Consider the following 144,179-nt stretch of genomic DNA (forward strand, 5'->3'; position numbering starts at 1 on the left):
ACCTATCCCATCTATCTGCCACTCATATTCGAGGCTCCCTCAACTGCATTGCGGATCGCCTAAGTCGCGGCTTACCAACCATGGAGTGGTCACTGCACCCGGAGATCTTCAAGCAGCTAGTCCTCAAATGGGGTATGCCAGAAGTGGATCTTATGGCAACCAGGTTCAATGCCAAGGTACAGAGGTTCTGTTCCCTATACAGGGAGGACAACCCCCTGGTGATAGATGCTCTGACAATACCGTGGAGGTTCAGGCTGGCTTACATCTTCCCTCCCTTTTCCATGATTCCGAGGGTATTGATGAAAATCCATCAGGATCAGGCCTCGGTAATAGCCATCATACCATTTTGGCCCAGGAGATCCTGGTTTACCCAGCTCATTCAGATGAGTCGGGGACAATATTGGAAACTCCCCCCGGAGCAGACCCTGGTGTCGTGGGACACACATCTCTGCCCAGATCTGCACAGATTCAACCTGACAGCCTGGACGTTGATCAGTCCCTTCCCAGAGTGGATGGGCTCTCTGAGTCGGTCCTGAGAACTTTATCGCATTCTAGAGCAGAGTCTACCAAAAAGGCCTACTCCCGGATCATGAGGATCTTCACCTCATGGTGTAGTTCCAACCAGGTGGCGTCTGCAGATCCGCCCCTCTCTGCGATCTTACAATTCCTCCAGGATGGGTTGGACAGAGGAATCTCCCCTTCTACCCTGAAGGTCCAAGTTTTTGCCATCTCGGCCTGTCTCAACAGGCCATATTCTCGGGACCCGCTCATCAAACGCTTCCTTAAGGGAGCAGAAAGATTGAAGCCTACGATACTGAAACCCGTTCCCCAATGGGACTTATCAGTAGTTCTCAAGGGGTTAGCATCTCCCCCCTTTGAACCTTTGGAGGAGGCAAGCTTTAAATTTCTAACACTCAAGGTGGTCTTTCTTCTGGCTATTACCTCAGCCAAAAGAATTTCGGCACTACAAGCTTTCTCCGCTTTACACCCATACATCATTTTTTTTACAGGACAGAGTCCTTCTAAAATTTCTACCTTATTTTAGATCTAAGGTTCCAACTTTTCAAAATATCAATCAGGTAATTTTTCTACCTGTATTATTCTCCGCCTCCTCCTCTGATGTACCAGTTCGACATCCACTGGACATATCGAGATGCCTCCAGATCTATGTGGATAGATCCAGAGAATTCAGGATAGATGAGAACCTCTTCATCCTGTTTGCCGGTAAGTCTAAAGGCCGCAAGGCGTCTAAAACTACTATTAGTCGCTGGATCAAGGAAGCCATTAGGGAAGCTTTCACTTCCCAATCCTTAGATCCTCCGGAGTTTGTGAGGGCCCATTCTACTAGGGCCGCAGCTACCTCTGTCGCGGAGAGAAGTCTTCTCCCCCTAGAGTTGATCTGTAAGGCAGCTTTCTGGAGCTCTGAATCAACCTTCATCTCTCATTATAGAATAGATGCTAAGGTAGCAGAGTTTTCGGCTTTTGGGCAGACAGTTCTTACTTCTGCCGGGCATGAGGACCCTACCTAGGGGATTCTTCTTGCTATCTTCCCATCTGTGCTGCTGGTGGGACGTAAGGGAATCGTTAATTTCTAATGATAATTTGTTTTCCCTTAGTCCCAACAGCAGCACACAAATTTTCCCGCCCTAAGTACCTTTTCTTGGTATAAACACGCTGGGCTGAGGGGCGAACCCCTCCCTTTAAGGGAGCTGGAGTTCTTCTATTGGTTATTCTTTGGGCTCATTAAAAATTACGCCGGTCCTACCAGTCCACGGGGGGCAGTTAACCCCCCATCTGTGCTGCTGTTGGGACTAAGGGAAAACAAATTATCGTTAGAAATTAACGATTCTCTCCTGATTTCGAATCTCATATGTCTCATGTCAAACAAGTATTAGAGGTGTTGAGGGAGAATCAGCTATCCGCTAAGCAAGAGAAATGTGTCTTTGGTGTACAGGAGATACTGTTTCTAGGGCATGTTCTGACTCCTCACGCCTTTAAGATGGACCCTGGTAAGGTTTTGGCAATTAAGGAATGGGAAAGGCCTTCATCCTTAAAGCCTTACAACGGCTTTTGGGTTTCGCTAATTGCTATCGTAAATTTATCATGAATTTTTCTGTAATTGCTAAACCATTGACCGACCTTACTAAGAAAGGGGCGGATTTGGAGAATTGGTCTACCAAGGCCATTTCTTCATTTGAAACATTAAAAAAGGCATTTAGTAGCGCTCCCATTCTGATCCAGCCTGATCAGGAGAGACCCTTTAATGTAGAGGTGGATGCTTCCGAGGACGGCGCAGGAGCAGTCCTTTCACAAGGTCCTGCTAGCCTCACTAATCTGAGACCGTGTGCCTTCTTCTCCAGGAAATTCTCTCCCACGGAGAGAAACTACGACATAGGGAATAGGGAAATGCTGGCTATTAAATGAGCATTTGAGGAGTGGAGGCATTTTTTGGAGGGGGCAAGGCATGGGGTAACTGTTGTCACTGACCATAAAAACCTAATGTTTCTCGAGTCTGCTAAGAGCGTGAATCCTCGGCAAGCCCGACGGGCTCTGTTTTTTACCCGTTTTGATTTCTCCATTACGTTCAGGCCGGGAAGTAAAAATGTGAAGGCAGATGCATTATCTCGGAGCTTCCATGCTTTTCAACCCACTGAGGCACCGCCTGAATCCATCCTACCAGCAAAGATCTTCTTAGCAGCTCTAACCCAGGATATCTCGGCTCGCATTAGGTCTGAACAACATCTGGCACCGGCATCCACCCCAACAGATAAGTTGTTTGTTCCCGTACAGTGTCACGATTCTGCCTTTTGTGGACATCCGGGTTTTGGGCGCACTAAGGATCTGGTTTCTAGATCTTATTGGTTGCCCACTCTGACCAGGGATATCAAGTCCTACGTGTCAGCCTGTGAGGTTTGTTCCAGGTCTAAGACACCTAGGACTCGCCCTGCTGGTAACCTACGACCCCTACCCATTCCCAGTAGACCCTGGTCCCATATCTCGATGGACTTTATAACTGACCTACCGCTGGTGGAGGGTAAGACTGTGGTTTGGGTAGTGGTCGATAGGTTTAGCAAGATGGTTCATTTCATTCCCCTGTCTAAACTTCCGAATGCAAAAACTCTGGCGTCTATTTTTGTGAGAGAGATTGTTCGTTTACATGGCATCCCGGAAAATATTGTTTCTGACAGGGGTGTGCAGTTTGTGTCCAAATTCTGGAGGGCCTTCTGTCAAAGATGTAAAATTTCATTGTCTTTTTCTTCCGCCTACCATCCTGAGAGTAATGGGTAGACTGAACGCCTTAATCAGTCTGTGGAACAATTCTTGAGGTTGTATGTTGCTGATGACCAGCAATTATGGGTCAAATTCCTTCCGTTGGCTGAATTTGCTTTGAATAACCGTGTCAATTCTTATGCTGGGGTCTCCCCTTTCTTTTGTAACCATGATTTTCATCCCCGTTTTCATTCTGGGTCGTCCATCTCCTCCTCTAACCCTGAAGCGGATAAACTCTCCTCCGAACTGTGCACAGTTTGGGCCCAGGTTCAATCGAACCTAGAAAAGGCTCAAAGTTCTCAAAAACTCAAGGCCGATAGGAGACGTTCCAAGGGGGTGAACTTTCAGGTTGGGGATAAAGTATGGTTGTCCTCCAAGAATCTATCTCTCAAGGTAGCTTCTAGAAAATTTGCTCCTCGCTTTATTGGACCGTATAAGATCAGGGAGGTGATTAATCCGGTATCGTTTAAGTTGGAGCTGCCCGAGTTGTTCCACATTCATAATGTATTTCATAAATCTCTACTTAAAAAGTATTTTGAACCTGTTGTACCGTTGAAAGCCTCGCCTCCGCCGGTTCTTGTTAGTGATTCTGTCGAGTATGTGGTGTCTAAGATAGTGGATGTCAGGAGAGTGCGTAATTCCTTACAGTACCTGATTCACTGGAAGGGGTATGGACCGAAGAGAGATCTTGGGTACCCGCCAGGGAGGTTCATGCTCCTAGACTTGTTCGAAAATTTCATTTAGAACACCCTGAAAGGCCATCGCCTGAAGTCTTGGGTCCGGTGGCCCCTCGTAAAAGGGGGGTACTGTCACGGGGCGCCAAAGGCGCACTCGATCTCCCATCAGCCGCAGGCCTGCTGCTTAGCTTCGGGAGCGAGGATCTGTGTTTCGCCTCGTTTCCAGGGCGGCTTTGCTAGCTGTGAGTCTCCCTGCTCCTAGGTCTGCCTTGAGTGCCGAGCTGATCACTCGGTGCTCGACTTGTCTGTCTGTCAGTCATGTGACGCTGGCCACGTCACATGACCTTCAGACCCCACTATAAATACAGGCAGCCTGCTGGCCACAGGTTGCCTGTTAATTCTAGGTTCCTGGCTATTTGTTGGACTACTTAATACTCACCTGATCCTGTTCCCTGACGATCCTTTGCCTGCTCCTCCTGTACTGCGCATCCCTCCTGGTATTGTGACCTCGGCTCCCACCTGACTACTCTTTGCGGATTCCTCTGGTACTTCGGTACTCTCCTGGTATTTGACCCCGGCTTCTCCTGACCATTCTTTGCTTAACCCTTTGTACTGCGTAGCTCTCTTGGTTCTGACCTGGTCCGTTCATGTTCCGTATTTTGTCTTGTCTGTCTTCCCTGCACATATCCTAAGTAAGGGACTGTCGTCCAGTTGTCCCCTGTCATCAGGACTTGTGAGGCAAGTAGGCAGGGCCAGGGATGAGGGTGGAGCGCAGTGGTCACTATCCTTCCCCCTGTGTGTGTGTGTGGACGTGACCGTTACAATAGCTCCCCCTATTGTGTTTATTATAAAGAAGTAACCTAACTAGGACAAGAAGGGAAAACAGATTAGCATTATAAACCTATGCTTCCCTTATGTCCTACCAGCAGCACCAAAATTAAGATTTAGGAAGAAGTAACTCAAGAGGGAGGACCTGCCTGTCTGGCGGAACTTAAACTCAACCACACAAGATCCATCTCCTCTGAAAACCAACAATTCAATCTGTAATGGTTCATAAGTAGTGATGAGCGGCAGGCGCAATATTTGAATTTGCGATATTTTGTGAATATTTGGTAGAATATTCGTGAATTTCTGATTATTTTCTTGATCGCGAAAAATCGGCAATGTAATATTTGTGTAATGCGCGCGAAATACAGGTGTGGGTCACTATATGTAAACTTTTTAAGCTGCTAGAAGTTTCCTGAGACTGGACAAAATGGTTGGCACGGCAGAACATTACAATAGCTTTACATGCAGATAGAGTGCTCCAATATATTCGCGATTGTGAAATCGGCACAAATGATGCAAATATTTTGGCGCAATACGTGCAACTTCACATTTCAACAGGTCTGACTACTTATTAGTGATTGGGGCACTAAGTATTTTTGTGAACTTGTGACATACAGCACTATGTACCGTATTTTTCGCCCTATAAGACGCACCTAGGTTTTTGAGGAGGAAAATAAGAAAAAAAATATTTTTAACCAAAAGGTGTGCTTTTGGTGGGTTTTGAACTAATGGTGGTCTGTGCATGACACTATTATGGGGGATCTGTGGATGATGCACTGTTATGGGGGGATCTGTGGATGGCACTGTTATGGGGGGTTCTGTGGATGGCACTGTTATGGGGGGGGGGTGATCTGTGGATGGTACTGTTATGGAGGGGGATCTGTGGATGGCACTGTTATGGAGGGGGATCTATGGATGGCACTGTTATGGGGGGTGGATCTGTGGATGGCACTGCTATATATGTGTCACCCACAGATCCCCCACCCCATAACAGTGCCATCCACATATCCCCCACCCCATAATAGTGGCATCCACAGATGCCCTTATATACCATGAATGAAATATACTTTATGAATGAAGTAGGCGGCGCAGGCACGTGACGTCAGTGAGTTACGGCCGGCCTCCCGTCCTGCTCTGACTGCTACAGGACATTTAGTAAGTACGGTAGTACAGATGGGGCTGGGGATCGGAACGTCAATTAAAGTTATTATTATAAAAGGTTTAAGCAATAAAGCAGTAAGTGAGCGGCCGGGCCAGAGTACAGTGACCGCACCGCCCCCGCCGTATTTGCATGATACCGATCCCTCCTCCCTCCCCCCTCCCCCCTCCAGACTGCGATGTACAAACCGGATTCCAAAAAAGTTGGGACACTAAACAAATTGTGAATAAAAACTGAATGCAATGATGTGGAGATGGCAAATGTCAATATTTTATTTGTAATAGAACGTAGATGACAGATCAAACGTTTAATCCGAGTAAATGTATAATTTTAAAGGAAAAATACGTTGATTCAAAATTTCACGGTGTCAACAAATCCCCAAAAAGTTGGGACAAGTAGCAATAAGAGGCTGGAAAAAGTAAATTTGAGCATAACGAAGAGCTGAAAGACCAATTAACACTAATTAGGTCAATTGGCAACATGATTGGGTATAAAAAGAGCTTCTCAGAGTGGCAGTGTCTCTCAGAAGCCAAGATGGGTAGAGGATCACCAATTCCGACAATGTTGCGCAGAAAGATAGTGGAGCAATATCAGAAAGGTGTTACCCAGCGAAAAATTGCAAAGACTTTGCATCTATCATCATCAACTGTGCATAACATCATCCGAAGATTCAGAGAATCTGGAACAATCTCTGTGCGTAAGGGTCAAGGCCGTAAAACCATACTGGATGCCCGTGATCTCCGGGCCCTTAAACGACACTGCACCACAAACACGAATGCTACTGTAAAGGAAATTTACAGAATGGGCTCAGGAATACTTCCAGAAACCATTGTCAGTGAACACAATCCACCGTGCCATCCGCCGTTGCCAGCTGAAACTCTACAGTGCAAAGAAGAAGCCATTTCTAAGCAAGATCCACAAGCTCAGGCGTTTTCACTGGGCCAGGGATCATTTAAAATGGAGTGTGGCAAAATGGAAGACTGTTCTGTGGTCAGACGAGTCACGATTCAAAGTTCTTTTTGGAAATCTGGGACGCCATGTCATCCGGACCAAAGAGGGCAAGGACAACCCAAGTTGTTATCAACGCTCAGTTCAGAAGCCTGCATCTCTGATGGTATGGGGTTGCATGAGTGCGTGTGGCATGGGCAGCTTGCATGTCTGGAAAGGCACCATCAATGCAGAAAAATATATTCAGGTTCTAGAACAACATATGCTCCCATCCAGACGTCATCTCTTTCAGGGAAGACCCTGCATTTTTCAACAAGATAATGCCAGACCACATTCTGCATCAATCACAACATCATGGCTGCGTAGGAGAAGGATCCGGGTACTGAAATGGCCAGTCTGCAGTCCAGATCTTTCACCTATAGAGAACATTTGGCGCATCATAAAGAGGAAGGTGCAACAAAGAAGGCCCAAGACGATTGAACAGTTAGAGGCCTGTATTAGACTAGAATGGGAGAGCATTCCTATTTCTAAACTTGAGAAACTGGTCTCCTCAGTCCCCAGACGTCTGTTGAGTGTTGTAAGAAGAAGGGGAGATGCCACACAGTGGTGAAAATGGCCTTGTCCCAACTTTTTGGGGATTTGTTGACACCATGAAATTCTGATTCAACATATTTTTCCCTTAAAATGGTACATTTTCTCAGTTTAAACTTGTTCCGTGATTTATGTTCTATTCTGAATAAAATATTAGAAGTTGGCACCTCCACATCATTGCATTCAGTTTTTGTTCATGATTTGTATAGTGTCCCAACTTTTTTGGAATCCGGTTTGTAAAATGGCAGCATTCGCCCCATAAGACGCAGGGGCATTTTCCCCTCACTTTTTTGGGGGGAAAAGTGCGTCTTATGGGGCGAAAAATACGGTATGTATGTATGGACGGCAGAACCTATCATCTACACTATATCACGATCTAACCTACACTGACTATCTCCCACTAAACTATCTGTAATATATATATATATATATATATATATATATATATATATATAAGATAACTAACTAACTATCTAATGTAATAACACAGGAAAGCACAGAGCACAGCAATAACACTGCTGTCACTCTCAGAACGGCAAAATACTGCATACAACGGCTGCTGGGGAGGTTCTTATATAGTAAGGGGTAGGCAGCTTTCCTATTGGTTGCTAGGGATGTTGCTAAGCTCAGACAAAGACATTGCAGCCTTATCATTGGCCCACAAACAAGAAGGGAGATTACTGATAAAAAAAAAAATCGAGAATATTCGAAATTACGAATATATATCAATATATTCTAAATATTCGCGAATTCTCGAAGCGCCGATATTCGAGATTAATATTCACTATTCGAATATTCTCGCCCAACACTATTCATAAGTATAGTGCGTGCTCCAAACTGCACACCAAATCTAATTCTCAGTCTTCCCGATCTTATTACACCAAACTAAATACAGTAGATCTTGAGACAGCTTTATGGAATGTAGATTACTGTATATTCCTCATGAGAGGAAGGCTCAGGGCAGAACACTGGAAAGGAAATAAGCTAAACCCACCAGGGTTGCAACCTTCTGCATATTTAGGTGTTTTTTGCCCTCCAGATGTCCTGCTCCTAATGTATTTTATGTAACTGAAAAGGGGCACTCTGCTTTTATAGCTATGTGGAGGAGTTTTATGTGTTAGTATCGGGGGTGCTTATAACTAGAGTGAATTTTTCAAAAACTCGAGTCGGCTGATTTGCCAAATTTTTGGAAAAAATTTGGTTCAATATGAATTGTTTGCGGCGATTTGCGTTAAAAAACAGCTAATTCCTGGCTGCAGAGAGCCATTATAGTGGTGTAGAACACTGTGCCTTGCAGTAACACACATAGGGAGTCTGCTGTGGTAGTGAAATAATACTGTGAGTCCATATGACATTCAGATGACAGGCGTCACTCTTAGAATTACTGCACACTTACTTCACTTATTTGGGCAGTCACAGGGCCAAAACTGACCAAATAACTCAAGTATGAACTTAGCCTTACAGGTCAATGTTAGCGCCAAGAAGAAGCGCACTCCTTTTACACTGCCGTCAGCTGATTCCACATAGATGTCTACAGAACCTGTTCTATTAAACGCTTATACAAGTAGAGCCCCTCGACAGAGTGGAGAGGGTGTCAGCAGTAAGTTTGTGTTGACGTCACTGATTATTTTGCCCTTCCTCTGATCCGTCAGAACAATAACCCCCAAAAAACGGATCTGTCAGAACAATAACCCCCAAAAGCGGACCCAACACTATGCACTGACTGACTGCTACCGCCGCTACCTCCATGAACCCATGCACCGCTACTTCTCTGGCAGGTAGGCTCCTGCGAAGCAGGTGGTCTACCCCGGGCATGTTTGGCTACCGACCTCCCACTGCTTCCACCCAGGGCAGGTGCAAGGATTTTTGCCAACACAAGCGAAGCTACATTTTGGCGCCTTCCCCCCCCACCCCCCTTGCAGCTCACCTGGCCCTGGTCCTGTCTGCAGCAGCTGGCTTCTCCTCTGTGTGGTCCTGGTATCTTCTCTCTGCTTCAGACAATCGCTGGTTTGAGGACCGTATTTCTCGCCCTCTAAGACACACCGGCTCCTAAGACGCACCCAGGATTTAGAGGAGGATAATAAGAAAAAAATATTTTCCATTGCACCTCAGGTCAGACTAGCAATCAGATCCCCAATGTAAATCAGACCTCAGCTCACAGCCCCAATCAGACCCCCAATGTTAATCAGACCTCAGATCAGCCCCCCATGTCAGCCATCATGCCCCCCATGTCAGCCATCATGCCCCCCATGTCAGCCATCATGCCCCTATGTCAGCCATCATGCCCCTATGTCAGCCATAATGCCCCCCCATGTCAGCCATCATGCCCCCATGTCAGCCATCATGCCCCCCATATCAGCCATCATGCCCCTATGTCAGCCATCATGCCCCCCCATATCAGCCATCAGCTCAAATAAAATAAAATAAAATAACTTACCTCGCCTGATCCTGGACGCCACCACTCCTCACCACCAGCGCTCTCTCTTTTCTTCCTGGTTCTCGGCTGTCAGCTGTGAAGACTGCGCACAGTGAGGTCACATGGTGCGCAGCCCTTTACAGAAGACAGCCGAGCGGAGGACCAGGAAGCTGTGAGTACAGATCCTTCACCGCTTCCTGTCCTCCGGTACTAATAAAGCGCTTCCAAAATGGAATCGCTTCATTAGTATTTGCCCCATAAGACCCAGGGGTGAAAAATACGGGGTATTTAAAAAAAAAAAAAGTTACATTTTTCCGCCCCCCCCCCGATTGGTCTGCCTTATTATAGCACCGGCCCTGCTTCCACCCTGCTGCCTCCCGGATACGCTAGCGACTTGCTTGCTCCGCCGCTTCCTCACGGGCAAGCTGTCATCCTCTTATCCCAATGATGAAGCCCCTTCGTCATAGGGGTTGAAGATGTGATGACATAGGTTTGCTACGTCGCTCCTCCCTGCGACCGTTCTATCCCGCAGCACTATGTAAGACACGAGCCTCTCTATCTGAACCGCGGGATGCCCCCACCTCTGGGCCCTTTGCGTTCTGCTGGACCAGACTTTCGGCGGATCCCCTGCATTTGTGCGCCTTGTCTGGCGGTGTCTGCTTGCTGCCTCGCTCGCAGACGGGGCGGTCACCCTCCTTCTGATGTTTCGGTCTCCGCTGCTTCCTGCCGCCCCCCCCCTCCTTGGATCTTCGGTGTCGGCTGGGACCTGGTTACAGGTTTGAATATACACTCACCTAAAGAATTATTAGGAACACCTGTTCTATTTCTCATTAATGCAATTATCTAGTCAACCAATCACATGGCAGTTGCTTCAATGCATTTAGGGGTGTGGTCCTGGTCCAGACAATCTCCTGAACTCCAAACTGAATGTCAGAATGGGAAAGAAAGGTGATTTAAGCAATTTTGAGCGTGGCATGGTTGTTGGTGCCAGACGGGCCGGTCTGAGTAGGATATGGGGGTGTCTGCATGTCACTGATCTCCTCCTCAAGGGTCTCTGGGTCAGGAGCCTGACCGCTCGCAACACCAACTCCCACGCCACTCCCCTCATCACAACTTGGCCGCCTAGTGGAGGAAGTGGCGTATGTCTCCTCCACATCTTGGCTTGCCAGTAGCTGCTGACTGTCTTCTAGTAGCTCGTCCTCACTGTATAGGGGAGCTGAGCCCACAGCATACAATACTTGTCTGGCTGAGGGAACAGAAAAGGACAGAGGCAGGTTGAGGACAGGTGAGGGCACAGGGCCTGCTCCCGGACATGCCAACTAAGGGTTGTGTCTGACGAACCCACAGACTCTTGGCTGGGGGTGTCTGATGTCAAAAGGGCAAATAAGACATATAAATATTTACTTGTGATAAACCCTGTTAATGGTTCTATCAAACAGCACTTTCACCCCAATAAGAACGGTTTGCTGGAATTACTGAGCAGTATAATAGCAATTTGGATCCCCAGTCAGTGCAGCAAGGTGTAATAGGATTGTTCTTATTACCCAGGCTGTAACCTCCCCTACTGAACCCTGTTCTACATAAATGCTATGGAATGATTCCTTCCTATCCTTTCCCTACACCTTGAATAATCTTTCACTGCACTTATAAATAGTTTTTTAGCACAATAAAGTTTTTCCTAGCACTGTCCCTAGCGCCTGCTGATGTCTCCCCCTGCACTAAGTACACTGGAAAATGGCAGAATCTAAGATGGCTGATGCTATTTATAGGGCTGTGACATCACAGGGCTGGCTGCTGATTGGCTGCATGCATGTCAGTATGAGTGATCCAGCCTTCCCAGAGTTCCTTGCTCCATGTCCTCACACGTGCAGCAGCCATTTTAGGAAAACATGCGATTCGTTACCACGAAGCTTGAGGAAATTTGTTGCAAATCAAATTTTTTTCTTAAATTCGGATCGAATTCCACTTCGTCAACTTTGATAACCACTATGATTACAATGTGCATCTGCAGTTATAAGCATGTGTTTCCTGGGTTGGGGGCCCACTCAGGTCTAGGATGTTTTCACCCCCTATGTGGGTGAATATATACACATAGCATATAAAGGTACCATTATAATCTGTGTTGCGGCTACAGCGCTATGGGAACTGTTAAAAAGGGGTAAATGTGCTGACAGACTCCTTTTAAGAGCATTTTTTGGAGGTGACAGATTCCATTTAAAGGGAACCTGTCATCAACTTTATGCTGACCTCACTGAGGACAGTATAAAGTAGTGACAGAAATGCTGATTTCAGCGGTGTGTCACACATCAGCTAAAAGTAAGCAGTTGCCGAGAACCAGCATCATAATAATTGCAGCCCAGGCCTGGAAAAGAGTCAAATCTACTTGAGAAGAGTCCTGGTTATTCCTAATCTCCTGAACTCCCCATTCATCTACTGATGATTGGCAGTTCTCTCCTATAGAGATAGGGAGAAAACTAGGTAGAAGACTGTCAGTCATCAGCAGGTGGGCAGGGAGAGAAGGACACTATGAATAACCAGGACTCTTCTCGGGTATTGACTCTTTTCAAGGCCTGGGCTGCAATGATTATGATGCTGGTTCTCCGCAACTACTTACTTTTAGCTCATGAGTGACATATTGCTGAGATCAGCATTTCTGTCACTATTTTATGCTGTCCTCAGTACGGCCAGCATAAAGTTGATGACAGGTTCCCTTTAAGAACAGGTATTTATGTGGGACTTCTTCCAAAGGTTCAAAGAGAGAGAAGCATATACTGTTTAGGAGTAAAGGGACCTTTACACTGACCGAGAATTGGCCAGATAATTACTAACAAGCGTTTTTGTAGGAACGCTTGTTATCGATTATCTGCCAATGTAAGGGCTATTTTACACAAACGTTTTTTGCATTCTGTATACGGGCCATTTTTGCGTTCCATATACTGTCCGTATACGAAACCATTCATTTCAATGGTTCCACAAAAAAACCTGAATGTTCTCCGTATGCATTCCATTTCCGTATTTCCTTTTTTCCGTTCCGTTGAAAGATAGAACATGTCCTATTATTGCCCGCAAATCAAGTCTGTGGCTCCATTCAAGTCAATGGGTCCGCAAAAAAAGGAACACATACGGAATGTACTCCATATGTCTTCCGTATCCGTTCCGTTTTTGCAGAACCATCTATGGAAAATGTTATGCCCAGCCCAATTTTTTCTATGTAATTACTGTATACTGTATATGCTATACGGAAAAACAGAACGGAAAAATGGAACGGAACCGGAAACACTACTGAAAAAGAAAAAAAAGAAAAAACGGCCTGCAAAACACTGAAAAAAACATACGGTCGTGTGAACGAGCCCTAAAGGTGCTGCCGAGGAGATCGATGAATGTAAATACAGCTTTCTCTTCCACTGATGAGCAGGTGATTGTCGAGAAGAAACGCTTCGTTCCCGACAATCGCCTCCTAAATTGTCCAGTGTAAAGGGACCTTAAGTAGGACCCATTATTTTCATTGGGCGTCAGCACTGCAGTTTCGCGGCTGGAGGCATAAAGTTGTGACTGCGCCAAGAAGGGACATTCAGTGGGGCTAAACCATGAGCAGCTTAGTGGCACCTAAAGAAGAGGCAAAATCCGCCGTGTGGATGAGAATAATGGCATGAAACAGAAAAGGTTTCTTTTTCTTACAATATTAATTCTCTTACTTTAAACACTAAAAACTAAGAGTGCCTCCGCGCCAACGAGTGTCATCCAAGGGACACTAACTCCGACTGTCTAGAGAGGAGGAAAGGTAAAGTGCATTAGTGCAAATAAACTAAACACACATTCCCAGGCTGCAAGCAGCAGCTTCACAGCTTCAGGAACCATACAGGGTTAAAGCATCACCCTTGTGCACCTCCAAGTGCAATCCAAGACATCTTGCATATTTAATGAAAAACAGACACACAACAAAAAGGCAAACAAGCAAAGGACATAAGGGAAACATACAAAAACCAGGCATGTTGTGGACCAGATGATGCCCTAGCACACCTGGGCGCTCTTACTGTCACCTTTTGCCTCCCATGTCCCCAATTCTTCCACACATAGCCGGTGACCTACTGATAACCCTCACCTCCAAAGCCCCTGCCACCTACTTCTGCCTCTTCCCAACATAGTCTTTGTTGCCCCTGTTTCATGCTCCCTTACAGAGACTGCTGGCACCTTCTGGCCCTTGCCTACCTGACTCAAGTGCCAACTGCCCAGAGCTGAAGAGGACCTGAGAAAGAAGCAGAGTAAGTATGTACATTCTAGTTTGGGGTCTGATTTTCTTTTTACTTTGTGGTCTGATCTAGTGTCTTTATTTTGGAGTTTGATCTGGAGTGTGAATTAAGTTATTAGTCCAGACTGGGGGTCTGAATTTATTTATGTTGTAAAAATGGCTACAGAAGAAGGAAACTCTGCAGACATCAGGAAAAAGTTGTCACATTGGTCTGGGCTGATGGAGAAGAAAAGAAAGGGGAATGTTGACAAAGAGCATAACTGTAAGTCACCAGGTTTTAGCTGTACTGTAATTACCTAAATGGTCGGCGTAACACCTGTGTAGAACTACAGTATATATAGCAGAACCCTGCCCCATGCACAAAGACACATGCAAACATGGAAAACAGGAATTATACTCAATTGAATTACTGCTATACTTGAGAGTTTTAAGCACTTTGTGCAAATTTTTTTAAATCAAAATTGTGTAGGGCAAATCTGCTGATGACAAGATGGCTTCTAAAGGATGGCAAAATGCTATCAGAATTCCTTGTCCTCCTGGACATAAGCCTAGAAAATTCAGGCGAGTATAGGATTTAGCTATAGTACATTGTAATTAAAAGCCTTGGACAGATGGGCAGGAGTGCGTGGTTCAAATGAGGCAGCTGCTCTCCCAATGGTACAATGCAAAAAAATGAAATTAGACCAGCACCTCCTAACAATAAAGTTAAAGTGGTCCAATTTTAATTTTTGTACATGTGTAGAACTAGTATTTACCCCCTATATGGTCAGTCTATGGTGGTATGTAATACCTTATCACAGTACCTTTTTATTTTATTCCTTCATGACCACAACAAATATAGAACTAATTGGCTAGCCCCTCCTACATGACTAGTCCTGCCGATATTGCTAGCCATGCCCAAATTGATAGCCCCAGATACACTGATTGTTCCCACTACAAAGTGTTGGATCTTAAAGTCTTGGCATTTTTTCTTTTTGAGACTACATCACTCATGACAATACATGACAACACAAAACAAATGACAACACATAATACGTGACAGCACTAAACAGAAGACAATACTTGCTCAGGCTTTTGCCACCCAATAGCAAAAGTGATGGGCTGACCACAGCTGGGGTCCTCCTCTCCAAGGACCCCACAGCAGCTGCATGGACTTTCTAAATGATATGTGCACCCTTTTACAGTGGAGCAGGAAACAATAAGAGCTGTTATACCTAATGGTCTTCTTGGTAAGTCCATGTTTTGGAACAGTAACATGCACAGTGAGAAAACACCCCTTGAGAAAGATGTGTGTCAATCAACTGATGGGAATTGTGCAACTTTGCCTGTAAGAGCATCCGTATGCCTGCCCCTTCTATATGTCACAGCCTAGTACTGTGACATTAGTGTTTATTATCCTTGTATGGTCATATCATTGTGTTTATTCTAAATGTATTATGTCTGTATTACTGTGTGCATTATCTTAATCCTGTCTGTGACATAATTGTGTTTATTAACTCTATACTGTGACATTACTGTTTACATTATCCCTGTACTGTGACATCACTGTTTACATTATCCCTGTACTGTGACATCACTGTTTACATTATCCCTGTACTGTGACATCACTGTTTACATTATCCCTGTACTGTGACATCACTGATTACATTATCCTTGTTCTGTAACATTGCTGAGTATAGTATTGCTTTATTGTGCCATCACTATGTATAGCTTCTTATTGCAAAATTGCTGTATTATTCCTGTAATGTGCCATTGCTGAGTAAAGTGCCTTGCAAAAGTATTCATCCCCCTTGACTTTTTTTTTTCGTATTTTGGTGCCTCACAACCTGGAATTAACATGGATTGTTTGAGGATTTGCATCATTTAATTTACAGAACATGCCCACAACTTTGAAGATCTATTTTTTTATTTTTATTGTGAAGCAAACAACAAATAGGACAAAATAACAGAAAAAGTCAATGTGCATAACTATTCTCCCCCCTGAAGTCAATACTTTGTAGAGCCACCTTTTGCGGCAATCACAGCTCCAAGTCGCTTTGTATTAGTCTCTATGAGCTTCCCACATCTTACCACTGGGATTTTCTCCCATTCCTCCTCACAAAACTGCTCCAGCTCCTTCAAGTTGGATGGTTTGCGCTTGTGAACAGCAATCTTTAAGTCTGGCCACAGTTTTTCTATTGGATTGAGATCTGGGCTTTGACTAGGCCATTCCAACACATTTACATGTTTCCCCTTAAACCACTCAAGTGTTGCTTTAGCAGTGTGTTTGGGGTCATTGTCCTGTTGGAAGGTGAACCTCCGTCCTAGCCTCAAATAACGCACAGAGTGGTACAGGCTTTACTGAAGAATATCCCTGTATTTAGCACCATCCATCTTTCCCTCAGCTCTGACCAGTTTATCAGTCCCCCCAGCATGATGCTGCCACCACTATGTTTCTCTGTGGGGATGGTGTTCTTTGGGTGATGTGATGTGTTGGGTTTGCTCCAGACATAGCGTTTTCTTTGATGGCCGAAAAGTTCAATTTTAGTCTCATCAGACCAGGGCACCTTCCTCCATACATTTTGGGAGTCTCCCACATGCCTTTTTTCGCAAACTCACAATGTGCCTTTTTGTTTTTTGCTGAAAGTAATGGCTTTCTTCTGGCCACTCTGCCATAAAGCTCAACTCTATGGAGCGTACAGCTTAGAATACTTTCACACTTGCGTTTTTCTTTTCCGGCATACAGTCTCATAGAGTCCTAGGGGCTCAATACCGGAAAAGAACTGATCAGTTTTATCCTAATACATTCTGAATAAAGAGCCATCTTTTCAGGATGCATCAGGATGTCTTCAGTTCAGTCTTTTTGCCTTTTCAGGGTGTAGATAATACCGCAGCATGCTGCGGTTTTATCTCCGTCCAAAATTCCAGTACACGTGCCGGAACGCCGGATTTAGCATTTTTCCCATTGAAATGCATTAATGTTGGATCTGGCCCCGAGTGTTCTGGTTTTTCCATATGACACTGGAGAGACGGATCCGACATTTCAATGCATTTGTCATACGGATCAGGATCCTGATCAGTCTAACAAATGCCATCAGTTTGCATACGTTTTGACGGATCCGGCAGGCAGTTCCGGCGATGGAACTGCTTGCCGGACTCCTCTGCCGCAAGTATGAAAGTACCCTTATTGTCGTCCTATGTACGGATACTCCAGTCTCTGCTGTGGAAATCTGCAGCTCCTCCAGGGTTACCTTATGTCTCTGTGCTGCCTCTCTGGTTAATGCCCTCCTTGCCCGGTCCGTGAGATTTGGTGGGAGGCCGTCTCTTAGCAGGTTTGCTGTTGTGCCATGTTTCCATTTGGTTCTGATAGATTTGATTGTGCTCCTGGGGATCATCAAAGATTTGGATATTTTTTTTATAACCTAACCCTGACTTGTACTTCTCAACAACATTGTCCCTTTCTTGTTTGGAGAGTTCCTTGGTCTTCATGTTAGTGTTTGTTTAGTGAGGCCTCTTACTTAGGTGTTGCAGCCTATTGAGCCTTTCAAAAAAGGTGTGTATATGTAATGACAGATCATGTGACACTTAGATTGCACACAGGTGACATAATTTCACTAATTATGTGACTTCTGAAGGTAATTGGTTGCACCAGAGCTTTTTATGTGCTTCCTAACAAAGGGGGTGAATACATACCCACATGCCAATCTTTTGTTTTATTTATATATTTTTCTCATTTCACTTCACCAACTTAGACTATTGTGTTCTGATCCATCACATAAAATTCAGATTAACAAAACATTGAACTTAAGTCTGTAATGTGCCAAAACACGAAAAAAGTCAAGGGGGGGGGTGAATACTTTTGCAAGGCACTGTATATTAACTATATACTGACATTACTGTATGTATTATAGTAACATAGTTTATAAGGTCGGGAAAAAAAAAGACATCTGTCTATCCAGTTCAGCCTGTTATCTCTGTACTTATCACATCACTGTGGTTTTTATTCCTGTAGTGTAACATTCCTACAGTACAGACCAAAAGTTTGGACACACCTTCTCATTCAAAGAGTTTTCTTTATTTTCATGACTATGAAGGCATCAAAACTATGAATTAACACATGTGGAATTATATACATAACAAACAAGTGTGAAACAACTGAAAATATGTCATATTCTAGGTTCTTCAAAGTAGCCACCTTTTGCTTTGATTACTGCTTTGCACACTCTTGGCATTCTCTTGATGAGCTTCAAGAGGTAGTCCCCTGAAATGGTTTTCACTTCACAGGTGTGCCCTGTCAGGTTTATTAAGTGGGATTTCTTGCCTTATAAATGGGATTGGGACCATCAGTTGCGTTGAAGAGAAGTCAGGTGGATACACAGCTGATAGTCCTACTGAATAGACTGTTAGAATTTGTATTATGGCAAGAAAAAAGCAGCTAAGTAAAGAAAAATGAGTGGCCGGGGGGCGGAGCCTGGCTGTGTAGCTGAATGGCTGCAAGTTGCTGAGCTCCTCAACCTTACCGGCGAATTAACCCCTAAAATAAGCACACAGCACCGCTATGATGGGCAAAACGGGCAAGGATCGATTTAAAGATCAGGCGGATTCGACTCCTGCGAGATCCAGACAACCTGACATGGATCAATTTGTTAAAAAACAACCGAAGCTCAGGTCGGCTGAGACCCCCAAGATGGCGCCCGCTCCGGCCCAGGCATCTGATATGGAGGAAGACACGAATGGCGGCAGTGTCTCAGATGCCTCAACTAACAAATCGACTAGACAGAGGGGCTCATTCACCAAAGCGGCACTATTGGAGGTGATGAATGCGGCACTAGCCCCTATTAAGAGGGACCTGTCTGAGATTAAGGAGGACCTCCGGAACATGGGTCACCGGGTGTCGGATCTGGAAGGCGCGCAGGAGGCGGCTCTCCGGAGGGAAGAGAGATCCTATAAAGCACTAAACTCCCACACTGACCTGCTTAATGAAGCGCTCCTGAGGGTCGAGGACCAGGAGAATCGGAGCCGCAGGAGGAATCTCAGGATTCGCGGGCTCCCAGAATCCTTCGCCAGTGAAGCGCTGGAGAAAGTGGCGCAGGAGATATTCGCTGACCTGCTGGGGCCTGAGAGAGCGGGCCGAATAATAATCGAGAGGATTCACCGGGCGCTGAGGCCTAAGCCGAAGAATACAGAACCCCACGGGATGTCATCTGCGGCCTCCTTAGTTTTATCGACACCGCAGCGATTATGAGAGCAGGAAGAGAAGCGGAGTAGCTGCAGTATGGAGGTACGCCGATTATGTTTTTCCAGGATCTGGCCCCATCCACGCTGGCTAAACGGCGCATCCTCAAGCCGCTCCTGGATGCCCTTAGAGCTGCAGCTACCCCGTTTCGGTGGCTTTACCCGTTCGGGATTGCGGTCCTCAAAAACGGACGCCAGATTTCTATTAGGTCGCCGAAAGATCTACATACCAGCTGGGCTCAGCTGGGATTAAGCCCGATTGAAATTCCGTCATGGATGCCGGCCGACATGGAGGATCCACCTCTCCCGCCACCCCAGGCGGCTGAATGGCGCCCTGTCTACAACAAAAGGTCTCCCAGGGCTAGGGCTGAAAAGTCTGTTCACCCTCCTACCTGAGCATAGAAGATGTTTGAGGAGTTTTCTATTCTGTTCCTGTTCCAAGCGAAGTTCCTGGGACTGATTGCCTGAGGGTGAAGTTAGCTGATGCTTTTATGTTCTCTGAGGGCTTTAGGCACGATTACGGGCCAGTCATGTCCGCTTGTTGCGGAAAATAATGTCTAAGACTGCAGTTATAGTCTGATTCATGTGAGGTTCTGTACCTTGCCTGTTCCCTGAGGGCTTTAGGCCTGATTACGGGCCAGTCATGTCCGCTTGTTGCGGAAAATAATGTCTTAGACTGCAGTTATAGTCTGAATCAAATGAGGTTCTGTACCTTGCCTGTTCCCTGCTCTTCTTTCTAATATGCAGGGGTTAACCCGGTCTTACCTTTGGGTCACCCCTTTTCCCTGTGAGATGGCCAGTATTTGGCCTTCTGTAGCTCTGCGGGACCCCCCACCTGACAGACCCCGGCTGGTAGCCGTGATGAGAATGGGTCGTATTGTCAGGTGCTCAGTAGAGCTTTCTATGCAGAATATATTTGCACTATTGTTCAATGTCTTATCTGTTTGTCTCCCCTCCTTACCTCTTGTGTCTCCCCCCCCCCCCTCATCCACCATCAGATGTCATATATGTCACATATTGCATATTCAAATGCTGATTGTCTGTTTTCTATTTCAGAATGTCGTCTATTGTGATTTCTTCCTTTAACGCCCGGGGAATGAACGAGCCTTGCAAACGGTCCCAAATCCTGGCCCTTTTACAGAGGGATAAAGTGTCTATAGCATTCTTCCAGGAAACCCACTTCCGAGAGGGTAAGACCCCCAAATTGCCCCCCAAAAGATTTTCCCAGTGGTTCCACAGCACGTATAGCTCGGCTAGCAGGGGTGTCAGCATAGCGATCCACAAACAGCTCCCCTTTAAGCACTCTGCCGTATCTGCAGATCCTGAGGGTCGTTACCTGTTTGTTAAGGGCGCTATCGCTGACACTCCTGTTACCCTGGCAACTGTATATGCTCCCAACAGAGGGCAGGTTGCTTGGCTCGTTCAGACCCTAGGCCTACTATCCTCCTTTAAGGAGGGAATGGTTATTCTAGGAGGTGACCTAAATGCTACCCTTGATCCTGCATTAGATTCTTCTAATGGGAAGTCTGCCATTTCACATGCCCGTTTGCGGCGCCTTAAGTTGGCCCTGCAGAGGTTAGGAGTTCTAGATATCTGGCGCACCACAAACCCTACTGGTAGGGATTTTTCCTTTTATTCAGCTGCTAAACTATCTTACCATAGATTAGACTACCTATTTTTATCCAAATCCTTTGCTAACAGAGTTATTAGTTCCCACATAGGAAACATCACCCTGTCTGACCACGCTCCGGTATTTTTGAGTATCTCTCTGCGGGACCTCCCAAAGAGGGAATGGAATTGGCGCATTAATGAGACCATCATCTCAGACCCCTCCCATGCTGCTAAATTATCTTCTATCATAAAGGATTTCTTCACATCTAATACTTCAGGCCCTGACGCTCCCTCCCCTTCTATTATTTGGGAAACCCATAAAGCGGTCCTGAGAGGCGAACTAATAGCTTTAGGTGCACATATTAAAAAACAACGGGATCAGGCTGTGGCGACACTTCTCTCCCAGATTCAGGCTCTAGAGCTAACGCACAAATCCTCCCAGGCCCTTAGCTGTGCCTTGGAGCTTTCAGAAGCCCGTACTAAGCTCAAGAACCTGCTAAATGTCACTTCAGCTAAGCTTTTACTTAGAGCCAGATTCCGTTCGTATGCGCACGGAGACAAAGGGAATAGACTAATGTCCGCTTTAGTGAAAAAACAAAAAACTGACTCCTTTATTGCTGCAGTTAAAGATGACAAAGGCGTCCTTCATAAAGGGACCCCAGACATAGCTAAGACCTTCTGTGCCTTCTATAGGGACCTATACAACCTTAAAACACCAGATCACATGTCACCAGCTCAATTAGGTGAAGCGACAGAGAAATTCCTCTCCTCCCTCCAGTTACCTACTATTACCCCAGCTCAGTCAGCCCAGCTCCTATCTCCTATCACAGACGATGAAATTTGTAAAGTTCTCTCCTCCATACCCTCAGGGAAAAGCCCAGGCCCTGATGGTTTTACCATCTCTTATTACAAATCCTTTAAGCAGACCCTAATTCCCCATTTTAATACCTTATGTAACTACTTACTCCAAGGGGGTTCCCTCCCTCCCCAATCGCTTTCAGCCCATATCACGGTAATCCACAAGGAAAATAAGGACCCCCTAAATTGCGGGAGTTACCGCCCTATCTCGCTTTTGAATACAGATGTGAAGTGGTGGGCCAAAATCTTGGCTCAACGAATTCAGTCGGTTCTCCCTGGCATTATCAACGAGGAGCAGGTGGGGTTCGTCTCTGGCAGACAGGGGAGTGAGAATACGGTCCGTGTCATACAATTGATCACGCATGCTCGTCAGCACTCAATACCCTTAGCTCTTCTCAGTACAGACGCAGAGAAGGCCTTTGACAGGATCAGTTGGCAATTTATGTCTCGGGCACTGTCGAAGTTCGGCCTTCCGGACCAGTTCATCCAATCCATTTTCTCACTTTATTCGCTCCCCTCTGCCAGAATACGGATTAATGGAACACTCTCTCCAGCTTTTCCCATTACTAATGGGACGAGGCAGGGATGCCCACTCTCACCTGCCCTCTTTGTTATTGTCATGGAGACCCTGCTGGCCAGGATCAGGCAAGATCCGGACATTAAGGGGATCACCTTGGGGTCGCATACCCATCTGACGGCCGCTTTTGCAGACGACCTTTTGGTCATAACGTCCAACCCTCTAACTTCTTTCCCCAGACTTCAAGCTCTTTTTGAGGAATATGGAGCGGTCTCAAATTTTAAGATCAACTATACTAAGTCACAGGCCCTGAATATTTCTTGCCCATCCGCTACTGTAGATACGCTTAAAGGTATCGCTGCTTTTTCATGTACACATGTACAATCCCTTTTCTAGGTACACATATCTCAGCAAAACCAGAAGATCTTTTCGAGTTAAATTATGTCCCTTTACTGAAATCCATTAGATCACACTTACAGGCTCTAAAACTTCCGTTTATCTCTTGGATTGGGCGGAAAAACTTCATTAAAGCTTTTATTGTCCCCAGACTGCTGTACCTCATCCAAACACTCCCTATCTGGCTACCCCATTCCTTCTTTGTGGAGGTCCGCAGGGTCATCTCAACCTTTGTTTGGTCTGGAGGGTCCCCTAGATTGGCTTATGCCACTCTCACTCGGGAGAGGAGGTTGGGAGGCTTCGGCCTACCCGACATATACCTTTACTACAAAGCATCGATGCTGAACAGAGCTTTGAGCCTCATCTCCTGGCGCCCTCTCGGCCTTGTCTCCCGACTGGAGTGTGATTTGCTCTCATATAGGGACAAGTTAGTTCTTTGGGGCTTACGCAAATGTACTGCTAATAATAAGTTTACCTCGCCCTTATGGAAAGGTATGTTACTGGAATGGACCAAACTATATGGGTCCTCGACCCTTAGGTTCCCAAGCCTGAGTCTCCCCTTAGATCTGCTCCAGGCATATGCTCACCCTACCACCTCTGATGCAACAGGAATTTGGGCTATACTAGCCAACTTTAATCTGAAAGACATCATAACTGTATCAGGTGCCTTAAATTGGAGTAAAATATATGAAATCCCGAGGGTTCAGGGAGCCTCTTTCCTATCGCTTATGGCTTTTAAGAAAGATTTGGCGCTTTTGGAATCTTTTCCCAGGCCTACGGTAGATCCCTCTTGGTTGGAGGGGAAAATCTCTAACGCCCTTCGCCCCAAGAAACCTCTCTCCACATTCTACAGGGAGTTACTCTCCTCCGCACCTCCAGATCTGTGGTTCCTTGCAGCCTGGGAGAAGGAGCTGTCTCTGACTCTGTCAGAACCTGAAAAAGCGTTCATCCTCACACACTTACATGGTTTCAACCGTTGTATTAAAATCCAGGCAAACTCTTATAAATTACTTACAAGATGGTACAAGACGCCGGAATTCCTTCATAAGCTCAATCCCGCTATCCCAAACGGCTGCTGGAGGTGTGGAGGAGACATTGGCTCTTTATCTCATATTTGGTGGAGCTGCGAGAAAATAAAACCGTTCTGGGTTGAAGTAGAGGCAGCTATAAACAGGATATGTAATATCCAGATTACCTTAGATGCAAAACTCCTGCTGCTCTGGTGCCCAAATAGCACGCTCACTCATTCAAAGTATAATCTACAAACCATGCTCATTACAGCAGCTCGACTGCTGATCCCTCTTTTATGGAAAAATGAATCAGCCCCTTCGTTCTTGATGTGGACGGAAAAAATTGACCAAATATATCGGTTTGAAGAATTAGCCCACTGGGAAAATAACTCTAGAGCAGTTTTTGTAAAACTATGGTCTCCTTGGAAGCTATATCGCAAATTCTAGGCTTAGACATGTCTTGACTTAAGATTTTGTTTGACATCCAACTCTCCCCCTCCCCTCTCTCCCCCAACCCACCTTCCTTTGTCTTGTTATAGCCCCCCCCCTCGTCAGGTATTTGTTTACATATGTTCACTTTATTATTTGAAGTCGTGTATGCAATCATCTTGAATATATTGTGTTTGCTGACTATGCACTTACCCAGCTGCGTCTGGACACAAGATGTATGACTCTCTACATGACTGTGTATTTTTCTCAAATAAAAAGAAATTTGATAAAGAAAAATGAGTGGCCATCATTACTTTAAGAAATGAAGGTCAGTCAGTCAGCCTAAAACTTTGAAAGTAAGGGCTATTTGACCATGACCTGGCCTCCACAGTCACCGGACCTGAACCCAATCGAGATGGTTTGGGGTGAGCTGGACCGCAGAGTTGAAAGCAAAAGGGCCAACAAGTGTTAAGCATCTCTGGGAACTCCTTCAAGACTGTTGGAAGAGCATTTCAGGGGACTACCTCTTGAAGCACATCAAGAGAATGCCAAGAGTGTGCAAAGCAGTAATCAAAGCAAAAGGTGGCTACTTTGAAGAACCTAGAATATGACATATTTTCAGTTGTTTCACACTTGTTTGTTATGTATATAATTCCACATGTGTTAATTCATAGTTTTGATGCCTTCATAGTCATGAAAATAAAGAAAACTCTTTGAATGAGAAGGTGTGTCCAAACTTTTGGTCTGTACTGTATGTACAATATTTGAGTAACGTGACACCGGAAGGCAAAGAATGAAATAGTCCTGTATCTACATCCGTATCAAACTCTGCATGTAAGCCATGTGGATTTTTTGCTTTGTCTTTGGTGTACAATTATGACATGTGAATCCATGCTTAGATCCTTTGGGTGAAACCGCCATCTAATCCCTTCCTTATGAAGCAGTCTTAATAGATCATTTGAACTTTATTTGTTGGCAAGGATGAGGGTCTCCATATTTCATAAAGACATAGAACAAAAATCTTCAGGATGTTGCATGGTCTCTAGACTGTAAGGACCACTGCCAGAGTCTTTTTTTTTTTCCAGAGAGCTGCATCCTTTTGTATATTTTCAGCCCTATTGGGGTATATTGAGACACCAACTGATCCTGCAACCTGTTAGGTACTCAAAGTTTTTAGATAGAATTTATACTACCTTTTTTATTCCTTTGGCACCTGCTTCATTAAAAAAATAATTTTTTTTTTTATTGATCACCAAAAAACTTCCATAATGAGTTTAGCATCAGTAGGGGTAAACCAGGTGCTAATCGCTGTACCATTTGTAAAAATTACAGGAAATACATTGGAACATATATTGTAAGAATAAAGATGCAATCTGTATGCAAACAGATACAATTTGTAGACGGATCCGTCTCACAAATGTATTGCAATACCGGATCAGTCTCTCCGGTTGTCATCCGGAAAAACGGATCCGGTATTTATCTTTTTCATATTTTTAAAGGTCTGCGCGTGCCGGATCTTCTCTGATGTAGATATTCTCTTTTCTCTTCTTCTCCTCAGACCAGACCGCCATAGTGACTTCTTTCAGCCATGCCTCGTCTTTGCAGAGTTTAACAAACTGACATCTTACTTTCCTACTTTTCCATCATCCTCCCACCTCCAATACTGTGTCCGTTGTGCCCCCAATGTTATCCTGCAGAAACAGTCCCCCTGAAAATACTGGTACCACACAGAGCATCAGTACAAAAACACCCCTTTATATTATGCGCCAGTACAAAATATCCCCCTTTCAGATCAGACCCCCACATAAAACCCTAAATGAGGCCCCCTAATCTCAGACCAAACCTCTTTAGACTCCTATGTCAGACCCCAGTTTTAGACCTCAAATCAGACCCCCCTATTAAACCTCCATGTAAGACCCCGACCCAATATCAGACCTCAGATAAGACCCCCATTAGACCTCCAGAAGTCTATACCCCCATTAGACCTCTCCAGACCCAGTCAGACCTCCAGACCCCCCATTAGACCTCTCCAGACCCCCCAGTGAGACCTTTAGAACCCCCATTAGACCTCTCAAGACCCCCAGTCAAACCTCCAGACCCCCCCAGTGAGACCACTCCAGACCCCCAATGAGAACTCCTGAACCCCCTGTGAGTCCTCTCCAGACCCCCCATTAAACCTCTCTAGACCCCCAATAAGACCTCCATATCAGACCTCAGATCAGACTGTAAAACAATCAAATAACTTACCTCTCCTGTCTCCTGACATCACTCACAGTCACCTGACCTCCTGCAGCGTCAGGTCAGAGTGCGCTCTGTACGTCCTGGCGCTGCAGGCAGCCAGGACACAGCAGCGCGGGACCTGAGAAGAGTAAGCAGGAGGAGGGGTAAGTACAGCGCTTGACCCCCACCTCCTACTGCTTGCTAGTGAGCGCTTCTATTATGGAAGTGCTCACTAGTATTCCCTTTATAGGATGCACTGCATCTTATAAAGGGAAAAGTACAGTACCATTGGCAAGGGGGGCCTCCTGGGCCTGGGCTTGTTCGCAACTGCGACTCCTATATCTACGCCACTGCTAGTTACCCTATAGATCAAATTGGAGTGGTTTTCTATTATCAAATATCTATAATGTGCGGGGGCGTGGTCTGCCGGGCATGGAGTGAGGACGTGCGCTGAACGAGCTCCGCTGCCATCCTGAAAATATCATCCTATATCCTGCTGCAAAACACCCTGAAAGGGTGTACCAGTTGTGTGGATCCTCATTGAGCCACCCGGTGAGGTGTTCTGGGTGTTCGGCGGTGTCCCTGAGGCTTCTGTGGCCAGAGTGGAGGAAGACTGTTTCTGCTAGGAGATGGAGGGCGGCCATCTTTAAAAGAGGGAAGGCGAGCTGAAGAGGGCGACTGCTAGCGCTAACACAGAGGAAACCCGACATTTTACCTTCGGGAAGCAGAGGTACGGGTGCAGGAGCCTGGGTAGCTTTGGTGCTGGCAGGTCACGAACACTTCTGCTGAGCAGCTGAATATCGCTCAAAAAAAAGTCTCTCTCTATCCAGCACCTCTCAGCATGTGGCGCCATATAGGTGTAGGGGGTGGAAAAAAGAACCCCTGAAGAGGTAGGAGGGTGAGGGGGGTCGGCATAAGTACCCATGGAGGGTGGTGAAGCAAAGGGCCTGGAGCCCAGTCAGCATATTGGACACCCCGCTACACTATAGGCTGTGAAGCTGCAGCCGACATCCACCTATGAAGGCACCCTGCATAAAGGGGAACCCGGCCACCTGAGGCTGCCTCATTCAGAAAGATAAAGGGCTGTATTGCTGTCCATACCCCCTCCCATAGGGAGACCACCTCTGGTGACTGCTGCGATCTCTTATTTAAAGCTTCAGAGACACTGATTATACCTCCCCCTCCTCAGAAATTGTGGACGTCAGAAGCCACTTATCAAACTCACTTATGGGCCGCAAAACCGTGAGATCTGCGGGCTCCACACCAGCAAAAGAAGTAGTAGATAATATGAGTCAGACTGAGATGGATTTGAACCAGAGCGGCGCGGCGAGTGCTGAGCTCCAAACTGACAAGATAATGACTGCCATTGCTGCATGTCAGGCGGCTCTTACAACAAAGATTGATCACTTACAGAGCGACATTAATTGTCTACGACATGATATGGATAAAATGATAGACCGCACTAAAGAAGTGGAACGCCGCCTGGGTGATGTGGAGGACTCTGCAAATACCACGTCTGAAACAACCAGAAGCCTGCAACAACAGGTGAAAATCTTGCTTGCCAGAGTGGAGGATGCGGAGAACCGCAATAGAAGAAATAATGTCAGAATCCTGGGACTACCCGAAAGGGTTGAAGGTTCCGCTCCAGAGGCATATGCTGAGCAACTGATTCGCACTATACTGTGCCCCAATTGAGTTGTCATCCAGTTTTGTAGTGGAGAGGGCCCATAGGATCCATACGAGACCTTTACCATCAGGGGCGGCTCCCAGGCCTTTCATAATGAAGATATTAAATTACAGAGATCGGGATGCTATTCTGGCGGCCGCCAGACAAAAGAAGGAAATTCTAATTGAAAATGCGAAGTTATCCTTCTACCCTGATTTTACAGCAGAGGTACAGAAGCAGCGACGACAGTTTTCAAATGCCAGGACACGTCTAAGGGAGCTGGGAATCAAGTACGCAATGATATACCCGGCCAAGCTGAGAATCCAAGAGGGAGACAGAGCCAGATTCTTCCAGACTGCAGCGGAAGCGGCTGACTGGATTGATCGACAGTGTCCGAGATGAAGTGAAGGACTATGAAATAGCAGAGAACTGCTGCAAATGTTTTACTCCACTATTGGAGCTCTGTTTGTACCAATCTGGCCCTTAGGTGACACACTTCAGCTGTTGCGAGACAGATATGATCTTACATGCAGGTAGCAGGATAGTATAGTACTGCCAGGAAGTCTGGTACTGACAGGGGTTAATCTCAGTTCAGAGTTATCACTTTAAGGCCTCATGCACACGACAGTATTTTTTCACGGTCCGCAAAACGGGGTTCCGTTGGTCCGTGATCCGTGACCGTTTTTTCGTCCATGGGTCTTCCTTGATTTTTGGAGGATCCACGGACATGAAAAAAATGTTGTTTTGGTGTCCGCCTGGCCGTGCGGAGCCAAACGGATCCGTCCTGACTTACAATGCAAGTCAATGTGGACAGATCCGTTTGACGTTGACACAATATGGTGCAATTGCAAACGGATCCGTCCCCCATTGACTTTCAATGTAAAGTCAGGAATCCCTATTATACCATCGGATCAGAGTTTTCTCCAATCCGATGGTATATTTTAACTTGAAGCGTCCCCATCACCATGGGAACGCCTCTATGTTAGAATATACCATCGGATTTGAGTTAGATCGTGAAACTCATATCCGACAGTATATTCTAACACATCGGCGTTCCCATAGTGATGGGGACGCTTCAAGTTAGAATATCCTACGAACTGTGTACATGACTGCCCCCTGCTGCCTGGCAGCACCCGATCTCTTACAGGGGGCTGTGATCCGTACAATTAACCCCTCAGGTGCCGCACCTAAAGGGTTAATTGTGCGTATCATAGCCCCCTGTAAGAGATCAGGTGCTGCCAGGCAGGAGGGGGCAGACCCCCTCCCTCCCCAATATTATATTCATTGGTGGCCAGTGCGGCCTCCCCTCTCCCCCCCCCAGTTAAAATCACGTTCCGAATCCCCCATCATTGGTGGCCAGTGCGGCCTCACATCTCCCCCCCTTGTTAAAATCGCGTTCCGAATCCCCCATCATTGGTGGCCAGTGCGGCCTCACATCTCCCCCCCCCTAGTTAAAATCACGTTCCGAAACCCCCATCATTGGTGGCCAGTGCTGCCTCACCTTCCCCCCCCCCTAGTTAAAATCACGTTCCAAATCCCCCATCATTGGTGGCCAGCGCGGCCTCACATTCCCCCCCCCCCCAGTTAAAATCACGTTCCGAATCCCCCATCATTGGTGGCCAGTGCGGCCTCACATCTCCCCCCCCTAGTTAAAATCACGTTCCCCCATCATTGGTGGCAGTGGAGAGTTCCGATCGGAGTCCCAGTTTAATCGCTGGGGCTCCGATCGGTAACCATGGCAACCAGGACGCTACTGCAGTCCTGGTTGCCATGGTTACTTAGCAATTTTTAGAAGCATTATACTTAACTGCGAGCTGCGATGTCTGTGACCGGCCGGGCTCTCCTCCTACTGGTAAGTGAAAGGTCTGTGCGGCACATTGCCTATAGCACAGACCTGTCACTTACCAGTAGGAGGAGCGCCCGGCCGGTCACAGACATCGCAGGTAGGTATAATGCTTCTAAAAATGGCTAAGTAACCATGGCAACCAGGACTGCAGTAGCGTCCTGGTTGCCATGGTTACCGATCGGAGCCCCAGCGATTAAACTTGGACTCCGATCGGAACTCTCCGCTGCCACCAATGATGGGGGAACGTGATTTTAACTAGGGGGGGGGGGAGATGTGAGGCCGCACTGGCCACCAAGGATGGGGGATTCAGAACGTGATTTTAACTAGGGGGGGGGAGGTGAGGCCGCACTGGCCACCAATGATGGGGGATTCGGAACGTGATTTTAACTAGGGGGGGGGGGGAGAGGGGAGGCCGCACTGGCCACCAATGAATATAATATTGGGGAGGGAGGGGGTCTGCCCCCTCCTGCCTGGCAGCACCTGATCTTTTACAGGGGGCTATGATACGCACAATTAACCCTTTAGGTGCGGCACCTGAGGGGTTAATTGTGCGGATCACAGCCCCCTGTAAAAGATCGGGTGCTGGCAGGCAGCAGGGGGCAGTCATGTACACAGTTCTCAGTATATTCTAACTTGAAGCGTCCCCATCACTATGGGAACGCCTCTGTGTTAGAATATACTGTCGGATATGAGTTTTCACGAAGTTAAAACTCATATCTGAAAAAGCTTTTATGCAGACGGATCTGTGATCCGTCTGTGTGAAAGTTGCCAACGGCCACGGATCACGGACGCGGATGCCAATCTTGTGTGCATCCGTGTTTTTTCACGGACCCATTGACTTGAATGGGTCCGTGAACCGTTGTCCGTCAAAAAAATAGGACAGTTCGTATTTTTTTGACGGACAGGAAACACTGATCACGGCCGTGGATGAACAACGGCGCATTTTCCGAGTTTTCAACGGACCCATTGAAAGTCAATGGGTCTGCAGGAAATCACAGAAAGCGGAACAACGGCCACGGATGCACACAACGGTCGTGTGCATGAGGCCTAATTTGAATAGTTTGAGGGACCCCCCATTCCAGACCCCCCATTAAACCTCTCTAGACCCCCAATAAGACCTCCATATCAGACCTCAGATCAGACTGTAAAACAATCAAATAACTTACCTCTCCTGTCTCCTGACATCACTCACAGTCACCTGACCTCCTGCAGCGTCAGGTCAGAGTGCGCTCTGTACGTCCTGGCGCTGCAGGCAGCCAGGACACAGCAGCGCGGGACCTGAGAAGAGTAAGCAGGAGGAGGGGTAAGTACAGCGCTTGACCCCCGCCTCCTACTGCTTGCTAGTGAGCGCTTCTATTATGGAAGTGCTCACTAGTATTCCCTTTATAGGATGCACTGCATCTTATAAAGGGAAAAGTACAGTACCATTGGCAAGGGGGGCCTCCTGGGCCTGGGCTTGTTCGCAACTGCGACTCCTATATCTACGCCACTGCTAGTTACCCTATAGATCAAATTGGAGTGGTTTTCTATTATCAAATATCTATAATGTGCGGGGGCGTGGTCTGCCGAGCATGGAGTGAGGACGTGCACTGAACGAGCTCCGCTGCCATCCTGAAAATATCATCCTATATCCTGCTGCAAAACACCCTGAAAGGGTGTATCAGTTGTGTGGACCCTCATAGAGCCACCCGGTGAGGTGTTCTGGGTGTTCGGCGGTGTCCCTGATGCTTCGGTGGCCAGAGTGGAGGAAGACTGTTTCTGCTAGGAGATGGAGGGCGGCCATCTTTAAAAGAGGGAAGGCGAGCTGAAGAGCGCGACTGCTAGCGCTAACACAGAGGAGACCCGACATTTTACCTGCGGGAAGCGGAGGTACGGGTGCAGGAGCCTGGGTAGCTTTGGTGCTGGCAGGTCACGAACACTTCTGCTGAGCAGCTGAACATCGCTCAAAAAAAACGTCTCTCTCTATCCAGCACCTCTCAGCACGTGGCGCCATATAGGTGAAGGGGGTGGAAAAAAGAACCCCTGAAGAGGTAGGAGGGTGAGGGGGGTCGGCATAAGTACCCTTGGAGGGTGGTGAAGCAAAGGGCCTGGAGCCCAGTCAGCATATTGGACACCCCGCTACACTATAGGCTGTGAAGCTGCAGCCGACATCCACCTATGAAGGCACCCTGCATAAAGGGGAACCCGGCCACCTGAGGCTGCCTCATTCAGAAAGATAAAGGGCTGTATTGCTGTCCATACCCCCTCCCATAGGGAGACCACCTCTGGTGACTGCTGCGATCTCTTATTTAAAGCTTCAGAGACACTGATTATACCTCCCCCTCCTCAGAAATTGTGGACGTCAGAAGCCACTTATCAAACTCACTTATGGGCAGCAAAACCGTGAGATCTGCGGGCTCCACACCAGCAAAAGAAGTAGTAGATAATATGAGCCAGACTGAGATGGATTTGAACCAGAGCGGCGCGGCGAGTGCTGAGCTCCAAACTGACAAGATCATGTCCGCTATAGCTGCATGTCAGGCGGCTCTTACAACAAAGATTGATCACTTACAGAGCGACATTAATTGTCTACGACATGATATGGATAAAATGATAGACCGCACTAAAGAGGTGGAACGCCGCCTGGGTGATGTGGAGGACTCTGCAAATACCACGTCTGAAACAACCAGAAGCCTGCAACAACAGGGAAGATATTGCTTGCCAGAGTGGAGGATGCGGAGAACCGCAATAGAAGAAATAATGTCAGAATCCTGGGACTACCCGAAAAAGTTGAAGATTCCGCTCCAGAGGCATATGCTGAGCAACTGATTCGCACTATACTGTGCCCCAATTGAGTTGTCATCCAGTTTTGTAGTGGAGAGGGCCCATAGGATCCATACGAGACCTTTACCATCAGGGGCGGCTCCCAGGCCTTTCATAATGAAGATATTAAATTACAGAGATCGGGATGCTATTCTGGCGGCCGCCAGACAAAAGAAGGAAATTCTAATTGAAAATGCGAAGTTATCCTTCTACCCTGATTTTACAGCAGAGGTACAGAAGCAGCGACGACAGTTTTCAAATGCCAGGACACGTCTAAGGGAGCTGGGAATCAAGTACGCAATGATATACCCGGCCAAGCTGAGAATCCAAGAGGGAGACAGAGCCAGATTCTTCCAGACTGCAGCGGAAGCGGCTGACTGGATTGATCGACAGTGTCCGAGATGAAGTGAAGGACTATGAAATAGCAGAGAACTGCTGCAAATGTTTTGCTCCACTATTGGAGCTCTGTTTGTACCAATCTGGCCCTTAGGTGACACACTTCAGCTGTTGCGAGACAGATATGATCTTACATGCAGGTAGCAGAATAGTATAGTACTGCCAGGAAGTCTGGTACTGACAGGGGTTAATCTCAGTTCAGAGTTATCACTTTAAGGCCTCATGCACACGACAGTATTTTTTCACGGTCCGCAAAACGGGGTTCCGTTGGTCCGTGATCCGTGACCGTTTTTTCGTCCATGGGTCTTCCTTGATTTTTGGAGGATCCACGGACATGAAAAAAATGTTGTTTTGGTGTCCGCCTGGCCGTGCGGAGCCAAACGGATCCGTCCTGACTTACAATGCAAGTCAATGTGGACAGATCCGTTTGACGTTGACACAATATGGTGCAATTGCAAACGGATCCGTCCCCCATTGACTTTCAATGTAAAGTCAGGAGTCCCTATTATACCATCGGATCAGAGTTTTCTCCAATCCGATGGTATATTTTAACTTGAAGCGTCCCCATCACCATGGGAACGCCTCTATGTTAGAATATACCATCGGATTTGAGTTAGATCGTGAAACTCATATCCGACAGTATATTCTAACACATCGGCGTTCCCATAGTGATGGGGACGCTTCAAGTTAGAATATCCTACGAACTGTGTACATGACTGCCCCCTGCTGCCTAGCAGCACCCGATCTCTTACAGGGGGCTGTGATCCGTACAATTAACCCCTCAGGTGCCGCACCTAAAGGGTTAATTGTGCGTATCATAGCCCCCTGTAAGAGATCAGGTGCTGCCAGGCAGGAGGGGGCAGACCCCCTCCCTCCCCAATATTATATTCATTGGTGGCCAGTGCGGCCTCCCCTCTCCCCCCCCAGTTAAAATCACGTTCCGAATCCCCCATCATTGGTGGCCAGTGCGGCCTCACATCTCCCCCCCTTGTTAAAATCGCGTTCCGAATCCCCCATCATTGGTGGCCAGTGCTGCCTCACCTCCCCCCCCCTAGTTAAAATCACGTTCCAAATCCCCCATAATTGGTGGCCAGCGCGGCCTCACATTCCCCCCCCCCCCCCAGTTAAAATCACGTTCCGAATCCCCCATCATTGGTGGCCAGTGCGGCCTCACATCTCCCCCCCCTAGTTAAAATCACGTTCCCCCATCATTGGTGGCAGTGGAGAGTTCCGATCGGAGTCCCAGTTTAATCGCTGGGGCTCCGATCGGTAACCATGGCAACCAGGATGCTACTGCAGTCCTGGTTGCCATGGTTACTTAGCAATTTTTAGAAGCATTATACTTAACTGCGAGCTGCGATGTCTGTGACCGGCCGGGCCCTCCTCCTACTGGTAAGTGAAAGGTCTGTGCGGCACATTGCCTATAGCACAGACCTGTCACTTACCAGTAGGAGGAGCGCCCGGCCGGTCACAGACATCGCAGGTAGGTATAATGCTTCTAAAAATGGCTAAGTAACCATGGCAACCAGGACTGCAGTAGCGTCCTGGTTGCCATGGTTACCGATCGGAGCCCCAGCGATTAAACTTGGACTCCGATCGGAACTCTCCGCTGCCACCAATGATGGGGGAACGTGATTTTAACTAGGGGGGGGGGGGGGGAGATGTGAGGCCGCACTGGCCACCAAGGATGGGGGATTCAGAACGTGATTTTAACTAGGGGGGGGAGGTGAGGCCGCACTGGCCACCAATGATGGGGGATTCGGAACGTGATTTTAACTAGGGGGGGGGGGAGAGGGGAGGCCGCACTGGCCACCAATGAATATAATATTGGGGAGGGAGGGGGTCTGCCCCCTCCTGCCTGGCAGCACCTGATCTTTTACAGGGGGCTATGATACGCACAATTAACCCTTTAGGTGCGGCACCTGAGGGGTTAATTGTGCGGATCACAGCCCCCTGTAAAAGATCGGGTGCTGGCAGGCAGCAGGGGGCAGTCATGTACACAGTTCTCAGTATATTCTAACTTGAAGCGTCCCCATCACTATGGGAACGCCTCTGTGTTAGAATATACTGTCGGATATGAGTTTTCACGAAGTGAAAACTCATATCTGAAAAAGCTTTTATGCAGACGGATCTGTGATCCGTCTGTGTGAAAGTTGCCAACGGCCACGGATCACGGACGCGGATGCCAATCTTGTGTGCATCCGTGTTTTTTCACGGACCCATTGACTTGAATGGGTCCGTGAACCGTTGTCCGTCAAAAAAATAGGACAGTTCGTATTTTTTTGACGGACAGGAAACACGGATCACGGCCGTGGATGAACAACGGCGCATTTTCCGAGTTTTCAACGGACCCATTGAAAGTCAATGGGTCTGCAGGAAATCACAGAAAGCGGAACAACGGTCACGGATGCACACAACGGTCGTGTGCATGAGGCCTAATTTGAATAGTTTGAGGGACTTAGGTCTTATACTATGTCTTAGTATTTTTTAGGCAGACTGTGTCTTCCTTAGTTTACACTAAAAGGATTGGTAGGTTAGGGATATAGAAGCTTAGACGAGTTGGGGATGTCTGGGCAGGGTGGGTGCAGATTGGGAAGTTCTACTTTAGATTCAAGTTAGAATGTGTGTGTGTGTGTGTGTGTGTGAATGGGGCAGTGACGCTGAAGGATCTGGAGGAGAAGGGGATATATCTCTTAAGCAACAATTGCTGTATGTAAGTTAATTTCCTGGAATGTCCGTGGACTGAATGACAAAGTTAAAAGAGCGCTAGTGTTTAATTACATTAAGAAGTATAACCCAGATGTTCTTATTTTTCAGGAAACTCATCTCTGGGGTCAAAAAGTGTTGGCGGTTAAAAGACCATGGGTGGGATCTGTTTATCATGCGACTTATTGTATTCTAACTACGCTAGAGGAGTTTCCATACTGGTCAGTAAGACTCTTCCGTTTCAGCTGATGTTCGTGCACATTGATCTGGCAGGGAAATATGTATTGTTGCAGGCTAACATTAGAGGTTGTGACTTCTTAATAGTAGGTATTTATGTACCCCCACTGTTTGAGAGGGATGTGGTTGACCAAATTATGGCCAGAGTAGTTGTCTTACCTGTTGCTCCTTTGTTCATTTTGGGGGATTTTAATGCTACGTTAGATGGTAACCTTGACAGACTTAGACCTTCTCCCAGACATAACCCCGCTTTACTATATTGGGCGCAAGCACATCACTTGACGGAGGTATGGAGGAACTTATACCCTAACACAAAACAATACTCCTGCCATTCGACTTCTGCTAATGCATTGTCCCGTATAGATTTGGCCTTTACAAATCAGAAGGGGCTTCTATGGGTGAAAGCTGCAGAGTATCTGCCGAGGGGTGTCTCAGATCATGCCCCCTTGCAGATAATCCTTACATTGCTGAGCAGTAGGCCGCGCTCTACTTGGCGGGTAAATCCAAAATGGCTGGACGTCATTCCTGTGGGAGTGGCATGTAAGGAAGCTATTTCAGCATATTGGGAAGTTAATGAGGGCTCCTCCAATCCACTGGTGGTATGGGACGCAAGTAAGGCTGTCTTGAGAGGGGTACTAATAGCGGCGATAGCAACGCACAGGAGGGAACTGCTCTCTTTGCGGGTAAAATTAGAGGGAAAGTTAGATGTTGCAGAAAAAACATATATAGACGACCCCACGCCAGAGCATCATTCACTTTGGCTTTTAGCTCAAAGACAATACAATTTATACTTAACGGAATTCACACAGAAACGCCTCATGGTTCAGAAGCAAAACATATTTTCTGAAGGGGATAAGAATGGGAGAACCTTGGCGTATCTGGCTAAAACGGAAGTTCCACTAACAGTAGTACCTGCTATTAGGGATGGGCAAGGTGTACTCTTTACTACACCAGAGGAAATATGTGACCAATTTGCTAGCTATTACTCCTCCTTATATTCCTCCAAAACTACAGTCGTGGCCAAAAGTTTTGAGAATTAGATAAAAATTGGAAAAGTTGCTGCTTATGTTTTTATAATAGCAATTTGCATATACTCCAGAATGTTATGAAGAGTGATCAGATGAATTGCATAGTCCTTCTTTGCCATGAAAATTAACTTAATCCCAAAAAAACCTTTCCACTGCATTTCATTGCTGTCATTAAAGGACCTGCTGAGATCATTTCAGTAATCGTCTTGTTAACTCCGGTGAGAATGTTGACGAGCACAAGGCTGGAGATCATTATGTCAGGCTGATTGGGTTAAAATGGCAGACTTGACATGTTAAAAGGAGGGTGATGCTTGAAATCATTGTTCTTCCATTGTTAACCATGGTGACCTGCAAAGAAACGCATGCAGCCATCATTGCGTTGCATAAAAATGGCTTCACAGGCAAGGATATTGTGGCTACTAAGATTGCACCTCAATCAACAATTTATAGGATCATCAAGAACTTCAAGGAAAGAGGTTCAATTCTTGTTAAGAAGGCTTCAGGGCGTCCAAGAAAGTCCAGCAAGCGCCAGGATCATCTCCTAAAGAGGATTCAGCTGCGGGATCGGAGTGCCACCAGTGCAGAGCTTGCTCAGGAATGGCAGCAGGCAGGTGTGAGCGCATCTGCACGTACAGTGAGGTAAAGACTTTTGGAAGATGGCCTGGTGTCAAGAAGGGCAGCAAAGAAGCCACTTCTCTCCAAAAAAAAACATCAGGGACAGATTGATCTTCTGCAGAAAGTATGGTGAATGGACTGCTGAGGACTGGGGCAAAGTCATATTCTCCGATGAAGCCGATTGTTTGGGGCATCTGGAAAAAGGCTTGTCCGGAGAAGAAAAGGTGAGCGCTACCATCAGTCCTGTGTCATGCCAACAGTAAAGCATCCTGAGACCATTCATGTGTGGGTTGCTTCTCATCCAAGGGAGTGGGCTCACTCACAATTTTGCCCAAAAACACAGCCATGAATAAAGAATGGTACCAAATCACCCTCCAACAGCAACTTCTTCCAACAATCCAACAACAGTTTGGTGAAGAACAATGCATTTTCCAGCACGATGGAGCACCATGCCATAAGGCAAAAGTGATAACTAAGTGGCTCGGGGACCAAAACGTTGACATTTTGGGTCCATGGCCTGGAAACTCCCCAGATCTTAATCCCATTGAGAACTTGTGGTCAATCCTCAAGAGGCGGGTGGACAAACAAAAACCCACTAATTCTGACAAACTCCAAGAAGTGATTATGAAAGAATGGGTTGCTATCAGTCAGGAATTGGCCCAGAAGTTGATTGAGAGCATGCCCAGTCGAATTGCAGAGGTCCTGAAAAAGAAGGGCCAACACTGCAAATACTGACTCTTTGCATAAATGTCATGTAATTGTCGATAAAAGCCTTTGAAACGTATGAAGTGCGTGTAATTATATTTCACTACATCACAGAAACAACTGAAACAAAGATCTAAAAGCAGTTTAGCAGCAAACTTTGTGAAAACTAATATTTTTGTCATTCTAAAAACTTTTGGCCACGACTACTAAAACTACAGAGGAAATACCGTATTTTTCGCCCCATAAGACGCACTTTTTCCCCCCGAAAAGTGCCCCTGCGTCTTATGGGGTGAATGCTGGCAATTTACATCGCAGTCTGCGATGCTGCAGAATCGCAGACTGCGATGTATTAGTGAGGAGGGGCAGTAGTAGGCGGGGAGAGCGGCGGGGCAGTGCAGGCACTGTAGTCTGGCCCCGCCGCTCAGTATGTACTGTATTATACGTAGTGTTAATCATCATATCTAAACTGCGCTCCCCATGTGTACCGTACTTACCGGTACATGTCACGCTCCTGTAGTAAGCACTAGCAGCTAGCAGGCAGGCCGGGCGGCTTTAACTCACAGAGGTCACGTGCCTGCTCCGCCTACTTTATGAATGAAGTAGGCGGAGCAGGCACGTGACCTCAGTGAGTTACGGCCGCCCGGCCTGCCTGCTAGCTGCTAGTGCTTACTACAGGAGCGTGACATGTGTACCGGTAAGTACTGTACACATGGGGAGCGCATCATTACTCAGTTTAGATATGATGATTAACACTACGTATAATACAGTACATACTGAGTGGCGGGACCAGAGTACAGTGCCTGCACTGCCCCGCCGCTCTCCCCGCCTACTACAGGGATCTGTGGATGGGATAATGATGGGGGGGGGGGGAGGGGGGGGTGTTCTGTGGATGGCATTATGATGGGGGGATCTGTGGATGGGACTGTTATGGGGGAAGGGGGATCTGTGGGTGACACATATAGCAGTGTCATCCACAAATCCAATACCCCATAACAGTGCCATCCACAGATTCCCCCCCACCATCATAATGCCATCCACAGATCCCCCCACCATCATAATGCCATCCACAGATCCCCCCACCATCATAATGCCATCCACAGACCCCCCCCATCATAATGCCATCCACAGCTCCCCCCCATAACAGTGCCATCCACAGATCCCCCACCCCATAACGGTGCATCATCCACAGATCCCCCACATAACAGTGCCATCCACAAATCCCCCACCCCATAACAGTGCATCATCCACAGATCCCCCATAATAGTGTTATGCACAGACCGCCATTAGTTCAAACCCACCAAAAGCACACCTTTTGGTTAAAAAAAAATAAAAATTCTGATTTTCCTCCTCAAAAACCTAGGTGCGTCTTATGGTGCGAAAAATACGGTAGCACTTTTTTTGGATACTGTCCCGGTGACGGAGCTAGCGCATTCAGAGAAGCAGTTATTAGATGGCCCCATAGTCCCGCAGGAAATTCAACATGCAATATTATGTATGGCAAAAGGAAAGACTCCTGGTCCGGGTGGCTTCCCTGTGGAGTGGTACAATTTTCAGATTGAGGAAGTGAGTCAGAGGCTCAGTAAGCTATTTATGTATGCTCTGGAGGGTGGGGCCTTGCCAACATCGTTCCATGAAGCTACTATAGTGGTCATACACAAAGCGGAGAAGCCACCGGATCAGTGTGGCTCATATAGGCCCATATTATTGATAAATTCAGATGCCAAACTATTGGCTAAGGTGCTGGCTAGTAGATTGGCGTCAGTCATTTCATCGGTAGTAGGCATGGATCAATCCTGTTTCATGCCCGGGAAAACGACAGACATAAACCTGAGACGCCTTTTTACAAATCTACAAATCACACATGATAATGCTGGCAGCAGAGCGATAGACCTTCTCGTTGGATAACGAGAAGGCGTTAGATTCGGTGGAGTGGGGATTTATGTGGGAAGTCCTAAAGAAAGTGGGAGTTCCCAAGAATTTCCTCCAGTGGTTGCACTTGCTATATTTACAACCAACGGCTAGGGTAAGAGTCAATGGGTATTTGTCTACGTCATTTGCGCTGAAAAGAGGCACCAGACAGGGGTGTCCTTTGTCACCCCTTCCGTTTGCTTTAATAATGGAACCGCTGTCGGTGTATATAGCAGGCAGTAATAGAATACAAGGCTGGGACATTGCAGGTATATCCGAAAAGATCTCGCTTTACACGGATGATATGCTGATATACTTGGGAGATGTAGGCCCTTCTTTGGAAGCCTTACTAGAGATGGTGGATTTATATGGAACTTTTTCAGGGCTACGGGTCAATTGGGCCAAATCGGCATTGTATTTGGTTGATGAGTCTGCCTCCTAGAGCGTCTCACCCAGGTCATCACTTCAGGTGGTGAGTAACTTCACCTACCTGGGGATAGTCATACATAAAGATCTCACCCAGTTTAGGCTACTTTCACACCTGCGTTCGGGTGTCCGCTCGTGAGCTCCGTTTGAAGGGGCTCACAAGCGGCCCCGAACGCAACCGTCCAGCCCTAATGCATTCTCAGTGGACGCGGATCCGCTCAGAATGCCTCAGTCTGGCAGCGTTCAGTCTCCGCTCAGCGAGCGGACACCTGAAAGCTGCTTGCAGCGTTCGGGTGTCCACCTGGCCGTGCGGAGGCAAGCGGATCCGTCCAGACTTACAATGGAAGTCAATGGGGACGGATCCGCTTGAAGATGACACCATATGGCTCAATCTTCAAACGGATCCGTCCCCCATTGACTTTCAATGTAAAGTCTGGACGGATCCGTTCAGGCTACTTTCAGACTTTGTTTTTTTTTTTCAAACTATAATGCAGACGGATCCGTTCTGAACGGATACAAACGTCTGCATTATAGGAGCGGATCCGTCTGAGCAGACATCAGACGGACCCGCTCTGAACGCTAGTGTGAAAGTAGCCTTATAGATTTAAACATAAACCCGGTAGTCAAATACATTTCGCAAAAACTGAAAGCTTGGGAGGCACTACCATTGTCACTAATAGGGCGCGTTAATATATTTAAAATGGTCCTTCTTCCTAAGCTACTGTACATATATAGAGCAACCCCTTTAACTTTGCAGAAATCTTATTTTCAGACCCTAGACCGCTTACTAACACCCTTTTTATGGAATAACTCCATTCCTCGCATAGCTATGGATACTTTGAAAGCGTCTAAGGAGAGAGGTGGCCTGGGACTTCCGGACATGTACCTATACTACATTGCGACGCAACTAAATTATGCTGCTTGGTGGATTAAGGCAGACCCTTATAACCCGGCGGTGGTATTTGAGGCGGCCCTCATGGGGTCGTATGAAGCTATGACGAACTTAGTGTACAGAGCAGGGAAATACCCGCTTAAACATCTTACTACACTAATGGCGGGGGTGATCAATGCATGGAATACTTTTGCGGGGAGTGGGAGGCGATGGACAGGAAAGCAATATATTGTCCCCAGTGATGCCCTTGTGGGGAAATCCCAAACTTGTGGAACTACATTCTCTGCTTGATTTAGAGTTCTGGCCGCGAAAGGGCGTCAAATACCTTACACAAATGTATGAAGACGTTTTTTTTAAAACATTCTCAACCTTGCAAACGAAATACAACCTACCACAAGCATCTCTTTTTAGATTTTTCAAACTGAGACATGCTTGCGAATCCCAGTTGGGGGCTGGTCCTTTGAGGCTAGAATATAGTGCAGTAGAGAAAATTGCCAGACGGGCGAACCACACTAAAATGGTGTCGTCTTTTTATGCTTTCCTTCTATCCTCCCGGCCTTCGCCGATGACCAGGGCTTTTCTTAAAGGGAGTCCGTCACCTACCTGACCGGTTTCAAACAGGTGACATTGTTCAGTGGGGCACAAAGACATGACACAGATGTTACCCGTGTTTAGTTCTTCTGATGCTTCAAATCGTTTTTATCATATGCTAATGAGCCGTCGCAAGTGCCCAGGGGCGGAGAGTTTTCTGAAAGTGCCCAAGTTCCTCCGCCTCTCTCACGCCTAACTCCGCCCCTCAGTAAGCTCAGGCCAGCCCTGTGGCTCTGTGACATCATATGTCCCTATAGGCTGTTCGCGCATCACTGCCGGGCCCAGGCATGCGCATTGTTCTGCCCACTGTGGTCAGAGGCACAGAGATATGCAGTGCGCATGCGCCATTTCATGCCAGTTACTGGTGCATGCGCACTCCATATCCCCGTCCCTCTGACCACAGTGGGCAGAACACTGCGCATGCCCGGGCCCGGCAGTGATGCGCGAACAGCCTATAGGGAAATATGATGTCACAGAGCCACAGGGCTGGCCTGAGATTACTGAAGGGCGGAGTTAGGCGGAGGAACTTGGGCACTTTCAGAAAACTCTCCGCCCCTGTTGTAATTTCTTATCTATATCTCCTCGTCTTGGGCCTAGCTTCATTTTCTTAATGCCCCCAAATTTTTGATTCTTTGTATCTCCATTATGCTTGTCTTGGATATGTCTCGAGAGAATCTTTATAAGATTGGGGGGTCCGACGCCCAGCACCTCCACTGATCAGATGTTTCAGTCAATCATGGCACTGGAAGTTAGCAGTTTACATCGCAGAAGGCTCCATACAATGTATAGTTTCTGGTGTCGGCTTACTGAAGCTCAGCTTCCACTCGCCTAAATGGGAGCTAAGCTGCAGTTCCCTGACATGGCCACTACATAGGAGGCAGACAGTTCTGTACACTGTATATGGTAGTTTCCAGTGCCGCAGCTGACAAAAACAGCCTATTGGTGGGGGTTCCAGGCGCCGAACACCTCTCCCCAATCAGATATTGATGAGCTATCTGGACAATAGCTCATCAATTTCTGTAGCGTGGAGAACCCACGGGATAACAATTGGCGCAATTATTGGTAGGAGCGTTGCTAGGAACACTTGTTCCTGATCATTGCACAGAATGATTCTCTATAGCGACAAGCAATGATCATAATATGGATTGCTCAGGACCATACAGCCCTACTCTCACGATCAGGCAATTATCAGAAATGAAGAGTGGATTCCTGATAATTGCCTGCACAGTCGGCCCCTGTATGGGACCTTTATTCGATACATTGTTGAAGCATCACTCTTTCCAATGAAATAGTCATGTGTTTGTGCATATTTCCTTTCCCCTGAAGTATCTGCACCTTGGTACTGAGCGCGTTCACGCCGTTCCCCTTGAACGGTTGCTTATCGTTGCTCAGGAGACAGCCAGGTTCGTTTGCAGGTAACTGATGATAAGACATGGAAATAAAGCACCTGCTCAGAGGTGAAAGGGGATAATGTTTCCCTCACAAACCAAACATTTGTACTGCAGTGTATCAGTTTGTGCTCGTGAAACCAGACACAAGGTGGCACCGTGCCCAGCAGCACCTCATGTTCTGCATCACTTTTCAATAGTACAGAGCTGAAATAATGCGGTTCTAGAAAGGTACCAAAAGCATGTTGAACCTTGGGTGGTGGCGATGACCTCCTTTTGACCGGTTAATGATTGCATTCACTGAAAACAGATTTATATAGCTCCAGTTTAACTTAAGTACCACTAGGGGGAGCAGAGTTCAACATATGTTCCTGTCACCTTTAACCCCATATGGCCAACAACGCCTATTAGTTGCAATTTGTCACAGGGTAACAGCCACTACTTGATACAATGTGGAAACTATACTGTAATGATTGGGCAGGTGAAGCTGTTCTCTTTGCCCATGTTCCATCATCAACAACTTCTGCATATATAGGGACCTTGTACACGCGGGATGTTATAGAAGCCCCAGCCGTTCCTTACCATTAAAACACTGAGGACGCGTGGATTGTCCTTCAGAACTGGACATGTTCTGTTTTTCTATGTAATCTATGGGGCTTGTTTGGACTCCTTATCTAAGCTGCTGTGCTATCAGAAGTGTGACATTCAGCCATCAATGAATGAGACTGATCTTCCAGTGCTCCTGTTCCAACATTTCCCGAGTCCACTGCTGGTGTCTACTTTTTGGTGACCAACCTCAGCCACTGATTAGTTGAAGGATCACATTGCCGTGTCGAGAGGGACCAGGAAGTAGGGTAAGCGAGGGGTTCCAAAAACAGAAGGAACAAGACTGGTGGGGAATCAGTTATTCTGAATATTTTTTTAAGCCATGTTGACCCCCTTTTTTTTTTTTTTACAAATTTTACCAGCTGGCCACCCCTTTAACCATTCTACGTTTAGATTTAGGGTATGACCAGGTGGCGCAGTCGTATGGCCTTGGAGAAACGACTGCTCTGCATTTGAGTACCGCACAGCCATATGGGCCGCAATTAAACTGAAGAGACCGCACTGTTCAGTGGGTCTGTGTAGGTAATGGCTGCAAAGTATTGAAGGTGCCGCATCAGTTCCACTCATCTGAATGCGTCTGTTTTGGCGGGAAGCATGTGGATTTCTGCAAGTCCCGTTCAGGTAGTGGAACTGATTTTCACTTGTAGAAAATTTTCTGCAACAAAATCTACCATGTGTGAAATCGTCCTTTGCCCAACTTTATACCCTATATTAGTTGGCTTGCTTTGTGCCAAACATTTGGTGTATTTTAAGCTGTGTCCCTTTCTGATAAGCCATGCACCTGCAAGCTGCAAAATCTCAACACCTGAGCTGGACGCACATTTGCTTGGTGCAGCATTGTAAGCCACATTTTGGTGCATTGTGCGACAAAGTCCAGGCAGAATCACGTTTGCAATATCCCCCGAGGTTTCTTTTTTCCCCCCATGAACAGAATTCTAGAACTACAGTGAACATTGAGAAAAAAAAACAATGATGCAGTTAATAAGAGTTGATGACTGTTGTGTGCAACCTGCAGGTTTCCAGCTGTTGTAAGACTACAACTCCCAGCATGTCCTGACCATAATGGCCTATGTGAAGCGACCATGGCTGCCAGTAGTTTTACTTTTTTTCATTTAAAGGGAAAGTGCTCCTTTAACTCCTATAACATGAATAGATCCGGTAAGCCATCTTGTTCCAATAAAGTTTATTGAGAATACAAATTATTACAAAGACTTGGTGTGTCAAATATACAAAAGGACAGGAGAGGGGGGGGAAAAAAAACAACACATAGCTATTGCTTCCCTGTGACTGGAGTCAGGACGCTCGTGGTCCTGCTGTCTAAAACACAGCAAATTTCTACTCCAATCAATTCTAAATCATCAAATCCTTCAATTAAATGAATCTTTAAATAACAAATATACCTTAAAGGAGTCTGTCAGTGGTTCTGACCATTGTAAATTGCAGACCACATTAAGCAGGGGTCTGGGAGTGCAGTACAAGCATATCTTTTGTGGAGCTTTTATCACCAGGAGCAGTGAGAATATGAACTTTTATCCTGCTGAGTTTTGCTTCTTAAGTGCATTGGAGGCGGAGATTGACTGTGAAGTGCTCTCTGCATTGAGCTGCTTCACAGCCCCACCCCTCTAAGATACAGTTGTAGTGCTCTCCTGGTTGGATGCTACAGCCGTCAATCAAGAGCAGAGGGATGAGGCTGTGAAGCAACACAATACAGAGTGCACTTCACTGTGAAGCTCCACCTCCAATGCACTAAAGGAGCAGAATTTGCAGATATGATAAAAGCTCCACAAAAGGTATGTTTTGTACTTCTCTCTCCAGCCCCTACCTACTGCCTGCTGTCAGCAGTTTAGCATGGTCAAAACTGCAGACGGATTCCCTTTAAGTTAGGGTTTGGACTGGGTGAAAGTTTAGCTCCACCTCTGATTGTTATTGCACACCTAGATGTAGCAGGGTTAACAGTCACAGTCCTAACACGTTCGTGCGACTGTTCAATCTGCTACATCTGTACAAATAAAGTTATATAACTTTTTATATTCTTTTATATTTGTGTCCTATACCTCAGTCACATCCAGAGCTGCATCCACAGTGTAGTTAACTGCTGCTTGGAATCCATCAGCGCTGTGCTAATAGTCTGCAACAGTTGTAGTGCATTATGGGAGATATATCAGACCACTGCACAACATAGTATGGACACTACATCCACCGTAATACAACATGGGCTGTACAGGCTCCGAAACCAGCAGAGGGCAACAGAAAGATGGGAGGGTCTTAAAGCTTTAGAGGCACAAGAACCTGAAACACAGCTCTTGATGTGAATGGAGTGGAAGACCTGGTGTAGAAGCAAAATAATTACAGGGTAACCACGTTTTATGCAGATTTAGCCTGTGAATGATGCCCTAAATCAATCAAAGCTGGTAAATCTTAAATTTTACCCAACCTGGTCGTTCATAGAATTTCAGTCTAAAGTTGTGGTCACTCCCAATGATACATAATGGCCCTTACACATATCTGTCCAGGAGTTTGAATAATACTACACATTTACAAATCCTTTGACTGTACCTAGTCTTGACTTACATCTTGTTTTATACTTTAGTCACATTCAGAGCTACACACACAGTTCTGCCTTAGTGCTTAGGCAGTCCAAAGTATTATTAGATCCAAGTTAAGCAGCTGTGGCTGCTAGAAGTATTCTGGATACAGCTTTGGAAGTGACTGGAGTATGAGACATGCAACTTCTGAAAAGTTATTACACCTTTTATACAAACTTCACCGGTAAATGGATTTGGTGCTTGGTTAAACATGGCGGAAAGCAAATAAATGGCAACTAATAAAACCATATATGTGCGGAACGGAAGGTGAGGGGGAAAGCTGGAGAATAAATATGGCGGTTTTCAATTCTAGCATTTTAAGCTTTCGTTTCCCACCTTACGCTCAAGAACGTTACTCCTGATTGGCTGTTGTGGCAAAAAGGAAATTTTTTTTTTAGGTGATTTGCCAGACGGTTCAACTTCGTCGACTTACAGAACCCAACGATCACATCGATTTGCTAACTATTTGCCTTGAGTTACTGGGAGGGACCCCAGGCACCACATCCGCAGACTGCGCATTGGCAATCTCAAATTCGCTACCTGGCGGCCATGTCCTGATTTACAGGCATATAAGGTAAGCAGTAATTCTATATATAAAGTGATTATTGACCATACGACCTGTTGATCCTCCCATGACACGGGTGGAGAGAGCAGCAAAAGATGAGGCAGCACTCCAGACAAAGTGAAAAAGTGGTGAAACCTTTATTCCCCTCTGCAACATTTCAACGTCTCAATGCGGTCTTTATCAAGCTTGATAAAGACCGCATTGAGCGGTTGAAACTTTGCAGAGGGGAATAAAGGTTCCACCACTTTTTCACTTTATGTCTGGAGTGCTGCCTCATCTTTTGAACGTCTACCTATCTGTTAGCCGTTGAGCCTGCGGCTGGGAGGATTTAGCACCCATACTACTGGACTAGTGCTGCTGTGTATTTTTTTTGTTTGAGATTATAATCGCCATATACCTGAGGAGCATTTATCCTTTGGTCTATGCAGTCCCACTACACCCCATTATAATCATCCCGAAAATCTAACACAAAATGAATTATATAAACACATATACGCACACAGTAAAAGCCCTTTAATCTGGCATTTGATAATCCAGAAATTCGGCTCATCTGACAAACGTCTCTGGTAGAGAACTGAATAGATACTAATTGTGCAGATTAATTTAAAGGGGTTGTACCGTTACGGTAAAGAACTTGGCCCCTATCCACAGGATAGAGGATAAATGTCTGATTAGCGGTAGTACGACCATTTGGGGCCACCCGATCATCAAGAGAACAAGTTCCCGTGGTTCCTTGTTCGAATGGAGCGGCTGTCACATGTGTTTTGCCACTTCATTCAACTCCATGAGTATGACTATCTGAGATAGCCAAGTACAAGCTCTTGGCTTTCTCGGACATAAAGCTGTATGGAGCAGCAACACACATGTGAGACCACCGCTCCATTCAAACGGGCGAACATGGGGAGTTGTTCTCGTGATGGAAGGGGACCCCAGCAGTCGTACCCCCACTCACTTATCCTCTATCCTGCGGATACCGGACACATTCTTGTAATGTGGACAGCCCATTTATTAGTCTCTTTCTGGACATCTGATAATCCAGATTTAATAAGGCCCTATTACAGGAATAATTTTTTTAAAAATATTTTTATCTATTTTTTCCCCCTTAATTATGTTTACACAGATTCACTTCTATGCCTGTTATACCTGATGGCACAACTCATACCACCTTCGTTGCAAATATTTGAAAGGCGACACAGCCACACAAACCTCAACAGTTACAGGACTGTAGGGTAATGACTGTAAATACAGACATGAGGTTCATCTATATTATTAATGTAGCAAAAACTAAAATAAAAGCTCAGACTTTCCCACAATGCACGCCATCCAATTAGTTAAAGGCACAATGAATGTGTGAATCTCCCTCCCATGCAGGGACACTGAGGTGTTGTCCTTTTCGGCCCACTCAGAGGAGGGGGTAAGCACAGTACATGTCCCGGGTATGTACCAATTGCGACTTCAATGTATGGGGAGGGGGAGGGTTAAGATCCATACCGATCCTGCAAAAAACACAAAAAAATAATCAATTTTGGTTTTAAGTTACAGCTAGAGTCCATAAGTTTACCTAAGGCAGGGTATACACAGTCTAATGTAGAAGAAATTATAGCAGCTCAGTTAAAATGTTGAGGCGTGTCTGACAACAAGCTTGCCGACATTTTGCAATAACAGACAGCAGAACAGTTCTTAAAGGGGCTTTCTGGCAGTTTGAGAGGTCAGGAGAAGTCATCAATATCATATTGGTGAGGGCACCGACTCCTGGCATCACAGCCAATCGCCTATTTGAACGAGGCTGCAGTGCTCACTAGAGCGTAGCAGCCTCCTCACAGATAAAGCACAGCGCCGTACATTGTATAGTGGCTGTGCTTAGTACTGCAGCTCAGCCCCATTCACTTAAATGAGATTAAACTGTGCCCAGGCCATGTGATGAACGTGATGTCACTGGCCTAGGAAGAGGCTGCAGCATTAACTGGAGCGCGGTGGCCTCTACAAACAGCTGATTGTCGGGGGTCAAGGGAGTCAGACCATCACTATCTGACACAGATTACCTATCCTGAAGGATAGCGAGTTTGGCTCTAGAGCACCTCCAGAACAAATAAGTGCTGTATTGAGCCTGAGCCGAGGGAGTGTTCTCTGTAAGAATACTTTCACACTTGCGTTGTTTGATTCCGGCTGGCAGTTCGGTTCCCGGATCAGGAAAACTGTATGCAAACACGTGTCATTTGCAGACTGATCAGGATCGTGATCAGTCTGACAAATGCATTGCAAAACCAGATCCGTTTTTCCGATGTCATCTGGAAAAACTGATCCGGTATTTATTATATCTCACATTTTTAAAAGATCTGCTCATGCGGATCCGTTTTACCGCAACACTTGATACCGGATCCGGCATTAATACATTTCAATGGAAATTAATGCCGGCATTCAGGCAAGTATTCCGGAATTTTGGCCGAAGAAAATACTGCAGCATGCTGCGGTATTCTCTCCGTCCAAAAACCACACAGTGACTGAACTGAAGACATCCTGATGCATCCTGAATGGATTGCTTCTCCATTCAGAATGCATTAGGTTAAAACTGATCAGTTCTTTTCTGGTATTGAGTCCCTAGGACGGAACTCAGTGCCGGAAAAGTTTGACGCAAGTGTGAAAGTACCCTAAGCTGCTTAAGTGTATCCTCTTTATCTGGGTTGCAGCACATTTGTCAGAATACTATTAAGATACCATTGAGCATTCATTTACTCGTCTACAGTGACTCCTCATAACACCAACTGCCCCAATAGGGTGAACTCAGCATGGACAATAAAGGGTTAAGCTGGCAAATGTCACTACATTTACATCTTTAAAATCCATTTCTTATCATCCTGAAGATGGATAGATAGATAGATAGATAGATAGATAGATGATGCGCCTCGTAGAATATTAGGCACATCCTACAGCAGCGCTGGGGAAATCAAGACCGGCGCTAAAAGCCAGTCTTTATAAATCTCCTCCATAGAGTTACATGGCTGCAGTGACCGCTAGGGGAGGTGCTAACTGCATACGGTGTTACTATTAATTTTATGAATGAGCAGTATGCAGTGAGCTCCCCCTAGTGGTGGTTGCAGGCACAGGATAGGATAATGCACAGGTCTATACAATGCATTTGAAATTCTGCATAAATAAAAAAAATAAAAATAAAAATAAAACTATAAATATATAGAAATATTTATCAACACAGTCTTGGGTCTACTGAGATAAATAAAATAGAATTGTTCTGCTATTGCGAAATCGTATTTTTGTGACTCCCCGGTAAAATCCTTTTCTCGCTGCATTTATTGGGGGTCACAGAAGACAGTGGGTACAACTTCTGCTACCAAGAGGCTACACTAAGTGAAAAGTGTTCTCCCACCAGACACTGAGCTTATCAGTTTGTAGCCAAGCACGAGGAGCAGCTGGGAAAAGCTCACAGAAGATAAACCATAAATGGAGAGGAAACTGTGGATGGGTCAAAACCAAGACAAAAGACTACCGTATATAGCAAAATAAACCGGTAAGCTGTACAGAACCTAACAACCAGGATGCATCTACAGGTGCCAATAGGAAAATCCCATAAAAAAAGACAGACACACCAGTAGAGCACCTCTGGGCCCCCGCAAAAAAACAAAACAAAACACAGATGGGATAAAAAATAAAATAAAAAAGAAGACGACTGAGAGATCAAGAGGTCTAGGCCAGTGCGCCAGACAAAAAAAAATACCTAGTAGCCATTGGCTCCTGAACGGAAAAATTTAGGAGCCAAATTAAATTTTTAGTCGCCAAATCGAATCACAATTTTGGAATGGTGACGCTACGCCGATCAGATTGGGGTAGGGTTGTTTCGATACCGAAATTTGGATTCGCTTTCGTCACCATAAAAAAGTATTGCAATACTCAATACCACGCGAAAAATTAAAAAAAACACTAAAAAAAGCTGCGTACATTCCGCATTTTATGAAACGTTCGGCCCATAATAGAACAGTCCTATCCTATCGCATGGTTTTTATTCGTTTATTTGTTACGGCGCTCACCGCATAGGAAATATTTTTTAATAATTTAATAGTTTGGACTTCACACTGTCCCTGCTGCCCTGTGCTTTGTGCACACGACAGCAGGGAGCTTACTATAGCGGCCAGGGCTTCAGGAGCGTCCTGGCTGACATGGTAACCGATCGGAGCCCCACAGTTACACTGCTGGGGCTCCGATCGGAACCGCCACTGAACCACCAATGACTTTAATACTGAGGTGTTTTGGGGGGGACGGGGCGACAACTGCAGACTCCTTCTCCTCTGTGCTGCTGAGAAGAACATCGGCGGCGGGGCAGAGAACTATCATATCTCCTGTGCCACGCCGTTGTATTCAACTGCAGAGTTGCAAATGGCGACAAGACAAAAAAGTCTTGTCGCTATTTGTAAATTCTAAGTCGCATTGGCAACCATTTTGGTCGCCATCTGGAGCCCTGGTTTAGGCAAAGAAAGTAGATCTCACATGGCTTAGGATGAATGAGAGCCGTACTGACTGCCCAACAGGTGCCAGTCAAATGGAAGAAACCAAACACAAAGGCTACCAACATGAGAAACGGTTAAAGTAGAGATGCCAAAAGGTGTGGAGCGAACACAAAGGAATCCAGAAGGTCTAGGCCTATTAGGACCAGCGCCTGCTGGAGAAAACCTAAAACTAGAATAAATGTAAAAAGAGCAAGAGCTTTTTGGGGATCCCTGTGAGAATGTATACCACATAGGACCAGAGCCCCTCCTTGAGTAAACACTTACCAAGCGGACCACCACAGAATGGAGTGCCGCAGACAGAGCCTTCATCAGTGGCTCCATAGGATCGCTGAACGGAGCACAAGCTGGTGGGCCACTGGATGACTCTTCAGATTGATTGGTGAACATTAGTAGACTGATGTATGGTTCCTGACTGCATACTAAGGACGATGCTCTGGTGAGGCATGATGGTCCTGTCATGGATAATCCTACTAACTCAGAGTTTGAGGAAGAAAAAGGATGACTTAACTGGTGACTGGATGTTTTGAAAACTCTGAGCTGTACACCTGTATCCCCATAAAATGGGAGTTAGCACTATGCTCCAAAAGTCTGTAGCCTCTCCACCTACAGAAGAGAGTAGTAATGCGGTTGCCCCCTGGAGTATATCAGAACTAGATAGACTCGTCAGGTATAGCAACAAGCAGTAGCGCAATTACTAGTGAATAGTGTAAGGCAGTTCGGTGTTTGTCAAGCTACATAGGCCTAATGAACATTCAATTACTCCGACATTAGAGGGAGAGAATGCTGATGCCTGGTGCATGCCAGTATGGAGTAGGCTTGTCAAGTCCGACATCTAGTAATAGCGCAATTACTCTGCTCATTGACGGGGGTAATGCAGCTGTGTCAAGTGCAGCGTCCAGTGACAGGACAATTACTCCGCCACTGAAGGGAGAAATGCTTGCGAGTCTGGTGCATGGCAGTACTGAATAAGCATGTCACATATAGTGCCAGTGAACAGACTCCAGCCTGTTGAAGGGAGTGGTAGTGGCTCTGGCTGCAATAATTATTCACAGTGGCAATCCTCACACCAATTCTTCCTTTGGGCCAAGGCAGTGATAGGAGGGTGCACCCGTTTTTCATTTAGGACACACCCTAAGGCCTCTTGCACACGAACGTGTGCGCCCCGTGGCCGTGCTGCGGTCCGCAAATTGCAGGCCGCAATGCACGAACACCAACCGTGGGGAAGCCGCAGCGGATCGCGGACCTATTCACTTTAATGGGTTCGCGATCCGCCCGTTCTGCAAAAAGATGGGACATGTTCTATCTTTTTGCGGAACGGAAGTACGGGACGAAGCCTGTGCGATCCGCAATACGGCCACGGAACGCACACGTTCATGTGAAAGAGGCCTAAGGGTACATTCACACGACCGTGCGTAATCCTTTCCGTTTTGCGGTCCGCAAATAACGGAACCGTGTGTCTGCATTTTGCGGACGAATGACTTCCGTTTGTGTTCCGTATGTCTTCCGTTTTTTACGGTCCGCAAGAAACGGAAGAAAAAAAAAAAAGAATCAAGGCCTTCAATAATACGGAAACAGATCCGTAAAACCATTCCGTATGTCATCCGCATTTTGCGGATCCATTGACTTGAATGGGGCTGTGGACTGATCTGAGCGGACAATAGTAGTACAAGCTTCATATTTATGCGGACTAGAAATGCAGAAACATGGATGCTGACAACATACTGAACGTTGTCCGCACATTTTATTCACCCACAGGAATGAATGGATCCGCATCTATTCCGCAAAATGCTGAACGGATGCGGATAAAATTATACGGTCGTGTGAATGTACCCTAATAACGTGGGCTCCTGTCTGATGGTAGTTGTGCCCTTGGTGTTATGAGCGTTGTACAGGTACAAGGCTGGAAGTGCAGGTGCTGTCGCCAGCGTATGGTGCTGAAGTCAATAACCAGGCCAGTTGTAGAAAACAGATAAAGTGCAGAATGGGAGTTGTAGTACATCCAACAATATCAAGACAGTTCCAAGGCAAGTCACAATGCAGTCTCAGCAACAATGATAATAGGAGTAGTAGTGCCTGAACTCTTTCTAAACACTGTGCAACCTTTCCAAGATGATCACAGGTGTGCAGAAGTCAAAAAATGTGGTAATGTCCCAGACTACAAACCATCCACATACAAAAAGTCTCATCAGTACTGCAATTTACAGGCTAGAGATCAGATCGACAAACAGCCAGCCAAACGGTTATATATATGTAAGTGTGAAAGGTGCTATTAAAGGAGTTCTCGTAATCAACATTTAAATCAGTCCCTTGTATTTCTAGGATCCTTTCTTCCAAGTAGTTCATTTTTAAATTATGCCTCTATCACCTTGTCTTCTCCTTCAAACAGCCCCCTATTTCACGCTCGTTTCTAGGGGTTACGGTGACCACCATAATGTTCTCACTGGTGGCCACACAGAAACACTATTGGCAGCTCGGCCGGCTGCCCTGGTGGCTGGTTTTCACAGGAGGTAGCGCGCGCATATTCTTGCGCCTGCAGTCACTCCTGGCCCCGGCCACCTCGTCAGTGCTCAGGGAATCGAGGCCCTGAGAGCCGTAAAGGAGCTTGAAAATAGCAAGGCGAGACAGCCCCTTTAACTGTTAATAATTCCACAACTAGCAACGTCTAAAGCCATAAACAGTGAATACCTTGCTAACATGCATGGCCTTATGATCCTGGACAGTCTATGAACATCTCCTGCTTTTCCTCATAGTTCTCTCAACAAGAATGGTCTTTCTCCTGGAGATGAACTGGGCTAGCATCTGTCCCTTTCACAGGCAGAGCTAAAACTAAAGTGGCTGATGCAATACCAACTAGAAAGCTACTCCCTCATATGGTAAAGCTAATTCCCTCTACTGAGTCAGGGCATAATTAACTGAACAGTGCCACCTACAGACAGCTTACAAAGAATAATAGAAAGCATGGACAGAATAAATAACATCAAATCAAGAAAAATTTACAAGTACCCTGTTCTGGGGTACTGCAACAGCACAATAAATCTGCATAGCATATGAAAAGAGGGTGAAAACTTAAGCATATCAGTGGAAGACAATTCGCTAGTTTTACTGGCAAAGGCATCCCACCCACCCAAAAGGAAACTGACACATGTGAACCTAAGGAGGAGAACCTGAAGGGGCATGGAAGGGAATACTGACGTTAATGAAAAAGTAGATATGGTCCCATAAAAAGCACATCCTGGAAGCTTTGCCTCCCCTATAAGGTATTAATAGAGATACGGAAAGAAGTGGTGCCCATCGGGCAACAGCCACGGCACCTCCTGTGTCTGGGGGAAGGGGGGGGGGGGGGGGGGGGGGGGGGGGAGACCATTCACATGCAGGCTGCTAAGGACGCAAAAGTTTTGTTCTCACATAGCTACAGATGCTAAGGTCTGAAGGAGGCGGTCCTGACTGAGAAAACGTAGCTTCTGGACTAAAAGAAAAGGTGCGGAGCAGGAAGAAGGGGTAGTGAGGGCTTCTAAAGATGTGGCCTTGTAGACTGCAAAAGTCACAATCTTAGCTAGAAAGCCCAGACAGGTCGGACGCACAGTGCGGAGGGGGTCTGGGGCGCCTGCATTGTACCGAGGCCAAAGAGAAGAAGCCAGGAGGTGTAAATGGTCTGCAGCAGGAGCAGGCATGAGACAGGGTGCTGGAACCAGGCCAAGGGGAAGGAAGGGGGACATGCCAAGGAGAATATACGTACCTCTCCAGCTACTTATCCTTAGAAAGTCTTCTGTCCCAGATCCAGCCACATAATAATTTTCCACATACTGCCTCTTGGTGAGGGAAGCTATGCTGGAAACGGGGTCTTGAAGAAAAAAGGGTGAAGTGATCAATGGCAGGTAATGGAAGATTGAGAGGATGGCCGTGCTCCTTTGCAGTCTGATGGTAGGGAATGAACATCTGGTTTGGTGGCCCCCTGGTCTCCCTCCTCGACAGTGGGGTAACACAGGGCTTCTGCCTACTGTATTCCCATGTAAAAGAAAAAAGGAACAAAGGACGAAAAAGAAGAACAAAATGTAGCAGACCCACATCCAGGCATGTCTGCCTCTTACAGACACCAAGCTAAAAATGATTAGTTCCGTTTCTGCAGGAGGGGTACAGCTAGTGAGAGCTAACACTTTTTTCACTTAGTTTCGCCTCCTAGTGGCAGCAGTTATACCCACGGTCTTCTGTGTCCACCAATAACACGAGTTAGAAACTACAACTCCCAGCAGCTGTCAGGTTGGGAACTACATTTAATCAGGGATTGTCCTGATGCAAGGTAACACTGACCTGAATAGTCGTCATAACACCATTGGCCAGTACAGAAAGTCTCCCTGCTACAGATTTCACTCCTTGTTTGAAGTTGGCCATGTCAGGAGCTGAAGGCAAGACGTTGGACAGGTTGTAATTTGCTGTAAAACAAACGGGAGATTGTTAATGAAGAGTCACAACCCAATATCACTAACAGCAGTTACCAGCCAGCACCCCCTCCGAATGTTCTCTCCAACCCGCCTTGCGCATGTACCGCAGCTAAGCACAGCCACTACAAAAAGCACTGAAAAAAAAGCCACTGCCAAGGGCACAATGGGGAAGGAATATAAAAATCACAGTTTTAAGGGTACTCTCACACTAGCGTTATTCTTTTCCAGCATCGAGTTCCGTCCTAGGGGCTCAATACCAGAAAAGAACTGATCAGTTTTATCCTAATGCATTCTGAATGATGAGAAATCCGGATCCGGCATTTTTTTCCCCCATTGACATGCATTAATCCAGCCCTGATTGATCCGGCAAAACTGTTCCGGCATTACGGTCTGCGCATGCTCAGACCGAAAAGAAAAAAAAAGTGAAAAAAAAATAAATGCTGGATCCGTTTTTCCAGATGACACCGGAAAGACTGATACGGCATTTCAATGCATTTGTCATACAGATCAGGATCCTGATCCGTCTGACAAATGCCATCAGTTTGCGTCCGTAATGCCAGATCCGGCGGGACCTCTGCCGCAAGTGTGAAGGTACTCTAAGAAGTGTTTCAGTGCAAAAACGGCCTCTTCATCAGGCCATACAGAGAACAATGACAAATCCATAACAAGGAAGAAAGCGCCAATGTGTTCTGCCAAAGAGCACATAGCCCAACTATGTGTATCTTAATTATATAGCCTTTATATACCTCCTTTTTATGTTTTTTATTCTATTATAAGGTATGTGTACATCTGATTTTATGGAATTATTATTAACATTATTGTCCTAGTTTCTGGTTACCTTTGGCCATATGCCCCATGAGTTGGATCTCCAAAGATCTAATATTGATGGATTATTCTAAGGATAGGCCCTGATTTGTAAAACCTTAACTCTATACTAATTCTGTATGGAGCTCCCCCTAGTGGTGCTTGTAGGCAGATATAATTCATCATTATATGAGTCAAAATGAAGTTAAAGGGCTTCTGTCAGCCCACTAAACCGTTTTTTTTTGCTTAATAATAACCCCTACACTGCGATTTATCCATACATAAGTAAAATAATAATTTTGGTTCAGTAGAATTTGCTAAAACCCTATTTTTATAATATGTAAATTACCTTGCTACCAGCAAGTAGGGCGGCTACTTGCTGGTAGCAGCCGCATCCTCCGATGGTAATGACGCCCCCTCTGCTTGTTGATTGACAGGGCCAGCGGACGGGATCTTTCTCCGCTGGCCCTGCCTGTTTTCATTCAATATCTGGCGCCTGCGCCGCACCTATCTTCAATCGGCGCAGGCGCACTGAGAGGCGGCCACTCACTCGGCCGCTTCATCCTCAATGCGCCTGCGCCGATGACGTCACATCTACACCCGGCGCAGGCGCATTGAGGATGAAGTGGCCGAGTGAGTGGCCGCCTCTCAGTGCGCCTGCGCCGATTGAAGATAGGTACGGCCGCGGCGCAGGCGCCAGATATTGAATGAAAACAGGCAGGGCCAGCAGAGAAGGATTCGGTTCCCTGGCCCTGTCAATCAACAAGCAGAGGGGGCGTCATTACCATCGGAGGATGCGGCTGCTACCAGCAAGTAGCCGCCCTACTTGCTGGTAGCAAGGTAATTTACATATTATAAAAATAGGGTTTTAGCAAATTCTACTGAACCAAAATTATTATTTTACTTATGTATGGATAAATCGCAGTGTAGGGGTTATTATTAAGCAAAAAAAAAAAAAAAACGGTTTAGTGGGCTGACAGAAGCCCTTTAAAAGTACGGGGTGGGGTTATTTATGACTTTTGTGATTTACATCTGGCGCAGATTCTGTTGCACGCTCATTCATCATTTTCTATGCCTGATTTAGGGGTAGAAAATGGTCTAAATGTAAGACAGCAAGGAAGTTGTCTTACATTTAGAATAGGCGGTGGATACGCCGAAGTTATTTACAGGTGGCATAATTTCAGCGATCCACCACCAGTGGTCTTAATAAATGTGCCCCTAAGTTTCTTTATGACAGCATGTGTTCGGTCTATATCTCAGCAGATACAAGGCAGAGTAAGCAGCCAGTCCCAGGGACAATACTTATGAAACTCGTAATAGTGAACCTATACTGTCAGATGACATTAATGAGGGTGGCCCCAGTTATCCATATTGTGCATAATGAGGGTTGCTACTTTACAGAGTGGTCGATCAGGAAATATCAGAGTCTGCGGGGCAGACTCCTGTGAAGTAAAAGGCAATGGGACAAGAGTTCTTTGTGGTGCTGCAGCATTAAAGGGAAAGGCGACGTAGAACATCAAGTACCTGAAGGCTGTTTCTTGTGATCATCAAACAGGTCAGCAGAGCTGATTGATGCACTTCCTGAGAGTCTCTCCAGCCGAGCCCTCGTTTCGTACTGTGGGATAAAAGGACAGAGATAAAACTAAAGTTAATAAAACTGAATAATACAATAATTAAATAAAACAAAACTGAAGTTACTCCTCTGACCTGTACCAAAGAACAGTCACCCATTATAAAGTAACGAGCACTTAAGATAAAGGCTCATAAAGTCATAAACAACACACAGAGGGAAGAGAGAAGACATAAGGCCAGGCTGAAAGCCGAGTCATTACACGCAAATGGATGGATGTCTTTAAAGGGGTTGTACAAGAATGGGGTCCAGACCTGTAAAGGGAAGATTACTTACCAGGTAATGGCACCTGCTACCCGCTCCTTCCCCCGACCTGTACTCTCTAGCTGTAAACATCCAGTTTGACGTTGCCTGCAGCCAATCACTGGCCGCAGCGGTAACCAGATGCCCTTGGATTATGTGACCATTTGTCATGATGTAAGGGTAGCCGGTCATGGCCACGGCCAATGATTGGCTGCAGGCTGTGTCAAACCGGATGTTTACAGAGAGAGAGCCCAGCAGAGCACTGTAGATGGAGAGAAGGAGCGGGGGAGCCAGTGTCAGAAAGCAGGCAAGTAAGCTTCCCTTAAAAAAATAAAATAAAAAAGCAAACACATTGTTGCTCAACCCCTTTAAGGCCCCCAGCATTTATTTTATCTATTTATTTTACTTGCTTACATAGCGCTAACATATTCCACAGGAAGTTACAGACATTATCATCACTCACTATTCTCAGTGGGACTCTCATGTGGCCCCTTAGCAAATTGGTCCAGAAGGATCAACTGAAAAGTTCAAAAGAACTTCGACCATTTGACCAATTAGGTGATCCCTTCAGGCCAATCAATTTTCAACCCAGGATTCCTTGTGGCCCCTGATATCTGCAGCCACCACTAGAGGGAGCTTACTGAGTACTGATTATAGATGGAGGTCAATCAATAATTCTGTATACAGTGAGATCCCTCTAGTGGTGGCTGTAGGCACATCGTTTTATCATGTAATACAGGAGATTTGGAGCTCTGTATCTGAAAAACAGAGCTGCAGTCACTGTAAAGATGCATTAAGAAATTAATCAGGAAATATATTTATTAAAGTGTAACTGTCATATTTTTTTTATTTGCTAGTTTATTAGAGCTAGGCATGTATGAGTTAGTCGGTCAATGATTGTCAAAAGATCTGTAATTACCTGTTAATAACAGCTTTCATTAATGCCCTCTGTCCCTTTCCACTGCTCCCTTAAAAGACAGTTGCTATGGCTTGTTTGTCTCCAGCTAGGAAGACAGAGGGGCGGTCCTTCACACTGCATGCCTGCATTAGGCTTCAGAGTGAGAAGGCATGTCTCTCAGTAATCCAATCTGATTGGCTGGCAGGGAGCTACTGGTTACAGCAAGTTTGTATGTGACCTGAGGGAAAGCAGTTTTGGCCTTAGAGAACTGGCAGAGGAGCCATCTTGAGAAGATCCTCATAATGTAGGATTTAAAACAGTCGTAACTAAGGGAAAAACTATAGGAAAACAGTGGTAAGTGAAGAAACTAAAAAGACTGCTTTATGCATAATGCTGCTGCAGCAGTAACATATGCCAAAATTGTTTTTTTTTTAATGAAAATATGACAATTATCCTTTAAGTTTCTCAGTAAATACTGCAGTTACGGCTTTGAAAAAAAAAAAAGAAAACAGAAAAAAACCTCCTTGGACTGAATGTACCTTCTAGAGAGAAAACGGATGTGTACCCAGTTTACCAAGGATCTTCTATCATCTGGCTCCTGGTTTTGTCTGTCAACTAATGCATCTGGCCATCTCACAGGTGGAGAGGATGGAGAGGAGGGGGTCGCATCTAATGTCCATTACTAGATCATTTTCAGTGTACTGCCTCTTTAACAGACCATAATACTTACATCTGCATTGTCCTGTTTGCCAAAGTACATGTCTGAAGAAATCGCTTTTGCATTTCCAAATTTTTTCTGGGCATCATCCGACACAGGAGCAGGTTCCAGATCAGGCTTACGGCGAGTTGCTGGTCTAAAATGAAGAGAGGAGAGAAAAAAAAAAAAAGAGAGAAGGTATAGCTATGTGAATTGCAAAATAACATTAATTTTATGGTTTTAATCTGCCTGCCTCTCCTCTGGTCATATTACCTATTGTTCTAAATGTAGAGAACCTGCCACTGATTTCTGTCACGGAATTTGGACATGTTCTAGAGCTGTGATGGATAACCTCCGGCACTCCAGCTGTGGTAAAACTACGACTCCCAAGATGTACACTTGCTTGGCTGTTCTCAGAACTCCGCAGAAATGAATGGAGCATGCTGGGAGTCGTAGTTTCACCATAGCTGGAGTGCTGGAGGTTAGCTATCACTGTTCTAGGGTGTCTAAGTTTTGGGAGGACCTGGTGTATCATATATACTCTAATTGGTCTAGTAGGATTCTGTTGGAACCACAAATCAATTTATTGGTTTATAATACATTTGAGTTACATTACTTTCTTTTTATGTGATAAATTAATAGATCAATAAACAAAACTATTATAACAGTTTCTTGGTCTTGTCGTTATTTGTAAATTCTAGTAGCTAAGTTAGAGTATTAATCAGTAACTAATGCAAATATGAAGAATAAGTTGTCGTTATAACAAATTTGGTTTTGCATTGTAATTAAAACATACAATCAGGTCCATACATATTGGGACATCGACAATTGTAACATTTTTGGCTCTATACACCATCACAATGGATTTGAAATGAAACAAACAAGATGTGCTTTACCTGCAGACTGTCAGCTTTAGTTTGAGGGTATTTACATCCAAATCAGGTGAACGGTGTAGGAATTACAACAGTTTGCATATGTGCCTCCCACTTGTCAAGGGACCTAAAGTAATGGGACAATTGGCTTCTCAGCTGTTCCATGGCCAGGTGTGTGTTATCCCCTCATTATCCCAATTACAATGAACAGATAAAAGGTCCAGAGTTCATTTCCAGTCTGCTATTTGTATTTGGAATCTGTTGCTGTTAACTCTCAAGATGAGATCCAAAGAGCTGTCACTATCAGTGAAGCAAGCCATCATTAGGCTGAAAAAACACAACAAACCCTTCAGAGAGATAGCAAAAACATTAGGCATGGCCAAAACAACTGTTTGGAACATTCTTAAAAAGAAGGAACGCACCGGTGAGCTCAGAAACACCAAAAGACCCGGAAGACCACGGAAAATAACTGTGGTGGATGACCGAAGAATTATTTCCCTGGTGAAGAAAACACCCTTCACAACAGTTGGCCAGATCAAGAACACTCTCCAGGAGGTAGGTGTATTGTGTCAAAGTCAACAATCAAGAGAAGACTTCACCAGAGTAAATACAGAGGGTTCACCACAAGATGTAAACCATTGGTGAGCCTCAAAAACAGGAAGGCCAGATTAGAGTTTGCCAAAGAACACTAAAAAAGCCTTCACAGTTCAGGAACAACATGGACAGATGAGATCAAGATCAACTTGTACCAGAGTGATGGAAAGAGAAGTGTATGGAGAAGGAAAGGAACTGCTCATGATCCTAAGCATACCACCTCATCAGTGAAGCATGGTGGTGGTAGTGTCATGGCATGGGCATGTATGGCTGCCAATGGAACTGGTTCTCTTGTATTTATTGATGATGTGACTGCTGACAAAAGCAGCAGGAGGAATTCTGAAGTGTTTCGGGCAATATTATCTGCTCATATTCAGCCAAATGCTTCAGAACTCATTGGACGGCGCTTCACAGTGCAGATGGACAATGACCCAAAGCATACAGCAAAAGCAACCAAAGAGTTTTTTTAAGGGAAGGAAGTGGAATGTTATGCAATGGCCAAGTCAATCACCTGACCTGAATCCGATTGAGCATGCATTTCACTTGCTGAAGACAAAACTGAAGGGAAAATGCCCCAAGAACAAGCAGGAATTGAAGACAGTTGCAGTAGAGGCCTGGCAGAGCATCACCAGGGATGAAACCCAGCGTCTGGTGATGTCTATGCGTTCCAGACTTCAGGCTGTAATTGACTGCAAAGGATTTGCAACCAAGTATCAAAAAGTGAAAGTCTGATTTATGATTATTATTCTGTCCTATTATTTTTGGTCCCTTGTCAAGTGGGAGGCACATATGCAAACTGTTGGAATTCCTGCACCGTTCCCCCTGATTTGGATGTAGATACCCTCAAATTAAGGCTACTTTCACACTTGCGTTTGGGGTTCCGCTTGTGAGATCCGTTTGAGGGCTCTCACAAGCGGCCCCGAACTGATCCGTTCATCCCCAATGCATTCTGAATGGATAATGATCCGTTCAGAATGCATCAGTTTGGCTCCGTTCCGCCTCCATTCCGCTCTGGAGGCGGACACCAAAACGCAGCTTACAATGCAAGTCAATGGGGACGGATCCGTTTGACGTTGACACAATATGGTGCAATTGCAAACGGATCCGTCCCCCATTGACTTTCAATTTAAAGTCAGGAGTCCCTATTAATATACCATCGGATCGGAGTTTTCTCCAATCCGATGGTATATTTTAACTTGAAGCGTCCCCATCACCATGGGAACGCCTCTATGTTAGAATATACCATCGGATTTGAGTTAGATCGTGAAAACTCAGATCCGACAGTATATTCTAACACAGAGGCGTTCCGATAGTGATGGGGACGCTTCAAGTTAGAATATACTGAGAACTGTGTACATGACTGCCCCCTGCTGCCTGGCAGCACCCAATCTCTTACAGGGGGCTGTGATTCGCAATATTTATGGACCTGACTGTATATATATATATTTATATTTCTGAGTATATTATATATATTATCAACAAATTATTATATAAATCCTTAACTATTCAAATAGTATTTAGTTTAATGGAAGGGATGGGGGGTAGGTTTCATCATGTCTGTTTGCCCGCATCTCATACCTCTCCTATTCAACATTTCCCTCTATTTCTCCCATTCGGTATTGTTAGTGGCAAAGAGAGTGTTGCTAAAGGAATGGTTATCTTCAATCATGCCAGGTATACCAGTGGTGGTTTCTCAATTGAAGCTACTACTGAGATATGATCGAATGGAGGCGGAGGGACATGAGTTTTTCAGAAATGGAGAACCTTCTTTACTTCACACTTTAATGCCACAATAATTGTGGAGGTAGTTAAACCTTTCCAATACACCTCCTGGTATCTCGCTTCTTCTTCTTTGAAGGACACTCAAGGGGCTTTACGTGGGTAAGGTGGTACCCCATCCCCCTTGTAAATCGGGGATCCACTCTTGCGCAATCAGTGGCAGATACCGTGGATAAACTGAGATATCTTAATGGGATACCAGTCCAGATAAGTTAAGATGTTTGGTAAAAATGTAAAATGATTTTGATAAGGAATACATTTCTTATCCTCTTCTGTTTCACTGGAATTGGGCAAGGATGGAGGGGTTATGTTACCCACTAATCTCCCATACCCCCCCTTTTTTTTTTTTTACTTTGCTTTTTCTCACTGGTGGCTTTTCAAGCACCTTCGGGTAGATAAAATGCTAAGAAGTTTTAATAACATACCCTCAAGTATGCGAAGCAGTGTTTACCCTTTGGAAACTAATGTGACTAACGCAATCTGTTTATTTCCTTTTGTTCATATCAATATCATTCAAAAAAAATTCAATAAAAAAAATTACATATTGATGAAAAGTGTAATTTAAGAGGAGCCGTCAGCACGTTACAGGCACAGGAGGAGCTGAGCTGATACATCTATGTCTACTTTTTGTGAACCTATTGTTATGGACTATTGATACAAAATGGATACTTGCTTGTTGAGGACTATGTTTAGCTAAGATGGCGGCCAGGCATTCAGCCAACACCTATAAACTAGAATCTTACTTTGTGTTTTATCATGTGTTTCTTTGTGGTTTCCGTTCAGCTCAAGCAAGCAGTTACAAAGAAAGAAGAAGTAACGGTTTCACCCACGAGCAAGGGGGGAGGGGGGAGGAATTTCCTCTTTCACTGTCAAGGTTACAGAAAAGTATAGAGTTCGTAGCCAATAGAAAAGATATACTCTATCTTTCACCCCCCCCCTCCCACTTCTTCCTGTCGTAAAACCTATGTATTGTCTGCTGTTTTCAGAAAATAAACCAGAGATACTGTTTTAACTCCGAGCTGTGGGTTGACTCAGTTTGATCTCTCCGTGCACGTACATTAATTAATTTGGAGCAGTACATCAACCGAACTGGCAGCTTGGCCAGAACCAGAACAATTTTGGCGCCCAACGTGGGGCTCGAGGATTGGACCCTCTGTTCCCGTACCCCCAGAGACCAGACGAGGAGAGGCGCACTAACGGACACCGGGATCGCAACCCGTGATATGAGGTAAGAAAATGGAGTCATCTTGCCCATAAAGTGTCCCCTGGTGTAGCCTCTTGGTGTTCGTCTGAGGGAGGGGTGCGGAAGCAGTCTGGGACGTCCTCGAGGGCATGAAAGTAAGAACCCCATATGTTTTTTTAAAGTCTTGATGTACTGTGTTGTGCCTATAAGTTGTGAAGACCCTGTTGACAAGTATCACTGACTGAGACACGGAGTTCTCCTGTGTGCCTGTATCGGAGTTCAGCCCGGTGTCTGACTCGAATCTCCATAAAGGGGACGATCACAGATGGGTGGAGAGCGGTTCGCGGTAGCCCAGAGTGTGCTGACCGGGACTCAAAGGTCTTCACGTCCAGTGATTACTCTATACAGAGGTCTTTAGGCGGCTTCAGTAGGTACGAGAGATAATGGGAAATGAGGAAAGTGTCCCGAAGGGCTACTGTTCACCTGAACAGTACGTGGCGGACAGGAGAGGCAAACGTTTCATAAAAGGATTAACTAAGTTGGAGAAGAGTTATAGTGTCTGTAAAGGAGGCATCCTATGTAGTGCCACCTGGCAAGTGTTGTTAAACGAGAAGAGGGGGAAGTTAGAAGATGATAAATTGACAGACATGGTCCGTGTGTGGTTGGACTGTAGTAAAGAATTTGAACAGACCAGGGGGGAACTAAATTTTGATGAGAAAAGACAGATATTTCTGTAAGCCTGGTGTTGCATTGATACATGACTTGCCACCACCCTATAATGGCGCCGGGAAGAAAGCAGGTGGGTGGACCTGCAAAACATGTGGTCAACAGAATCCCTCCTCCCGTGATACGTGCCTTCCCTGTGGGGTTCCCCACCCACAAAACCACGCCTTGGTAACTACTCCCCGGCACGTCCCATCACTTCCCGTGTTAGCTACAGCGCCATCTTGTCCCCAGGCAACGCCCATGAACGGACCTTTAATATCATTCGGTCCGGACCCCCCCGTCACTCCTATGTCACCCTTGCCCCTTCCTACTACCTTGTACCCCATGGTTAACCCGGACGGTACATTCATGCTACCCCACTCACCTGCCACCCTTACTCCTATAATGGTAGGGGGGCAACCTGATGAAGCAGAACAGGGGGATGCAGACGGTGCTGCAGAATCCACAATGGGCATACAAAATGCACCGGGTAATATGCAGACTCCTTCGCGGGGTACCCCGACAGACTACAGTGATCCGCCAACTTTATCCCTGGCACCACAGTGGACTGTGCCCATGGTCGTGCGCCCATCACGACGTTCACAAGATCAAATACTGCAGGGTCAGATTACAGAGTTACAAAAGAACTTACAGAAAATTGAGCAGGGAAACCTTGAGACACTGAAAGAAGCCCTAGCACTTAACCGGCCACAGGGACCACCAAAATATGTGTCTTTCACCCCACAACAGTTATTCACCATAGTGAATTTACTGCCTGACCCTGAGACCCATCCCATGCCCTTTTTCAGGAAACTGTCCCAAGTAGAGTTGTTGCGATACCAAATTTTTGATTCGGTTTCGATACCATGAAAAAGTATTGCGATACTCGATACCATTCGATACCACGCGAAAAAAATAAACAAAAAAAGCCACGTGCATTCCTCATTTTTAAAAATGGCGAATCGCGCAGTTTTTATTTTATTTTTTCTGTTCCGGCATTCACCACCTAGATTTTTTTTTTAATATTTTAATAGTTTGGACTTTTCTGACGTGGCGATGTAATATGTTTATTTATATATTTTATATGTGAAATTGGGAAAAGGGGGGTGATTTATACTTCATATTTTAGTGTTTTTTTTTTTTTCACTTTTTATTTAATAACTATTTCCCCCCTTAGGGGCTAGAACCTGGGATCTTTCATCCCTTTTCCTATTCACCCTGATAGATCTCTATCAGGGTGAATAGGACTTCACACTGTCCCTGCTGCTCTGTGCTTTGTGCACACAGCATCAGGGATGTTACCATGGCAACCAGGGCTTCTGTAGCGTCCTGGCTGCCATGGTAACCGATCGGAGCCCCAGGCTTACACAGCTGGGGCTCCGATCAGAAGCTGCCACTGCACCACCAATGAGGGGGAGTGGAGAGGTCCCTGTGGCCACTGCCACCAATGATTTTAATACTGGAGGGTTGAGAGGGGCCGGCGCACTGTGCCACCAATGATTTTAATGGGATGGGGGGATTGAGGGGGGGGGGCACACTGCACCACCAATGATTTTACCCCTTTATACAGGAGGCGGGTACTAGCAGATCAGCGGCAGTTAACTGCCGCTGATCGCAGCTCCCTGTCAGGGGCAGGGTGCCGGCAATGCGATTCTGCTGCCGGCACCCGCCTCCTGTATGTGTTAAAGACTGACTACTGTATATGAGTCCAGACTTTCACTATTAGGCCACACAGAGCGGCGCCCAGCGATGTCTCAGCACTCACCATTTAGTCCTGGGCGCCGCTCCGTTCGCCCGCAGTGCCCCATTACTGTCTCCTCTCCTGCTCCACATGCTGCTGATTACTATCGGAGCGATGGGAGGAGACATCAGCTTCACTAGTGGGCGTTCCTTCTTCCTGGCTGTAGCGCTGTCCAATCGCAGCGCAGGGAAAAGGAACGCCCACTGAAGCTGATGTCTCCTCCCATCGCTCCGATAGTAATCCTATCATTGGTGGCGCAGTGCGCCCGCCCCTCCTCCGCCCCTCTCTTCTCATTGCCGCCCCTCCTCCACCCCCTCTCTTCTCATTGCCGCCCCTCTCTTCTCATTGCCGCCCCTCTCTTCTCATTGCCGCCCCTCCTCCGCCCCTCTCTTCTCATTGCCGCCCCTCCTCCGCCCCTCTCTTCTCATTGGTGGCAGCGGCAGCAGCACAGGGGGAGGGAGGACAGCTTCCTTCTCCCCGTGCTGCTGAGAGAGAACATGAGCGCGCCGATAGCAGCGCGCTCATGTTCAGAGATACTAGACTGCGCAGAAGCGCAGCCCAGTATCGAAAAAACGGAAATCCCGGTATCGTATCGATACCGGGACAAAAGTATCGATTGGGTATCGAAATTTCGATACCCGCAACAACCCTAGTCCCAAGTGCATCAAACCTATGGGTGCACATGGTCGGACCTGCAAAGTATAGTGGAAAACAAGACAGGTGAATACTCCACACTGATAATGGATCAAATCCACATCCCTGAACTTAAAGGTGCTAACTTTGACCCCCGGGATCATGAGTCTGGAGAATTCTTTATAGAACAACTACAGAAATGGGCGAAAGCAAGATTAGCAGACCAATCCACGACATTACAGGATATGACACAGGAAAAAGTTAAAACTGTCGAGAAATTTGCTCAGAGGATTAAACAAAATTACAAAGACATGGGTTTTAGTCAGAATGAGCCTGTTCATCTCAGACTCTTGGCCCGCTCGTTTGTCGATGGTCTACGACCAGAGATAAACAAAGCCCTTGTGACCTGTCGCCCCGAGTGGAAATCCTTGACACTAGATATGTTGGAGCAGATTGCAAAGGGTCTAGAGAGTAACACAAAGAAAACCCGTGCTGCTGTGATAGCCGTAATGTCAGGAGAAGATGGTGGAGAACACCCACCCCCTTATGTCTGTTATGGGTGCGGCAAGCCCGGACACATAAAACGGCACTGCCGTAGCAAACATCTGTGGCCAACCAATCAACGGCGACAGGGGGGCACTCAGCCCCCTTCATCGCAATAGGACGCTGGCAAACCAGTGCAGGGAGGGGACATTCCATATATGACAGTCTCTACTCCTCCTACCGGTCCCACCCCTCGAGTGACTCTCGAGGTTGCAGGGAAGGAACTTTCATTTCTTGTGGACACTGGTGCAGCCCGCAGTGTATTATGTGAGACTGCCGTACCTCATTCTTGGCTCACTGACATTCAATTACCTTGTTCTGGACTAGAGGGGGTTGTGCAACATAACTCCGTGACCAAGCCACTCACAGTCACTTCTCCTAGATTCTCCCGGACTAAAACCCCCCAACTCCACCTCCCTGCAGGAGTCATGTCGCAGTTTGTTGTCAGCCAAACATGCCCCTTCAATCTGTTAGGCTCTGATTTTCTTCAGAAAATCCAGGCTAACATACAGTTCAAAGAGGATGGAACAGTCACCCTCGGTACAGCCCTACACCCGGAAGATACTTGCCTCCTTATGGCATTAACCACACTTCAGGACGCTGACTCATATGAACAAGGGGATTCGCTGCAAACCATTTTGCACCTCATCCCCGATACTCTCTGGACCAAAGGACCCCATGATATCGGACGCCTCAATGTCCCACCGGTCACTGTGACCCTGAAGGATCCCAAGGTTCTGCCTTACAAAGCGCAATATCCGCTTTCTATCTCACAACAGGATGCTATTACCCTCCAGGTGCAGGCCCTCCAGCAGAATGGGGCAATCAAGATCACTACTTCTCCCTGTAACTCACCCCTTTACCCAGTACGGAAGAAAAGGGAGAAAGGACAGCCTCCAACGTACCGCATGGTGCAGGACCTCCGAGCTGTCAATGAGGCTACTGTTCTTGAGACACCTATTGTCCCCAATCCGCACACACTCCTTGCTGGCATTCCACCCACTGCCACTACTTTCACTGTCATTGATCTGGCCAATGCATTCTTTTCTGTTCCCTTACATGAGAAATGTCAGTTTCTTTTTGCTTTCACACATGCAGGCAAACAGTACACCTGGACTGTTATGCCTCAAGGGGCTCAAAACAGCCCTTCCTGCTTCAGCAAGGCTATGTCCTCTGTTCTGCAACCCTGGCAAGCAGATCACCCGGATGTGGAACTCCTCCAGTATGTGGATGACCTTTTCCTCTGTGCGGTCTCTCCCCAAATCTGCATGACAAAATCTGTCTCACTTCTCCAGTTTTTAGCCTCTGCTGGATGTCGAGTCTCACAAGCCAAACTACAACTGTGTCTCCCCAAAGTTGTCTTCCTAGGTCATTGCATCTCTCAAGGTCACAAGCACCTAACTGAGGCGAGGAAGAAGGCTATCTCTGACATCCAACTCCCGGACACTCCTCATCAGCTGCAAACCTTTCTGGGACTCATCTCCTACTGCAGGCCTTGGATATCTGATGCTTCTGTCCTCATGCAGCCCTTATATGACTATATACCTCGTAATGCTGCTACTCCTTTCCAGATGACAATGGAGGCCGGAGAAGCTTTTCAGTCATTGAAGGCCGCCATTGCATCTGCCCCTGCTCTTGGCATCCCCAACTACAACCTTCCTTTCCGGCTGTATGTCATGGAACGCCAAGGTCACGCCACTGGAGTCCTCACTCAAACTCATGGTGGCCGCAATCGACCCTTGGGTTACTATTCTAAGCGTCTTGACCCGGTAGCCAGAGCTGCCCCTTCCTGTGTCAGAGCTATCCATGCTGCCAGCTCTCTTCTAAACGTCACATCTGACGTTGTGCTGGGTCATCCCCTCACTATTCTGGCTCCCCATGACATTTCTGCCATCCTCCAGCAGACTCAACCTAAACACCTCACTGCACAGCGCCACCTCCGGCTTCAGTGTAGTCTGCTTCTGCCAGATAATGTCACCATTCAGAGGTGCCACATCCTCAATCCTGCTGCACTCCTTCCTCTTCCAAGGGGGGAGTATAATGGAGATTCTGAAGATTTTATTGATCTACATGCTGAAGAGGATCTTCAGGAAGAAGAACTATGGGCCTCAACCGACTCTCTTTACAAGGAACAAGAACATGATTGCATCACAATGATGGAAGCTGAAGTAGGGACACCACCATCAGTCCAAGACACTCCTCTGACAAACCCTCATTGGATTCTCTTTGTGGACGGCTCAAGGTACGCCGATGACAAGGGGAAGTTCCATACAGGCATGGCAGTCACAAGTGAACATGAAGTGCTGTGTGCAAGACAATTGCGCCCAGACCAGTCAGCACAAGAAGCTGAACTCATTGCCCTCACTGAAGCCTGCCTCATGGCAAAAGACTCTACCGCCAATATCTACACAGATTCTAGATATGCCTTTGGAGTGGTTCATGACTTTGGACTAATATGGAAGGCCCGGGATTACATCACAGCTGCAGGAACCCCGATTAAGAATGCTGCAGCAGTAGCAGCCCTAATGGCAGCAGTACTCCTGCCCAACCAAGTGGCAGTGATCAAAGTAAAGGCCCATACTCGAGCTGACAACCCTGAGGCCAGAGGAAACGCCCTAGCTGACCAAGCGGCCAAGGAATAAGCAGTGAAAGAGGAAAGAGTCCAGTCAGACCAGATTATGATAACACAGGAAGACCTGGAACAAGAAGAAATCACATGGGACCTACTGAAACAAATGCAGAAACAGGCCACTCCCAGGGAAAAGGAAATCTGGCTGAAAGAATCAGCCCTCGAAGAAGAATCTGGACTCTGGACACAAGGAAAGAGAGTCTGCCTACCCAGAGCTCTTTATCCCCTAATAGCCTCAGTGGCCCATGGGCCCACCCACCAATCCAAAACCATCATGAAAGAACTAATTGACAAAATATGGGTGGCCCCAGGGATAACCCCTGTCCTGGTGAGACATACCCAAGCGTGTCTCATCTGTGCAGAGTGTAACCCCGGCAGAACCGAGCCCACTCCCAGAAAATGTCTCCCGAAAGCCTTATATCCCTTTCAGAGGATACAAATCGATCATATCCAGATGCCAATGTGCCAAGGGTTTCAATATGTGCTAGTAGTGATAGACTTGTTCTCTGGGTGGCCAGAAGCCTACCCCGTCCGAAACCAGACAGCAACCACTACTGCAAAAAAACTGATGCAGGAGCTTGTCTGTAGGTTCGGAGTACCTGAGGTCATTGAGAGTGATCAGGGCCCAGCATTCACTGGTAGTCTAACCCAAGAGGTCTGGAAGATGGTAGGGTCACACATGGCGTATCATACCCCATACAGGCCCCAAAGCAGCGGCAAAGTCGAAAGATTGAACGGGGTGTTAAAATCTAAAATGCTGAAGATGACCAGGGAGACAGGGCTTAATTGGGTTCAGTGTTTGCCTATAACCCTCTTTTCAGTTAGGCATACACCAAGGCCCCCACACAAACTAACCCCATATGAGATCTTATTTGGAACAGGGCCAAGAATGGGACAGTATTTCCCACAACAGTTACAAATGCATTATGAATCTGTTGCAAAATATGTGATAGCCTTGAGCAAGCAATTGTCTAATATACATGCACAAGTTTTCTCTTCCATTCCAGATCCTAACTCCCTGGAGGGAAGCCACACTCTCAAACCTGGAGAGTGGGTGGTGGTCAAGAAACACGTCAGAAGCACCCTCGAACCACGATACGAGGGACCTTACCAGGTGTTGCTGACCACCCCAACCTCTGTGAAACTCGAAGGGAGACCCACCTGGATCCACGCTTCACATTGTAAAAGAGTGAAGGCTGTCCCACCGTCCCAGGAACCATAAGCCATGAGGATTCACATACTGATCATGACTTTGACAGTGGGCATATCTGCAGTATTCACGCCACTGGGTGATGAATGGGACAATTCACTGATACGGCATCATCAAATTTTAGTCCAGGGGTTGAAGGAGACTGAAACTCTGAGAGATTGTTGGATCTGTACCCACAGTCCCGTGAGTTCAACCAGTATGCCTTATTTTGCAATACCGCTGGACCTTTCTGAACTGATTGACCTGTCTAATTCTACCATCTTTCTCACTAGTATACACCAAGTTAAATCCAGTACAAACAAGGACAGGGAAGTAGCCTTACCTGTTGCAGGGTGGGCAGATGCCCCATGGCTCATGATAAACAGATCAGGACCCTCGGTAGATTATAGCTCTACTCCTTGGCAAGAGGGACACTGGGCTAATGTCACGTTTTCCTAGCTGGACACACTGTTATTGTCTCCAAGTACAAACCAAAGGTATGACATTTAGTCCACACATACACTCAGGTTGCAATGATTCAAAAACAGACAGCCACATGCAGTGTATTGGTGTAGATGCAGTAAACGGAAAGGACCTGCCCTGTAACAACCATACTGTACAGGATCTCCTGACAGGCATATTAGCTAACGACACCGAAAGTCAGTCAAAAGGATATACGAGTTGGCGAAAGGGACACAATTAGCCAAACTAATTACCCGATTATTCAATGGCACAGCAGTAGCAGTTCCAGACGACATATACTTAGTTTGTGGACACAAAGCATACAAATGGTTATCCGAGAATGTCACAGGACTGTGCACCATCGCCAGGCTTACTCCTGCTACCTTTATAGTACCACACTCTAAAATTGACATAAATGCAGTACCTAAACACACCTTGTATCGTAGGGCCAAAGATAACACACCCAGACCAAATGGCAAGCCACATGTAGTAGAGATGAGCATTACCAACAAAATTGTTAGTTCCCTCTTCATATATCCCATGATAATGCAGATGTGGGATCATCTGGTAGTAGCAACAGACTACCTGGATGACCAAATATGGGAGGTGATGAGACTTATGAATACCTCAAACATTGTGCAAAACCAGTTAATCATCATCACCAACCAACACACATTAGTTCTAGATTATGTTACAGCTAAAGATGGAGGTATGTGCCAGATTGTGGGACCCTCTTGTTGCCATTACATAGACCCGCAGGGTAATTTGCAAGTTAAGGTGGATATAGAGAAGATGGCGGATTTAAGAGATAAATGGCTGGATGCACATAAAGCTGATAAAGATACATGGTGGTCTGATACCTTCTCTTCCCTTAACCCCAATAACTGGTTCAAAGGTATTGGGGGTTGGCTCATGGGAATTGTCCAAGTAATATTGCAGGTAGCCCTAATAATATTGGTGATATATGTAGTGATTAAGCTCGTTCTTATTTGTGTGACCCGCTTTTCAAAAAGAATGAAGAAAACTGATGAACGACCTATTATGCTTCTCTACGATGAGGAAGAACAGAAGGAAACATCGTTCAACACAGCTCCCTCTCCTCACAATGATGCCTGGCTGAGATAGGGTGAGATGAATCCCAGGGTATTACCACAAGTCCGAGCAACCGGGAGCCTACCTATAAGGGGTAGGTTGTCGCCACTGCGGGTGAAGAGGATACGAATGGTATGCCCAGGGGATTCGCTAGGCGAAGGGAAAGTCTACAATCAAGTTTCCAAGGGGGGACTGTTATGGACTATTGATACAAAATGGATACTTGCTTGTTGAGGACTATGTTTAGCTAAGATGGCGGCCAGGCATTCAGCCAACACCTATAAACTAGAATCTTACTTTGTGTTTTATCATGTGTTTCTTTGTGGTTTCCGTTCAGTCAAGCAAGCAGTTACAAAGAAAGAAGAAGTAACGGTTTCACCCACAAGCAAGGGGGGAGGGGGGAGGAATTTCCTCTTTCACTGTCAAGGTTACAGAAAAGTATAGAGTTCGTAGCCAATAGAAAAGATATACTCTATCTTTCACCCCCCCCCCTCCCACTTCTTCCTGTCGTAAAACCTATGTATTGTCTGCTGTTTTCAGAAAATAAACCAGAGATACTGTTTTAACTCCGAGCTGTGGGTTGACTCAGTTTGATCTCTCCGTGCACGTACATTAATTAATTTGGAGCAGTACATCAACCGAACTGGCAGCTTGGCCAGAACCAGAACACTATGACTATCCCTTTGTACTGTTATCAGTGTGACAGCTATCTCTGAATACCCAATTAGGATGCATTTACATGCGGTGATTGAGCAGACAATTATCAGGAAGGAATCGTTACTTCCCGATAACTGCCTGCTCGTCAGTGGAGATCAGAGCTGTATTTATAACCACTCCTCTATGTGCAGTGTCAGTTACATGTCAGTGAAGGATAGATAAGAGAGTTACTAATAAGAACCTCACATCATACAAACTATAATGGGCCTAGCAATAAGAACTACCCAACCTACACAAATAACGCCAATAGCGCCCCCCCCTGCAAAAAATAAAGAAACATCAGGTAAAAAATAATAATACAGTATAAATGGTTTATTGGAATCCACATTACAAAAATATTAAAATAGGATTTTTTTTGTGCTTACCTGTAAAATCCCTTTCTCGTCGAGTTCATTGGGGGACACAGAAGACCATGGGTATAGCTGCTGCCACTAGGAGGTGACACTAAGCAGAAAAGTGTTAGCTCCTTTCTCAGCTATACCCCTCCTGCAGACACAGAGCTAATCGGTTTGTACGAAAGCAGTAGGAGCAGCCAGGAGAAGCCAACAGAAAACAAGAGTAAGAAGAGAACTGAAGATGGGTCAGTACCAAGAACAGGTGGGACCCATCAAGAAATAGCCAGCAATGTACTTACGGGGTGGGAGCTACATCCCCCAATGAACTGAGAGAGAAAATAATTTTACAGGTAAGCACAAAAAATCCTATTTTCTCGCTTGTATCATTGGGGGACACAAAAGACCATGGGATGTTCTCAAGCAGTACCATGGGAAGGGAACAAAAGACCAGAACAAATCTAAGGCTGGGCATAAGATCCCGCACAGAAACATGGGGGAAAGGATGCACAGGAAAGCCTGAATAGAACAGGAAGAACATGAACCAAGAAGGCCAGCCAGAGAGAGCGTAGAAGATGCAGTGTCTTAGGCTGGGCAGAAAGAGGAAAACCCAAGTAAACTAACCCAAATTGTTCGAGAGACTTCAGAAGATGTGGATGGCAGCACAGAAGTTCCACAAGAAGGATAAGCATTTCTGAAGACTGAAAATGATATCCAGAAGGTACCTCTGGATATCGAGGACCACAGAACTGCTGTGGAAGACTGGACTGGAAAGCCAGGATGTCTTGCATGACAATAGACCCCATGAAAAAAAACTGAGGGAGATCTACCCAATAGACATGGGCCTATAGAATCCAGGTATGTATAAGACCCGGCCAAAGCTGGTGACAGGTGGACCCAGACAAATCCTTACCAAGTGTATAAGTACCAGGAAAGGACATTTCCACCTAAGAAAATCTGGAAGGAATCAACTGGGCAGATGGCAGAGGACCAGTCCTGGAAACATCTGTCGGACGATTTGTAAGAGAAAAAATGGAGAGTAGCCACTACCTTGTGAAAGACCCAGCATGAAAAAGGATAAAAATAATGGAATATAGTCATTCATCAAAAGAGAGAGAAGGGACAGCCAAAGGAGATGAAAAGCCGCAATGGAAACCAATCAGTGGTACTGACCAAAAAACACACAGACAAATGGGGAGTAGTCTGGGAGACAAAAACAGTGCCCTCGAGGATCAATAACATCCCAACCAAGGAGCCAAGAGGATTGCAGCATAAGAGTGTAGCCACAACAACCCTAGTCACTGGACATGAGGAAGACTGAGTGACGCTGGATCCAGGACAATATCATGACTGGCGCTAGACAAGCAGAGGAAACACAGCATCTGCACTGAGATGTCACTATGAGAACACCCATGGAAGCAGATCCAAAGTTAAGAACCGATGTGTACACCTCTGCTAAAAAATAAAAGATCCCTAAGGAGAAAGGTAATGTGGTAGGCAGAAACACCCAGAGCCACAGAGGTTTGTTGTGGGTACTTTAACAAGAGAAGCTGCCTGATGCTCCACAGAAAACCCTGCCTGGACCGTTCAAACCTAACCGGTAAGCTGAAGACAAAATACCGTGACAGGTAAAGGCGATGCTGACGCCAGAAACATCGGAGGTGTGTAGACTTGTCAGAGACGCCATAGTGTGGCAACTCTGCCTGAAGGGGAGAATGTGGTTATCAGACGAATGTACAAAGTGGCTAAAGATGGAATATCGATGTGATATTGATGCTCTACTCCACAAGAGTACCAGAGGAAAACAAGATATATACAAAAAAATCCAGTCAGGTCAATAGTTTCTGGTCAGGTAGACAGAAACAGTATCGGGGTAGCGTAAAATGAGCAAGAGAGCCACCTGTGAAGGAAATGTGGATACAATTACCACACCTAGTACCAATGTGAAGGTTCACCGTACAGAAGGTGGAATGAGGTAGAAGTTACAGCGTGCAAGGCCATCGCCAAAACATGGTGTGGAGTAGAAGGCAAAATGATAGAAACCACAGATCCAATACCCAGTGCAAATGCATTATGTGAGGAAGGAAGCAATATGGTTGCATCACAGATTCAGGGTGCAACTGAGAAGGGAGCCATACAGTAGAGACCACAGTAACTAGTGCTCATGCAGCACTCCATCTAAGAAGGAGGCCATACAGTAGAGACCACAGTAACTAGTGCTCATGCAGCACTCCATCTAAGAAGGAGGCCATACAGTAGTAGCCACAGAATCTAGTGCTAGTGTGATACTCCACATGAGAAGGGGGACCATACAGTAGACAACACAGTATCCAGTGCTAGTGTGATACTCCACCTGAGAAGGAGGCCATACGGCAGTAGCCACAGTAACTAGGGCTAGAGAAAAACTGCACCTGGTGAGGCCACACCGTAGTAGCTACAGTTTCTAGGGCTAGCGCAATACTCCACCTGGGGAGGAGGTAATACAGTAGTAGCCATGGTATGAACTGCAAGTGTAAATACTCTACTTGAGGGAAGGGGTCTATACAGTGGTAGCCACAGAATCTAGAGCCAACATAAATACTACACCTGAGGAGGAGGCCATACAGTAGTAGCCAAGGTATGTAGTGCCAGTGCAAATACTCCACCTGGTAGTGGATACAGCATTCAGAGTCAGGGTAATGGTCGACCCGGATGAATGTGGTAGCCACCACAGTATTCTGTTCTGGTGCAGATGCTCCACCTATTGAAGGTGTCAATGACAATGATTAACATTGTAATGTGGTTTCCCACACAAGAAAGGTAGTGTTATGGAGTAACACCCTGGAAAGGCAGAAGCCGGCATGCAGGCGCTCAAAACCAACACACAAAAAGTGTATCTGATGAAGGGGTTAATGCGGTAGTAGCTGCAGTATCAGGTGGTAGCTCCCATATTCCACCTGTTGAGGAGAAGGTGATAGTAGGTACGGTTTCTAGCAAATACTCCACCTGTGGAAGAGGAGGTACAGTATCTAGTGCTTGGACCAATATTCCAGTGTGGCGTAGTAGTCATAGTATCCAATGTTGGCGCAATTACTCCACCTGTTAGTGTGATTAAAGGATAACTGTCATATATATATTTTTTGGAGTATTGGATTGTGGTGATTAATATCTCCTTGGTGGCCCGATTTCAACTTTTCACTGTGTATTCAATTACCCCTTAATTCCACATTTTTGTTCCCTGTACTGCCTACTTTTACCTATGCTTAAAATAGGGTTGCTAGGCATGGTCCACGGAGGACGCAGAAGCAGGCTGCGTGCAAGGTCACATTACTGACAGCCAGGGACTGTAAGTAAATGATTAAAGCCAGGTCCTCCCCAGCAGCTGATAACAGTGCCTGGGCTGTGTGCACTTCTCCCTGTCCCTGCGCTTGGCAGACGCTCCCTCACTCAGCAGAGCTGGAGAATGCAGGGTTGGAGCAGCGCAGACCAGGGAAGGGAGATCTGCCATCTCAGTGTATAAATGAAAGCAACATGTTGTAAAAGGACCCCTTTGTGCTGTAGGAGATTAACCCTTTAGGGGGGAGGGCTCTGGTTACTGACACTTTTGGGGGGCTATTGTTACTGGCTAGTGAGGGCAGGCGGATTAGCCTCAGGGTGAGGGCAGTGGCGGCCATCTTAACTGAATAGTGAAATTGCAGTTTTATGCAGACTGGTTGCTAAGGGCTGAATCTTATTAAATATGGGGTAAGTCAGTCTAATAGTAACTGATTCTGGAATATCATGTTATTAGTAACTACATATATGAAAATTGAAATTAGGGTCTAAATGTGACAGTTATCCTTTAATCTACCTGCGGAAGGAGGCAATAGGATAGGATATACGGTACCTAGTGAAAAGGGGTGATGGGACAGGATGTACAGTATCCAGTACTAGTGCAATTACTCCACCTGAGGAAGGCGGTAATGCAACAGGATGAACAGCATCCAGTGGTAGTGCAATTACTCCGCCTGTGGAAGGGCGTAATGCGACAGGATGTACAGTATCCTGTGGAAGTGAAATTACACCGCCCATGGAAGGGGGTAATGCAACAAGATATACATTATCCGATGGTAGTGCAATTACTCCACCTGTGGAAGGGGTTAATGCAACGGGATCTGAGGTATCCAGTGGTAATGCCTGTGGAAGGAGGGGGGGGGGGGGGCATAATGCAAGTACTAGTTGAAATAAGGAACAGGAAACCCAGCCGGGGGGGGGTTATTGTTGAGAGGGTGGGAGGAATGGAATGGGGTGGTGGAGTGGATAGTTCACTATACTCAACCCATCTTCATCCTCTGCTTCACCCACCCCTAAGGGTACCAGCAGGGTCATCCCTTCAGCCGCTAGCACATTGATGGCCATGAATTTAAAGGTTCTGGAAGCCTCCTTTTACAACATTTCACCGTTTGTACTTTTTGTAGTATCCTCCAATCACATCTAGAGCTGCTTTCACAATTCTGCTAGTTGCTGTTGTAAGCATGCTTTGTCTTAGCTCCAGCCCAATTCCAAAGATGTGAGCTAGCTGCTTGGTCAAACTGTGTCGCTATCATCTGAGCTCCCACAATGCACAGGAAACAGAATCAGGAATCCAGCATTATATTTGAATGGAGAAGAAAACATGAAGACGACGTTCTGGCTAGAAAGCAGCAATGCATATTGGAAATAAAATGGCTGAGGTGTGTACCGGTCATCGTAGCTGGTCATCTTTGAGCTTAGTGTTGTGTCATAGTCATCGTTGGACGTTTCCTTCTTCCAGAAATCATCGGAACGGTCATCCCAGTTCAGAAATGAGCTACTGACTGGCTCTGGGGGGTCCTCATGGTATCTGCGGGTAAGAGGTGAATAGGAAAAGTCAAAAACACAGGAAAAGCATCTCCCAAGTAGAATGCTGAATAAATCACTTAAAGGGGATCTTATTGTAGAATTACCATCTGTACAAATGTGGCCAATATGGAAGTGAAAGATGAGCAAAACTTCCTTGTTCTTTCTCTGCCCTATTATCAGGGTTGGGGTAATCTGAGGAAGACTGGTTGCTAAGGACGGGCAGCCTGACTACCCAGTGAAAAAGACTGTCACTGTTACATTGTCTCTACAGCGACCAGAGTGTCAGACAGGACTCCAGCAGCCAATTCTTGTAATATCTTGCTAAACAATTAATAGCCGAAATCTCACCTAGACCGGGAACTGCTACTGCTGAAGAAGTAGTCATTCGGGGTATCTTCTTGATAAATCTTCTTTGGTTTGGAGGCCCTTGGGGCTTCTTGCTCAATAGTTTGCATTTCAGAGAGAACAGAATGTGAGATCCCCCTGAAGACAGAGAGCAAGATACAAGTCAATGTCAGAGCATATTGAATCTTCAATAATTACAGAGCAGCCTATTTATCATCGCCTGCAATGAGATGTTCCTTCCAAGATGAATCCATGTCTGCGTGAAGTCACTATTTACACATTGGTTGCGGGCAGAGTGATCTAAAATTGCCTAAATTATAAAAGATGTGGGTGAAGAGACGTGACAACCACTATGGGCCCTACAAGAAGGCACCTCTTGCTCCCCTGGATATTTACACATGAATCTAAAGAACGTATATATAGTGGTCATTGGCAGTGGGGCTGTCCCGTGTTACCCAGAGCAGCTCCGGACCTGGGCCACTTGAGGCTTTACCAGATATGTAAACCCCTAATTGTCTTACGTTCGATTTCCAAAACCCATCCCGAGCCTTTCTGCTTCAGCTTTCTTCTTCGCAGGCATGTTCTTCAGCTTTTCGTCATCTTTCTGTTTCTGAATTTCCAGATCCTTGTAAGCCAGACGTAGAGAAGAGACTCTGGAATGGAGAGGTAGGGGACAGGTTAGCTATAGAGGGTGCAGAGGTGGCAGCTGCCCCTAACCCTTGTGAGTGAAGTGTAATGTATTTTAACCCCTTCAGCACCCTGTGATTTTCAGTTTTCGCTTTTCACTCCCTCCCAGAGCAATAACTTTATTTTTTTTTACTGTTCACATAGCCGTATGAGGACTTGCTTTTTGTAGAACAAGTTGTACTTTCTAATGGCAGTTTATGATATTGGATTCCCCTTTAAGGGCAGGTGCGTCTTATAGAGCGAAAAATATGGTATTTATATTTTAATAGACATCACTGCATCAAAAAATGTCCATACTATGAGCTTTACTTTTTATTGTTTCATTTTATTTTTAACCCTTAGGATACCAGGTTTTTTTGTGTTTTCATTTTTCTTCCCCATTTTCCTTGAGACATAACTAAGTTTATATTTCCGTTCACATAGTTGCTTGAGGGCTTATTTTTTGCGGGAGTGAGCGTGTGTAAGGAGTGAGCGTGTGTCTCATTAATCCAGCAGAGACAATATCTTGATACATAAAGAAAGGAAATCGGGAATATTCGGATCCGGTGAAAGCCGTCCCTCACTAGTGACGTCACTTCAGCTTCATCCGGTTTCCAGAGTAACCAGGTCACGTGGGACGCCACGCAGAGGTTCAGCATACCACGTGGGACGCCGCTGGTGTGCGGCCGCCTGGAACCAGCGCTGCAGAGTCGCAGTAAAGAAGGGTAAGGCCCGGCTCCGGTCAGGAGTTTGTTTGATAGTTGTGCATACACTGAGCACTGCTGCTGAGGCTTATTTCGAGCTGCTACAAGGAACTGGACTAAGTTTGGCGTTTGAGCCTATACAGCGGGCTAGCCATTGAGGTCAGTGGATGAATTGTTGCATGTTCCTCTATAGCGCAACAGCTATTTATATATAGTGCATTGGCACATGGGACTCACCATTAAGCTGTCATCAATTCTATGCTGGACGGTCTGAGGAGCAGCTATACACTGGTGCATGAGACGGAACACTTGCTCCACAAGTGATATACAGCCAGTACAGGATATATAGGGGTCTTGGCTGTTAGGGCCTATTTTAATTTATTTTATGTATTGTCGCCATTTTATTGATCTTGTTCATATGTGTATGTTTTAATAAATTGTACCTATTTGGCGGATTTAGTGCCCCCATTTGAGTCTGAGTGTGCCCCTATATATCTTTTCATATACGTTCCTATCTGGGCCTGAGGGTGGGCCATTTAGGTGAGCACCTTATCCATCCAAGGTGAGAGGTTGAGCCGCTGGGATTTTCTTTTCTAATGTCAGACACTTGTCACCGTAGAGAAGCGTAGGTAAAGCAAATAAGTCCGAAGGGGAGACCGGTGCTTTCTGTGCTGGTCTTGATGTCCCCTGCTCTGCTGGAGGTTGTGCCTAGTTTATAATGAGGCGCAAACCTCATAATAAATTAGGTGCATCCTCCGGCAGTCTTTGCACCTCAACAGGAATCTAAAGCAGCAGCAAAAGTGGCGAGGGCGGCATAAAAACAAAATTTGCGTCACTTACATGGGCTCCTCGGGTTTCTTGCTTAGGTTTGCATTCTCCTGCTCATTTATCTTGTCTACGGCGATGGCTTGCTTCTCAATCTCGCTGAAGCTCTTACTGCTCACTTTATGGGCCCCCAGACCCGCCTTCCTGGCCCCAAGCTGTAAAATTCGAAGATACACAGAGAAGCATTACAAGAGGAGGAGCAGATACCAGTCACATCAACAGATGTAAACAATTCTAAGCACTGAAGATACGTGACAAAGCAGTGATCATGGGGCGACAGGTAAGGATTCTACCCCTATTTCACTGAGGACCACCACAGTCAGCGCCTCCCCTGCATGAAACGGCAGAAAAAAAATGAGCACCAAATTACATTAAAGTGGACAGCAAAAGTCTATATTAATGCCAATGTCTAGCTTTCAAGACCACAGCTGCATTCACAGTTCTACTGGCTTCAGAGATTAAATCTCCCACCATTCCCTGCTTGTTTAGCATCTGCACAGAATTTCGGGCGATTTGCATTCTGGGAAGTGTAGTCTCTGTACAGATGTCTGACACAGGATAAACTAACTACCCCCCTGCATCAAAGGAGCCAGCTCAACTGGTAGAAATCTGTGATGGCAGGCACACTGACTGCTCCCAATAAGCAGTAACACTGTGAATGCAGCTCTGGATGTTTTTATTTTAGATAAAATATAAGTAGCCTCTCCCCGTTTCCCCAACATGTTCTCTTACCCCTTTCTTTGCTGCTCCTGGTTTCTTCTTCATAATTGAACTGCCCTCTGCAAGCAAAAACACTATGATTATTGACATGCACAGACATGGACAGGAGAAAGTCAAGCAATCTCCACTTTGTCAAGCAAGGAATACACAGGGGCGTGGGGGGGAGGGGTTCATTCGTTGCTCAGCTATATTTCATGAGGGCAAATTAAACAAGCGCAGCTAATGAAATAGGAAATTACACAGTTATCCAAGCACAAAATTCTGGAACATTCTGAGCAGCAAAATGTTATCAGTCGGCCAAAGCTGAGCCCCTGAAGTGTGACTGACAGACAGCCGAGAGCATGTTACGTGTCCCACAAAAGAGATGTGCAGGTTGTTTAAAGCTGGACCTGATACCACAAGGTCTCTTATAGCCAAAGCTGGACCTGATCCTACAATGTCTCTTATATCCAAAGCTGGACCTGATACCACAATGTCTCTTATAGCAGTGCTTCAGACTAAAAAAAAAAATATCATCAAGGAGCCATTGGCTCCTAACCTGAAAAATTTAGGAGCCAAATGAAATTTTTTGTTGCTAAATTTAAAATACATATAATATAGCGAGGATGCTTAGGAGCATGGGGTTTTCTAAGCTACAGCCCACGCAGTTAAAGGGGTTGTACACTCATTTCCATGACCTGTCAGACTAGCCAGATTTGCGTTGGTAATCCCCTAGGTCCTGGCTCATTCGCTTCCAGGCCTCCTCCTACTTGTCTGCTTTTTAGAGAATCTCATCCAAAGGCCTCCTGCACACGAACGTGTGCTGCCCGTTGCCGTATTGTGGACCGCATTTGTGGATCCGCAATACACGGGCGCCGTTTCGTAGGCATTCCGCATCACTGATGCGGACCCATTCACTTCAATGGGTCCGCAAATCCGGAGATGTGGAATAGTGCGAAACAGAAGCACGGAACAGAACCCTACGGAAGCACTACAGAGTGCTTCCGTGGGGTTTCGCCCGAACTTCCGTTCCGCAAAAAGATAGAACATGTCCTATCTTTTTGCGGAATGGGAGGATCGCAGACCCATTAAAAAGTGAATGGGTCCGCGATCCGCTGTGGCTTCCCCACGGTCGTTGTTCGTGCATTGCGGCCCGCTGCACGGCCCCAGGGCGCATGCGGACGTATGCAGAACCATTCACTTCAACGGGTCCGCAAAAAAAAAGGTTACTCTGTATATCTGTTCCGCAAAAAAACAGAACATGTCCTATTATTGTCCACATTACAGACAAGGATAGTGCAGTTCTATTAGAGGGCCAGCTGTTCAGTTACGCAAAATACAGAATGCAGACAGAAGTCATCCATATTTTTTGCGGACCGCAAAATGCATACGGTCGTGTGCATGAGCCCTAAAGCACATAATTTAGATTTGTATGCTATGTTCTCCTCTCCAACCTTTTAGCCACTAAGAGGTACTGGGGTACAACCCCTCTTACCCTTAACCAGGAGTATAGCACCAAGCTATACTGACACATTGTAACAAACCCACAGCTCTGTCACCATGATGGGTTTCCAGCCTCTGTACATAGGCGTTTATTCACTGTGTGTTACTACCTCACTATTTTCAAACTCTCTGCAGGACACAGGAGGAGACTCACAACCGTCCAATAGAAACGTGCGTTGTTTGTGCAGTAGCGAATACAGGTGAAGGGACGTTGACCGTGCGAGCGATGGCCGGCAAGTGGGAAATTACTGGAGGCGGGAGCACAAGCCCCGCCCACCCTCTATGCCAGGTAGTGTGAGTGGCAGGTGGATCTTCACCCAGCAGCGTGTGTCTGCTGGATGAAATTTCTTAAAGGAGGCAAAGCAGCGGAGGGTCTAGGCGCGAATGGCGGCAAGACTACAAAGTCTTGTCGCCATTTTGCTATTCTAGGTCGCAATTTGCGACCATTTTAGTCGCCATCTGGAGTGCTGTATAACCAAAGCTGGACCTGATACCACAATGTCTCTTATATCCAAAGCAGGACCTGATACCCCAATGTCTCTTATATCCAAAGCTGGACCTGATACCACAATGTCTCTTATATCCAAAGCTGGACCTGATACCACAATGTCTCTTATATCCAAAGCTGGACCTGATACCACAATGTCTCTTATATCCAAAGCTGGACCTGATACCACAATGTCTCTTATATCCAAAGCTGGACCTGATACCACAATGTCTCTTATATCCAAAGCTGGACCTGATACCACAATGTCTCTTATATCCAAAGCTGGACCTGATACCACAATGTCTCTTATATCCAAAGCTGGACCTTATACCACAATGTCTCTTATATCCAAAGCAGGACCTGATACCACAATGTCTCTTATATCCAAAGCAGGACCTGATACCACAATGTCTCTTATATCCAAAGCTGGACCTGATACCACAATGTCTCTTATATCCAAAGCTGGACCTGATACCACAATGTCTCATATCCAAAGCAGGACCCGATACCACAATGTCTCTTATATCCAAAGCAGGACCTGATACCACAATGTCTCTTATAGCCAAAGCTGGACCTGATACCACAAGGTCTCTTATATCCAAAGCAGGACCTGATACCACAATGTCTCTAATATCCAAAGCTGGACCTGATACCACAATGCCTCTTATAGCCAAAGCTGTCCCTGATACCACAATGTCGCTTAGGCTACTTTCACACTAGCGGCACGGACCTCCGGCAGGTTGTTCCGTCGGGTGAACAGCCTGTCGGATCCGTCCTGCCACTAGGGACCGTGTGCCCTCGGACTGCCACTCCGTCCCCATTGACTATAATGGGGGCGGTGCGGAGTTCCGACGGAGGCACAGCAAGAGGCTGCCAGAATAAATGTCGGGCATGTCATAGTTTTTTTCCGGCGGCCTCTCGCCGTGCGCTGCTGTGCCTCCGCCGGAACTCCACCCCCATTATAGTCAAGGGGACGGAGCGGCAGTCCGGGGGCACACAGTCACTAGCGGCAGGACAGATCCAACAGGCTGTTAACCCGACAGAACAGCCTGCCGGAGGTCCGTGCCGCTAGTGTGAAAGTAGCCTTATATCCAAAGCTGGACCTGCTACTAAAATGTCTCTTATAGCCAAAGCTGTCCCTGATACTACAATGTCTCTTATATCCAAAGCTGGACCTGATACTATAATGTCTCTTATAGCCAAAGCTGGACCTGATACCACAATGTCTCTTATAGCCAAAGCAGGACCTGATACCACAATGTCTCTTATAGCCAAAGCTGGACCTGATACCACAATGTCTCTTAAAGCCAAAGCTGGACCTGATACCACAATGTCTCTTATATCCAAAGCTGGACCTGATACCACAATGTCTCTTATAGCCAAAGCTGGACCTGATACCACAATGTCTCTTAAAGCCAAAGCTGGACCTGATACCACAATGTCTCTTATAGCCAAAGCTGAACTTGATACCACAATGTGTCTTACAGCCATTTTTCCTATTGTCCTTGTTGCTCGTGTGCCCCTTTACTTCACAATTTGAATATACGGTGTATAGAAGTGACACCTGCTGGTGAGAAAAAGAAATGCACTAAAGCATAGCCACAAAGCCAATTTGAGCAGTTTTCCATAGTAACCACTTCTAAGGCTCCTAACTTCTGTAGGGCCTGAGATTACAGATCCCCTGACTATTGGCTGATGTACTGCAATGCAGATGGCTGAAAATCCCCTGAATTACCCCCAAACTGCAGTGTTACTGACAAAAAGCGTTTCCAGGCAAAAAGGGTCAGTCCCGTGCACAGTGTGGGGAGATCTGTGTTAATATGCAGAAACATTATGGGAGGTTCTGTTTCCATGTAAATAAAGCTTAACCAGTGACACTGGGGGAGATTTATCAAAACTGGTGTAAAGGAAAACCGGTATGTAGTGCAAATAGGGTAGAATGCAGTAATGTGGCCCAGTCGATTTTGACAGTGTTGTCAGTAAAAGACAAACAAACTCAGGTTGGCAATGCTGATACACGTTACCCGCACAGATACATTGTAACAAACCACCAGGACAGAACAGAGCTGTGCGCCAGATGTGTCTACCTCACCAAGAGTTTGGAGAGCACTGTACACACACACAATGGTCATCAGGGTTGGCCAATATTTAGGGCTCATGCACACGGCCGTAGGTTTCGTCCGTATCCAGATGTCAGCATCTGTATGTCTGTTCCGTGGCCCCGAACAAAAATAGAACATGTCCTATTGTCAGTTTTGCGGAGAAGGATAGAATATTTCTTCAAGAGTATGCACTTGGCCCGTATACATGTTTTGCGGATCTGCGATTTAAGGCTCCAATCACATGTTCGCAAGTGTGGTCCGCATCTGCTCTGCAATTGTGCAGAACGGGTGCGGACCCATTCATTCTCTATGGGGACGGAATGGATGCGGAGAGCACACTATGTGCTCTCCGCATTTCCGGAGCACGGCCCCGAACTTCCGGTCCGCAGCTCCGCAAGAAATTAGAGCAGCTGCGGACAAGAATAGGACTTCTCTATTTAGTGCCGGCCATGTGCGGCCTGGTGTATTGTAGATCCGCAATACGCCACGGACGTGTGAATGGACCCCAAGAGTAATTATCCCCTCTCCTTGATGAATACTGGGGCTAATAATCATGGATAATCATTCAAGATTGGAACCCGTCTCCATGAATTTCATCTCTACATAGAAACGCCTGTCCATCACAGGAATTCCCATCAGTAGAGGGAGACCCCCACCGCAGGACCACCACCATTGTGACCCCCACACAAGACAACAGAAGTCTTTTCCCCTTCTATGTGCACAAGAGCAGCATCCCTAGAAAAACATTCTGTAAAATTCCTAAACTCTCGCATCAGTAGGTCTTGGTAGGTGTCAGAGTACCCCTCAGGGAGAACAGCAGCCTAAACTATCATATTTTCCAGTTTATCAGATGCTGGATTAAAGGAATTTCACTGTTGTATCAATCAAGTGATGGAAACACACCAGTCTAGCCTGAACTCCCTTTGAATAGTGATTTGTGCCCGTGTAAAGACCACGACATTATGAAAAGGATAGTATCGGAATATGTCTCGGGCCACTTTCACACAGGGGGGGAGATTTATCAGAACTGGTGTAACGGAAAATTGGCTTAGTTGTCCAAAGCAACCAATCAGATTCCACCTTTCATTTTTTAGAGCTCCATTGTAAAATGAAAGGTGGAATCTGATTGGTTGCTATAGGCAACTAAGTCAGTTTTCCTTTAAACCAGCTTTGATAAATCTCCCCCAATCAGTGTTGCTGTGCAACTCAAAAACCAGAAGTGGACCTTCAGAGAAAAAATGTAAAGAAGAGACATGTACCTCTTCCATTTTCTTGACCCACTCCCTCCTGGTTTTTACTTACAAACACAAAATACTGAGGGGCATTTGTTTTTGGCGTAAAAATTGTTGCACGCCCCTTTTTGGGGACTTTTTTTATGCTGCATCTGACACATATAATGTTATGCTAGGAAAAATTCGTAGAAATTGCAGAAAATCTATGGCTGGCATATATATTCCAGCAGGTGCAAAGACTGCCAAAGATGCTCCTAATTTACGACAGGGCGCACACGCCATCATAAATTAGGCGCATCTTCAGGCAGAAGGTACCTAAAAGACCACCTAAAAATAAGGATCCTAGTAAATGACCCCCAATGACCATGTGAAAGTGGGCCAAGAGTAAAATTCTATGGGGTAGACTTCTCAAAACTGGTGTAAAGTAGAACTGGCTTAGTTGCCCATAGCAACCAATCAGATTCCACCTTTCATTTTTCAGAGCTCCTTTGTATAACGAAAGGTGAAATCTCATTGGTTGCCATGGACAACTAAGCCGGTTTTCCTTTACACCAGTTTGATACAGTTTGTGTCCCTATAAGAGGCTCATTAGGTGGGATATTTATGTGCTGATTTGGCTGTGGAGGATTACATGGAGGTGCGGGGGAGGGGAGCACAGATCACCAGAAAGAGGCTGAAGCTGCTGGTACCAAGAGGAGAGTCACCTGTGGCAGGTGCAGCGCTTCCTGCAGACACTAAAGTCCCTGAATCAGCTGCAACATGGAAGATAAAAAAAAGACAGACAAGACATGTTTATATGGGCACTACACTAGCCACAACCACAAAGTCCAGCCAACTCCACAAGGGGGCGACATAGGCTCATAGACAGGGACCACCTCTACAGCCACCATATTGTCCCCTTTAAAGGGAACCTGTCACCAGGATTTTGGGTATAGAGCTGAGGACATGGGTTGCTAGATCGCCGCTAGCACATCTGCAATATCCAGTCCCCATAGCTCTGTGTGCTTTTATTGTGTAAAAAAAAAAAAAAAAAGATTTGATACATATGCAAATTTACCTGAGATGAGTCCTGTATGTCAGATGAGTCTGAGACAGGACTCATCTCAGGGTAATTTGCATATGTAACAAATCGTTTTCTTTACACAATAAAAGCACACAGAGCTATGGGGACTGGGTATTGCGGATATGCTAGCGGCCATCTAGCAACCCATGTCCTCAGCTCTATATCCAAAATCCAGGTGACAGGTTCCCTTTAAGAGTTGTTTTTCTGGGATTTAAAGGAAAATCCAATGGAAATGATGCCCTGATAGGTCATAGATAGAGGAGGGGAAACGGCCACCGATTTCCTGAATGAAAGCCCCTATGTAGTCCCCGATAAACGCTCTATTTATGTCTATGGGCTCAGAGTGCTGTCTGCGTCAACCCTCCAGAAGTCAATGGAGCGGTGGACTGACATGCACAAGGGGATCCCTCATTCCCAGCGCAATCTAATATTATTACCTATCCTGTGGTTAGATGATAAATCAATCATATATTGATGCCCATCCTGAGAATAAGTCATCAGTATAAACGGACCAGAAAACCCCTTTCTTTTACTTGATGTTTTGGAATAATCTGCTGCGGCATGCTTCACACAGTGCAACTTTATAATTTCTAATGGGTACGACGCCCACGGTAAAAATTAATCTCACTCCTTTACCGTTCATGGTAATGACAGTTAGAGCAATCTCTTAGCAGTACCCAAAGCGACTGATCCCTTTACAGAGCCCAGTGGTGGTCCGAGATCATGGACGTCACCAATGTCATAGTCTCTCCTTTATCTGTGACCTGGCAGAAGATCGTACTGACTGGATTTCCCCTTTGAACACGACACTGACAGTGAGGATGACAACAGGGTTACCTAGTGCAGCCTTGGGGGACATGCTGAGAATGTCGACACTTGGCCCAGCTTCTGATTCACCTGAAACTGAACACACAATAAACGGGTCTATCAACACAAATGTATGTCAGATCACAAACTAAGGGCTCATGCACACGACCAGTGATTTTTGTCTGCATCCGATCTGCATTTTTTGCGGTTCGGATGCGTACCCATTCCCTTCAACAGGGCAGCAAAAGATGCGAACAGCACTCCGTGTGCTGTCTGCATCCGTAAGTCTGTTCCACAGCATCTGCAAAAAAAACCCCAAAAAAACAGAACATGTCCTATACTTGTCCGTTTTACCAACAAGGATAGGACTATTCTTTAGAAGCCAGGTCATTACGTTCCACAAAATAGGCCATGATCATGTGCATGAGCCCTCACCCAGTAAATCATTTACATGGCTATGGTTCAGAACTCCTATAGCCGTAAATGGAAAGAGCTGCGTATCTGCGGCCACCACTCCATTTCTGGCGGTGCACAACGGGGCCCTGTTCTTGAGACAGGAGTGGGACCCAGGTCTACTGGACATTTAGGGTACATGCACACGTTCAGGATTCATGTGCGGAGCAACCGCACTGAAATCCGCAGGTGTTCGCAGGCAAATCTGTGCGGTCAATCCGCATCAATTGGTGCAGATTTGCATGCGGATTTGGTGCGTTTTCGGTGCAGATTTTCCGCATGCGGATTGTGAATGAACAAAATCCGCGTGGAAAAAATCTGCATCGTGTGCACTGAGAATTTCAAATTCTCATAGAATAAAATGTACATGACCTACAGTGCATATTTTCAGCACGCAAATCCGCACGGAAAATCCGCACGCAATCCTGATCGTGTGCATTTAGCCTTAAAGAGGTTTTCTGATAAACATTTTTTAGCAAGTGCATGCCCCCTGAAACAGAAGATTCATAATAAACTGCTCCACGCTGCTGCGGTCCTTCGTGCTACCTCCATCCTCTGGTCCCTGCACTGTTTTGGTCACTTGCAGAACATTACAGCTGAAGCCAGCCATTGGCTGGAGCAGTGCATGGGACCATGCTCTGCCAGAAGAAAACAGTGCAGGGGCCAGAAGATGGAGACAGCAGAGGCAGAGCAGAGGACCGAAGCAGAAAAGTATGAATCTTCCGTTTCAGGCTGCAGCAATTGCTAAGAAATCGCCATAAGCGGAAAACCCCTTAAGACACATCCTGTGGATATGACAAATTTCCAACCCCTTTAAACGACCTTTATCCTGCGGAAGAGTACTTCCTGCAGGTATAGGGACTGATTTAGATCACAATACATTGCAGAACAGGTCATTGGCATTTACATGATGAGACAACTAGGTGCAATGATTGCCTTTTACCTTCTTTGCTGTCAGGGATAGGCTGTGGTGTGCCCAGAGTTATGGATTCATCTTGATTCTGAAGATCATCCCAGTCTGTATTACTGACCTTTTAAGAGAATGGAGAAGAATTACTAGTTTTCTGCTGTAAGAACAGTGAGAAGTCTTTTAATGTGACATTTTGTGGTCCAGAAATCCTGATAATCCAGCACGACACAAATATTTGCACGCTGGACTATCAGGAAAGGCCAGGCATATGTTGGCACTCTCCCATTATCTTCAGAGGCTACCGTAAGTACTTGTGTATGGACATAGGGGGTCATTTATCAAACAGAAGTCGCCTAATTTATCTGCGACTTCTCCCTGCCTGTTTTAGGCGTAGAAAAAGGTCTACACGTAAAACAGCTAGGAAGGCGTCCTACATTTAGAACTGAAGTTATGGAGAGGCCTACGACTAAGTAACTGCAGCGAATCCACCGCCAAATAAGGGGTTATTAAGACCGCCGTCGAAAATGCCGGTCTTAATAAATGTGTCCCATAGTGTAATAAAGTAGCAAAACAGATTTTAACTGGTAATCCTCATCTGTACATGTCCACAGGATATAAGAAATAAATTTAGGACAGAACCTGGGTAAGGTATTTAATAACTAAATTAACTAATGCCACCAAAGGCAATGAAACCTATCTTGACCCAGGTATTACTTAAAACTTCACTTTTATTTTTAGTGTACTAAAACCTACATCACAATAGGTAAATGAAAAAGGAGGGGGTAACTTTATTAGTTTTCTACTATTCAAAAAATCCTAAAGTTAAAATTACAGTCTCAACTCACAGGACCGGACTTTATAAATGAGAGGGACCAGGAGAGTGCACTATCTCCCACCCTCACACTGGTAGGTAACAGTGTCACCGTCTGCAGGACTGATAATGGCTCGATACTGCTGTCCGTGGCAGTGTAAAGCAGAGGGGACTAAAGTGACGTCAACCCTCTATAACGGGAGAAAGGAGACTCCCATACACACAGCTAATCAGCTAAGAGTAAACTATTAGCCAAAGCTCCACAGTTCCGGCTACACTGTAAACAATATCAAAACTACTTGATGGATTGATAACTGTGCTAGTGTGCTAGTCCATTCGGACAGTCACAGTTCAAACACTAGGAGGAAAGAGACCGCACATTAAAACAGAAAGAAACTGCAGTTTCTTTCTGTTTTAATGTGCGGTCTCTTTCCTCATAGTGTTTGAACTGTGACTGTCCGAATGGACTAGCACACTAGCACAGTTATCAATCCATCAAGTAGTTTTGATATTGTTTACAGTGTAGCCGGAACTGTGGAGCTTTGGCTAATAGTTTACTCTTAGCTGATTAGCTGTGTGTATGGGAGTCTCCTTTCTCCCGTTATAGAGGGTTGACGTCACTTTAGTCCCCTCTGCTTTACACTGCCACGGACAGCAGTATCGAGCCATTATCAGTCCTGCAGACGGTGACACTGTTACCTACCAGTGTGAGGGTGGGAGATAGTGCACTCTCCTGGTCCCTCTCATTTATAAAGTCCGGTCCTGTGAGTTGAGACTGTAATTTTAACTTTAGGATTTTTTGAATAGTTGTCCACAGGATATGCCATAAGTTTCTGGTGGATGTGGATTCCACCCTTGGGACCCGCATCTATCTTGAGAATGGGGCCGCATTTGCCAGTTGCAGTGCATGGAGAGGTGGACACAGCTCCCTCCATTCACTTCTATGGGAGTTTCGATGACAGCCAAAGAACTGCACTTGGCTGTTCTTGAAATTCTCATAGAAGTCAATGGAGAGAACCACAGATTTTACCCTTTGCAATGCATAGGCTGAAATCTACTGCAAATCCAAAGCAAAGTCCATGAAACATCTGCACATAACTCATGAAGATTTTGCCGCCTGATTTGTTAAGGATTTGCCGCAAAGTCAGTCCTGAGTATCTGTACTTTTCTTGCCGAGCAGTACCTCGACATGAGACGCAAAGAAGTCTTCTTCCTTCTCCTTGGGTGAAAGTGGTGGAGCTCCGCAGGTGTCGATCCAGAGCTGACATTAATAAAAGACAAAATGTCATAAGTAAGAATTTAATAGGCGAATCCAACCAGACAAAATTAGGTGGTGCACCTCCAGGATACAAAAATAGTCAATCTTTATCAAATACAAAAAGGGGACAACACAAAGGTTCAAAACAATTCAAAAGCACAAAGGGCCTGATTTATCATAGACCGGCGGCATATGTCGGTGCAATGTATGATAACCCTGCATTATCAGTGGCTGTGCCTAATTTATGACAAGTCGTATGCCTTATCGTAAATCAGGCACAGTTTTCCGCAAATTGTGCGCCTGAACTGAAATCTACGTGGATTTTGGTCGTGTACTATGCCAAAAAACTGGCGTAAAAGATGATAAATGTTGCAGGGTCGCTGGTCCGGCCCTCGACACACCACTTTTCAGTGGCGGCAGAGAAACACCACTTGCGCAATTTTTTTTTACACAAGTGCAGGGCTCCAGATGGCGACCAAAACGGTCGCCAATGCGCCTTAAAATTTGCAGATGGCGACAAGACTTTAGTCTTGTCGCCATTTGCGACTGTACCGCCGCGATGCTGTGCAGCCTACGTTCTCTTCACTAGCACACCGCACAGTGGAGAAGGAAGGAGTCCCTCCCTCTCCACTGTGACGCGGCCGCCACTACCACCAATGGGGATATAGCAGGGAGGAGGAGGGGAGGAGCTGTCGCCACTGCGCCACCAATGAATGTAAAACATAAGTGTCGGCAGCGGTATCACAGACCCGGCACCCGGCCTCAATAACAGGGCATGCGATCCGCGGCCATTAACCCCTCAGGTGCCACAGATCGCATGCCCTGTTATTGAGGCCGGGTGCCCGGTCTGCAATACCGCTGCAGACAATTGTATGAAGGAGTCAAAGAGGACCTTTCATGGGTCCAAAGAATCTGAACTTATCAGCAGGCTGCATAGAGCGGCGCCCAGGGATCTAAGTGCACTTACTATTATTCCTGGGCGCCGCTCCGTTCGTCCACTGTGGCCCCCGGTATTTTCAGCATTCAGAGGAAGGAGGAGACGACGCCAGTGTCTGTCCTTCTCCCTGACAGCAGCGCTGTCCAATCACAGCACAGAACTCAGAGCCAGGGAGGTTTTTTTTTCTCCCTGGCTCTGAGTTCTGTGCTGTGATTGGACAGCGCTGCTGTTATGGAGACGGAGACACACTGGCGTCTCCTCCTCCTTCCTCTGAATGCTGAAAATACCGGGGGCCACAGCGGACGAACGGAGCGGCGCCCAGGAATAATAGTAAGTGCACTTAGATCCCTGGGCGCCGCTCTATGCAGCCTGCTGATAAGTTCATATTCTTTGGACCCACGAAAGGTCCTCTTTAAACATTCATTGGTGGTGCAGTGCACTCTCCCAAAGCCTCTCTCCCCCCCCCCCCCCCCCCATTATCACTGGCCACAAGTCGTCCCCGTCTCCCTCCCATTGTTATATGGTGGCCACAGTGTCCCCATCCCCTCCAGTGGTGGCAGTGGCAGATTACACTGCTGGGGCTCAGATAGTTACCATGGCAGCCAGGATGCTACTGAAGCCCTGGCTGCCATGTTCAGCTCCCTGCTGCTGTGTGTACAGAGCCCAGGGCAGCAGGGAGAGTGTGAGATCCTATTCACCCTGATAGAGCTCTATCAGGGTGAATAGCACAAGGGATGAAAAGATCCAGGTTCTAGTCCCTAAGGGAAGAAATGGTTGTTAAATAAAAAGTTTAAAAAAAAAAAAAAAAAAAATACTAAAAGTTTAAATGGCCCCCTTCCCAGTTTTACATATAAAATTTACAAACAATAAAGAACATATTACATATCGCCACTTCCCAAAAAGTGTGAGCTATTAAAATATTAAAAAATATTTCCGCTCGGTGAAGGCCGTAACAGAAAAAAAAACTCTAAACCACTCAATTCGCCATTTTTAGTCACCTTGTTCCCCAGAAAATGTCCCTGGATGTGAGAGGCATGTGGTGCTGTTTTCTCCCATATGTAGTGCACCTGCGTCTCGTCTTCTCAAAGTCCTTTTTTTTTTTAAATGATATGCATTTTAAATTTGGCGACTAAAAAATGTAATTTGGCTCCTAAATTTTTTAGTTTAGGAGCCAATGGCTCCTGGTCATTTTTTTTTGTCTGGAGCACTGAAGTGGTGTTGAAAAAGTCACAAACACAGAAAACTGGCGAAAATATATGATAAATTAGCCCCAAAACAATAAAGAAACCACTATTGGATCCCTGATACAGTCACAAGACTGAGGGACAGGTCAGAGGTAGACGAGATCAATGTTTGCGAGGGAAACCGGTGGAAATACGCAGCATAAACTGACATACTGCGTTTTTTTTAATTTTCACTGCCCATCAATTCACAAAGCAGATTTCCCATCCACTTTGCTGGTATCGGGCTGTGGATTTACCGCACCCAAATCTGCATTGTATTCGTCTCATGTGGACATAGCTTTACACTGACGAGCAATACTGATTTGGATTACTAAGCACTATGTAAGTATGGATCGCAGCTTATAGTCGCCAAAGGGAACAAATAAGTTAAAGGGGTTATCCCAGACAAATGATTGATCACCTAAATCCATAGAAGAGGGGTGGTCTGATCCCACAATCCAGAAAACAAGGGGTCCCTGAATCCCCTCTCTGAACAGTAGTGTGCACTTAGGTCCACTGCTCCATTGACTTCTATGGGGCTGAAGTAGACGGTGCTCTATTAACCCCTCTGAAGTGGTGGACCAACATGCACACTGCTGCTTCATTCATGCTGGGGATCACAGAAGTCTCAGTGGTAGGACACCCCCTCAAGTGCTATTTATTTAAGTGCAATGAAATTTAATAGATTAAAAGATACACTGCCAGAAAATGAAATCAAAAAACATTCTTTCATTAGAAAATAAAATATATATATGGTCGTAAAAAAATTGAAAAAACAAACACTGTAGCTCTTAGAATGAGTTAATAAAAAAAAAATAATAAATAAATAAAAAAAATAAAAAAAAACGCAAAAAGAAACAAAAAACGCTCAGGCCTGAAGGCCTGATTCAACTCCGCTTATGGCTACTTTCACACTTGCGGCAGAGTGATCCGGCAAGCAGTTCTGTCGCCGGAACTGCCTGCCGGATCCGGCAAAACGTATCCCTAATGATGGCATTTGTAAGGGCTCTTTCACACCTGCGCTCTTATCTTCCGGCATGGAGTTCCGTCGTCGGGGCTCTATGCCGGAAGAATCCTGATCAGGATTATCCTAATGCATTCTGAATGGAGAGAAATCCGTTCAGGATGCATCAGGATGTCTTCAGTTCCGGAACGGAACGTTTTTTGGCCAGAGAAAATACCGCAGCATGCTGCGCTTTTTGCTCCGGCCAAAAATCCTGAAGACTTGCCGCAAGGCTGGATCCGGAATTAATGCCCATTGAAAGGCATTGATCCGGATCCGGCCTTAAGCTAAACGTCGTTTCGGCGCATTGCCGGAGCAGACATTTAGCTTTTTCTGAATGGTTACCATGGCTGCCGGGACGCTAAAGTCCTGGCAGCCATGGTAAAGTGTAGCGGGGAGCGGGGGAGCAGTATACTTACCGTCCGTGCGGCTCCCTGGGCGCTCCAGAGTGACGTCAGGGCGCCCCAAGCGCATGGATCATGTGATCGCATTGGACACGTCATCCATGCGCATGGGGCGCTCTGACGTCATTCTGGAGCCGCACGGACTGTAAGTATACCGCTCCCCCGCTCCTACTATGGCAACCAGGACTTTAATAGCGTCCTGGGTGCCATAGTAACACTGAAAGCATTTTGAAGACTATTCCGTCTTCAAATGCTTTCAGTACACTTGCGTTTTTCCGGATCCGGAGTGTAATTCCGGCAAGTGGAGTACACACCGGATCCGGACAACGCAAGTGTGAAAGAGGCCTAAGACTGATCAGGATCCTGATCAGTCAGAAAAATGCCTGATCAGTCAGAAAAATGCATTGCAATACCGGATCCATCTTTCCGGTGTTTTTTTTCCGTATTAATACATTCCTATGGAAAAAAATGCCGGATTCGACATTCCGGCAAGCGTTCAGTTTTTTGGGCCGGAGATAAAACCGCAGCATGCTATGTTATTATCTCCGTCCTGAACAGTCAAAAAGACTGAACTGAAGACATCCTGATGCATCCTGAACGGATTACTCTCCATTCAGAATGCATTAGGATAAAACTGATCAGTTCTTTTTCGGTATTGAGCCCCTGTGACGGAACTCAGTGACTGAAAAGAAAAACGCTAGTGTGAAAGTAGCCTTAGAAGATCATTCAGCAGATATCGCACAGGGACTGAGCCGTCAAGATGGGCAGATTTACCACAGAACAGCACCAGTAACTGCTATGTACTTGTGGAGCTGCAGAAGCGACACTGCTACATTTTATAAAAACCTACTACAGAAAGGTTTCTTGCCCAAAATAAATCTAAATCAATAATAAAATGGTTCTAAAGGGTTTCCATAGCCTTTGATCCTTATACTGTATTTATGTAAAACCTACGGCAAGGTAATATTCTTTAGAACTCTTGGCTACAGCCCCCTCCCCCGATTGCGTCCACCTTACAGAGAGTCAGATGGAATTTTTTTTTATAAAAATCAAGAAACAATTTTGCCAAAAGTGGAAACGTAATTCTTTCCGCTCTTCTTGGAGTGAGTGTTTGCACTGCCCTCTGGTAGCAGACCAGGATAATAACCGGGGTCTTATATTGTATACTTACATCAGTGCCATGCTTCCTTGTCGCCTGTGTTGCCAGGGTCTTAATCTTCTCTCTATACAGATTTGAGGCACGGCTGTTGTATTTGGCGTTTGTATCATTTGTGGTACAGCCATGTTGTCGAAAGAATATCGTCTGCAGAAAGGAAATAGACAATCACGTTACTGGCGAGTGGGGCATACGACCACGCAGTGCGGTGCCCTCAAAATGCCAGTCACATGCCACAACCTGACCATAATGTATACAATGCTGAAACCTCCATAACATGTGAGCGTGGGTATAGAGGTATTTGGCCTCACCTACAGAAGATGTTCTAATGCTGGGATCGATGGAGGAAATTGTTAAGTGTTATATGGCATGAGACTACTGAGATCAACGATTGGCTGCAGCGGTAACATGGGGTATATGGATACCTCACTGTGACAGTCAAGTATACAAAGAACAGGAACGCGGCAGTGAATCAGGGAGCACAGGATATTTTGTTATTCTAACACAATTCCTGCCAGTGTCCCATTTTTGATTATCTCGGACAACGCCTTAAAGGACTTTTAACATGGCCTGATGAACGGGCAAATCAATGGTCATATGAACGTTCGTTCCCAATCACTGCCCCGTGTAACACATGCCCACCAATCAACCAGCTAATGAGCAAACATTCATTTGTTGTCTAATTACATCGTTTTTCCATCACATTATACACTGCTTGTTTCCATGGTAACGACCACCCTGCAATCCATCAGTGGTGGTTGTGCTTCCACACTATAGCAAAAAGCACACTATAGTGTGTAAGCACGTCCACCACTACTGGATTTGCAGGGTGGTCGTAACCGTGGAAACGAGAAGTGTATAATGTGATGGAAAAATGAATCCAGCCAGCAAAGGAGGCAATATGGACAATCACAATACATTAGGAAATTCCTTGTATTAAAGGGGTCGTCTGGGTTCAGAGCTGAACCCGGACATACCTCCATTTTCACCCATGCAGCCCCCCTGACTTGAGCATCAGAGCAGTTCATGCTCCGATGCTCTCCTTTGCCCTGCACTAAATTGCGCAGGGCAAAGGCATTTTCAGAACTTCCGGTGACGTACTGGGCTCTCCATGGGGCTGCCAGGAAGCCCGGTGACATCACTAGCACTGATGGGTGGGCTTTAGCCCTGCCCTAGCCAATAAAACGGCTAGGGCAGCGATAAAGCCCGCCCATCAGAGCCGGAGACGTCACCGAACACACTGCCGGGCGGAAGCAAAAGAGCCCGTGCCCTGCGCGATCTAGCGCAGGACAAAGGAGAGCATCGAAGCATGAGATGCTCCGATGCCAACATCAGGGGGGCTGCCTAGGTGAAATTTTGGGTATGTCCAGGTTCAGCTCTGAACCCGGACAACCCCTTTAACCTTCTCCACATGATAAATGCCACTTGCTGAAGTGTGAAAACCCCTTTAATGATCATTCAGTCCCAGTAATGATGATTACTCCATGTAAATGGAGTTGAACAAGCTCACAGGAAGACCATTTTCTTTCTGCCCTATTTAAGGCACACATATCATAGAGGGGGTCCTAGCACAGCTCCCTCAGAGATATCAGATGGTCCATTAGGAAGGTGGGGCTCCAGTTTCTGTAGCATTACAACGTGAGACTCACTGCATTTGCATTTCCTCCAACCTGCATACACCGCAGCTGGAACCACGACCAGTTGGAATCCAGTTCAGTCGATCTTCAAAAAAAGAAAAAAAAAGAAAATCCGTCATCCAGAACATAAGAGAACTAGAACATTTCATGTTCATACAAATGAGCTTTATAAATGTCTTTGGACCTTCCAATAACCCAGAATATCTGATACCACTTCATCACGTGAACATTTACCAGGATGTTTGGGTTATTTCTCTTTATTAATAAATAGACTGCTTTTAATTCTAGCATATTCACATATGAGCAGGTATGGCCATCGGGGGTGCAGCTTATCAGTCATGTCAGACCAGGCATGTGAAATCTTACCTGGTAAATAGACTGGTGTCAGGGTTGATCATGGTTTGAATTGATCTTCATGGTTAATGGCCGTGTGATTTTGCAGGTATTGCGCAGCCATTAACAAAGACTAAATAAACTATGTAGTTCTAATTAGCCAACTTTATCCTACTACGGTTCATATGGCCAAGTAGGCAGCCTCGGCACAGCCATGCCGTGTGGCAGTACCCTAGATGTACACTTTGTTTTAAAGTGAAATACCATATTAGGGTCCATTCACACGTCCGTTTTTTCTTTCCTGATCTGTTCCGTTTTTTCAGGAACAGATCTGGACCAGATCTGGACCCATTCATTTTCAATGGGTCCTGAAAAAAATCAGACATTGAGCTGTCCGTTTTTTTCCAGGACCCATTGAAAATGAATGGGTCCAGATCTGTTCCTGAAAAAACGGAACAGATCAGGAAAGAAAAAACGGACGTGTGAATGGACCCTTAAAATGAGATGCATTCTGTCAGTGCCTACCTGATAAAACTGAGGTGAACACCAAGAGACCTGTGTGTCCCTGAGCAGTCGATGCACAAGAAGACGCCATATGTGATGCTGGCCCAGCTCGGGTTCTTGGCCCTGCAGTCAAAACAAGCCTGAGATATACAAGAGAGAGAGAGAGAGTCATGGAAGATCACATTATACATTACTTATCCTGTACTGATCCTGAGTTACATCCTGTATTATACTCCAGAGCTGCACTCACTATTCTGCTGGTGGAGTCACTGTGTACATACATTACTTATCCTGTACTGATCCTGAGTTAGATCTTGTATTATACTTCAGAGCTGCACTCACTATTCTGCTGGTGGTGTCACTGTGTACATACATTACTTATCCTGTACTGATTCTGAGTTACATCCTGTATTATACTCCAGAGCTGCACTCACTATTCTGCTGGTGGTGTCACTGTGTACATACATTACTAACCCTCTAGCAGGGATGCCCAACCTGCGGCCCTCCAGCTGTTGCAAAACTACAACTCCCAGCATGCCCGGACAGCCTACAGCTTTCAGCATACAGCAGTGAATGATGGTAGTTGTAGTTTTACAACAGCTGGAGGGCCGCAGGTTGAGCATCCCTGCTCTACTGAGTCACCTGTTGTGTCTCCTGATGTGGATGTCGTCTTTTTCCTGCACTTGGTTTCATGTATGGATTGTCATTTATGAATTGTGTTAATAAATTATATTTAGATTTTATGCGGTCTGGTATTTTTTTTATTGGCATATAACCCTCTACTGATCCTCAGAGGTGAAATCTCCCAGCATTCCCTACTTGTTCAGTGTCTGCACAGGGACAGTTCTCATGATTTCAGTTCCGGGAACCGTTATCTTTACCTCAGACACTGTAGAGTCATCTCCTCTAAGGAGAAAATACCTGCCCGCTGCATTATAGGAGCTTATGTCCAGCATGGTGGCTGCTGCAGGTCTTCTCATGTGTCCTACATAAAAGCCTCTAATAACAGGCTGGGTGGCTGCCGTCCCCACCAGTGACACATGCTGGAAATAATGTTCTGTACTGGGCGAGTCATAGAGCCTGAGAGATGACTATGTGATAGATGAGGGAGTCGCTGACAGCTCAGACTTAGACGTCAGCAACAATTTCCTTATACTGCGAAAATCCTCTAATCCGGCATTTACGGGATCTTCTGGATTATTGGGCAGTTCTGGAGAAGCATAAACTGAGTTTACTGATAAGGAAAGAGCCTTTTCAGGAAGCCTGGTTGTGTGGGATTTTATCACTGATGACATATCCTAAGGATGGACAGGCCATCGGTATTTGATCAGTGGGGGTCCGAATCATGGTAGCCCACCAATCAGGGTGAGCACTGCAGTGCTGATGTTGTTTGCCACGCAGTGTGCCATCCATACTATAGTGGCTGTGCCTGGTACTACACTTGAATGGGACAGTGGGCAGCACAACACACAGGCGCCAAACTATCCAGTCACTGCGCCTGGCAAACAACTTTGGGGCCTCTTCAAACTACTGATCATAGGGGTCAGAGTCAGGCCCCATCCAATTTGAGATTGATAGCCTAACCTAAGAATAGGTAATTAAAGGGGTTTTACACCTTTTGATTACTGATAATGTATCCTTTGGATAGATCATCGGCATCTGATCCGCAGGGGTCCAACATGCGGGACCCCCACTGAATGCCGGTTTGAGAAGGCATCGCCGGTCGCAGTACTGCCGCAGCCTTCTCACAGGGCCAGTGACATTATGACTATTATCAATGGCCTGGGCACGGCTCAGCCCTATTGAAGTTAATGCAGCTGCTATACCACACACTGCCCATGGACAAGAGAGGCGCTGTTTCCAGAGGGAAGCAGCCAGACTGGGGATGACTTGGCTGGCAAAGGCTACGTTCACACTTAGCAGCAGTAGCGCAGTACAAGGTCGTGTGTAATACACACATTTTATTTTGGTGAAAACGTGGCCACATAACAGTCACCTCTGAGGGGCAAAAGTCTCCGGATATCGTCCCGTAATCCAGGGCCCTGCAAACCTTTGACCCGTCTGCGCTAATATCATCATTTCTCAACCTCTGTGACATTCTGCCAAGTCTCAACAAATCAATCCCCGAAAAACAGAACATTCTGCAATGCTTTTTTATTGTTTCCAGAAGCTCTGCTTGCTGACAGTAAATGGGGACGTGGAGGCTGACAATGTTGCAATACAGATCTGTCCTGGACATCAGCTCCGAAGCCCTTACCTACGCTGATACATTGTAACAAAATCTCTGCTGTGAGCAGTATTAGATCTGTACAGGCCTCAGATTCTGTAAGTAAGCAATAATGTTTCCACTTCCTGACAGCAGCAGGCCTTATGCACTTGACTGGTCCGCAAAATACGGATGCGGTCTGTATGCTGTCCTACTGTTTTTAGTTTTTTTTTGGACATATTCTATTTAGACAGAATGTGTCCTATATTTGTGACATGCTGACTACGGACCCACGGGTCTGCAAAAAAATGTAGATGTGACATGGACGTTATCCGTATTTCGCGGATCCGCAATTTGCCAACAGCAAAATACATATGGCCGTGTGCATGAGGCCTTACTTTGACGGTTTACAAAAACGGGACGTATTAAATAAATGCAAATAGAAATCCTCTTGTGACATGTCAATTAGTCATTGTCTTTCTGAACTATACAAGGCCTTCCCTGAAAGGGACCCTTGTCATATGCAGGGCTGTGGAGTCGGAGTCGAGGAGTCGGAGGCAATTTTGGGTACCTGGAGTCGGCCAAAATGAACCGACTCCGACTCCTACTAAATTTAAATTGGAATAAAAAAAAGCAAGTTTAAATGTCCCAATTCACAAAAAGTTATAATTAAAGGGAATTTGTCACCTGCTTTTAGCATTTTAAGCTTTCAACTTTGCCATGTTCAATAAAGCACCTTATATCCTGCAGTGGTCTTACTTTATTTCGTTGTCATTTTGATAAAAAAAAAGCTCTTTTTCTGATATGCTAATGAAGCTCCAAGGTGCCCAGAGGGGCGTTTTTTTTCCCCTCTCTGGAGCCCAATGACGCCCCCCTGCAGTGCCCAGTCCGCCTTAATTTGAAGCCCAAGAACGCCTCCTGATCCTGAAATAACCTCCCACAGCCCCGGCAAACGGTTCCGCCCCCTCGCCACGTCATCTTCTACCTTCAAGAAATGCCCCGTTCTTCCTGTCGGTCGCCAGAAATCTCGCACAGTCGCAGTACCGCCTGCGCGAGATTTCTGGCGACCGACAGGAAGAACGGGGCATTTCTTGAAGGTAGAAGATGACGTGGCGAGGGGGCGGAACCTGCAGGGGGGCGTCATTGGGCTCCAAAGAGGGGGAAAAAAAACGCCCCTCTGGGCACCTTGGAGCTTCATTAGCATATCAGAAAAAGAGCTTTTTTTATCAAAATGACAACGAAATAAAGTAAGAAGACCACTGCAGGAAATAAGGTACTTTATTGAACATGGCAAAGTTTAAAGCTTAAAATGCTAAAAGTAGGTGACAAATTCCCTTTAATTTCTTCTCTACTGTAAGAATAAAGGCCAATGCAAGCAGTGCGTCACGTTACCGCAAAATGAACACGTTAAGTGACCGTGAAGAAGCACGCTTTTCATATGCTTCACTATATGGCACGCAATGCACAGTTAAGGAGCGGCAATACTTATACTTTCCATTGTGTTGTGTTCCGCTGTTACAGGGAACGCAACGCCCATGGTCAGGGTACTTTCACACTTGCGTTTTTCTTTTCCGGCATAGAGTTCCGTCACAGGGGCTCTATACCGGACAAGAACTGATCAGTTTTATCCCCATGCATTCTAAATGGAGAGTAATCCGTTCAGTTTGCATCAGGATGTCTTCAGTTCAGTCGTTTTGACTGATCAGACAAAAGAGAAAACCGCAGAATGCTACGGTTTTCTCTCCGGCGAAAAAAACTGAAGACTTGCCTGAATGCCGGATCCGTCCTTCCGGCCTGCGCATACGCAGACCGGTAAAAATGTGAAAAAATGTACAAGACGGATCCGTCTGTCCGCATGACAAGCGGAGAGACGGATCCGTCCTTGCAATGCATTTGTGAGACGGATCCGCATCCGGATCCGTCGCACAAATGCTTTCAGTCAGCTGCAGATCGGCGGATCCGGCGGGCAGTTCCGACGATGGAACTGCCCGCCGGATCACACTGCCGCAAGTGTGAAAGTAGCCTCAACCTAGCCCCTCACTGATAACTGATTAAGTAAATATGTTTTTTTGCAGGACTAGACACTTGTATAAGTGACGGGAATGGATAGTCAATAGTTCAAGACTGAAGCTGTAAACCATTTGAAAAACTGCTGTCATTCAGCTAAGGCTATAAAAACTTGTAAACTCCGATTGTTAGCTTAAACTTTAAACATGACTATGGGATTCTACGAGGGAAATCATGTTTTACAATAAATGCCCCTTCCTGGATCCTCCCTCTGCCCGATCTTCAGCAGAAGATCAGCACACAAAGGAGAAGGCAGCGGCTTCTGCCCAACTACCTCTCTCTGCTATAAGAGCTCAGAAGAACTTGGTGGAACAGCCGTATGTTGCCTTTCTTTCCTTCAAGGAATGTATAAAATACATTTGCATATTAAATACATAGGAGTCGGAGTTGGAGTCTGAGTATTTATCTACCGACTCCACAGCCCTGGTCATATGTTTGTCTAAAATCTCTATCTCATGTTCATCATGGATAGTGCCTTTCCAGAGGTGTAAGCTCTCATAGGCGCTAATGATTCTCCATACCATCAACGTGCTTATAACAAGCTGGATGGTCCCTCTCCCCTTGAGTCTGCAGGCCACGGCGTCCGGAGGTTATATAAAACAATGTTACATTTTGATTTATCTGACCACAGAACAGTTTTCCATTTTGCCTCAATCCATTTTAAATGAGCTTTGATCCAGAGAAGATGGCAGCATTTATGGATTGTGTTGCGATATGGCTTCTTCACTGCATGATACAGCTTGAACTTGCCTTTGTGGACTGCACGCTGAACGGTGTTCACAGACGGCGATTTCTGGAAGGGTTCCTGAGCCTATGCAGTCATTTACTGTACAGAATCTTGCCTACTGAGGGCCCATAGATCACGACGAGCATCCGATATTTACTGTCGGCCTTGTCCCTCGTGCACATGGATTTCTCCAGATTCTCTGAATCTTTTGATGATATTATATATTGTACAGGGTGGGATATTCAAAGTCTTCACAATTTTATGTTCGGGGAAATTTTTCGATGCAGTTTTTTTGCAGATTGATGAACCTCTGCCTCTATAACATGCTCTTTTTATACTCAGTCATGTGACTAAAAGGGGTTTTGCCACTTCAGCCAATAGCATTTATTATGCAGAGAAAGTTTCCATGGTTACGACCACCCTGAAGCCCAGTAGCATGGCCGTGCTTGTACACTACAGAAGAAAAAAGCACCCGCTTATGTGCGCTCCCACGGTCCCGGCCACCAGAGAGGCTGGCATTTTATCCTATAGTGTGCAAGCATGGCCACCGATGATGGATCGCAGGGTGCTTGTAACCATGGAAACGAGCAGTGTATTATGTGATGGAAAAATTAACCAAGGTAGCAAAGGAAGCAATATGGATAATAATATATTAGCAAGTGGCTCGTAGCAACTTTCTCTATATGATAAATGGATGCGGACAGGACACATAACATTTGCATGCTGTCCACATTTTTCTGAGGCCCCATAGAACTGAATGGGTCTGCATTTGATCCGTAAAAAATGCTAACCAAAAATACGTTAGTGTGCATGAGGCCTAAGTGTGTATACATATGTACATAGCTCTCAGTCACTTAGCAAGTGGCATTTATCATGTAGAGAAAGTTAATACGAGCCACTTACTAATGTATTGTTATTATCCATATTGCTTCCTTTGCTGGCTGGATTCATTTTTCCATCACATACACTTCTCGTTTCTATGGTTACAGACCACCCTGCAATCCATCAGTGGTGGTCATGCTTACACACTATAGGAAAAAACACAAGCCTATATGCGCTCCCGGCCACCAGAGAGGCTGACGCTTTTTCCTATAGTGTGCAAGCACGACCACCACTGATGGATTGCAGGGTGGTATCTCATGATGAATGCCATTTGCTGAAGTGAGACAAACCCTTTAACCCGTAGAGGACTTGCGCCGTACATGTACGGCACAGCTGGACATGACTTAAGGACATGTACTACTCAAGGTACGCCGGGTTCTGGGGCAGGATCGTGGAGAAACCGGAGCGTGATGGTTGCTCTTACCGGCAAGCATCTATGACGGGTAAGAGCAGCATTGTGTATTTCCGCCCCCCTACAGCTCCAAGCACCGCGACTGACCGGTCAATGAAGACCGGCACATTGCAGCGCCGGAAGCAGTATGGGGCTAGTCAGCACCTGTCTCCTGCGAGGACAGGCAGGGGACTCCAGTGTTTGGCGTCCCCTGCTAGCACTGCGACTGCGGTTCACCACCACAGCTTTCTACTACCTGTGAAAAGAAGAACATCTGCTGCAGTGATTTTTTTTTTTTTTGCAGCAGAAGTTCCAGATCCCTAATCCACCCCCCCCTTCCCAAGCCCTAATCCTTGTCCCTAATTTTTAGCTAGTGTTCTTTTTTTCGTATCTGCAGTAAATTTTTATACTGCAGTGTCTGCACAGACGCTTCAAACTTTCTGCAGCCCTAAGCACCAATAAGTACCATTTTTTTACTGGTCGCTTTTGTAGTCAGTTTTCTTTTCTTTTTTGGTGAAAAAAAGTATATTTAGTGTTACATATACAGTCAGGTCCATAAATATTGGGACATCAAACACAATTCTAACATGTTTGGCTCTATACACCACCACAATGGATTTGAAATGAAACAAACAAGATGTGCTTTACCTGCAGACTGTCAGCTTTAATTTGAGGGTATTTACATCCAAATCAGGTGAACGGTGTAGGAATTACAACAGTTTGCATATGTGCCTCCCACTTGTTAAGGGGCCAAAAGTAATGGGACAGAATAATAATCATAAACCAAACTTTCACTTTTTAATACTTGGTTGCAAATCCTTTGCAGTCAATTACAGCCTGAAGTCTGGAACGCATAGACATCACCAGACGCTGGGTTTCATCCCTGGTGATGCTCTGCCAGGCCTCTACTGCAACTGTCTTCAGTTCCTGCTTGTTCTTGGGGCATTTTCCCTTCAGTCTTGTCTTCAGCAAGTTAAATGCATGCTCAATCGGATTCAGGTCAGGTTATTGACTTGGCCATTGCATAACATTCCACTTCTTTCCCTTAAACTCTTTGGTTGCTTTTGCAGTATGCTTTGGGTCATTGTCCATCTGCACTGTGAAGCGCCGTCCAATGAGTTCTGAAGCATTTGGCTGAATATGAGCAGATAATATTGCCCGAAACACTTCAGAATTCATCCTGCTACATTTGTCAGCAGTCACATCATCAATAACTACAAGAGAACCAGTTCCATTGGCAGCCATACATGCCCACGCCATGACACTACCACCACCATGCTTCACTGATGAGGTGGTATGCTTAGGATCATGAGCAGTTCCTTTCCTTCTCCATACTCTTCTCTTCCCATCACTCTGGTACAAGTTGATCTTGGTCTCATCTGTCCATAGGATGTTGTTCCAGAACTGTGAAGGCTTTTTTACATGTCGTTTGGCAAACTCTAATCTGGCCTTCCTGTTTTTGAGGCTCACCAATGGTTTACATCTTGTGGTGAACCCTCTGTATTCACTCTGGTGAAGTCTTCTCTTGATTGTTGACTTTGACACACATACACCTACCTCCTGGAGAGTGTTCTTGATCTGGCCAACTGTTGTGAAGGGTGTTTTCTTTACCACGGAAAGAATTCTTCGGTCATTCACCACAGTTGTTTTCCGTTGTCTTCCGGGTCTTTTGGTGTTGCTGAGCTCACCGGTGCGTTCCTTCTTTTTAAGAATGTTCCAAACAGTTGTTTTGGCCACGCCTAATGTTTTTGCTATCTCTCTGATGGGTTTGTTTTGTTTTTTCAGCCTAATGATGGCTTGCTTCACTGATAGTGACAGCTCTTTGGATCTCATCTTGAGAGTTGACAGCAACAGATTCCAAATGCAAATAGCACACTTGAAATGAACTCTGGACCTTTTATCTGCTCATTGTAATTGGGATAATGAGGGAATAACACACATCTGGCCATGGAACAGCTGAGAAGCCAATTGTCCCATTACTTTTGGTCCCTTAACAAGTGGGAGGCACATATGCAAACTGTTGTAATTCCTACACCGTTCACCGGATTTGGATGTAAATACCCTCAAACTAAAGCTGACAGTCTGCAGTTAAAGCACATCTTGTTAGTTTCATTTCAAATCAAATCCACTGTGGTGATGTATAGAGCCAAAAATGTAAGAATTGTGTCGATGTCCCAATATTTATGGACCTGACTAAATCAATTTTAGATTGGCACACTGGCACATACGGAGCGACACGGGATACACTTCACAATTTATTACAACTATATATGCTAATTAAAATGAAATAAAATACACATAAAAAATATAAACAATATAAAATGCAGTATTCCCAATATGCACTATGAATTCGATTGATGTCTCGCAATGTCATTGGTCACCTGATACCATCAACATAGAATCCACCGCTAATTGATGTCCACAAATTATGCAGCTACCCTATGGTCTTTCTTTGGTGTAAGTCCTACTTTGTTGTTATGCCCAAAAAATTTTTTTGTTTATGTCACAAAAAGAAGTTGTGGATCCTACTTTAGTAGATGGCAAAAATGTTCTTCATATGGCTGATGGCGCATGAAGCGATAATTTGAGCCACAGTAGCAATGCACAAAGTCCACAGATATAGCAGGATGGTAATTAGGACTTTTTTAGTGGACGAAGGTATAGCTTGGCAGCAAACCGGTGCATTCAGCCCACTTTTCCAACACACAGATCTGATATTTTGAAAGTGAAAATATTCACACAATTCGCATGAAAGATCAATACTGAAGATATTCACAAGGTGTGCATAAAAGTCGATACTAGTAACCCACGTGGGGTTACCTCCCTTTGTTCCCCGCTGGTCTTTAGTTTCTTATGTTGATTATTGTGTCCGGCGTCCCGGCTTCTGTTTCGTCGGCGTCTTAAAAGGTGAATCAGTTTGTCACGTGGGTTATACTCACAGTACTGATATTGCAGCGGGTTGAAGCAAATTTTGCGATGCGTCTTTCTTTTGATGTCCTCGAGGTAATTGTAGGTAACAGTGCACTGTTAAATCGCGGCTCAGGTTCTTGTGGAGTGAGACATTTACCAGACGCGTTTCGGGGATAGCTTTCCCCTTCTTCAGTGGCAACACCCCTTGCAAGTGGATTATGGGTTTTTATACCCTTCCATGGTCATATGTAAAAAAGGATATGGATTCCTTAAATGTGGATTTTTCGCATATGCGGTTTTTCTGTTGATCTTATAAAGTTCTCTATTGCTATCACAACATACGTTAGCTTGTATTCTTTATAATCAATGAAGTTTTACAAAATTTTCCATATATTTTTGTACATGCGATTTTAGTGCGTTATTGTGCGTTTTTTTCTTCCAGGATGCGTTTTTTTCATATTTTTTGCATTTCTCAATGTTGGACTTTCATATTTTCACAGTGCTGATAAAGAGCCAGACATGTGATCCTCCGTGAATACATGGGTGGACGACCCTTCAACTACAGGAAGCTACAGATACAGACAGGAACGACACATGTATTCACGGAGGATCACATGTCTGGCTGTTTATCAGCACTGTGATCCTCCCTGGATTATGGGTGTACGTTACCCGATTCTTCCAACAATAGTAGATACCACAAGACATAGATTGGAAAATGTAGGCCACTAATGGATACACTGATGAAAAATTGCTTGATGGACCGTATCTAGATGCTGTGAATAACACATATATCTCCCTATGCAGCAACTTGGGCGATTGCGTCCCTGAATGTGTCAAATTAATAATATGGCCACAAGACGGCTTAATACACTTAAAAGTTGTGAAGATAATTATTTGAATAAGATGTATAAAGAGAACACACATGTGTTTCCTGACAAAGAACAATTCACAATCGTGAAACATATGTGTGAATTTGTCTAAAAATGGGGTTAGGGGTGTAATTTTAACAAAATATGATAGGCAGCAAGTCCAACATTGAGAAATGCAAAAAATATGAAAAAAACGCATCCTGGAAGAAAAAAAACGCACAATAACGCACTAGAATGGCATGTACAAAAATATATGGAAAATTTAGTAAAACTTCATTGATTATAAAGAATACAAGCTAACGTATGTTGTGATAGCAATAGAGAACTTTATAAGATCAACAGAAAAACCGCATATGCGAATAATCCACATTTAAGGAATCCATATCCTTTTTTACATATGACCATGGAAGGGTATAAAAACCCATAATCCACTTGCAAGGGGTGTTGCCACTGAAGAAGGGGAAAGCTATCCCCGAAACGCGTCTGGTAAATGTCTCACCCCACAAGAACCTGAGCCGCGATTTAACAGTGCACTTTTACCTACAATTACCTCGAGGACATCAAAAGAAAGACGCATCGCAAAATTCGCTTCAACCCGCTGCAATATCAGTACTGTGTGTATAACCCACGTGACAAACTGATTCACCTTTTGAGACGCCGACAAAACAGAAGCCATGACGCCGGTCTGTAGCCGGACACAATAATCAACATAAGAAACTAAAGACCAGCGGGGAACAAAGGGAGGTAAGCCCACGAACGTGGGTTACTAGTATTGACTTTTATGCACACCTTGTATTGATCTTTCATGCGAATTGTGTGAATATTTTCACTTTCAAAATATCGGATCTGTGTGTTGGAAAAGTGGGCTGGCCGTATCTAGAAGTGGCTGAATGCACCGGTTTGCTGCCAAGCTATACCTTCGTCCACTAAAAAAGTCCTAATTACCATCCTGCTATATCTGTGGACTTTGTGCATTGCTACTGTGGCTCAAATTATCGCTTCATGCGCCATCAGCCATATGAAGAACATTTTTGCCATCTACTAAAGTAGGATCCACAACTTATTTTTGTGACATAAACCAAAAAAATTTTGGGCATAACAAAGTAGGACTTACACCAAAGAAAGACCATAGGGTATCTGCATAATTTGTGGACATCAATTAGCGGTGGTTTCTATGTTGATGGTATCAGGTGACCAATGACATTGCGAGACATCAATCGAATTCATAGTGCATATTGGGAATACTGCATTTTATATTGTTTATATTTTTTATGTGTATTTTATTATATTTCATTTTAATTAGCATATATAGCTGTAATAAATTGTGAAGTGTATCCCGTGTCGCTCCGTATGTGCCAGTGTGCCAATCTAAAATTGTTACTAGTTTAATTTGAGGGGTGAATCAACTTAGATTGTGCACCTTCCGTGTGTGTGAGGCTAGTGAGCTATTTCCATCAACTTATTGTAAATCAATTTTAGTTAGGTAGTGTTAGGGTAGATTTTTGCATGCACATAATATCTGCGTGCGTCCTGCACTTGCTGAGCGCTGATCAGAAACATCCATTTTTCTGATCAGTCTGCTCAGTTTACTCAGCAGATTTTTTATTTTATTTTTTATATGTAGTTCGATATATCTCCATATACATATATATAGAAATAAATTTTAGTTAGGTAGTGTTACTGCAGATTTTTGCACGCATGCAATTGTGCATGCATCCTGCACCTGTAATAAAAAAATTAAAAAAATAAAAAAAATTCTACTCCTTTTCTCTATATTTCAAATGTATTACAAGCCCCTTCACGTGTGAAAACAGAACATACACACCCCTCACACTAAATAAAGGTTTACATATTTCACACGTCACATTGCCTGTCCGTCCCAACGAGTATACTCACCTGAAGAGGTATACGCACGCCACGCTTGCCTCCCATATGGAGTCTGCCAGTGAGGGAGAAGAGGATGCCACTTTCCTCTACTCCTCTACCCCCTTCATCATCATCCGGTAGCAGCGGAGGCAGCCCCCCCCCCCCCCCCCGAGTGAGCACATATGGTCCCCACCCCCTGACGATTATCAGTCCCAAATTCCGGATACTGTTGGCAGCTCCAGAATACAGATAGAACTGTGCGGGCTTCACTGAACTAGATTTTTTCAAAATCTTCTTCTCTGAAGATTTAGTAAATTTAATGGTGTCCCAAACCAATTTATATACCCAACAATTCATTGATCAGAACCCTACATTGCCATATGCTAGACCCCTAGGTTGGACCCCAGTAAGTGCAGCAGAGATGATGACGCTTTGGGGACTCGTGCTGCATATAGGCGTAGTAAAGAAACCAAACGTCAGACAATATTGGAGTTCGGACATTTTCTACCAGACTCCAATTTACAGAAAGACCATGACCCCGAAGCGATTTGAGTCAATTCGGAAATTCCTACACTACAATGACAATGCACAGTGCCCACCCCATAACGACCCAACATTTGACCGTCTGTTCAAGGTTAGGCCTGTCCTTGACCACTTTTACACCAGGTTTGTTGAGGTGTACACCCCTGATAAAAATGTCTGTGAAGAGGAGTCCCTATTACTTTTCAAAGGGAGGGTTAGATTCCGCCAGTACCTGCCTAGCAAACGGGCAAGGTACGGCATTAAGATTTACAAACTTTGTGAGTAGCTCCGGGTACACCCACAAATTCTGCGTTTATGAAGGGAAAGATTCCCAGATAGAACCACCAGATTGCCCCCCTGTCCTAGGAGTGGGAAGATAGTGTGGTTCTTACTGCACCCACTGCTGGATAAGGGTTACCACCTCTATGTGGATAACTATTATACCAGCATACCCCTATTCACGTCCCTAACTGCCAGAGGTGCTGCGGCTTGCGGGCACAGTGCGCAAAAATCAGAGAGGCCTCCCTAGATCCCTGGTAGGGCAACCTCCGAGAATGGGTGAAAGCAGGGCTCTCCTCCATGAGAACACGCTGGCCATTAAGTACAAGGACAAGAGGGACATCCTTTTACTGACCACCATTCACACTAACACCAGCTCCCCTGCCTCTGGTACCACTACCACTGTCCCCAAACCAGTTTGCATCCTGGACTACAATAGGCACATAGGAGGGGTGGATCTTTCAGATCAACTTCTGAAGCCCTACAGTGCCACACGAAAAACAAAAGTGTGGTACAAAAAGCTGGCCGTACACATTGTACAGACGGCAATGTACAATGTGTACGTGCTATTTCAATCTGCAGGCCACACAGGAACTTTCCTTCAGTTCCAAGAGGTGGTTATCAAGACCCTCATTTTTCGAAGCCAGGCCAGGGAGGGTCCCAGTACTGCAGAAAGTCTGGTGCCCATGTTGTACCAGAGCAACATTTTCCAGGTCAAGTCCCCCAGACAGCAAGGAAGGGAAGGACCCAAAAAAAGATGCAGGGTGTGTTCCAAAAGGGGGATAAGAAAAGACACCATTTACCACTGCGAAACCTGCCCTGAAAAACCTGGCCTGTGCATGCAGGATTGTTTTAAAATCTACCACTCATCCATGGAGTATTAATTTAATTTCATCCTTGATGTACCCTGTTTTACCATCTTATATCCCTGATTTAGTCCGCAAAGCTTACACATCCACTTTTCACCAAACACTACATGTTAATTTCAGTGAAACACCGGTTAGGTCAAAAGTGCCCTTTCCACCCCTTAAAATGTTCGTACTGTGGTTCACTTTCCAAAATGGGGTCACTTCTTGTTTTTTTTTTAATTTTTTTTATTTATGGAGACCTCAGGAATTTTTTTAAATGCAACATGGCACCTAAAATCCATGCCTGCCAATTCAGGCCTGCAAAATCCATATTTTGCATTTAGCCTGCTGTGCGCCCATACAGCAGGCTACAAGCACATATGGGGTATTTCCTGAATGCGGAGAAAATGGGGAACACATACTGGGGTGCATTTTCTCCTTTAACCCCTTATGAAAGTAAAAAATTGGGGTCTGCTAGTAATTTTTCATGTTCACAGCCGAGTGCTTTGAACTCCTTTGACAAGTGTTTCTACCTTCTGTGAGACACCTGTTTGATGAAAAATACCCTTTCCATCCCTTAAAATGTTCATACGGGGGTGCACTTTCCAAAATAGGGTCACTTCTTAGTGGTTTCCACTGTAGGGCCACCACAGGGTGTCTTCATATGCGACATAGCTCCTAATTACCATTCCAGCTAAATCCGCTCTCCTAAAGCCATATGGTGCTCCGTCCACTCTGAAGCCTGCTGTGCGCCCATACATCAGTTTTTGAGCACATATGGGGTGTTTCTGTAAACTCCAGAAGGATTCAGGGTAATAGATTTTGAGTTTTGTTTGGCTGTTAACCCTTGATGTGTTGCAGGAAAAATGGATTAAAATAGAAAATCTGCTAAAGAAAAAGTGAAATTTCTGAAATTTCATTCCCATTTTCCTTTAATTCTTGTGGGACACCTAAAGGGTTAACTAGGTTTGTAAAATAAGTTTTGAATAGCTTGAGGGGTGTCGTTTCTAAAATGGGGTGATTTATGGGTGCTTTCTATTATGTAAGCCCCAGAAAGAGACTTCATAACTGAACTGGTCCTGAAAAAATTGGGTTTTAGAAATGATAATAAAAATTTTAAGATTTGCTTCTAAACTTCTAAGCCTTCTAACGTCCCCCCCACAAAAAAAAAAAAAAGTCATTTACAAAATGATACAAACATGAAGTAGACATATGGGGAATGGAAAGTAATAACTATTTTAGGAGGTATTACTATCAATTTTAAAAGTATAGAAATTGAAAATTGGAAAGTTGCTAATTTTCCCCAATTTTTGGTAAATTTGATATTTAATTTTTTTATAAAATAAATATGAAATATTTTTACTCAAATTTACCACTGTCATGAAGTACAATATGTGACGAGAAAATCTCTGAATGGCCTGGATAAGTAAAAGCGTTTTAAAAGTTATCGCCACGTAAAGTGACATGTCAGATTTGCAAAAAATGGCCTGGTCCTTAAGTTGTAAACTGGCAGGGTCCTGAAGGGGTTAATACGAGCCACTTATGATGTATTGTTATTATCCATATTGCTTCCTTTGCTGGCTGGATTCATTTTTCCATCACATGATATGCTGCTCGTTTCCATGGTTACAACCACCTTGCAATCCATCAGTGGTGCTCGTGCTTGGACGTGGTGGCCAGGACCGTGGGAGCTCACGTAAGCTGGTACAATTTTTTTTTGTTATAAGCACCACTTACATTTCCAGCCGGTTGGTAAGGCCTCATTCACACGTCGGTGATTTCCATCAGTGATTGTGAGCCAAAACCTGTCCCAACTTTTTGGATGCTTTGCTGCCACCAAGTTCTAAATGAGTTCCTTTTTGTCATGAAATGGTTAAATATCTCACTTTCTACATCTGATATGTGTTCTATGATCTACTGGGAAGAAAATACGTGTCTCTGAGATTTGTAAATCACTGCATTTTACACAGCGGATGGACTTTTTTGAAATTGAGGTTGTATAACATATCCACAATAAAGTGTGCTAAAGGGCGGCCTACTCAGCATCAGACATCAACACTCCAGGACCCGGGGAGAAGAACCACTCCCATCATCATCACTCCAGGACCCAGGGAGAAGAACCACTACCATCATCATCATCACTCCAGGACTCGGGGAGAAGAACCACTCCCATCATCATCACTCCAGGACTCGGGGAGAAGAACCACTCCCATCATCATCACTCCAGGACTCGGGGAGAAGAACCACTCCCATCATCATCACTCCAGGACTCGGGGAGAAGAACCACTCCCATCATCATCACTCCAGGACTCGAGGAGAAGAACCACTCCCATCATCATCACTCCAGGACTCGGGGAGAAGAACCACTACCATCATCATCATCACTCCAGGACTCGGGGAGAAGAACCACTACCATCATCACTCCAGGACTCGGGGAGAAGAACCACTACCATCATCATCATCACTCCAGGACTCGGGGAGAAGAACCACTACCATCATCACTCCAGGACTCGGGGAGAAGAACCACTACCATCATCACTCCAGGACTCGGGGAGAAGAACCACTACCATCATCACTCCAGGACTCGGGGAGAAGAACCACTACCATCATCACTCCAGGACTCGGGGAGAAGAACCACTACCATCATCACTCCAGGACTCGGGGAGAAGAACCACTACCATCATCACTCCAGGACTCGGGGAGAAGAACCACTACCATCATCACTCCAGGACTCGGGGAGAAGAACCACTACCATCATCACTCCAGGACTCGGGGAGAAGAACCACTACCATCATCACTCCAGGACTCGGGGAGAAGAACCACTACCATCATCACTCCAGGACTCGAGGAGAAGAACCACTACCATCATCACTCCAGGACTCGGGGAGAAGAACCACTCCCAGCATCACTACTTCAGGACTCGATCACGTGACTAGCTCACATGTCCCTGAAGCGTAAGCGTACACAAATACAACGCTTCGGGGCTCCGATCATGTGATCAGCTGACGCGACCACGAGAGATGACGTGTATGTGGCTAAAAGCAGCCATAACACTGAACAAAGTATGTTCCTATAATACTCAAAAAATACGCAAAAAAAAAAAAAAACAATGGCTAATGTAAGAGAAAAATTTAAAAAAGTCATGGCATTTGAAAGGTAGGAAATAAAAATAAAAAAAAATAGAGACCGGCTGAGGTAGGAAGGGGTTATGCTGAAGGTAAATGCAGGTGACAGATGGTGGAGGAGGAAATCTCTACTGAATCCATGTGTCACATGAAGACTACACCATTCTTCACCGTGTGACCCAACATCACCCAGAAATCAGCACATCATCATACAACTCCCAATGCGGAGCACAGCCGCCTGGTGAACTACACGCCTAAGGCACAGCCACCAACTTATCACAGCCACTGTCTGGTCTCAGGGACACACAGGCAGGTTACAGACATGGACCCCCAGAAGCTCAGGTGACACAGGTGTCGGCCCCCCATAGCTCAGGTGACACAGGTGTCGGCCCCCCCATAGCTCAGGTGACACAGATGTCGGCCCCCCATAGCTCAGGTGACACAGATGTCGGCCCCCCATAGCTCAGGTGACACAGATGTCGGGCCCCCATAGCTCAGGTGTCACAGATGTCGGACCCCCATAGCTCAGGTGACACAGATGTCGGACCCCCATAGCTCAGGTGACACAGATGTCGGACCCCCATAGCTCAGGTGACACAGATGTCGGCCCCCCATAGCTCAGGTGACACAGATGTCGGCCCCCCATAGCTCAGGTGACACAGATGTCGGCCCCCCATAGCTCAGGTGTCACAGATGTCGGCCCCCCATAGCTCAGGTGACACAGATGTCGGCCCCCCATAGCTCAGGTGACACAGATGTCGGCCCCCCATAGCTCAGGTGACACAGATGTCGGCCCCCCATAGCTCAGGTGACACAGATGTCGGCCCCCCATAGCTCAGGTGACACAGATGTCGGCCCCCCATAGCTCAGGTGACACAGACGTTAGTCCCTCCCACAGCTTACTTGACGTTGTTGCTGACAACTCTCTACTTTCTTGTGGCGCACCCTGCCCCCACACAGGTGACAGTGCTGACGACCTCCCTCATGACTGTCCATGTCAGGTCCCAGCTGTCCCGGGCACTCACCTTGTTAGTAGGGATAGAGCGGAGCCGCTTGAAGATGGCGGCAATGTCCTGCTTGTGATGCTCACTCATGATTCCGCCGCTGACTACACACCGAACAGCCGGCGCCGTACACAGCTAGGGCCACGTCAACACTGGTAGCGGCTACACTCCATGCAGGAAATGGTACATGCTATTTCCTAGTGGGCTAAAGCACCTCTGCTGATGTCATAGCCCATGTGACCAGACTCCTGTGGGGGAGGAGCCAGAGAGCGACTAAGTTTCCTGTAGCTACAGAGAGGAGCAGAGCTCGGCGAGTCCTGGCTGAAACATTGTGCAGGGGCCAGAGAGGGAGTGTGTCTGTGTATATAATTATATTTATATATATATACACACACACGTCCCTGCGTGTATGTACTTGTGTGTGTGTGAACTGCATGTCCCTGTATGTGTGTATGTCCCTGTATGTATGTATGTGTCCTTGTGTGTATGTCCTTGTGTGTATGTCCCTGTGTGTATGTATGTGTCCTTGTGTGTATGTCCCTGTATGTGTGTATGTATATGTCCCTGTATGTATGTGTGTGTCCTTGTGTGTATGTCCCTGTATGTATGTATATGTCCCTGTATGTATGTATGTGTCCTTGTGAGTATGTCCCTGTATGTATGTGTCCCTGTGTGTATTTCCCTGTATGTATGTGTCCCTGTGTGTATGTCCCTGTATGTATGTGTCCCTGTGTGTATGTCCCTGTATGTATGTGTCCCTGTGTGTATTTCCCTGTATGTATGTGTTCCTGTGTGTATGTCCCTGTATGTATGTATGTATGTATGTGTGTATGTCCCTGTATGTATGTGTCCCTGTGTGTATGCATGTATGTGTCCCTGTGTCCCTGTATGTATGTGTCCCTGTATGTATGTGTGTCTGTCTCTGTGTGTATCCCCTGGATGTGTTTGTCCGTAACTGTGCGTGTGTGTCCTTGTATTTGTGGGTGTCTGTGTGTGACCCCAAGTAGGGGTGGGCGATATAGACGATATAGGCGATATAAATTTGTGCCACGATATGGATTTTGAGCATATCGCCTATATCGCCGGACCGCGATATGATCGCGTTCTCTGGGCGCACCATCTTCTCCTGAGCCGGCACAGTGGAGAAGGAGAGAGTCCCTCCCCACTGTGCGCGGCTGCCGCTGACCACCAATAACAAAAGAGGAGGAGGAGGGGAGGGACTGACAGTAAATAATTGAGTTTTCACAATCTCAGTGAGCGCGTGAAAACTCAAATCCGATGGTATATTCTAACCCCCAGGCGTTCCCATGGTGACAGGGACGCTTCCCTGGGGGTTAGAATATACAGGGCCACGCTGCTGACAGTAGAACATTTAAAAACTAATTAGTGCTCCTTCCACTAGGCGGCGCAGGCGCGTGACGTCAGTGAGTGAGCGCCGACCCCCGCTGTTATCGGAGCTAAGACCTAGTAAGGTATACAGTAAAGAGATCACCAATTAATAAAGTTACTGATTAGTTTTTAAATGTATTCCTGTGAGCGTCGGGGTGGGGGGGAATCTGTGGATGGCACCGTTTAGGGGAGGGGGGGGATTTGTGGATGGCACCGTTTAGGGGAGGGGGGGATCTGGGGATGGCACCGTTTAGGGGAGAGGGGGGGATCTGGGGATGGCACCGTTTAGGGGAGAGGGGGGGATCTGGGGATGGCACCGTTTAGGGGAGGGGGGGGATCTGGGGATGGCACCGTTTAGGGGAGGGGGGGATCTGGGGATGGCACCGTTTAGGGGAGGGGGGGGGGATCTGGGGATGGCACCGTTTAGGGGAGGGGGGGGGATCTGTGGATGGCACCGTTTAGGGGAGGGGGGATCTGTGGATGGCACCGTTTAGGGGAGGGGGGGGATCAGCTCCCTGCTGCTGTGTGCACAAAGCACAGGGCAGCAGGGAGAGTGTAAAGTCCTATTCACCCTAATAGAGCTCTATTAGGGTGAATATGACAAGGGGTCTACGTTCTAGCCCTTAAGGAGACTAATAGTTATTAAATAAAAAGTAAAAAAAGTTTAAACACGCCCCCCCCCAAATATAGAAAACAATATATCGCATATCGCACATGCTTAAAATTATATCGCAATATAGATTTTAGGCCATATCGCCCACCCCTAACCCCAAGTGTTTTTTCTTGCAAGTGTTTTATGTGTATTTATCACAATGCATTTCTTAATATTGTTATTGTAGGAATATTTTGGATATTGTCTAACCCGATCCCTCCTAATTTCATATACCCCTGATATTAATATTCCCTTGTAATATAAATAATAACCTCATAGTGGCCCCCTCTCAGTAATATGTGCACCATAATTCCCCCTCACAGTAAAATGTGTACCATAATGGCCCCGCACAGTATAATCCCCTCCCCCCATAGTGGCCCCCTCACAGTATAATGTGATACTTATCTACCTCCAATCCCCCTATACAGCCGTGGCCCCTCCTTCTTTAACAGGTAGACCACAGGCAAGATGTTCAGGTGCAATGACATCACTGCATCGTGTGGTCATAGTGGCTTGTGGCCTACATGTTACAGAAGGAGAATGGTCAGGCAGGAAGCCCAAGACTTCTGCTATACCATGAATTTAATTGCTAATGATAGAGGGGCTTAGTGAGGGCCCGGGGCCGTCACCACTAGTGATGACCTTGCGGTTCACCCGGCGGTCGGTTCGCGGCGAACTCTGAGCGTTTGCGATCTGCCGAACAGGCGAATATATGGTGATGTTCTTGCGCACCATTTTTTTTGCTTAGCGCCAAACATTGACCCATCCATCAGGTGGTACAGGACAGCCAATTGAGACATTTCAGCACATGGACATACTCCCTACCTTATAAATAAACCTGACCTGGCCGCCATTTTACATTCAGTCTTTTGTCAGTGTAGGGAGAGGTTGCTGTGTGGAGCAGGGACAGGCTGTTAGGGACACCATACGCTAGGTAATAGGGCCACAAAAGTCCTTTTATGGTATAGGTGTGCTATCGATATGTGTGATACACAGAGGGGTGCGATATACTTTCTAACATAGAATGCATATTATAGTGGATTTGTATTGTGCAGCAGTTGTGCTGCGATACTGCAGCTATACAGAGGGACAAGCGCTATCGGAATAATTGTTATCCACTCACCGCCTAATATACAGTACCTCCAGCCACATAATCACTTGTTCTTTTCTGTCCGGTGAATGCATAATGTTTGGGGCCTGTTCTCCCGTGACAAAAACACAGAAATATAGTGGCAATACTGGAGGAGCTGCTCAACCCCTAACACTGTAGCGTGTTTTTCATTGGGGGAGCAGCCCCACCGCATGTGGACCGCAGCGAACGACTATCCCCAGCAAAAAATGCATACGGTGGAGGATGTCAGCTTTTAATATCTGCATTTATGACTAGCCAGTATAGTCAGTGGCATATCCGTTTGGTGCATTTTGTCTGTGATTTATATGATTGTATTTACATCCGCACAATGCTCCGTTTTGTGTAGGATGCCCTTGTGGTGCATGTGGACCGCGCCAACATCCTCCACCGTATGCATTTTTTGCTGGGGATAGTCGTTCGCTGCGGTCCACATGCGGTGGGGCTGCTCCCCCAATGAAAAACACGCTACAGTGTTAGGGGTTGAGCAGCTCCTCCAGTATTGCCAATATATTTCTGTGTTTTTGTCTTGTTTTATATGTAGTGTATGTGCCTTTACCTGGCATTTAAACACTCTCTTTTGCACCTGGTGACCTCCATCACATGGTCTGATATGGGTGTGGCTTGCAGTCTGGCTTTGTTCGCATTACACTAGTTGTCCTGCTAGGCGTTTGTGTGGAAGCCTGGCTGTGAGCTGGATTACATCACCTTCAGACCTTGTTCACACCATAGTTAGCGTAGTGGTAGGACCCTTTGCCATGCTGAGTGACCGTGACGTGGTGCATGAAGGGCTCCGATATTTTCCTGACAGGAATATATTGGCGAAAGTCTCAGCTTTTAATATCTGCATTCATGACTAGCCAGTATAGTCAGTGGCATATCCGTTTGGTGCATTTTTTCTGTGATTTATATGCCTGTACTCACGTGGCCTAAAATAAAAATTTTCTAGGCTCCAGCAGGGCACATTTTTGAGAATTTCCCTTCAAGAAACATAAAAATGGCCCCTGATTAAAATACATATTTTTTGTGGGAATTTTGATCCCCCTCTAGTAAGTCACTGTCCATGTTGTGGGACTATTTGTGCACTTCTAGTAAGTGTTTGCTGGCTGCAAATATGACCTGAAGGTTTTTCAGGTTCGCCTGCCATTAAAGTGAATGGGGCCCGCCGCGAACACATGGTTCGTGAATCATCCCGGCCGATGTTCGTCTATCACTAGTCACCACCCCTGTAGCGAAGAAACAATGTGTTTTTTTAATTTTGTTTATTTTTCTGTCTGTTCTTTTTTGCAGATACCCCAACTGGACTACTTCAGATTTGTTGCACTACATCGATGACCAGCATTTTTTTTATAAAATGTTCTAGTGTGTGAGTGGTGGTTTTATTTCAATAAAATATATATTTTTAAATGTATGGTTTTTTTTTTGTTTTGTTTTTACTTTACTACTATTGCCTTAGTAAATGTGCCGTGTTATATTGTGTTCAGGGGGGGATTGTAATATTGTGTGCAGGGCAGGGGGGGAATTGTAATGTGGGCAGGGCAGGGGGGATTGTAATGTGGGCAGGGCAGGGGGGATTGTAATGTGGGCAGGGCAGGGGGGATTGTAATGTGGGCAGGGCAGGGGGGGAATTGTAATATTGTGTGCAGGGCAGGGGGGATTGTAATGTGGGCAGGGCAGGGGGGATTGTAATGTGGGCAGGGCAGGGGGGGAATTGTAATATTGTGTGCAGGGCAGGGGGGATTGTAATGTGTGCAGGGCAGGGGGGATTGTAATATTGTGTGCAGGGCAGGGGGGATTGTAATGTGGGCAGGGCAGGGGGGATTGTAATGTGGGCAGGGCAGGGGGGGAATTGTAATATTGTGTGCAGGGCAGGGGGGATTGTAATATTGTGTGCAGGGCAGGGGGGGAATTGTAATATTGTGTGCAGGGCAGGGGGGAATTGTAATATTGTGTGCAGGGCAGGGGGGGAATTGTAATATTGTGTGCAGGGCAGGGGGGATTGTAATGTGTGCAGGGCAGGGGGGGAATTGTAATATTGTGTGCAGGGCAGGGGGGGATTGTAATGTGTGCAGGGCAGGGGGGGAATTGTAATATTGTGTGCAGGGCAGGGGGGAATTGTAATATTGTGTGCAGGGCAGGGGGGAATTGTAATATTGTGTGCAGGGCAGGGGGGGAATTGTAATATTGTGTGCAGGGCAGGGGGGATTGTAATGTGTGCAGGGCAGGGGGGGAATTGTAATATTGTGTGCAGGGCAGGGGGGGATTGTAATGTGTGCAGGGCAGGGGGGGAATTGTAATATTGTGTGCAGGGCAGGGGGGAATTGTAATATTGTGTGCAGGGCAGGGGGGGAATTGTAATATTGTGTGCAGGGCAGGGGGGATTGTAATGTGTGCAGGGCAGGGGGGGAATTGTAATATTGTGTGCAGGGCAGGGGGGGATTGTAATATTGTGTGCAGGGCAGGGGGGGATTGTAATATTGTGTGCAGGGCAGGGGGAATTGTAATATTGTGTGCAGGGCAGGGGGGGTTGTAATGTGTGCAGGGCAGGGGGGGATTGTAATGTGGGCAGGGGGGGATTGTAATGTGTGCAGGGCAGGGGGGGATTGTAATGTGTGCAGGGCAGGGGGGGATTGTAATATTGTGTGCAGGGCAGGGGGGGATTGTAATATTGTGTGCAGGGCAGGGGGGAATTGTAATATTGTGTGCAGGGCAGGGGGGGAATTGTAATATTGTGTGCAGGGCAGGGGGGATTGTAATGTGTGCAGGGCAGGGGGGATTGTAATGTGTGCAGGGCAGGGGGGGGATTGTAATATTGTGTGCAGGGGGGGATTGTAATATTGTGTGCAGGGCAGGGGGGGAATTGTAATATTGTGTGCAGGGCAGGGGGGATTGTAATGTGGGCAGGGGGGGGATTGTAATATTGTGTGCAGGGCAGGGGGATTGTAATATTGTGTGCAGGGCAGGGGGGATTGTAATGTGGGCAGGGGGGGGATTGTAATATTGTGTGCAGGGCAGGGGGGGATTGTAATATTGTGTGCAGGGCAGGGGGGGATTGTAATAATGTGTGCAGGGCAGGGGGGATTGTAATGTGTGCAGGGCAGGGGGGATTGTAATATTGTGTGCAGGGCAGGGGGGGAATTGTAATATTGTGTGCAGGGGGGAATTGTTATATTGTGTGCAGGGCAGGGGGGGATTGTTATATTGTGTGCAGGGGGGGAATTGTAATATTGTGTGCAGGGCAGGGGGGATTGTAATATTGTGTGCAGGGCAGGGGGGGTTGTAATATTGTGTGCAGGGGGGGATTGTAATATTGTGTGCAGGGGGGGTTGTAATATTGTGTGCAGGGGGGAATTGTAATATTGTGTGCAGGGGGGAATTGTAATATTGTGTGCAGGGCAGGGGGGAATTGTTATATTGTGTGCAGGGCAGGGGGGAATTGTTATATTGTGTGCAGGGCAGGGGGGAATTGTTATATTGTGTGCAGGGCAGGGGGGGAATTGTAATATTGTGTGCAGGGGGGGATTGTAATATTGTGTGCAGGGGGGAATTGTAATATTGTGTGCAGGGCAGGGGGGATTGTTATATTGTGTGCAGGGCAGGGGGGATTGTTATATTGTGTGCAGGGCAGGGGGGAATTGTTATATTGTGTGCAGGGGGGAATTGTTATATTGTGTGCAGGGGGGATTGTAATATTGTGTGCAGGGGGGGGGATTGTAATATTGTGTGCAGGGGGGGGATTGTAATATTGTGTGCAGGGGGGGATTGTAATATTGTGTGCAGGGGGGGATTGTAATATTGTGTGCAGGGGGGGGATTGTAATATTGTGTGCAGGGGGGGATTGTAATATTGTGTGCAGGGGGGGGATTGTAATATTGTGTGCAGGGGGGGATTGTAATATTGTGTGCAGGGGGGGGATTGTAATATTGTGTGCAGGGGGGGGATTGTAATATTGTGTGCAGGGGGGGGATTGTAATATTGTGTGCAGGGGGGGATTGTAATATTGTGTGCAGGGGGGGGATTGTAATATTGTGTGCAGGGGGGGATTGTAATGTGTGCAGGGCAGGGGGGAATTGTTATATTGTGTGCAGGGCAGGGGGGAATTGTTATATTGTGTGCAGGGGGGATTGTAATATTGTGTGCAGGGGGGATTGTAATATTGTGTGCAGGGGGGGATTGTAATATTGTGTGCAGGGGGGGATTGTAATATTGTGTGCAGGGGGGGATTGTAATATTGTGTGCAGGGGGGGATTGTAATATTGTGTGCAGGGGGGATTGTAATATTGTGTGCAGGGCAGGGGGGGGATTGTTATATTGTGTGCAGGGGGGGATTGTAATATTGTGTGCAGGGCAGGGGGGATTGTAATATTGTGTGCAGGGCAGGGGGGATTGTAATGTGGGCAGGGCAGGGGGGATTGTAATGTGGGCAGGGCAGGGGGGGAATTGTAATATTGTGTGCAGGGCAGGGGGGATTGTAATGTGTGCAGGGCAGGGGGGGAATTGTAATATTGTGTGCAGGGCAGGGGGGGAATTGTAATATTGTGTGCAGGGCAGGGGGGAATTGTAATATTGTGTGCAGGGCAGGGGGGGAATTGTAATATTGTGTGCAGGGCAGGGGGGATTGTAATGTGTGCAGGGCAGGGGGGGAATTGTAATATTGTGTGCAGGGCAGGGGGGATTGTAATGTGGGCAGGGGGGGGATTGTAATATTGTGTGCAGGGCAGGGGGGGATTGTAATATTGTGTGCAGGGCAGGGGGGGATTGTAATAATGTGTGCAGGGCAGGGGGGATTGTAATGTGTGCAGGGCAGGGGGGATTGTAATATTGTGTGCAGGGCAGGGGGGGAATTGTAATATTGTGTGCAGGGCAGGGGGGATTGTTATATTGTGTGCAGGGCAGGGGGGATTGTTATATTGTGTGCAGGGCAGGGGGGGAATTGTAATATTGTGTGCAGGGGGGGAATTGTTATATTGTGTGCAGGGCAGGGGGGGATTGTTATATTGTGTGCAGGGGGGGATTGTAATATTGTGTGCAGGGCAGGGGGGGTTGTAATATTGTGTGCAGGGGGGAATTGTAATATTGTGTGCAGGGGGGAATTGTAATATTGTGTGCAGGGCAGGGGGGAATTGTTATATTGTGTGCAGGGCAGGGGGGAATTGTTATATTGTGTGCAGGGCAGGGGGGGAATTGTAATATTGTGTGCAGGGGGGGATTGTAATATTGTGTGCAGGGGGGAATTGTAATATTGTGTGCAGGGCAGGGGGGGAATTGTAATATTGTGTGCAGGGGGGGATTGTAATATTGTGTGCAGGGGGGAATTGTAATATTGTGTGCAGGGCAGGGGGGATTGTTATATTGTGTGCAGGGCAGGGGGGATTGTTATATTGTGTGCAGGGCAGGGGGGAATTGTTATATTGTGTGCAGGGGGGATTGTAATATTGTGTGCAGGGGGGGGGATTGTAATATTGTGTGCAGGGCAGGGGGGATTGTAATGTGTGCAGGGCAGGGGGGGAATTGTAATATTGTGTGCAGGGGGGGATTGTAATATTGTGTGCAGGGGGGGATTGTAATATTGTGTGCAGGGGGGGATTGTAATATTGTGTGCAGGGGGGGATTGTAATATTGTGTGCAGGGGGGGATTGTAATATTGTGTGCAGGGGGGGATTGTAATATTGTGTGCAGGGGGGGATTGTAATATTGTGTGCAGGGGGGGATTGTAATATTGTGTGCAGGGCAGGGGGGGGATTGTTATATTGTGTGCAGGGCAGGGGGGATTGTAATATTGTGTGCAGGGCAGGGGGGATTGTAATATTGTGTGCAGGGGGGAATTGTAATATTGTGGGCAGGGGGGATTGTAATATTGTGTGCAGGGCAGGGGGGATTGTAATATTGTGTGCAGGGCAGGGGGGATTGTAATATTGTGTGCAGGGCAGGGGGGATTGTAATATTGTGTGCAGGGGGGATTGTAATATTGTGTGCAGGGGGGGATTGTAATATTGTGTGCAGGGGGGGATTGTAATATTGTGTGCAGGGCAGGGGGGAATTGTTATATTGTGTGCAGGGGGGATTGTAATATTGTGTGCAGGGGGGATTGTAATATTGTGTGCAGGGGGGGATTGTAATATTGTGTGCAGGGGGGGATTGTAATATTGTGTGCAGGGGGGGATTGTAATATTGTGTGCAGGGGGGGATTGTAATATTGTGTGCAGGGGGGGATTTTAATATTGTGTGCAGGGGGGGGATTTTAATATTGTGTGCAGGGGGGGGGATTGTTATATTGTGTGCAGGGGGAGATTGTTATATTGTGTGCAGGGCAGGGGGGAATTGTTATATTGTGTGCAGGGGGGATTGTAATATTGTGTGCAGGGGGGATTGTAATATTGTGTGCAGGGGGGGATTGTAATATTGTGTGCAGGGGGGGATTGTAATATTGTGTGCAGGGGGGGATTGTAATATTGTGTGCAGGGGGGGATTGTAATATTGTGTGCAGGGGGGGATTGTAATATTGTGTGCAGGGGGGATTGTAATATTGTGTGCAGGGCAGGGGGGGGATTGTTATATTGTGTGCAGGGGGAGATTGTAATATTGTGTGCAGGGCAGGGGGGGATTGTTATATTGTGTGCAGGGGGAGATTGTTATATTGTGTGCAGGGGGGGGGATTGTAATATTGTGTGCAGGGCAGGGGGGATTGTAATATTGTGTGCAGGGGAGGGGGGATTGTAATATTGTGTGCAGGGCAGGGGGGATTGTAATATTGTGTGCAGGGGAGGGGGGATTGTAATATTGTGTGCAGGGCAGGGGGGATTGTAATATTGTGTGCAGGGCAGGGGGGATTGTAATATTGTGTGCAGGGCAGGGGGGATTGTAATATTGTGTGCAGGGGGGAATTGTAATATTGTGTGCAGGGCAGGGGGGATTATTATATTGTGTGCAGGGCAGGGGGGAATTGTTATATTGTGTGCAGGGGGGAATTGTAATATTGTGTGCAGGGCAGGGGGAATTGTTATATTGTGTGCAGGGCAGGGGGGAATTGTTATATTGTGTGCAGGGCAGGGGGGAATTGTTATATTGTGTGCAGGGGGGATTGTAATATTGTGTGCAGGGCAGGGGGGATTGTAATATTGTGTGCAGGGCAGGGGGGATTGTAATGTGGGCAGGGCAGGGGGGATTGTAATGTGGGCAGGGCAGGGGGGGAATTGTAATATTGTGTGCAGGGCAGGGGGGATTGTAATGTGTGCAGGGCAGGGGGGGAATTGTAATATTGTGTGCAGGGCAGGGGGGGAATTGTAATATTGTGTGCAGGGCAGGGGGGAATTGTAATATTGTGTGCAGGGCAGGGGGGGAATTGTAATATTGTGTGCAGGGCAGGGGGGATTGTAATGTGTGCAGGGCAGGGGGGGAATTGTAATATTGTGTGCAGGGCAGGGGGGATTGTAATGTGGGCAGGGGGGGGATTGTAATATTGTGTGCAGGGCAGGGGGGGATTGTAATATTGTGTGCAGGGCAGGGGGGGATTGTAATAATGTGTGCAGGGCAGGGGGGATTGTAATGTGTGCAGGGCAGGGGGGATTGTAATATTGTGTGCAGGGCAGGGGGGGAATTGTAATATTGTGTGCAGGGCAGGGGGGATTGTTATATTGTGTGCAGGGCAGGGGGGATTGTTATATTGTGTGCAGGGCAGGGGGGGAATTGTTATATTGTGTGCAGGGCAGGGGGGGATTGTTATATTGTGTGCAGGGGGGGATTGTAATATTGTGTGCAGGGCAGGGGGGGTTGTAATATTGTGTGCAGGGGGGAATTGTAATATTGTGTGCAGGGGGGAATTGTAATATTGTGTGCAGGGCAGGGGGGAATTGTTATATTGTGTGCAGGGCAGGGGGGAATTGTTATATTGTGTGCAGGGCAGGGGGGGGAATTGTAATATTGTGTGCAGGGGGGGATTGTAATATTGTGTGCAGGGGGGGATTGTAATATTGTGTGCAGGGGGGGATTGTAATATTGTGTGCAGGGCAGGGGGGATTGTTATATTGTGTGCAGGGCAGGGGGGATTGTTATATTGTGTGCAGGGCAGGGGGGAATTGTTATATTGTGTGCAGGGGGGATTGTAATATTGTGTGCAGGGGGGGGGATTGTAATATTGTGTGCAGGGGGGGGATTGTAATATTGTGTGCAGGGGGGGGATTGTAATATTGTGTGCAGGGGGGGATTGTAATATTGTGTGCAGGGGGGGGATTGTAATATTGTGTGCAGGGGGGGGATTGTAATATTGTGTGCAGGGGGGGGATTGTAATATTGTGTGCAGGGGGGGATTGTAATATTGTGTGCAGGGCAGGGGGGAATTGTTATATTGTGTGCAGGGCAGGGGGGAATTGTTATATTGTGTGCAGGGGGGATTGTAATATTGTGTGCAGGGGAGATTGTAATATTGTGTGCAGGGGGGATTGTAATATTGTGTGCAGGGGGGGGATTGTAATATTGTGTGCAGGGGGGGATTGTAATATTGTGTGCAGGGGGGGATTGTAATATTGTGTGCAGGGGGGATTGTAATATTGTGTGCAGGGGGGGATTGTAATATTGTGTGCAGGGCAGGGGGGATTGTAATATTGTGTGCAGGGGGGGATTGTAATATTGTGTGCAGGGCAGGGGGGATTGTAATATTGTGTGCAGGGCAGGGGGGGATTGTAATATTGTGTGCAGGGCAGGGGGGATTGTAATATTGTGTGCAGGGCAGGGGGGGATTGTAATATTGTGTGCAGGGCAGGGGGGATTGTAATATTGTGTGCAGGGGGGAATTGTAATATTGTGGGCAGGGGGGATTGTAATATTGTGGGCAGGGGGGATTGTAATATTCAGGGCAGGGGGGATTGTAATATTGTGTGCAGGGCAGGGGGGATTGTAATATTGTGTGCAGGGCAGGGGGGATTGTAATATTGTGTGCAGGGGGGATTGTAATATTGTGTGCAGGGGGGGATTGTAATATTGTGTGCAGGGCAGGGGGGAATTGTTATATTGTGTGCAGGGGGGATTGTAATATTGTGTGCAGGGGGGATTGTAATATTGTGTGCAGGGGGGGATTGTAATATTGTGTGCAGGGGGGGATTGTAATATTGTGTGCAGGGGGGGATTGTAATATTGTGTGCAGGGGGGGATTTTAATATTGTGTGCAGGGGGGGGATTGTTATATTGTGTGCAGGGGGAGATTGTTATATTGTGTGCAGGGCAGGGGGGAATTGTTATATTGTGTGCAGGGGGGATTGTAATATTGTGTGCAGGGGGGATTGTAATATTGTGTGCAGGGGGGGATTGTAATATTGTGTGCAGGGGGGGATTGTAATATTGTGTGCAGGGGGGGATTGTAATATTGTGTGCAGGGGGGGATTGTAATATTGTGTGCAGGGGGGGATTGTAATATTGTGTGCAGGGGGGGATTGTAATATTGTGTGCAGGGGGGATTGTAATATTGTGTGCAGGGCAGGGGGGGGATTGTAATATTGTGTGCAGGGGGGGATTGTAATATTGTGTGCAGGGGGGGATTGTAATATTGTGTGCAGGGGGGGATTGTAATATTGTGTGCAGGGCAGGGGGGGGATTGTTATATTGTGTGCAGGGGGAGATTGTAATATTGTGTGCAGGGCAGGGGGGGATTGTTATATTGTGTGCAGGGGGAGATTGTTATATTGTGTGCAGGGGGGGGATTGTAATATTGTGTGCAGGGCAGGGGGGATTGTAATATTGTGTGCAGGGGAGGGGGGATTGTAATATTGTGTGCAGGGCAGGGGGGATTGTAATATTGTGTGCAGGGGAGGGGGGATTGTAATATTGTGTGCAGGGCAGGGGGGATTGTAATATTGTGTGCAGGGCAGGGGGGATTGTAATATTGTGTGCAGGGCAGGGGGGATTGTAATATTGTGTGCAGGGGGGAATTGTAATATTGTGTGCAGGGCAGGGGGGATTATTATATTGTGTGCAGGGCAGGGGGGAATTGTTATATTGTGTGCAGGGGGGAATTGTAATATTGTGTGCAGGGCAGGGGGAATTGTTATATTGTGTGCAGGGCAGGGGGGAATTGTTATATTGTGTGCAGGGCAGGGGGGAATTGTTATATTGTGTGCAGGGGGGATTGTAATATTGTGTGCAGGGGGGGATTGTAATATTGTGTGCAGGGGGGAATTGTAATATTGTGTGCAGGGCAGGGGGGATTGTAATATTGTGTGCAGGGGGGGGGGATTGTAATATTGTGTGCAGGGGGGGTTGTAATATTGTGTGCAGGGGGGGAGGGTTGTAATGTGTGCAGGGCAGGGGGGATTGTTATATTGTGTGCAGGGCAGGGGGGAATTGTTATATTGTGTGCAGGGGGGGATTGTAATATTGTGTGCAGGGGGGGATTGTAATATTGTGTGCAGGGGGGGATTGTAATATTGTGTGCAGGGGGGGATTGTAATATTGTGTGCAGGGGGGGATTGTAATATTGTGTGCAGGGGGGGATTGTAATATTGTGTGCAGGGGGGGATTGTAATATTGTGTGCAGGGGGGGATTGTAATATTGTGTGCAGGGGGGGATTGTAATATTGTGTGCAGGGGGGGATTGTAATATTGTGTGCAGGGGGGGATTGTAATATTGTGTGCAGGGGGGGATTGTAATATTGTGTGCAGGGCAGGGGGGGGATTGTTATATTGTGTGCAGGGGGAGATTGTAATATTGTGTGCAGGGCAGGGGGGATTGTAATATTGTGTGCAGGGCAGGGGGGATTGTAATATTGTGTGCAGGGCAGGGGGGATTGTAATATTGTGTGCAGGGCAGGGGGGATTGTAATATTGTGTGCAGGGCAGGGGGGATTGTAATATTGTGTGCAGGGGGGGGGGGGGATTGTAATATTGTGTGCAGGGGGGGAGGGTTGTAATGTGTGCAGGGCAGGGGGGGTTGTAATATTGTGTGCAGGGGGGGAGGGTTGTAATGTGTGCAGGGCAGGGGGGATTGTTATATTGTGTGCAGGGCAGGGGGGAATTGTTATATTGTGTGCAGGGGGGATTGTAATATTGTGTGCAGGGGGGGATTGTAATATTGTGTGCAGGGGGGGATTGTAATATTGTGTGCAGGGGGGGATTGTAATATTGTGTGCAGGGGGGGATTGTAATATTGTGTGCAGGGGGGGATTGTAATATTGTGTGCAGGGGGGGGATTGTAATATTGTGTGCAGGGGGGGGATTGTAATATTGTGTGCAGGGGGGGATTGTAATATTGTGTGCAGGGGGGGATTGTAATATTGTGTGCAGGGGGGGATTGTAATATTGTGTGCAGGGGGGGATTGTAATATTGTGTGCAGGGGGGGATTGTAATGTGTGCAGGGCAGGGGGGATTGTAATATTGTGTGCAGGGCAGGGGGGATTGTAATATTGTGTGCAGGGGGGAATTGTAATATTGTGTGCAGGGGGGAATTGTAATATTGTGTGCAGGGCAGGGGGGATTGTAATATTGTGTGCAGGGCAGGGGGGATTGTAATATTGTGTGCAGGGCAGGGGGGATTGTAATATTGTGTGCAGGGGGGAATTGTAATATTGTGTGCAGGGCAGGGGGGAATTGTTATATTGTGTGCAGGGCAGGGGGGAATTGTTATATTGTGTGCAGGGCAGGGGGGAATTGTTATATTGTGTGCAGGGGGGGATTGTAATATTGTGTGCAGGGGGGATTGTAATATTGTGTGCAGGGGGGGTTGTAATATTGTGTGCAGGGGGGGTTGTAATATTGTGTGCAGGGGGGGTTGTAATATTGTGTGCAGGGGGGGATTGTAATATTGTGTGCAGGGCAGGGGGGATTGTAATATTGTGTGCAGGGGGGAATTGTTATATTGTTTGCAGGGGGGGATTGTAATATTGTGTGCAGGGGGGGATTGTAATATTGTGTGCAGGGGGGGATTGTAATATTGTGTGCAGGGGGGGTTGTAATATTGTGTGCAGGGGGGGTTGTAATATTGTGTGCAGGGGGGGTTGTAATATTGTGTGCAGGGGGGGTTGTAATATTGTGTGCAGGGGGGGAGGGTTGTAATGTGTGCAGGGCAGGGGGGATTGTTATATTGTGTGCAGGGCAGGGGGGAATTGTTATATTGTGTGCAGGGGGGATTGTAATATTGTGTGCAGGGGGGGATTGTAATATTGTGTGCAGGGGGGGTTGTAATATTGTGTGCAGGGGGGGGGTTGTAATGTGTGCAGGGCAGGGGGGATTGTAATATTGTGTGCAGGTCGGGGATGTGCCGTGTAATATTGTGTGCAGGGCGGGGATGTGCCGTGTAATATTGTGTGCAGGGCGGGGATGTGCCGTGTAATATTGTGTGCAGGGCAGGGGGGCGCCGTGTAATATTGTGTGCAGGGGGGGTGGCGGCGTGTAATATTCTGTGCAGAGAAGCATATAATATTGTGTTTGTAAAATATAAGAAGAAGAACTGGATCGCACATCCTTAATACTATGCTTTTATCTAACTGCACCTCAGCGCAATTTATCGTATACTTACCCCTATGCTGCATGCTAACATGAGGCATTAGTATACAATTTGATCAAAAAGCATAGGCCCACTCACCGCGACAAGGTTGCCTCTTTGAATGGGACCCTATTCTAAATTTGGCGCAGCACGGCAACCACCGACGCCGCAGCACCACCCTGGCACTGGGCCCCACCAACCCACTGGGACAGCACCAAAGCAAGTATACGATAAATTACGCTGAGAAGCAGTTAGATAAAAGCACAGTATTGAGGATGTGCGATCCAGTTCTGTTTCTTGTATTTATACATGTATTGTAGAATCTATGCTCTTTTCCCTTCTGGTATCAGCACTCCTCCCCATTCGGCCCAGGTGTTTGTAATCAGCAGGAGACTGCATAAGGCCCCTTTCACACGGGCGAGTATTCCACGCGGGTGCAATGCGTGACTTGAACGCATTGCACCCGCACTGAATCCAGACCCATTCATTTCTATGGGGCTGTACACATGAGGGGTGATTTTCACGCATCACTTGTGCGTTGCGTGAAAATCGCAGCATGCTCTATATTCTGCATTTTTCACGCAACGCAGGCCCCATAGAAGTGAATGGGGCCGCGTGAAAATCGCAAGCAAGTGCGGATGCGGTGCGATTTTCACGCATGGTTGCTAGGCGACGATCGGGGTGGAGACCCGATCTGTATTATTTTCCCTTATGACATGGTTATAAGGGAAAATAATAGCATTCTGAATACAGAATGCATAGTACAATAGTGATGGAGGGGTTAAAAAAAATTTTTTTAACTCACCGAGTCCACTTGATCTCTCTCTTCTTCTGTAATGTTGAGCTGCCGGCTAAGGACCTTTGGTGACGTCACATCACATGATCCAATCACATGGTCCCTCACCATGGACCATGTGATGAGCGCAGTGACGTCATCAAAGGTCCTATTCCTGTGTACAGCAAAGAAGAAGACAGAAGAGATGCCGGCTGTGCGATCAAGTGGATTAAGGGGAGTTAAATTATAATTTTATTTTTATTAACCCCTCCAGTGCTATTTTACTAAGCATTCTGTATTAAGAATGCTATTATTTTCCCTTATAACCATGTTATAAGGGAAAATAATACAATCTACAGAACACCGATCCCAAGCCCGAACTTCTGTGAAGAAGTTCGGTGGGTACCAAACATGCCGATTTTTCTCAAGCGCGTGCAAAACGCATTATAATGTTTTGCACTCACGGGGAAAAATCAATCTTCTCCGGGCAAAAAACATGACGCCCGTGTGAAAGAGGCCTAAGGCTCAATTCACACCTGAGCGTTTTACAGCGCGTTCCTACGCGCTGTAAAACGCTCAACAAGGAGAAACCAATGCTTCCCTATGGGAATGGTTCTCACCTGGGCGTTTTACAGCGCGTACGATCGCGCTGTAAAACGCCCGACGCTCACACAAGTACAGGAGCGTTTTTTTGGGCGCTTGTCGCGCGTTCCCGTACTATAGACTTTCGGGAACGCGCGACACTGTGTGTACGCTTGTCTCTGTATGCGCGTTTGTAAACGCCCGTACAATCGCGCATACAGAGCGCTCCTTTGAGAACGCTCAGGTGTGAATTGAGCCTAAGGGTACATATTCCTACCTCTCAGTTGGAGTTCCTGAGAGTATGTGATGGGGTGAGTTCCATACCTGTTCACATGGTGAGAGTATGTGATGGGGTCGGTTCTACACCTGTTCACATGGTGCAGTACTGCACGGCGGTCATTGTTGCTTTAGTGCTGTCCTGGTGGGGCCCAGTGCCAGGGAGACTTTGTCATACAGCGGGGGCGCTGTTTGACTGCTGGGGTGGTGCTGCGGCGTCGGTGGTTGCCATGCAGTGCTGCGTCAAATTTAGAATAGGGTCCCATTCGAAGAGGCAACCTTGTCGCGGTGAGTGGTACTATGCTTTTTGATCAAATTGTATACTAATGCCTCATGTTAGCATGCAGTATAGGGGTAGGTATACGATAAATTGCGCTGAGAAGCAGTTAGATAAAAGTATAGTATTAAGGATGTGCGATCCAGTTCTGTTTCTTGTATTTATACATGCATAATATTGTGTGCAGAGGGGGGGGGAGGCATGTAATATTGTATGCAGAGGGGAGGCCGAGTAATATTGTATGCCAAGGGGGGTGAAGGTGTAATTTTGTATGCCAAGGGGCGGGGGGACCGGCTAATATTGTATGTAGAGGGTGCTGTGCAATAGTGTATGCAAGGGTGGGGGGGGGCCCAGGTAATATTGTATGGAGGAGGAAGGTCTAATATTGTATTGGGGGGGAGGGGGTGTGTAAGATTGTATCGAGAAGGAGTGTCTGATTGTATGCTGGGGGGGGGGGGTTCATATGGGATTGTACGGGGCTAGTGTGATGTGTAAGCATGACATCCGCTCACATGTGCAGCGGGCGTCATGGCCGGCAGAACTGCAGCTAATTACCGTGACCGGCAATAATGTTGATCGCAGTAATTAAATGCTTTAGATGCCGTGATCAAGTGAGATCACGGCACCTAAATGCACAAAAACCCGGAAGGTCGCGCTTCGGAGCTTCCTACCGATGCCCCATATGTCTAATCCGGGCATAGGCAGTTGCGCTGAATGCTGTAAGCCTTAGGGCTCATGCACATGACAGTATGGCTTTTTCAGTGTTTTGCGGTCCGTTTTTTACGGATCCGTTGTTCCGTTTTTTCTTTCCGTTTTTCCGTATACAGTAATTACATAGAAAAAATTGGGCTGGGAATAACATTTTCAATAGATGGTTCAGCAAAAACGGAACGGATACGGAAGACATACAGATGCATTTCCGTATGTGTTCCGTTTTTTTTTGCGGACCCATTGACTTGAATGGAGCCAAGCACCGTGATTTGCGGACAAGACTAGGACATGTTCTATCTTTTCACGGTACGGAAATACTGAAACGGAATGCACACGGAGACACTTCAGTATTTTTTGCTGAACCATTGAAATGAATGGTTCAGTATATGTACAGCATACTGAACTAAAAAAACGGCCAGTATACTGAACGCAAAATACTGTCGTGTGCATGAGCCCTTACTGATGAGGCTAACAGTATTCAAGCTGCAATTCCTATTTTGGCCACCAGATGGCAGGCCAGGATAAGAAATGTGCAAAAGTAAGCAAAATAAGCTAATAAAAAATTTCTGATAGACCAATTTTATTTTTATTTTTTACAAGTAATAAGCTCATATGAGGCACATAATTATCACAAAAAAAGTTAAAACGATATAAAAGTTTAAATCACCCCCTTTCCATATAATTAAGAAATAAATACCTAAATAACAATAAATATAAACATCATGGGTATCAACGTGACAGAAAATACCCATACTATTAAAATAGAATTAAAAGATAACAATACGGCGAATGGCGTAACAGAAAAAAGGGTCATAATGGCAGATTTGCAATTTTTTCATTGTTTCTCTTACGGAAAAATATTTAATAAAATGTGATCAAAAAGTCACGCACACTCCAAAATGGTATCAATTCAAAGTACAGATTGCGCCGCAAAAAATGAGCCCCTAAACAGCTCAGTAGACATAAGTGTAAAAAGTTATGGGGGTCAGAATATGGTGATGTAAAAAAGAAGAAATTCTACATTTACAGACTTTTTACACTATTTAGATATCATTGTAATCTTACTGACCCAGAGAATGAAGGGCATGGGTCAGTTTTGCCGTAAACGAAACGTCGTTGGAACAAAATCCGTAAAACGGTGGAGAAATTGCGTTTTTTTCCATTTCCACCCCATTTGGAATTTTTTTTCCCAGCTTTCCCCACTACATTTTATGCCATAATTAATGGTGGCATTAGAAAGTACAACTCGTCCCGCAAAAAAATAAGCCCTCATACAGCTATGTGACCGGAAATATAAAAAAGTTATGGCTCGAAGAAAAATTAAAACGAAAAAACCTCCGGTAGCCAAAGGTTAATACAATACTGGATTTCTCTGCATCGGATCAGAATGTAGGTCCTGTGTGGATCGGTGTGACGTGCCTGCAGTGCTGCGAATTTACTATGGGTAAGGCTACATGCACACGGACATTGTGTGTTTTGCAGTCTGCAAATTGCGGAACCGCACGGACAGCCATTAATAAACTGCGTATTCTTGTCCGCAAAACGGACAAGAATATGACAGATTATTATTTTTTTTTTGCGTGAATGGGTCTGCATCCAAGCCGCAAAAGTTGCGTCTCGGATGTGGACAAAAACAACGTTCGTGTGCATGAGGCCTAAGGCTACATTCACACTTCTGTGCTGCTGTGCCCATGTTGCGGACTGCACACCACAGGGTCTTGAAAACACAGCACCGACTGTGTGAACTCTGCATCACGATGTGGACTATTGACCTGAATGGGTCCTTGATCTGCAAGATGCGGTCAAAGATAGGACTTGTCTGCAACACAGCGGCCGCACGTGTGAATGGGGCCTAATCCTGCTGAAACACGGCCTTTAACATACTGGCTGATATCAATACTGGGAGAACACAATGTATGTAACATACCGGCTGCTGTCTGTACGGGGAGAACACAATGTATGTAACATACCGGCTGCTATCTGTACGTGGAGAACACAATGTATGTAACATACCGGCTGCTATCTGTACGTGGAGAACACAATGTATGTAACATACCGGCTTCTATCTGTACGGGGAGAACACAATGTATGTAACATACCGGCTTCTATCTGTACGGGGAGAACACAATGTATGTAACATACCGGCTTCTATCTGTACGGGGAGAACACAATGTATGTAACATACCGGCTGCTGTCTGTACGGGGAGAACACAATGTATGTAACATACCGGCTTCTATCTGTACGTGGAGAACACAATGTATGTAACATACCGGCTTCTATCTGTACGTGGAGAACACAATGTATGTAACATACCGGCTTCTATCTGTACGGGGAGAACACAATGTATGTAACATACCGGCTTCTATCTGTACGTGGAGAACACATTGTATGTAACATACCGGCTGCTGTCTGTACGGGGAGAACACATTGTATGTAACATACCGGCTTCTATCTGTACGTGGAGAACACATTGTATGTAACATACCGGCTTCTATCTGTACGTGGAGAACACAATGTATGTAACATACCGGCTTCTATCTGTACGTGGAGAACACAATGTATGTAACATACCGGCTGCTGTCTGTACGTGGAGAACACAATGTATGTAACATACCGGCTGATATCAATACAGGGAGAACACATTGTATGTAACACACCGGCTGCTATCTGTACGTGGAGAACACAATGTATGTAACATACTGGCTGCTATCTGTACGTGGAAAACACAATGTATGTAACATACCGGCTGATATCAGTACGGGGAGAACACAATGTATGTAACATACCGGCTGCTATCTGTACGGGGAGAACACAATGTATGTAACATACCGGCTGCTATCTGTACGGGGAGAACACAATGTATGTAACATACCGGCTGCTATCTGTACGGGGAGAACACAATGTATGTAACATACCGGCTGCTGTCTGTATGGGACGACCACAAATACAGTATGTTCTCTGTGTCTTATATTTATTTCTACATATTTGCTACTGTGCAAGTCTAAGTGAAAGTTGCTGGTTTTACTGCTTTTAATAAAAACTTATTGTTGAACAAAAAAAAAAAAAAAATTCTATATATTTTTGTTCATTTCTCTATTTTTTTCTAATTTTTTTAAGTACCGTATTTTTCGCTCTATAAGACGCACCTAGGTTTTTGAGGAGGAAAATAAGAAAAAATAATGTTTTAATCAAAAGGTGTGCTTTTGGTGGGTTTGAACTAATAGCGGTCTGTGCATGACACTATTATGGGGGATTTGTGGATGGCACTGTTATGGGGGGGGGAGCTGTGGATGGCATTATGATGGTGGGGGGGGTCTGTGGATGGCATTATGATGGTGGGGGGGGGATCTGTGGATGGCATTATGGTGGGGGGGGGATCTGTGGATGGCACTGTTATGGGGTAGTGGATCTGTGGATGACACTGCTATATGTGTCATCCACAGATCCCCCCATAACAGTCCCATCCACAAATCCACCCATCATAATGCCATCCACAGATCCCCCCGCACCATCATAATGCCATCCACAGATCCCCCCCACCATCATAATGCCATCCACAGATCCCCCCCCCCACCATCATAATGCCATCCACAGATCCCCCCGCACCATCATAATGCCATCCACAGATCCCCCCCACCATCATAATGCCATCCACAGATCCCCCCCCCACCATCATAATGCCATCCACAGACCCCCCCCCCCCCCTTCCCATCATCATCCCATCCACAGATCCCTAAGGAGGGTCTGTAGTAGGCGGGTAGAGCGGCGGGGCCGTGCAGGCACTGTACTCTGGCCCGCCGTACTCTGGCCCGCCGCTCAGTATGTACTGTATACGTAGTGTTAATCATCATATCTAAACTGCGCTCCCCCTGTGTACCGTACTTACCGGTACACATGTCACGCTCCTGTTGTAAGCACTAGCAGCTAGGCCGGGCGGCCGTAACTCACTGAGGTCACGTGCCTGCTCCGCCTACTTTATGGAAATTTTGGCACAGTTTTTATCTATTTATTTTTCCAGCGTTCACCTGAGGGGTTAGGTCATGTGATATTTTTATAGAGCAGTTATCTTTATCCAGTTATCGCCCCATATCACTACTTCCGTATGCCTCAAAGCTACTTGAACAACATGTCCATTCTGAACTGTCCTCCCACCTCTCCTGCTCCCTCTTTGACCGCCTACAATCTTGCTTCCGACCCCACCACTAAACTGAGACTGCCCTTACCAAAGTCACCAATGACCTACTAACAGCCAAAACCAAAAAACATTACTCTGTCCTCCTCCTCCTTGACCTGTCCTCTGCCTTCGACAATGTTGACCACTCCCTTCTGTTGCAAATTCTCATCTCTTGGCATCACAGACCTGGCCCTCTCCTGGATCACATCATACCTCACAGACCGGACGTTTAGTGTCTCCCACTCTCACACCACCTCTTCGTCTCATTCCCTCTCTGTTGGTGTCCCACAAGGCTCTGTCCTGTTCTTCTCTATCTACACTTTTGGCCTGGGACAGCTCATAGAGTCCCATGGCTTTCAGTATCACTTTTATGCGGACGACACACAAATCTACCTCTCTGGTCCATCACCACCTTATTATTCAGAATCCCACAATGTCTATCTGCTATATCATCCTTCTCCTCTCGCTTTCTAAAACTTAACATGGATAAAACAGAATTCATAATCTTTCCTCCATCTTGCTCAACCCCCCCAACAGAACTATCTATCACGATCAATGGCTGCACACTCTCCCCGGTCAACCAAGTCCGCTGCCTTGGAGTGACCTTGGATTCTGCCCTCTCCTTCCGACCGCACATCTATGCCCTTTCCACCACCTGCCGCCTGCAACTCAAAAACATCTCCCGCATCCGCGCTTTCCTTAACTTTGAAGCAGCGAAAATGTTTGTACATGCCCTCATCATCTCCCGCCTAGACTACTGCAACACTCTCCTCTGTGGCCTTCTATCTAGCACTCTCGCACCCCTCCAATCTATCCTCAACTCTGCTGCCCTACAAATCCACCTCTCACCCTATTACTCCTCTGCCTGTCCCCTCTGCCAATCCCTTTACTGGCTCCCCACTGCCCAGCGAATTCAGTTCAGACATCCTGATGCATCCTGAACGGATTTCTCTCCATTCAGAATGCATGGGGATAATCCTGATCAGGATTCTTCCGGCATAGAGCCCCGACGACGGAACTCTATGCCGGAACAGAACAACGCAAGTGTGAAAGAGCCCTTAGTGCAATTGTCTGTATTATGTATGTATACGCCTCATATGTACAGCGCTATGGAATGAATGGCGCTTTAATAATAAATAAAAATAAAAGAGCAGATCGTTATGGACGTGGCAATACCTAATATATATACACTTTTTCTTAATTATTTATTACATTTTTACACAATAATAGCATTTTTGAAACAAAAAAAAAAAAGATGTTTTAGTGTATCCATAGTCTGAGAGCCATAGCTTTTTATTTTTTGACCGATTGTCTTAGGTAGGGTCTCCTTTTTTGCGGGATGAGGTGACTGTTTGATTGGTACTATTTTGGGGGGGGCATACACCTTTTTGATCACTTGGTGTTACAATTTTTGTGATGTAAGGTGACAAAAAATGGCTTTTAAATATTTGAAACACCAAAAAAAAAAAGCTATAGTTTTATTTATTTTTTTTAGCAATTTTCTTGGGGCTCATTTGTTGCTGGATGAGGTGACGGTTTTATTGGTATCATTTTGTGGGACATACACCTTTTTGATCGCTTGGTGTTGCACTTTTTGTTATGTAAGGTGACAAAAATAGCTTTTTTTGACACAGTTTTTATTTTACTTTTTCATGGTGTTTATCGGACGGGGTGGATCATGTGATATATTTATAGAGCCGGTCGTTACGGACACGGCGATACATAATATGTGTGATTTTTCATTTTTTTTCTATTTTTTATTATAAAATCATGGGAAAAGGGGAGGTTTTTTTTTCCCACTTGAAACTTACTTTCTTTTTATTAAAAACACAGTTTTTTAGTTTTTTCTGACGTTCACTTTTGGGGGTCTGATTTCCTCTGCAATGCATTACATCTGTATTGTAATACACTGCCTATTAGTGTATTACACAGAGTCATACACTAACAGGTTGCCTAGGAGACCCAGCCCGGCTGCACGGCATTGGGCTGCCTTCCCACCCATCGGGTCCCCGCCACAGCGCTGACCGCGGAATAGAAGGGGTTAATGCGCCGGCATTGGAGTTTTCACCGATGCCAGCGCATAGAGCAGGGGTCCGGCTAACCGGAACAGCCGGTCCCATGCAGCTGATCGGGCGGGCGCAGCTCCTGCACCCGCCCGATCAGCAGGCCGTTATAGTCCCGTACTATTACGGTGCTGGTCGGGAAGGGGTTAAAAAGCAGACACCTGGGGCTAATGTATGCGATTAACGATAACGGTGATTGCACACATTTAACCCCTCAGATTCCTTGGTTAAATGTGACCCCCTACTGAGCCTTGGTGCTCCTGAATGATCCAAGGCTGCCACAGCTGTCTTTCTATGAAGACCCTACCTGTGCACTATAAAAAAAAAATTAAAAAAAATTAAAAATTGTACAAAAGATATATATATATATAAATTAAAATTACTATTATCCAAAAATTAAAATGCATAATTAAAGGGTTTGTGTCACCTGAAAAATGGGTATTAGCTGGCTGACATTAGCGATGTACTAAGGTCAGCTGAATATAACTATATTAGTGCCATCTCACTGCCTGCCGCCGGTATTGAGAAAAACAAACTTTTATAATATGCTAATTATCCTCTAGGAGCAGGGTACCCCTGCTCCTAGAGGCTCCTTTCTCCCACCTTTCTCTCCTTTTCTCTGGCCACGCTCTGCTACACTAGATTGACAGGCCAGGCATCGTTGGTCTCCTACCTCCGGCCCTGTCTGCAGTGCAAATCTTGCGCTGTTCAGTATTTGGCGCCGGCGCAGTGAGGAAGCTGGCGGCCGGCGAGCGCCCTTCACTCACTGCGCCTGCGCCGAATACTAAACCCTGAACATGAATACTGCCCCTGTAATCGCTGTTTGTCATCTCATCTTCCCAAAAGAACAGGTCTGTTTTATATCTCATAGGGAACGCTGCAAAAACAAAACCCATAAAACTATAGGAGGCCGAGCTCATGCTGCGGACTGGCGACTGTAGGGCTGCAGTATTCGGAGGTAGGACCCATTCACTTAAATGGGGTCTGCAATCTGCATCCAACGGTCCACACTCTAAAAAAAAGTAGTGC

At 46.1% G+C, this 144,179-nt stretch overlaps 2 protein-coding genes and 1 long non-coding RNA gene across 4 annotated transcripts; 2 read left to right on the top strand and 1 right to left on the bottom strand.

Moving 5' to 3' along the window:
• Positions 1-47,740: 47,740 nt before the first annotated feature.
• On the bottom strand, positions 47,741-118,854 carry ARFGAP3 (ADP ribosylation factor GTPase activating protein 3). Of its 2 annotated transcripts, XM_040436032.1 has the most exons (17): positions 118,673-118,854; positions 100,977-101,095; positions 100,131-100,203; positions 98,497-98,628; positions 93,684-93,761; positions 91,723-91,810; positions 90,357-90,422; positions 89,161-89,208; positions 83,166-83,212; positions 82,449-82,588; positions 80,760-80,891; positions 80,242-80,376; positions 79,754-79,894; positions 60,617-60,740; positions 58,640-58,730; positions 56,181-56,302; positions 47,741-48,851 (listed from the first exon to the last, which is right to left on the bottom strand). In XM_040436032.1, the coding sequence occupies exons 1-17, from the start codon at positions 118,739-118,741 to the stop codon at positions 48,834-48,836; spliced, it is 1,623 nt and encodes a 540-aa protein (XP_040291966.1). In that variant the 5' UTR covers positions 118,742-118,854; the 3' UTR covers positions 47,741-48,833. The 2 variants fall into 2 exon arrangements, with proteins under 2 accessions (XP_040291966.1, XP_040291975.1); XM_040436041.1 differs by lacking the exon at positions 89,161-89,208.
• On the top strand, positions 65,491-88,615 carry LOC121004030. The gene is made up of 3 exons (XR_005779649.1): positions 65,491-65,501; positions 66,819-66,822; positions 88,021-88,615. It is a non-coding gene; the product is annotated as an uncharacterized LOC121004030 (long non-coding RNA).
• LOC121004021 (melanoma-associated antigen E1-like) lies at positions 85,125-86,116 on the top strand. Its single transcript, XM_040436050.1, has 2 exons — positions 85,125-85,603; positions 85,710-86,116. The coding sequence occupies exons 1-2, from the start codon at positions 85,134-85,136 to the stop codon at positions 85,840-85,842; spliced, it is 603 nt and encodes a 200-aa protein (XP_040291984.1). The 5' UTR covers positions 85,125-85,133; the 3' UTR covers positions 85,843-86,116.
• Positions 118,855-144,179: the final 25,325 nt, after the last annotated feature.

This window comes from Bufo bufo, chromosome 1, assembly GCF_905171765.1.
Source record: "Bufo bufo chromosome 1, aBufBuf1.1, whole genome shotgun sequence".
Classification (NCBI taxonomy): domain Eukaryota; kingdom Metazoa; phylum Chordata; class Amphibia; order Anura; family Bufonidae; genus Bufo; species Bufo bufo.

What these genes read in the sequence shown, in the direction of transcription:
- ARFGAP3 (XM_040436032.1), bottom strand. Translation starts at nt 118,741, where the DNA reads ATGAGTGAGCATCACAAGCAGGACATTGCCGCCATCTTCAAGCGGCTC. An exon ending in CAAGGAAGCATGGCACTGAT is followed by an intron (nt 93,762 to 98,496) that starts GTAAGTATACAA and finishes TATTAATGTCAG; the next exon opens with CTCTGGATCGACACCTGCGG. An exon ending in CAGGAGCAGCAAAGAAAGGG is followed by an intron (nt 82,589 to 83,165) that starts GTAAGAGAACAT and finishes CGAATTTTACAG; the next exon opens with CTTGGGGCCAGGAAGGCGGG.
- LOC121004021 (XM_040436050.1), top strand. Translation starts at nt 85,134, where the DNA reads ATGTCTCTTATATCCAAAGCAGGACCTGATACCCCAATGTCTCTTATA. An exon ending in GCTGGACCTGATACCACAAT is followed by an intron (nt 85,604 to 85,709) that starts GTCTCATATCCA and finishes TGATACCACAAG; the next exon opens with GTCTCTTATATCCAAAGCAG.